Source organism: Mustelus asterias, chromosome 3 (genome assembly GCF_964213995.1).
Source record: "Mustelus asterias chromosome 3, sMusAst1.hap1.1, whole genome shotgun sequence".
NCBI classification, from domain to species: Eukaryota; Metazoa; Chordata; class Chondrichthyes; order Carcharhiniformes; family Triakidae; genus Mustelus; species Mustelus asterias.
This window is the reverse complement of record NC_135803.1, coordinates 137,812,688-137,940,377: the sequence shown is the minus strand read 5'-3', so window position 1 is coordinate 137,940,377 and position 127,690 is coordinate 137,812,688. Positions and strand designations below refer to the sequence as shown.

Below are 127,690 nucleotides of genomic sequence, written 5' to 3'. Positions count from 1 at the left end.
CTTGCTGCTCCTTCGTCAGATGGAGTGGTCTCTGTGGTCACATCTTCTCTCCATTCTTTCTCAATTGCTAATTTAGTCCAAAAGACTTGCTGGTTAGGGTGCGTTGGCCATGCTAAATTCTCCCTCAGTGTACCCGAACAGGCCCCGGAGTGTGGCAACTAGGGGATTTTCACAGTAACTTCATTGCAGTGTTAATGTAAGCCTACTGGTCTCACTAATAAATAAACGTGAAGTGATTCGCAACAAGAGTGAAAGGCCCACAAATTTATAATAAGGTTGATGAGGGAGCCCCCCAGTGGTGAGCAATGCTTTAACTTAAACACTCTGCAGCACTGCAGAAAGTCGGCAGTGTCAATGCATTGAACAACTTTCTTTCCTTCAGTTTAGGAAGAGTGTGTGACTCGGGTGTCATTTGTTGTTGACTCTATTTGCTATTTAATGCTTCATTTATATTTTCTGTTTTATGCCTCATTCCACAGGTTAAGCTATGTTGAGGAATTGTTCCACTGCTTTTCATTCCAAGGTTTCTACACTTTTTGAGGTTATGGTACAATACAGAGTCCACTCCACTCCATCTGACGAAGGAGCAGCACTCCGAAAGCTAATGGCATTTGCTACCAAATAAACCTGTTGGACTTTAACCTGGTGTTGTTAAAACTCTTACAATACAGAGTAACAGTACCTGCCTGTTGCAGATACCTACTGTACACTGAAGGCCACTCAGCTATTGCTGGTTCTTTGCCACCAGATACTATTGGCAATTTCATGTCACTATTTGACAGATTTCTACTGTAAGCTCACCATGGCAACGATGGGATTGACGTTGACATCTAACTTGGTTTTGGTTAGATGCAAGTTTGCTATTTTTATTTTTCCTAGGGATGTAGGCAGCGTCGGCAAGGCCAGCATTTGTTTCACATCCCAAATAGCCCTTGAACTTAGTGGCTTGCCATGCAAGTTCCGAGTGCAGTTAAGAGTCAATCACATTGCTGTGTGTCTGTAGTTACATGTAGGCCAGAGCAGGTAAGGACGGCAGATTTCCTTCTTTAAAGGACATTAGTGAACCAAATGGGTTTTCATGGTCACCATCACTTAGAGTAGCTTTTATTTCCAAAGTTAATTAATTAAATTTAAATTCCACCAGCTGCCATGGTGGAATTTGAACCCAGAGCCTTAGTCTGGGCCTCAGGATTACTAGTCCAGTAATATAACCACTGGGTGCAGTGGCGAGAGAGAAGCTGGAGGAGATCCGGGTGGGTCCTCTATCTTCTCTCTGATTGAGATTTGCTGTTGCTGGAGTTGAACATCTCCAGATATCCAGATAACATCTCCAGATATCCAGATAACAGAGCAGATATCCACTCCATCTGATGAAGGAGCAGCGCTCCGAAAGCTAATGCCATTTGCTACCAAATAAACCTGTTGGACTTTAACCTGGTGTTGTTAAAACTCTTACTGTGTTTACCCCAGTCCAACGCCGGCATCTCCACATCATGACTATTGTCATAACCCCAGACATGGCTAATCCATCTGACCTATGCATCTTAGGACACAAAGATGCAATTTAGCATGGCCAATTCACCTAACCCGCACATCTTTGCACCAGAGCACCCAGAAGAAACCCAGATAGACACTGGGAGAACGTGCAAACTCCACACAGACAGTCGCCCAAACCTGGAATTGAACCTGGGTCCCTGGCACTGTGAGGCAGCAGTGCTAACTACTGTGCCACCATGCCGCATGCAGCATCCGCATGCGTCCATGCACATATCATGCTTTGTTGCTGAAATGCAGACAGCAGTGAATAATGTAGCTGGGTTCTGCTATCTCCATATTGTGTCATAGAGGCAGTAAGTGCCACAGTAATGATATAATAGACTAATGTTAATACATTTCTGTTCACAGTAATTTATTGACCACAGCTCAGCCTTCAACACCATTATTCCCACGAAACTCATCTCCAGACTCTGTGGCCTGGGCCTTGGCACCTCCCCCTGCGACTGGATCCTGAACTTCCTAACTCACAGATCACAATCAGTAAGGATAGGCAACAACACCTCCTCCACGATCATCCTCAACACCGGTGCCCCACAAGGCTGTGTTCTCAGCCCCCTAATATACTCCTGATACACCTATGACTGTGTGGCCAAATTCCCCTCCAATTCGAATTTCAAGTTTGCTTACGACACCACCGTACTAGGTTGGATCTCAAATAATGATGAGACAGAGTATAGGAATGAGATAAAGTATCTGGTGAACTGGTGCAGCAACAATAATCTCTCCCTCAATGTCAACAAAATGACGGAGATTGTCATCGACTTCAGGAAGTGTACAGGAGAACATGCCCCTGTCTACATCAACGGGGATGAAGTAGAAAGGGTCGAGAGCTTCAAGTTTTTCGGCGTCCAGATCACCAACAACCTGTCCTGGTCCCCCCCATGCCGACACTATAGTTAGGAAAGCCCAACAATGCCTCTACTTTCTCAGAAGACTAAGGAAATCTGGCATGTCAGTTACGATTCTTACCAACTTTTACAGATGCACCATAGGAAGCATTCTTTCTTGGCATGGCTCCTGCTCTGCCCAAGACCTCAATGAACTACAAAACGTCGTGAATGTAGCCCAATCCATCACACAAACCAGCCACCCATCCATTGACTCTGTCTACACTTCCCGCTGCCTCGGCAAAGCAGCCAGCATAATTAAGGACCTCATGCACCCCGGACATTCTCTCTTCCACCTTCTTCTGTCGGGAAAAAGATACAAAAGTCTGAGGTCACGTACCAACCGACTCAAGAACAGCTTCTTCCCTGCTGCTGTCAGACTTTTGAATGGACTTACCTTGCATTAAGTTGATCTTTCTCTACACCCTAGCTATGACTGTAACACTACATTCTGTACTCTCTCGTTTCCTTCTCTATGAACGATATGTTTTGTCTGTATAGCACGCAAGAAACAATGCTTTTCACTGTATGTTAATACATGTGACAATAATAAATCAAATCAAATCAAAAGAATAGAGAGTGAAAGCCCAAAACTGTTTCTTAACACAGTCATTGCATTCACTCTGGCTAAACGGATAATTTGAGAAGCAACGCCTGTTCAGATTATACATTCGATCCTTCTTCCTGTTAGACCATGACCTCATCACCAGACATCAATCCATCATTTCCCCAGCTGTCATTGATGTAACGTCCCCTGGAAATGTTCTATCCACAACCTCCAACCTCTGATCTCCTGGACTCGTTTCGATCGCCTCAGGGGGTCGGAGAGGAATTTCCCAGATTTTTTTTCCCCATATTGGCCCTGGGGTTTTCACTCTGGGTTTTTGCCTCTCCCTGGAGATCACATGGTCTGGAATGGGGGGGTGGGGGTGAGTTAATAGGTTGTGATGAACAAAGCATCATAGCTGTGAGGGACAGCTCGGTGGATAGGATATTAGGATGTAGATAGGCTGGAAAATTGGGCGGGGATCCTGGATTCAGGATTCAATCCTGGACCGGGGAGCGGCGCGGGCTTGGAGGGCCGAAGGGCCTGTTCCTGTGCTGTATTGTTCTTTGTTCCACCATCAGGGCCCATGAATTCTCTCCCACATTTTACTCTCCAGGAACCCGAGGTCATCCAAAACGTTGCTTCCTCAGTCTTAACTCATGCCAAGTCCCATTCCCTTCTCACCCCTGATCACATTGACCTACACTGGTCCCTGGTCAGGCAACATCTAGACTGTAAAACTTTGTTTTCTCGGTAAGGCATCCTTGTTTTCAAATCCCTCCATGGCCTTGCCCCTCCCTCTCCCTGTAATCTCCTTCAGCCCCACAAACCTTTGAGATATAGGGGCGGCTCAGTGGTTAGCACTGCTGCTTCACAGCGCCAGGGACCCATGTTCAATTCCAGCCTCGGGTCACTGTCTGTGTGGAGTTTGCACATTCTCCCCGTGTCTGCATGGGTTTCCTCTGGGTGCTCAGGTTTCCTCCCACAGTCCAAAGATGTGCAGGTTAGGTTGATTGGGCATGCTAAGTTGACCCTAATGTCAGGGGGATTAGCAGGGTAAATGAGGATTATGGGAATTGGGATTGTGGTTGGTACAGACTCGATGGGCCGAATGGCCTCCTTCTGTACTGCAGGGATTCTATGATATCTGTGCTCCTCCAATTCTGGCCATTTGTGCTTCACTGATTTCAATTGCTCCACTAATGGTGGCTGTGCCGTCAGTTGCCTCTCTACCACTCTTTGCCTCTCTACCTCGTCTTCTTCTGTTGAGACACTCTGTTCAACTTCGCTCTTTGCCCAAGCTTTTGATCACCTGATCTAACATCTCCTTATGCGGCTCAGTGTCATACTTTGTTTTATAATGCTCCTGTGAAACACTGGAGTGTTTTATTAAACCACAGGCGCTGTATTCATTGTTCTGTTGTTGTATAGCACTAACATATCTACCTGCAACTGCACATATTTCCTGCCCCGAGTAGCAACCTCCGGGAATGTCCGGGGTGCGTGAGGTCCTTAATTATGCTGGCTGCTTTGCCGAGGCAGCGGGAAGTGTAGACAGAGTCAATGGATGGGTGGCTGGTTTGTGTGATGGATTGGGCTACATTCTCGACGTTTTGTAGTTCATTGAGGTCTTGGGCAGAGCAGGAGCCATACCAAGGAAGAATGCTTCCTATGGTGCATCTGTAAAAGTTGGTAAGAATCGTAGCTGACATGCCAGATTTCCTTAGTCTTCTGAGAAAGGAGAGGTGGAGCCCACCTCCACCAACAGTTAGCTCTTATTGGTGGGTGTTTCACACACCTGAGTCATCTGGATTTGTAACCCTTTCTGCAGCCAGGATTGAAAGTCGGCAGGTAAGGAATTGTGGGCCCGCAACTCAGTTCCTCAGCTCCATTCTGTCCTCAGGCCATTTTCCCAATGCTCCAATTAAACGCCTGTTAATGGAGGCGAACATAGATTTTCCAATTGCTCACTATGGATTGCCTAGCTGCCTGAATGGCCCAGCACAGTGGTTAGCTTCACAGCGCCAGGGACCCGGGTTTGATTCCCAGCTTGGGTCACTGTCTGTGCAGAGTCTGCACGTTCTCCCCATTTCTGCGTGGGTCTCCTCCGGGGTGTTCCGGTTTCCTCCCACAGCCCAAAAGATGTGCTGGTTAGGTGAATTGGCCGTGCTAAATTTTCCCTCAGTGTACTCTAACAGGTGCCAGAGTGTGGCGTCTAGGGGATTTTTACAGTAACTTAATTGCAGTGTTAATGTAAGCCTATTTGTGACACTAACAAATAAACTTTACTTTAACTTTACTTGAAGGTAGCCTCCCAGAGGCAGATCAGAGGAAGAGGGAGGAGCAGGCAATGTACAGACCCTCCCTGCCTGTCAGGCCTCAGCAGCAGCTACAGTACACCCCGTGGAAAGGTTTCTCCCCACCCCACCACCATCACACTGGTGGCCTGGCTGCATTTTTAATTTAAAGGTTGGTGGGAGGGGCCCTCCATTTTGAAACATTCTCTCTCTTTCCTGTCGTGGTATTCTGTTGCTGCTTTCAAGTTACAAGGCCTCTGATGGGCCTTCCAGCTTCCAGAGCCTGGCCACCGCCATCTTCGATTGGGTCCAGAGGCAGTCACTTAGTTGGCTCCCTTGGGAATAGAGTCATAGAATCATAGAGGTTTACAGCATGGAAACAGGCCCTTTGGCCCAACTTGTCCATGCTGCCACTTTTCTTTTTAACCACTAAACTAGCATCAAAGATCTCCCAGGTGGATGTTCTGACAGGGGAAGAATCTGTGACCTGGAAATCCATCTCCCGCTCATAACAAAAGGCCAGAATTTTCTGCCCCACAGGCCAGTTCAAACTACACACAATCCCAAGTCATGTCTGTATTGAAGTGGGAAATCTACTCTTGAGGAGCATTATGTAAGTGAATTTAATTGTTACCATTAATTTGATTTTAATTAGCTGCTTCTGCTCCCTTTTAAACTCAGAAAATCATTGTGACTTAAAGTTGCTTCAGCAAAAGTGGACATTTTGTGAAAACTGATAAAGACTGAATAAAGGAGATTGTCAGTGTAACGATAAGTACAATGGTGTCTTCACAAATTATACTGGTTATGTTTGCTTTTTTAATTAAAAACTAAGGAACATTCAAAGCGTTAATTTTAGCTCTGTAAACCTGTTGTATTCAGAGCATCTATCTGATTGGTTGATGATTCCCCTGCTTTAGGGGCATTTATGGTGGCACGGTGGCACAGTGGTTAGCACTGCTGCCTCACAGTGCCAGGGACACGGGTTCAATTCCGGCCTCGGGTCACTGTCTGTGTGGAGTTTGCACGTCCTCCCCATGTCTACATGGGTTTCCTCCGGTTTCCTCCTACACTCCAAAGATGTGCAAGTTAGGTTGATTGGCCATGCTAAATTCCCCCTTTGTGTTTTAATATGGTAGGTTAGATGGACTAGCGGGGTAAATACCTGCGGTTGCGAGGATAGGGCCTGGGTAAGATGCTCTGGAGAGTCAGTGCAGACTTGATGGGCCGAATGGCCTCCTTCTGCGCTGTAGATTCTATGATTCACTATTGGCCTATTGGACAATTTTATTTCTGGGGGTTATTTGTATTAAAAGCCCAGTATACAGTAGGCCAGTGGGCACAATGGATAGAGTCTCTGAATCTAATCCAGAAGCTCTGGGTTTGAGTCCCACCCAAGAACTTGATGGCCAAGGAAGGTGCGTTTGAAATGCGGCCAATCGGGTTGAGGCCCTTCAAGACCCTCCAATATAAGCCAACGGTAGGAGGTAGGCGTGGGAGAGATTCCTCAACAAACATGATGGAAGGAAAGTTGGACCTTCTACCATTGCTATCCATCGCTCCAGAGTATGACATGCATATGAAAGTGACCTAAAGACTCCTATTTATTAGACTATAGCTCAGCCTTCAACACCATTATTCCAACAAATCTCATCTCCAAACTCCATGACCTGGGGCTCTGCTCCTCCCTCTGTAACTGGATGCTAGACTACTGAACCCACAGACCACAATCAATAAGGAGAGGCAACAACACCACCTCCACGATCATCCTCAACACCGGTGCCCCACAAGGCTGTGTCCTCAGCCTCTTACTATACTCCTTATACACCTATGACTGCATGGCCAAATTACCCTCCAACTCGATTTTCAAATTGGGAGATGACACCACCCATGTGGGTCGGTTCTCAAACAATGATGAGACAGAGTACAGGAAAGAGATAGAGAATCTGGTGAACTGGTGCGGTGACAATAATCTCTCCCTCAATGTCAACAAAATGACTTCATCGACTTCAGGAAGCGTAGTGGAAGACATGCCCCTGTACAGATGAACGGGACAAAGCAGAAATTGTCGAGAGCTTCACATTTCTGGGTGTCCAGATCAGCAACAACCTGTCCTGGTCCCTCCACGCTGACGTTATAGTTAAGAAAGCCCACCAATGCCTCGACTTTCTCAGGAGGCTAAGGAAATTTGGCATGTCTGCTACGACTCTCACCAACCTTTACAGATGCACCATAGAAAGCACTCTTTCTGGTTATATCACAGCTTGGTATGGCTCCTGCTCTGACCAAGACCACATGAAACTGCAAAGCGTCGTGAACGAAGCCCAGTCCATCACTCAAACCAGCCTCCCACCCATTGACACTGTCTACACTTCCCGCTGCCTCGGAAAAGCAGCCCGCATAATCAAGGACCCCATGCAACCCTGTCTTCCACCATCTTCCATTGGGAAAAAGATGCAAAAGTCTGAGATCATGTGCCAGCTGACTCAAGAACAGCTTCTTCCCTGCTGCCGTTAGACTTTTGAATTGACCTACCTCATCTTAAGTTGATCTTTCTCTACACCCTAGCTATGGCTGTAACACTACATTCTGCACTCTCGCCTTTCCGTCCCTATGAATGGTATGCTTTGATTGTATAGCGCGCAAAAAACAATACTTTTCACTGTATACCAATACATGTGACAATAATAAATCAAATTTTAAAAAAGTGCATATTGCCAGAGCAATCGTATATAAATAAATATATATGAGAATTTAAGGACCTCAACTTGACAACATATGATCTATAGACTTTAATGCAGGATACAGTAGACCTTTCATTGATATCCTGTAAATTAAGGAGACTTGCATTTTGTAATGTATCATAATTATTTGTATGCTAACATGATCATAATTATGCAATCTTTCCATAGAATCATAGGATCCCTACAGGAGGCCATTTGGCCCATCGAGTCTGCACTGACAACAATCCCACCCAAACCCTATCTCCGTAACCCCGTGTATTTACCCAAATGACCACCCTGACACTAAAGGTCAATTTAGCATAGCCAATCAGCCTAACCCGCACATCTTTTCATTATTTTATATTTTATTTTAATGATTAAAGTTAAAGTTTATTTATTAGTCACAAGTAAGCTTACATTCACACTGCAATGAAGTTCCCCTAGTCGCCACACTCCGGCACCTGTTCGGGTACACCAAGGGGCAATTTAGCATAACCAATTCACCTAAACTGCACATCTTTTGACTGTGGGAGGAAACTGGAGCACTTGGAGGAAACACACAGGCACGGGGAGAATGTGCAAACTTAACACAGACAGTGACCCAAGCTGGGAATCAAACCCAGGCCCCTGGAGCTGTGAAGCAGCAGTGCTAACCACTGTACCACCATGCCGCAATTGTCCCTAATAATGTGATGAATTATGATCTGTTTTATTTGTATTGTCATCACAATTCGGCATTTGCCACAATGATGATTTTGCAATAAACCAATGATCAACCTAACTCGGATCAAATGGACAGTAATTCACCAACAGACAAGACCAATAGAGGGAGCTACAAACAGATCATTCATGAAAGGGTAGCAGTGCGCCACTCCCTGTACTTTTCCATGTACTGCAGTTCCCTCTGAATGATTCACGAAAGGTCAGACTTAACGCATGCTAATTAGAAAGATTGGTATCTGCGTGCCACGACAGAGTTTCGAATCTGTTAGCAATGCAAACTATCAAGCCTCTGGGTAACATTAAAGTCGGGATAAATCAGAAGCAGATGATGTCAACTGAGTATAAACAGCCTCTTTTGTGGCAGGCAGTTTTTTTCTGAGTTCAGCATTTTTACATGATTTAAAGAAAATACCAGGATAAAGCTCTTTAAATGCCTCATCCTCCATTCTAAACATTGTATTTAATTTTGTTTTGAAATTTAAACACATTGTAGTTCAAAATAGGTCTAAACTCCTGATTGTAATCACCACTTTGTACCACTCCTGTGGGTGGATCACTTATTTTTCCATTGGATACCTTGAGACTAAGGGATTCCTCAGAGTTCAGGAGAGTGTCAGCATATTTTAGAATCCTTAGAAGCCCGACAGTGCAGAAAGAGGCCATTCAGCCCATTGAGTTTTCCAACGACCCTCTGAAAGAGCATCCCACCCAGCCCCTTCCCTCCTCCCTACCCCCATAACCCCGTGAATTTACCATGGTCAATCCACCTAACCTACATATCTTTGGACACTAAGGGGAAATTTAGCATGGCCAAACCACCTAACCTGCACATCTTTGGAGTGTGGGAGGAAACCGGAGCACCTGGGGGAAACCCACACAGACATGGGGAGAACATGCAAACTCTACACAGTCACCCGAGGCAAGAATCGAACCCACGCGGACACGGGGGAGAACGTGCAAACTCCACATAGTCACCCGAGGCCAGAATCGAACCTGGGTCCCTGGTGCTGTGAGGCAGCAGTGCTAATTACTGTACCACCATGCTGCCATTTAATGTGTGCCCTAACCTTGTAAGTGATGCCAGCTCCAATTAAAACAGCTCGATTCCATTTGCGTGTATCGATTAATTAATGGAAAATCCTGTTTAACTAATGTGCTGCAGTTCTTTGAGGAGGCAACAAAGAATGGCGATGAGGGCATGTATATGGATTTTCAAAAGGCATTTGATACAGTGCCACATGCCACATGTGTGCACAGAATTCTAGCTCATGGAATAAAACAAAAAGTAGGCACTTGGATCTGAAAATGGTTGAGTGACAGGAAACAGAGAATAGTGGTAAGTAGTTTTTCACATTGGAGGAAGGTTTGTAGTTCCACAGGGATCAGTATTGGGACCCTTGCTTTCCCATATATATATTAATAAGACCATAAGATATAGGAGCAGAATTAGGCCACTCGGCCTATCGAGTCTGCTCCGCCATTCAATCATGCCCGATATGATTCTCATCCCCATTCTCCTGCCTTCACCCCGAAACCTTGATCCCCTTAATGATCAAGAACCTATCTATCTCTGTCTTAAAGACACTCAATGACCTGGCCTCCACAGCCCTCTGTGGCAATGAGTTCCACAGATTCACCACCCTCTGGCTGAAGCAATTCCTCCTCATCTCAGTTTTAAAGAAGCGTCCCTTCACTCTGAGGTAGGGACCTCAAGTTCTAGTCTCCCCCACTAGTGGAAATATCCTCTCCATGTCCACTCTATCTAGGCCTCTCAGTATTCTGTAAGTTTCAATTAGATCCCCACTCATCCTTCTAAACTCCATTGAGTATAGACCCAGACTCCTCAACCGGTCCTCATATGACAAACCCTTCAATCCTGGAATCATTCTTGTGAACCTCCTCTAGATCCCCTCCAAGGCCAGCATATCCTTCCTTTGGGCCCTATGGGGCCCAAAACTGCTCACAATATTCCAAATGGAGTCTGACCAGAGCCTTAACTGTGGTGTTCAGGGCATGATTTCAATATTTGCAGATGATATGAAAATTGGAAATGTTGTCATCTGTGATGAGGATAGTCTTGAACATCAAAAGGATATACTCGTGTTGGTGGTTTGGGCAGATAAGTGACAGATGAAGTTCAATGCAGAGAAGTGTGAAGTGATTCATTTTGGCAGGAAGAGAGACACATAAAACAAAAGGAGAAACTCTAAGGAACAGAGGGATCTTGGTGACATGAGGCACTGAAGACGGCAGGGTATGTTGAGAGAGCGGTTAATAAAGCTTTATTAATAGGGTTATTGAGTACAAGAGCAAGGAAGACATGTTGAATTTGTATAAAACACTAGTTAGGTCTCATCTGGAGTTCCGCATCCAGTTCTGGGCACCATACCTGAGGTAGGATGTGAAGGCATTGGAGACAGAACAGACAAGTTTAAACTCATCTCCATGTCCTTATCAATCTTTAAACTGGAATAATCAATACATGGAGATGATGAGAATTTTTTTCTCTTAGAGGGTTATGAGTCTTTGGAACTCTTTTCCCCAGAGAGTGGTGGAGGCAGGGTCATAGAATGCCTGCAATACAGAAGGAGGCCATTTGGCCCATTGAGTCTGCACCAACTCTCCGACAGAGCATCTTACCCAGGCCCTATCCCCACAGCTCCACATATTTACTCCACTAATCCCCCTAAATCCCCTAATTTACACATTTTGGTACATTAAGGCGCAATTTAGCATGGCCAATCCACCTAACCTGCACATCTTTGGACTGTGGGAGGAAACACAGGTAGACATGGGGAGAACATGCAAACTCCACACAGACAGTCACCCAGGGCTGGAATTGAACCTGGCACTTTGAGGCAACAGTGCTAACCAGTGTGCCACCATGCCACCTGGGTCATTGAATATTTTTAAAGCTGAGGTAGATTATTGACTGACAAGAGAGTCAAAGGTTGTCAGGGGTAGGCAGAAATGTGGAGTTAGGACCATGATCAGATCAGCCACGGTCTTAATTCATATGTTCACATGTTTGCACTTTTAAAATATTCATTCATGGGATGTGGAGGCTGCTGGCTGGGCCAGCCCAGCATTTATTGCCCATCACTAATTGCCCTTGAACTGAGTGGCTCGCTGGGCCATTTCAGAGGATCTGGAGTTATCATTAGACTTTTAATTCCAGATTTTTTTTATTGACTTCATCTTCCACCATCTGCCATGGTGGGATTCAAACCTGGATTCCTGGGGTAGCACCTTGGGTCTCTGGATTGCTAGTCCAGTGATAATACCACTATGCCACTGCCTCTCCCTCATATGTTAAAGCCCTCTATTCCAGTAGTATGTTTTGACCACCTCAGGAGACCTCACTTCAGTAGACCTCTATTCCACCAGTGTGGCATTGCCCACAACAGTTTTGACTATATTCACAGCTATGGAGGGGTTAAATGACCATTGTGATCATAGAAATCATAGAAACCCTACAGTACAGAAAGAGGCCATTCGGCCCATCAAGTCTGCACTGACCACAATCAGGCCCACCCAGACCCTACTCCCATATCCCTACATCTTTACCCACTAATTCCTCTAACCTACGCATCTCAAGACACTAAGCGGCAATTTTAACATTGCCAATCAACCTAACCCGCACATCTTTGAACTGTGGGAGGAAACCGGAGCAACCGGAGGAAACCCATGCAGACACGAGGAGAATGTGCAAACTCCACACAGACAGTGACCCAAGCCGGGAATCGAACCCAGGTCCCTGGAGCTGTGAAGCAGCAGTGCTAACCACTGTGCTACCGTGCCACAATGCACTGAATAGTGAACCAATATACTCCCAAATCAGGTGATTAGTAATAAGGTGAAATAAACACCACCTTGGTTGATCCAATAGGTACAAAATCACTCCCTTTCTGAAAACACTTCTCAACATCTTTTAACAGTGTCTTTACAATATATCATTGAATAAATTTGGACAGAGTTACAGCAACAATCATTTTCAATTGGCTCTAGTCATGTTGATCTGGTCTACCTGTCCAGCAGGTACCCTTCATAGACTCAAACATTCATCTATATATCCTCACAAGATTCCACTGGAGTTAGATTGATGTTAATGGATTTCTGCTGGGGTATGAAACTCCAAAATAAGGGAAGCACAATGGGATAATGAAGGGTTACATAAATATTATGTGCAAAATGATCAGTAAACCCAGCACTCAATGCCCTAATCGTTATTGTCATTCTATCGAAGATTGCAAAACAAAGCGATGTATTTATTGCCATTAAAATACACATACAAATAGCCAAAGCTTGATCCCATTTGCACAAGGAGTCTGCATAAAGTCATCATCACTTCAAAAAGAGAAATGTATTTGTAGATTTCAAAATCAATGTCAAAACATTGGGCCGCATTATTTGGCTGGGAACATACACTGCTGTACAAACCTGTAAAGTTTGCATCTCTTTCGCTGGCAGCATTCTTCAATATAAAAAAAAAGCGCTAGCAAATAAATACAATGGAGACAAATTCACAACACCAAACAGATACGCGGTGCACTGGTGAGTTTTGTGACAGGTTTAGTACCAATCCCAGGCACAAGGCTTTAAATCCAAAATAGAAATTCGAGGTTTCAGAGTTCATTAAACGATATTTGTCTTCATCTGAACGGCAGTTCTGGCTGCCACTGAGTTGAGATTAGCTCATTTGTGCCTCTCTTAGAAATATAGAAAATAGAAGCAGGAGTAGGCCATTCGGCCCTTCAAGCCTGCTCTGCCATTCATTTTGATCATGGCTGATCATCAAATTCAAAAACCTTCCCCCTTCCATATTCCTTGACCCCTTTAGCCCCAAACCACACAACATTTTGGCTTCAACTACTTTCAAACATTCACCACCCTCTGGGTGAAGAAATTTCTCCTCACCTCAGTCCTAAAAGGTTTACCCCTTATCCTCAAACTATGATCCCTAGTTCTGGACTCCTCCACCATCAGGAACATTCTTTCTGAATCTACCCTGTCTAAGCCTGTTAGAATTTTATTAAAATATTCGATTAAAAAATCTTGAAAACTTAAGATCGATTGCATTCCCAGTTATATACATTAGTACTTTAAACAAATTTAAACGATATTGTGTCTATTTCCTGAAGCAAATGTGTCTTTTCAATATAACGTTTCACTGCCCACAGCAACTAGGTAGGACTGACCACATCAAAGTCCCGGAAGTGCATAGGTCTCTCATCTACAGAAACAAGAAGCCCCACCCATCAGTTCACAGAAGTTGTAATGTGGTTAAGCACTTCAACTGTATAAACAGAAATGTTTTCAAATTCTTCCATAGCCTCAACCCAATACATCCCTCCGCCATCTCTAGAATCTCTTCTGAGAACTCTGTGTTCCTCCAATTCTGGCCAATTCTAACACTGGTGGCCATGCCTTTAGCTGACTAGACCTCAAGCTCTGGAATTCACTGCCAAAGCTACTCTGTCTCACTTTCATCCTTTAAGACGCTCCTTGAAACCTAACCCTGTAATCAAGCTTTTGATCGTTTCCTTATGGAAACCCATCTGGTTCACTAATGTCCTTTAGGGAAGGAAATCTGCCATCCTTACCTGGTCTGGTCTACATGTGACTCCAGAGCCACAGCAATGTGGTTGAGTCTCAACTGCCCTCCCAGGACAACTTGGGATGGGCAATAAATGCTGGCCAGCCAGCGGCGCCCATGTCCCACAAATGAATAAAAAAAAGTGACTTGGTTGCAAATTTGATGATGCTTTTGTGAAGATCCATGGTATGTTTTGCCACCATAGTACCATAAAAGTGCAGCTGTATAATGTAAATTGTATGTTCGAGTCATGCACTAGTAATGAAAAACATGGCTGTCTATCACTCCCTTCTGTTGTCCTGTGCACCTACAAAACAATGAAAATTAACACTTCCATCTTTCTAGATTATTTCGAACTAAGGAGACCTGGTTGGACAAGTCAGTTGGAAAACCAATCTTTGATATTTGGGAAGTTGGCTCTGAATTCAATTCAGGCCAACTGAATCAAAGAATTCCATCTGACATTGTTTAAAGTTTTAAAAGGATGATACTACTAAAGAAAGTAAGCACAAACTATGAACAGATTCTAACCATGAAGTGGAGTTCGTGGACACGGTCACCTATAGAAGGTGGCTGGTTGCTGCCTGCAAGAGTGGCCTCATATGTGGAGTGGGTGGGAGAAAAAATTCACAAAGGATTGTATTTTGGTGGATTTCCCTCTGGTTGCTGCCAATGCTGGAGTTGGATTCATGATAGGACTAATAGTGGCCAACATCTTTTGTTATTCTAATGAAAGGCCAGGACCTGAAATATCACCTCTGTTTCTCTCTACTGCCTGGTCTGCTGAGCACTGACATTTATATCTCAAAAGTTCCAGCATCCACTGGATTTTGCTTTTACTTTCTCTTATTCAATATTTGGTTCTTTGATGAACCAGTTAGAGCAAGATTCCATCTCCGGTGGGGCACGTCCACAGCACAAATTGAACACAACTCAGAAGGGCGGCACGGTGGCACCGCAGTTAGCACTGTTACCTTACAGTGCCAGGGACCCAGGTTCCATTCCCACCTCGGGTCACTGTCTGTGTGGAGTTTGCACATTTCCCCGTGTCTGCGTGGGTTTCCTCCGGGAGCTCCAGTTTCCTCTCACAACTCCAGAGATGTGCAGGTTAGGTGGATTGGCCATAATCAAAGCCCTGGGTTACGGGAATAAGTTTAGGTTTATTTATTAGTATCACAAGTAGGCTTACATTAACACTGCAATTAAGTTATTGTGAAAAACACCTAGTCGCCACACTCCGGCGCCTGTTCGGGTACACCGAGGGAGAATTTAGCACGGCCAACGCACCTAACCAGCTCGTCTTTCAGACTGTGGGAGGAAACCGGAGCACCCGGAGGAAACCCACGCAGATACGGGGAGAACGTGCAAACTCCACAAAATGACCCCCCCGTCGTGATCGTCTCTCTGTTGGTGGGTTGTGTGGTCGATGCTGAATCACTCATGCTGTCCTCAGAGGAATCTTCAGGGCCTCCCTCTGAGGTGTCGTCCAAGGTGTCCTGGGGACTTTCTTCATGAGCAGCAGTGGGAGGCTCCAACACCCGAAGGGCCTGGTGCATCAGGGTCCAGGACTATAACAAAGAACACACATTAGGGGAAGGGAGGGAAAGCAGCCTGTGCAGCTTACTTCAAAGAAGACTTTGGAAGAGGGTTAAGCCGATGCTCACTTGCATGCCGGATGCTGCCCTAGCTGTCGGTTACAATTCTAGGTGTTGATTCTCCCCCTGCTAGCTCCAGGGCACGCTGCTTGCAGACTGTCAGTTGCCGCTGTTCAGGCACACCGCCACCAGTCTGTGCCCTCTCTCGCTGGTTGTGTTTTTCTCCTGTGGGGAAATAAGGGAGGATTGAAAGCATGGATATATTGATGTGCATGGGGCGCAATGTGTGCCTGAGTTTTGGAGCTTGCATTGGCCATTTTGGAAGGTAAAGAGGTTGGATGCAGTTCTTGGGAGAGGTGGAGGGCTGTTGTTGGACACCTTCAGGTGTCTGAGTATGGTTTGACATTGTTAGTCCAGCACATGTGCAGGTTTCAGAATGGGATACGCACTCACTCTTGCTGCCCGAAGAAGGTCGTTGAGTTTCTTCTGACACTGTTCCTCGGACCGAGGTGTCAAGGTCCTGGCATCAACTGCAGCTGCCACCTCCTCCCACAATGCCTTTGTGGTGTGACCCCTTGGGCGACGGCCCTGAGTGGGGAACAGCAGCTGGTGCCTCTCCTCCACTGCATCCATCAGGCGGGCCTGCTCGGCCTGGCAGAACCTCAGGGCAGGTTTCTTTCCAGCCATCTTCCTGGCGTGACTGGCTGTGTGTCCATTATTGCAGCTTATGTACAGCTCTGGCGTGTTAGGGGAGTGAAGATGCAGTCAGTTTGAGCCAGTCATGGGCCCATTAGCTAAATTCCCTTGTGAGAAATGTAAAGGGAACCTGGTTTCAATAGAGGGTGAGCCACCTCACAGGGTGCTGATTGGCTCTCATTCAACAAGGTACTGTGTCCAGGGGCGATGTTTGCAGGCAGGGGCTGTGCATGGCATCACAGCACTGTGTGTGTGCAAGGCAGCAATGAGGCCAGTAAGTGTGAAGTAGGGGTGGGGGAGGGATGTAGAGGTCAGCGATGTCCGGGCCACTGAGGGATGGGGAGGCCAGTGATGTCCATGAGAGGGGTGAGAGGCCAGCGATGTCTGTGGGGGGTATGAGGTCAGCAATTTCAATGCTGGGAGGACTTGTTTAATGATCTAAGACTGTAAGAGTATAACTTGGGAGCAGAATGAGGCCACTTGGCCCACCGAGTCCGCACCACCATTCAATCATGGCTGGTATTTTTCTCATCCCCATTTTCCTGCCTTTTCCCCACAACCCCTGATCCCCTTATTAATCAAGAACCTATCTCTTTCTTAAAGACACTCAATGGCCTGGCCTCCACAGCCTTCTGCGGCAAAGAGTTCCACAGATTCACCACTCTCTGGCTGCAAAAATTCCTCCTCATCTCTGCTTTAAAGGATTGCCCCTTTAGCCTGAGGTAGTGCCCTCTAGTTCTAGTTTTTCCAACAAGTGGAAACATTCTCTCCATGTCCACTCTATCCAGGCCTCGCAGTATCCTGTAAGTTTCAATAAGATCCCCCCCACATCCTCCTAAGCTCCAACAAGTACAGACCCAGAGTCCTCAACTGTTCCTCACATGACAAGCTCTTCATTCCAGGGATCATTCTTGTGAACCTCCTCTGGACAAGGCTGGAGGCAAAATTAAAAGCAGCAAGGCGGGGTTCTCCGGTCTCGCCCACGGTGGGACCTGTTGAGGGCGAGAGCGGAGAGACGCGCGCACGCGCAGGTTCCCACTCATCGTGCCAATTATGGCCTCTTTAGTGGCAATAGGCCCCACCCTCTGGTTTTTATTGATAATCACGCTCGTGAACTCCGTAGTGCACAGAGTGCGGGAGATTCATTTTGGGAAACATGTTGGTTTTACTCCAGTTTTTGTGCGAATTTGACACTTAGATATTTTTTGGGAGAATGCCAGCCCTGGTTCCCAAATCTCTTGGATATCGATCTTAGGACTGTTTCATGCTGATGAAACATAAATGATTTGATTTATTATTGTCACATGTATTAACATAGTGAAAAGTATTGTTTTCTTGCGTGCTATACAAAGCATACCGTTCATAGTGTAAGAAATGAGATAGTGAAGAATGTAGTGTTACAGTCATAGCTCGGGTGTAGAGAAAGATCAACTTAATGCAACGCAAGTTCATTCAAAAGTCTGACAGCAGCAGGGAAGAAGCTGTTTTTGAGTACGTGACCTCAGACTTTTGTATCTTTTTCCCGACGGAACAAGGTGCAAGAGAGAATGCGTGGGGTCCTTAATTATGCTGGCTGCTTTTCCGAGGCAGCGGAAAGTGTAGACAGAGTCGATGGATGGGAGGCTGGTTTGCGTGATGGATTGGGCTACGTTCATGGCCTTTTGTAGTTCCTTGCGGTCTTGGACAGAGCAGGAGCCATACCAAGCTGTGATAGAACCAGAAAGGATGCTTTCTATGGTGCATATGTAAAAGTTGGTGAGGGTCGTAGCCAACATGCCAAATTTCCCTAATCTTCTGAGAAAGTAGAAAATGTTAGAGTGGGGGAGCAAGAAGCTCAATGCTCCTAACTTAAAGGACAAATCAACACAACACCGTGTTTACACTTGTTTAAATGAAAGATTAAGTTACAGCTTTGAAACAACAGATAAAGCAGTAATACTCTGACAGAACATGCTGATTTTATTGTACTATACAATTATTATACATGACGTTAAAATATCGTTCAAACGATATTGCATCATCGGAATTATACCAATTGCCCTAATAATGTACAAACCTCGATGCAACAAAATTTTAACCAAAAAGTCCTTAGACAATGGCTACAAAGTAATTATATTGCACAATGATAGAAGTGTCTTCATCCTCTGCTGGGGTTTTCCAGTCCCCTTGTGGTGGGACCCGCTGAGGAAGATTTGGCAACTTAAAATAATAGTCCATTGACTTTCCGGCAGGACTGGATGATCCTGGTGGCAGGCGAGGCTGGAAAACCCCACCCCCTGTCTCTGTGAGGGTTTGACGGGTGGGTAGGGTGGTTGAGGAGGGTGATTTAAAGCGACAGAGCAAATAAGCATGGTTATTGTCGGTACACCTGCCGCTCTCAGCAGATTTCAGCTCTTTTTTAAAAAATCTATTCCACTTCTAATTTGCTCCCAGGGTGCTTGAAACAGTTGCATTGACCTTTGCGGAGCTACACATTAACACTTAAAAAAAAAACTTCAAACACTGCTGGAAGCAGAGCTGTTTTACATTGAGGCCAAGATCCCGCGTCTTTGTTCGCAGCTGGGAATTTGCGGTGTCGCTGAATGGCTGGAATGCCAAATTTTCTGCTCTCGCCCTCAACGGGTCCCAACGCGGGCGAGACTGGAGAACCCCACCTTGCTTCTTTTAAATTTTCCCTCTGTCCTTGTGCAGAAACAACCAAGCTATGGCGGGTGACACAGATGCAGCAGAGTGGAGCCTTGGCCTGTTTCACTTTTGAGTTTTTTTTTTAGTTTATTTATCAATGTCACAAGCAGGCTTACATTAACACTGCAATTAAGTTACTGTGAAAATCCCCTGGTCGCCTGTTCGGGCGCACCGAGGGAGAATTTTGCATGGCCAATGCACTTAACCAGCACGTCTTTCGGACTGTGGGAGGAAACCGGAGCACCCGGAGGAACGCAACGCAGACACGGGGGAGAACATGCAGACCCTGCACAGGCAGTGACCCAAGCTGGGAATCGAACCCGGATCCCTGGCGCTGTGAGACAGTAGTGTTAACTACTGTGCCACCCTCCCCACCCCCCCACAAACGGGGCTGCGCACATGCCGGCTTGTCTTTACTTTCAGGAATTGCGAAAAAGTGTTTGGATCCTTCTGCCTGGGCAGAAATTCCAAAAGCCTGAGATTCGAACAGCAGAAATTCCTTACAAGGAACCGCTCTTCTGTTCGGTCACCAACCAGAAGGTTGCCGGGCAGATCAAGGGAGGAGAGGGAGAGAGAGAGAGAGAGAGAGAGGGTAGGGATGGACTTACAAAAGGAAATTGGAAATCCACAAATGGTTAGCCTCCCCTTTTTGCCAATTCTTTTTAAATAGGAGTTGTCAGGAAGAAGTGGTCTGTGACTATCTAAAGCTTTAAAGTTTATTTATTAGTATTGCAAGTAGGCATACATTAACACGACAATGAAGTTACTGTGAAAATCCCCCAGTTGCCACACTCTGGTGCCTGTTCGGGTACATTGAGGGAGAATTTAGCATGGCCAACGCACCTAACCAGCACGTCTTTTGGACTGTGGGAGGAAATTGGTGCATACAGGGGAAACCCACACAGACACGGGGAGAAGGTGTAGACTCCACACCGATAGTGACCCAAGCCGGGAATCGAACCCGGGTCCCTGGCGCTGTGAAGCAGCAGTGCTAACCACTGTTCCACCGTGTGCCGCCTCTCTACCATGCAGCTGCGATTTATCCCTGCCATCTGATTACACACAAGAATCTCTGAGAACCGAACAGCAAACACAAAATAATCCGAAACGAAACGCACTTTAATTTTCTCTTTTTAAAAAAAAAATATGCAAAAGCAGCCACTCACAAAAAGAGACTTCTTTAATGGCAAGTAGTGAAGCGGGTAGCCTTCATAGAAGGGGAAATTAAGCAGATATCAAAACTCCCATTTTGCAGTGAAAGATAGCTTAAAGCAACCTTTTTTCTCCTTTTTTTTTGTGAATATACAAAACAAACTTGTGCTACCTCTGGTTTGTCCAAGGGTTAGAAAAATTAAGATACCCGAGATAAAGTAGATCTCACATCTCCTCAGTCGAGGAACTGAAGTGGGGTAGGGCGGGAAAAAAAATAAACTCTTTTAAACACAAGTCATTTACAGTTAACTGCCGAACATGTTTGAAATGCTTACAAGATAATTCCTCTCAACACCTTGTACAAAATAGTAACAGGCTAAGATAAGATCAGTAAATGCACTTGACAATCGAATTGGCCCCACATGTTTACTAGTGTGACTTCTCTGGAGTTCCGTAAGCGGGATTGTAAGGTGGCTGCGAGGCTGGATTGTACGGTGGTTGTGCAGCCGGATTGTACAGTGGCTGGGCCGTGGGATTGTACGGTGGCTGGGCCGTGGGATTGTACGGTGGCTGGGCCGCGGCGGAATAGGATGGTTGTCCTGGATAAGGTGCACTTGCACCAGCTGAAATATAAAAAGGGAAGAGCGCATTAGTGCTGAATAATGAAATTCATTCATGTCCCTCCCTGTCAAAATTACAACTGGGAGACAGGTCATTCAGTCCAACTAGTCATAGAATCCCTACAGTGCAGAAGGCGGCTATTTGGCCCATTGAGTATGCTACAATCCCATCCGGACACTCTCCCTGTAATCCCATATCTTTACCCTGCCAATCCCCCTGACACGGATGGTCAATCAACCTAACCCACACATCACTGGAGTGTGGGAGGAAACCAGAGCACCCGGAGGAAACCCAAGCAGACACGGGAGAACGTGTGAACTCCACACAGGCAGTGACCAGAGGCTGGAGGCAGCAGGGCTAACCACTGTGCCACCGTGTCGCTCTAACCTTGCTGCTGTTTGTCCTCCTCATATAGCTGCCTTGTTCCTACAACCCTTTATTCCCTTTTCCTTGAACCCCAGATCTAACCTATTTTTATAAGTAAACACAGGACAGAATTCTTCGGCCATTCACGGAAGTAGGAATCTCTGGTCCCGCTGCAGTGAAGAGAGATTTAGCTGAGCACCAAATCCTCCATCCCTGCTTGCCATGAAGGAGGGGGGTGGGGGGGGGGGGGGGGGGGTGAATGGCAGAAACATTCCAGCCATGCTTTCTACATCGATCATCAATTCCAGTCGTGCAATGCACAGTCTCACAATCCTATAGGACTATATACTTTTCATCTGCTCCCAGACTATTGTCCTCAATATATTGCTTTGCTTTTGATGGGGGCATCATTATTGTTGCGGCTTATTGGGTCATAGCCCCTTTAAGGGAATGGGTCATGTGACCTGGGGTGTTGGGTGACCTGGTTGGGAACCACCCTGAGTGGGCAGTCAACATTTGGAGTGTGGGACGGATAGACTGAATAAAGATTTGTGTTCCCTGATGCCTGACTGTGGAGTGGTTCTTGAGGAGACACCTCAGTACTAAGAGATATAACACTCATGTCCATTCTCAGTATTCAGGGGTGAACTTGCTGCCCACCCCACTCCTACCAAGTGCAAGAGATACCAGAGAACATTGGGTTTTCAGGCTGTCAACTTGTTGGGCCCTTTCAGGGTTTCATTAAATGTTCTGCACTAAACCATTGTCATCCTGTGGCCTTTTTTCCACACTCAACTTCCTCAAGATGTCTTGCTACAAGAACAGTCACAGGCAGCAAGAATTTGTAGGGGGAAATAAACCTTCACAAATGCTCAAAAAGAAGTCCCAACCCAGAACCCTTTAAAATTGGAACTTGCAGCAGTGATGATTAGTACACGAGAGAACAAGAGCAGCAATCAAACTGTTACTCCAACCTGATTTGTGAGCAAGGTTCCTAGTTATTTTACTGAACCAGTAATTCAAAAATCTGGACTAGCAATTTGTAAGTTCAAATCCCACCATGGCAGTTTGAGAATTGGAATTGAGAAAGCTGCAAAGAAGAAGTTGACATCAGTAAAAGTGACTACCAAGTTTTGAAATTGTCCTAAAGACCCAACAGATTCACAAATGTCCTTTACAGAAGAAAATCTCTACCCCACAGCCGGTGAGGTCTATCTGTGATTCTCCTCCCACACCGATGTGGCTGATTCTCACTTACCCTCCGAGATGATCAAGCCAGTCACGTTCTTGTATTAAACTGCTATAAAGAATATACAGACTGCAGTGGTTCAAGATGGCAGCCCAATGATGCCTTTGTAGGCACGTTACAGATGGGTAATAAATGCTGTTGTAGGAATGAAATACCCAAGTACCTCGATGTCCTGGTATCGACAGACAATGTGTTAAAGCCTCCTGGATAGAGGGGGTTCCCAGGCATCACCCAGCTACAAGCCTTAAACCCAATCACTTGAACAGTCTGTGCCTGGGAATTCCCCCCTTCTTAGCAAGGGACCCTTGGTCAAATGATTGGAACAATGGGTCCCTTGCTAAAAAGAGGGAAGTTCCCTGGCACAAACTGTTTAAATAACAAGGGGAAACACAGTGGTAATGACTGTAATATGTCTTCAGAGGCTGAAGTCCCTTCACCAAAATCCCTTTATTTACAAACTCTAACAGCAGTACACAGAGTGCTATTAGTTAGCAGTCTACCTCCAGGGGTGTCAGAGGAACTGGCACTCCCGGTTAAATACAAGGCAAAGACTCCCTGATTGGCACATCAATTGGATCCTCAATCAAGAAATTCATACTCTGATAGGCCAACCTCAATGGCCTGATTGAAGTCATTACAATGACCACGCTTGAATCACTGGGTGAAGATTATGTGATAGGCCCACCCCTGCGTTTAAGCCTCACCTTTCTTTGCAAGAAGATATCGAGCTGTCCAGATGCTGATGAGAGAAAATCCGAGTGGATCCCTCCTTCCTCCCTCTCTGTCCAACCTGACGGTGACCACCTTGGGATGCCCTTGCTGCAGACAGGGGCTTCTTGGAAAAAAATTAACCCCGTGCTACTGTCTCCAGGAAGATGGCCAACTCAGTTGACTACACCTTTAAATAAAACTCGTGAGAGAAAGAGGACGACCACCAAAATCTTCCCAAAGCCAAACTCCACAGACCATATACCCTTTTGATTTCTCCAGACTCCTGATTAATCTAGCCTTTCTCACGCTGTAATCTATTTGGACGTGCTTGAGAATTTCAAGTGTGTGCGCCTGCATTGGAGTTGGAGTGTTTTATTATTTTAGATAGACTGGATTCAACACAATGAAGCTAATTCCTTCCTATGTTAAACTCAAGAAAACCTGCTCGATTGTCTCTTTGTGTGATCACAGCAAGTAAACAGTTAAAATAGCCACTGAATTGGGTCTAGCTCACTGCTCAGAGAACCGGTGGGGAATGGCCGTCAGTGGGAGGTCCCATTTGGAATCGAGCACTCCTGTGGTCACTGTCTGTCCCTGGTGGAGGAAGCCCCACCCACAAGGGCTGACAACCAATCACAGAGGCCACCAACAGCGGTACATGGCAGCTGGTGGCAACAGACCCAGAATCAACGGGGGACACCAGACTATAGGTGAGTGAAGGTAGGATAAGAATCGCAGTGGGGGGAGCAGTGGGTGAGTGGTTGCAGATCAAAGGCAAGGCCTGTGGGGTGGCTTCCAGCAAGCCTCATATCCTAACCCCACTTCCACCATTGCTGAGTTTCCTGATCAGGCAGAGAGTGAGAAGCCAGGCAGAGTTTTGGCTGCCTTCTGACGCTGTGGGAAGGGTGGATGGTCTCCATCTGATCCTCGAGCCACCACGGAATTGTGCTCAGGGATAATGGGTGCCAATTGGTTCAGAAAGATGCAGTTCAGCTTTTTGCCTCTTGTGTGTTTCCATTCACGTCTTATCCAGTTTCAGACTTGTGCATGATCGTTTCACTGCTGGTCAAGTGAACTCATCTCCCGCCATGCATCATTGATATAATAAATGATAGCCACAACAGTAGGGAGAAGGTCTTGTGATGCAAAGGTAGCATCCCTACCTCCGAGCCAGAAGTTCTGAGTTCAAATCCCACCCCAAGACTTGATAGCCAAAGGTGGTGCGCTTATAACAAAGGACAAAGAAAATACAGTAAAAAGTCTCACAACACCAGGTTAAAGTCCAACAGGTTCATTTGGAATCACGAGCTTTTGTGAATCCAAATAAACCTGTTGGACTTTAACCTGGTGTTGTGAAACTTCTTACTGTGCCCACCCCAGTCCAACGCCGGCATCTCCACATCAAAGAAAAATACAGCACTGGAACAGGCCCTTCAGCCCTCCAAAGCCTGTGCCAATCACGATGCCCTAACTGAACTAGAAAATCCTTCTGCCCTTTCTCGATCCTTGTCCCTCTATCCCCTCCCTATTCATGGACCCATCCAGATGCCTCTTAAATGTTGCTAATGTGCCTGCTTCCACCACCATAACACGGTCAAACAGGTTGAGTGTCAGCCTGTAAATCCCTCCAACACACCAATAGCTGGCGGTGAGAGCGGGAGACACTCCTGGTCAGCTATGTTTGATGTGGACTGGCGCCCCTCAAGCTATAAGCCCCTGGTGACAGACTAGTGATCCCTTCCAGGAATAACTAGCTATGGAAATGGACTAAAGTCTGCCTTGGTGCACCACTAGGTGCGCGAAGAGAATTGGAATGGGAAATGTGCTGCTTTTTGTGAGGAAATCAAGAGGCAGAGGCCAGGAAGAGGAATAAAAGGAAGCACCAGCTGTGCTGAAACCTGTCACACTGTGAGTACACTCACAACATACAAACATATACAAGCATCAACACTCGTGGAAGACAGAAAACACAATCAACATGACGCTTGTTTCTTCCTTCAAATTTATATGTTTGTACCGATCTATTAACAATCCAGCTTATTGAGTGTATTGTATTTTAAATGAGTCCACGGCATCATCACTGCCCATGAGGTGCAGTGAAATTCTACTCCAATGTACAAACCAGACACCTGCATCACAAAACTTGTATTTAATGAGTAACTTCTTGTACATGGCTACATTAGGCTTACTTACTTGCCACAGTATCTTGATATGAAGGTGGTTGACCAGAATATGGAGTTGGATATGGTGGTGGATAGGGACTACTTGCAGGGTAGGGACCGCTTGCAGGATAGGCGCCGCCTGCAGGATAGGGGCTTATAGCCGATGCTGGCTGCATTGGCATAGGAGTATATCCTTGGTATGGAACAAAACCTTGTGCTGGTACTTGTGGTTGCTGTGGATACGTAGACTGTACCACCGTAGTTGTAGTTGAACTTGTAACAACAGCTAGAGAGAATGATAGACAAAATCATCAGTTAGTTCATTAACACTAAAATTAAGCTTTTATCGTCAAATTTGAAAATTTCCCTGGAGTGTGGTGAAGAACACAGAACGTTGAATGTAAAACACCCCTCCCAAAAGCAAAGATACCCAGGGTTTGGGCACAGAGTAATGTTAACTCAACCCAAAGTTGCAATCCCTCCTTTTCAATCTGCCACATTAGACAAAGCATTGCAAATAAGGTAGATCTAAAAGCGGCTTACAGAATCCACTACAATGAGTGGAATGGACTTGTTCATGTGTCTCCCCCCTCACCAACTTTTATCGGTCTAAATGGGAATGGGCATCTTCCTGCTTCTGGATGTCAGCCCTCACCTTGGGTCAATGTTTGGCATGACCCTTATTCGAGTGACAGCTGCACTTCAACCAAGTCTTGAGATGTCGATCCAAGAGATGGTGATCTCACTTTGGGGCGGCACGGTGGCACAATGGTTAGCACTGCTGCCTCACAGCGTCAGGGACCTGGGTTCAATTCTGGTCTCAGGTGACTGTCTGCATGGAGTTTGCACGTTCTCCCCGCGTCTGTGAGAGTTTCCTCTGGGTGTTCCGGTTTCCTCCCACAGTCCGAAAGATGTGCGGGTTAGGTGGATTGGCCATGCTAAATTGACCCTAGTGTCAGGGGAAAAAGCAGGGTAAATATATGAGGTGATGCGAATAGGGCCTGGGTGAGATTGTGGCTGGTGCCAACCTGATGGTCTCCTTCTGCACTGTAGGGATCCTATGATTCAAAACTCAGTGGCAGCCAGAACTGCCATTTGGCTCAAGGTTTGGCCACCTCAGCTAATGAAAGAATGGTTAGAGGATGAATAGGCTGCTATAGTTGTTTCAGAGAATAGAGTGCCCTTTGGGGAAGGAAACCTGCTCTCCATATCCAGTCTGGTCAATGTTCATAGCCATAGACAAAGATTTGGTGGGAAGCGATTCTACAGTTCATGCACTAAATTTTAGTTGAATACAGAGTAGAAATGGCACCTAAAACCTTTGGTATTAAAGAAGGGCAAAGGTGAAACTGATAATCTTATGTCAATTTGAGCTAAACCCTTTGCTCCAAGCCAGAATCCCGTGTGGACTAGATTTCAATCCAGTCGCTGGAGGTCAGGATGTTAAAGGATCATCGAGCTCAAAGTGACTTATCTGAGTGTGGCTGCTCTGGTGAATGTCAATTGTCTGCGTTGTTGATGAGTAATCGCGTCCATCCAGAGAACAAGAACTGTGATCCAATTAATTGCCTCTGGGATTAAGGAGCAGTTTACTACTGCAATGTGGTTAGTATATATTGTATGAACAAATACATTGATTAACTCTCAAATTTCACCTTGATGTTCGAATGTGATCTTATAACCACTAAAAACAGGCGTGTTGTTAATAGTCATCTCAATTCTGAGGGAGATCACTGCCTGGAGTTCACTCCCATGTATTCTATATAATCCAATGCATGTCCTGTCAAGATGGTGATTTCAGTTCTCGTTTCCCCTTGGTCATATTCAGTGGGTCGACATCAGCGAGAGTGGGACATGCTAATTATTTATGATGAGTTCAAAGTTCGCATTAGTAATTGGAAAGTGGTTAAGAAGTGTCCATTTTGAGTAAAACACCACCCACACCAGGGAATACGTGACACAATGTGCAAAAAATATGTCTATGATGGAAGAAGAGTCAAATGGACTTGACTCTCTTTGTCTCTCCATAGATGCTGCCAGCCGTGCTCACCCCAAAACCGGAAAATCCCACCCGAGGACAACGGATCTTTACATGGACCGCCCTCCTGCCTGCTACGATTCCCTTGGCGGCGGGAAATGGGAAAATTCCGGTGGTCGAGTTTTTCCAGCATTTTCCAATTTTATTCGATTACTGAATTGCTGATTTAACAATTTGGTTGGTCGGTTCACCTGCCAAGTTTATGGTGTTGCAATTACTATTAGAGTCACAGTAACAGAAAATAACCTTCACGAGACTTCACATATTTACCAAGCAGATAAACCGAGATAAAAGAATGTCACCAGACTATCTGGTTACATAATGGAAGTATACAAAATAAAATATATGCACACCTTTCATTTTCTCAACCACTGTTGTGGTTAGTGAATGCAACAACATTTTAACACAACTTAAACGTACACAGGTTTTTAAAAATCCCCTTTACCCCTTCCCCCACTCCCTCTTGGGTCAAACTTCCTTACAAGTAACCCTCCTTTCAAATAAAGTTTATTTATTAATTAGTGTCACAAGAAGGCTTACATTAACACTGCAATGAAGTTACTGTGATAATCCACTAGTCGCCACACTCCGGCGCCTGTTCGGGTACACAGAGGGAGAATTTAGCATGGCCAATGCACCTAACCAGCATGTCTTTCGGACTGTGGGAGGACCTGGAGGAAACCCAGGCAGACACGGGGAGAACGTGCAGGCTCTGCGCAGACCCCAAGGTGGGAATCAAACCTGGGTCTCTGGCATTGTGAGGCAGCAGTGCTAACCACTGTGCCACTCTATTGTGTCTTCAAGTAACCATTGTTTCTCGATAAGCTAGTGTCCATAATAAATGCAAGTTGCTTAGCTGCACTTTATGACTTAACACACATTTCTCGTATCAATTGCAATGTGCAGTACGCTAGTCTGTACTCACATTTACTCTAGAAGCCATTTACTGGTGGGACACAACTGTACTTCAGTGGTTTAATGAAATCTGCAGTCCTTTTTGCGCTGTGAATAAGGCAGAATCCCCAGCACCCCACTGGGAAGATGCTTGCCAGCTGAATGGACCCTAAAGGGGTTTATTGCTCTCCTATCCTACACTGTTGTCATAGCGGTGGTCTGTGTGGGTGCGTGGCAGGTGTGCACATGTGTGTGCATAGGGGATGGTGGTGTACCACTGATGCACCTACTCTCAACATTGATTGATTTATTATTGTCACATGTGCTGGGATACAGTGAAAAGTATTGTTTCATGCGCGCCATACAGACAAAGCATACTGTTCATAGAGTACATAGGGGAAAAGGAAAGGATAGGGTGCAGAATATAGTGTTGCAGTCACAGATAGGGTGAGGAGAAAGATCAGCTTAATAATAGGCCCATTCAAAAGTCTGATTACAGCAGCGAAGAAGCTGTTCTTGAGTCTGTTGGTACCTGTTTTCAGACTTTTGTATCTTTTTCCCGATGGAAAAAGGTGGAAGAGAGTATGTCCAGGATGCGTGGGGTTCTTGATTATGCTGGGTGCGGGAAGGCAGCGGGAAGTGGCTGCTTTTCTGAGGCAGCGGGAGTCAATGGATGGTCAAATGATCTTGACTCTACAATTTGAGAAAGGGTCTCAATCCATCAACTCACAACCCACTCTAATACCCATTCGTTTGCAGAACGACCCTATTGAAATCTTACGGCCATTGACTTAAACAATTTCAAACTATCTTTGCCCCCTAAATCCTCCAATTCACATTCCATTCTGGAACGGCCCCCCTAATGCTTGCATTCATATCACATCCTGGATGCATAGAGGACTGTTTCATGGCCCGAGGAGGAAGGAAGTTAGGAGAGCCGATGGACAATGCTATTTAAGAGACAGGGAGCTACTGAAGATGCAACTTAATGCATCAAGGTGGGTGGGAGGTGGTTGTGGAATAAGTTCCAGAGTGAAATGGCTGCACATTATTCCACCAATGCTATTGTGGGGAGGAAGCAGAAAGAGGGGAAACACAAAGTAGAGGGTGCCGGCAGTGAAGTAGATCTCGGGGACCGACAAGGCTGCAGAAAGATTTCTCGATGAAGCTGTCACACAGAGACATAGGAAGCATTAGACCCCAACCAGTACACGGCTGAGGAGGTAACTGGGACCTTGTGCGCGACAGGAAACGGTCAGTGGAAATCTAGAGTGGTTGGAATGAATGGAACTTCGAGGGTCAGTGAGGTGCACACCGGACAAACTAGACCTGTAGGTGAGAAAGGTGCTCATTAGACCTGAAGTGAGTGAGGCAGGCACAAATGTAAGTAATATTTTGGAGATGGAATCAAGGCTTCTGTTGACAGACCCTGCTTCCACCTTTGAAATGTTACTTGCCCCCTCTCTCTGTCTCACCTGACTAAAGACAGATCATCTGTTTATTTCTCTTATTGCTATTTGTGGGACCTTGCCTAGTGAAAATTGACTGTGTGTCACACAAGTTACTACTGCAGTGTGAGAGCTATAAGGGCTTTGGCTCACAGGGCTTAGGCAGAAAGGGCGAGCAGGGGTGAGTTTAATTCGTTTTTGCTGTTTCTACCTGGTACTGGCAAGTACCTAGAGGGGATGAGTGTGCAGGCAGTGCTATGTTCCTCTTGCACTATGTTTGAGGTGAGGGACTCCATCAGTGTCCCTGCTGATTACACCTTTGGGAAGTGCACCCATCTGCAGCTCCTCCAAAACCGTGTTAGGGAACTGGAGCTGGAGTTGGATGAACTTAGAATCATTAGGGACGCAGAGGTGGCCATAGACAGAAGCTTTAGGGATACAGTTACTCAGAGGAATGAAAATAGATGGGTGACGGTGAGAGGGGCTGGGAGGAAACAGTCAGTGCAGGGATCCCCTGTGGTCGTTCCCCTTAGCAACAAGTATTCCGCTTTGGATACGGTTGAGGGGGACGACATACCAGTGGTGGGCCGCAGTGAGAGGATCTCCAGCACTCTGTCCGTCTCTGTGGCTCGGGAGGGTAAGGGGGAGAGCGGGAGGGCAATAGTTATTGGGGACTCGTTAGTTAGAGGGATAGATAGGAGGTTCTGTGGCAGCAAAAGAGACTCGAGGATGGTATGTTGCCTACCGGATGCCAGGGTCTGTGACGTCTCGGACCGTGTTTTCCGGATTCTTAAGGGGGAGGGGAAACAGTCACAAGTCGTGGTACACATTGGTACCAACGACATAGGTAAGAGAAGGGACGGGGATTTAAAACAGGAATTTCGGGAGCTGGGCCAGAAGCTGAGAGCCAAGACAAAACATGTGGTCATCTCTGGTACGTTACCGGTGCCACGTGATAGCGAGTTGAGGATCAGGGAGAGAGTGCAGTTAAACATGTGGTTGCAGGGATGGTGTAGGAGGGAGGGTTTCAGATACGTGGATAATTGGAACACATTCTGGGACCTGTACAAATAGGATGGGGTGCACCTGAACCAGAGAGGCACCAATATCCTGGGAGGGAAATTTGATACGGCTCTTCAGGGGGGGTTTAAACTAATTTGTCAGGGGAGTGGGAAAAGGAGTTGTCGTCCAGAAGTCAGTGTTGAGGGTGGTGAGCTATTGGGGAAGGTATCAAGGTCAAGGGTGGGTACCGGTAGACAGGAAGGTGGGTTGAAGTGTGTCTACTTCAATGCAAGGAGCATCTGGAACAAGGTAGATGAACTTGGGGCGTGGATTGGTACTTGGGACTACGATGTTGTGGCCATTACGAGACGTGGGTAGAACAAGGACAGGAATGTTGTTGGACGTTCCGGGGTATAGATGTTTCACTAAGTGTAGGGAAGCTGGTAAAAGAGGTGGAGGAGTAGCATTGTTAATCAAGGATAGTTTAACAGCTGCGGAAAGGCACTTCGAGGGGGATCTGCACACTGAGGTAATATGGGCTGAAGTTAGAAATAGGAAAGGAGCGGTCACGTTGTTAGGAGTTTACTATAGGCCCCCAAATAGTAATAGAGATGTGGAGGAAGAAATTGCTAAGCAGATTATGGATATGTGTGGGGGTCACAGGGTAGTTGTCATGGGGGACTTTAACTTTCCAAATATTGATTGGAACCTTTGTAGGTCAAATAGTTTGGATGGGGCAGTTTTTGTGCAGTGTGTGCAGGAGGGTTTCCTGACACAATATGTGGATAGGCCGACAAGAGGTGAGGCCACATTGGATTTGGTACTGGGAAATGAACTGGGCCAAGTGTTAGATTTGGTTGTGGGAGAGCACTTTGGAGATAGTGACCACAATTCGGTGTCTTTTGTTGTGGCAATGGAGAGGTATAGGGCCGTACGGCAGGGCAAGGTTTACAATTGGGGAGAGGTAATTATGATGCGATTAGGCAAGAATTAGGGGGCATAAGATGGGAACAGAAACTGTCAGGGAAAGGCACGAATGAAAAGTGGAACTTTTTCAAGGAACAAATACTGGGTGTCCTTGATAGGTATGTCCCTGTCAGGCAGGGAGGAAATGGCCGAGTGAGGGAACCATGGTTCACGAAAGAGGTGGAATGTCTTGTGAAAAGGAAGAGGGAAGCTTATGTAGGGATGAGGAAATAAGGTTCAGATGGCTCGATTGAGGGTTACAAGTTAGCAAGGAATGAGCTGAAAAAGGGGCTCAGGAGAGCTAGGAGGGGACATGAGAAGTCCTTGGCGGGTCGGATCAAGGAAAGCCCCAAGGCGTTTTACTCTTATGAGAGGAATAAAAGAATGACCAGGTGAGGTTAGGGCCGGTCAAGGACAGTAGTGGGAACTTGTGTATGGAGTCAGTAGAGATAGGCGAGGTGATGAATGAATACTTTTCTTCAGTGTTCACCAAGGAGAGGGGCCATGTTTTTGAGGAAGAGAAGGCGTTACAGGCTAATAGGCTGGAGGACATAGATGTTCGGAGGGAGGATGTACTGGCAGTTTTGAATAAACTGAAGGTCGATAAGTCCCCTGGGCCTGATGAAATGTATCCTAGGATTCTTTGGGAGGCAAGGGATGAGATTGCAGAGCCTTTGGCTTTGATCTTTGGGTCCTCACTGTCCACGGGGATGGTGCCAGAGGACTGGAGAGTGGCGAATGTTGTTCCTCTGTTTAAGAAAGGGAATAGAAAAGACCCTGGTAATTATAGACCGGTTAGTCTTACTTCGGTGATTGGTAAATTGATGGAAAAGGTCCTTAGGGATGGGATTTACGACCATTTAGAAAGATGCGGATTAATCCGGGATAGTCAGCACGGATTCGTGAAGGGCAAGTCGTGCCTCACAAATTTGATTGAATTTTTTGAGGAGGTAACTAAGTGTGTTGATGACGGTAGGGCAGTTGATGTCATATACATGGATTTTAGTAAGGCGTTTGATAAGGTCCCCCATGGTCGGCTTATGATGAAAGTAAGGAGGTGTGGGATAGAGGGAAAGTTGGCCGATTGGATAGGTAACTGGCTATCTGATTGAAGACAGAGGGTGGTGGTGGATGGAAAATTTTCGGACTGGAGGCAGGTTGCTAGCGGAGTGCCACAGGGATCAGTGCTTGGTCCTCTGCTCTTTGTGATTTTTATTAATGACTTAGAGGAGGGGGCTGAAGGGTGGATCAGTAAATTTGCTGATGACACCAAGATTGGTGGAGTAGTGGATGAGGTGGAGGGCTGTTGTAGGCTGCAAAGAGACATGGATAGGATGCAAAGCTGGGCTGAAAAATGGCAAATGGAGTTTAACCCTGATAAATGTGAGCTGATTCATTTTGGTAGGACTAATTTAAATGTAGATTACAGGGTCAAAGGTAGGGTTCTGAAGACTGTGGAGGAACAGAGAGATCTTGGGGTCCATATCCACAGATCTCTAAAGGTTGCCACTCAAGTGGATAGAGCTGTGAAGAAGGCCTATAGTGTGTTAGCTTTTATTAACAGGGGGTTGGAGTTTAAGAGCCGTGGGGTTGTGCTGCAACCGTACAGGACCTTGGTGAGACCACATTTGGAATATTGTGTGCAGTTCTGGTCACCTCACTATAAGAAGGATGTGGAAGTGCTGGAAAGAGTGCAGAGGAGATTTACCAGGATGCTGCCTGGTTTGGAGGGTAGATCTTAAGAGGAAAGGTTGAGGGAGCTAGGGTTGTTCTCTCTGGAGCGGAGGAGGCTGAGGGGAGACTTAATAGAGGTTTATAAAATGATGAAGGGGATAGATAGAGTGAACGTTCAAAGACTATTTCCTCGGGTGGATGGAGCTATTACAAGGGGGCATAACTATAGGGTTCATGGTGGGAGATATAAGAAGGATATCAGAGGTAGGTTCTTTACGCAGAGAGTGGTTGGGGTGTGGAATGGACTGCCTGCAGTGATAGTGGAGTCAGACGCTTTAGGAACATTTAAGCGGTTATTGGATAGGCACATGGAGCACACCAGGATGATAGGGAGTGGGATAGCTTGATCTTGGTTTCAGATAAAGCTCGGCACAACATCATGGGCCGAAGGGCCTGTTCTGTGCTGTACTGTTCTATGTTCTATATTCTACATTTGAAAAGCTCTGCTTTAGTTTCGGAGTGCTTTAAGATATCCTGAAGCTGTGAAAACCATGAGGTAGAAAAGCAGGAGTAGGCCATTCGGCCCTTCGAGCCTGCTCCGCCATTCATTTTGATCATGGCTGATCATCAAATTCAATATCCTGATTCCCCCCCCCCCCTCATATCCCTTGGTCCCTTTAGCCCAAAGAACTCTTTCTAATTTCTTCTTGAAATCACACAACGTTTTGGTCTCAACTACTACATAAATGTAACTACTCTGTGGTAGTGAATTCCACACATCCACCACCCTCTGGGCGGAGAAATTTCTCCTCACCTCAGTTCTAAAAGGTTTAACCCCTTATCCTCAAACTATGACCCCTAGTTCTGGATTCCCCCACTATTGGGAACATTAGGCGGGAGTTTATGGCCTCGCTTGGGCGAGACCAGAAATTCCCACCCGAGGCCAATGGAGATTTCCGTTGTCCGACCCTTACCCGCTCCGATTCTGGGCGGGCGAGGTGGTAGAGTTCCGGCCATTCTCTCTGAACCTATCCTGTGTCAGAATGTTATAAACTTATAACAAGCTCTTTCTTTATCAATGTCCAAGAACATTAAGGATTAAGGAAGGTGGCAGATACTGACAAATCAATGTTTGAGAGAGAACTTTATCTTGTGCTGCAATTTTAACTAATTTTACCAATAAAGAACAGGTAACGAGTTTAATTTTAGCTACTGAGCATACGTTGAAGAATTATAATATATCTCAGCTTCGTACATCCTGATTAAATAAATAAAAGAAAGGAGATGGAATGTTATTCCTGAAAATTGCAACAATTCTCACAGATTCCTACTGAAGTGAAATATTTTCCATTCTACGCCAACTCCAGCAGTACACGTAGATTCGACTGAATGAGTCATCCATTCAGGAAGCCACAAGCGTGTGGTCCACTATGTTCAGTGACGTAACATTTCCCCATGAGTATTGCCCGGAACATTGAGAAATACAGAGAGCTCGGGTTAAGAAGTGATACAGTTTGGTTGTTTACGAGAGGCATAAATCGGGTTCGATCGATGCCCTCAAGATCAAAGGAATTCTCCTGTCCCAATTTCATGAACTCTGGGCCACCGACATCCTGCTTTATTATCCTTATTTAAAAAGCTACATGTCTATTGTTCAACATGCCCACACAATTTCTGGTTTCAGTTAAAGATCCACCCTGTATACACGGGAAGACGTCAGGTCCTGTAACTCGATCCTCGTATAAACTGCTTCCTCTGTACAAACACCGATCCATATTTAGCATTGGCAACAGAAAGTAATCCCCCCGGGAAGGCTACACTTTAAGCAAATATTGTTAATACAAGGTTTTAGTTTCCGGACTTCTTCAGTGAGCTGAGGGGAATATGATCATTCCCTTTGCCAAATGATACTAAAACTTGAACCAATTCATTTAGGGAAGTACAGTAAAGAGACAAATGTTATAAAAAGTCCATATTCTAAAGATGCGGCCATATTGTCAGTTTTGCATCAGTGCAAGGTAGGCTTGCCAACTCTCCAGGGCTGTCCTGAGATCTAAAGGAATTAAATTATTAATCTCCACGTCACCGCTGCCTGTTCATTACGAAACCCTCGATCCGTGCTATACGGTGGCACAGCGGTTAGCACTGGTGCTTCAAAGCGCCAGGGACCCGGGTTCAATTCCGGCCTCGGGTGTCTGTGTGGAGCTTGCATGCTCTCCTCGTGTTTGCGTGTGTTTCCTCCGGGATCTCCGGTTTCCTCCCACAGCCCAAAGATGCGTGGGTTAGGTGAATTAGCCATGATAAATCGCCCAATCATAGACTCCTACAGTGCAGAAGGAGGCCATTTGGCCCAATGCCACTGCACCGACCACAATCCCACCCAGGCCCTATTCCCGTAACCCCACAGCTTTACCCTGCTAATCCTCCTGACACTAGGGTCAATTTAGCATGGCCAATCCACCTAACCCGCACATCTTTGGCGCGTGGGAGGAAATTGGAGCACCCGGAGGAAACCCACGCAGATACGGGGAGAATGTGCAAACTCCACACAGACAATGACCCAAGCTGGGAATCGAACCGGTGTACCTGGCGCTGTGAGGCAGCAGTGCTAACCACTGTGCCACCATGCCGCCCCAAATAGAAAAGTCAGTGGGATCAAAGATCAGTCATGTCCCAAGATGTCTAAGTTAGGGGGATTGAGAGGCGGGGGGGGGGGGGGGGGGGGGGGGACAGTGGTGGGAGGTTACAGGGATTGGGCAGGGGGGGGGGGAAGGAGAGGGGAAGACTGGGTGGGATGCTCTGTTGGAGAGTAGGTGCAGGTTCAATGGGCTGAACGGCCTCTTTCTGCACTGTAGGGATTCTATGATTCTACATAACCAAAACAACAGAATATATCAGAGGGGGCACTGATCACATTTATGGTGCTCTGATCAAACTGCAGCTTGATTACTACACCCAGCTTTGATCACCAAGAAATAAGGGAGAGGTCAGAGCACTGGAGGCAGCAGAGTAAAGCCCCGAGGCTAACCCCCAGGAACGAGTAATGAAGAAAGATTGGAGAAACTTGGGCTTTTTAGCTCAGAAAGGAGGCATCTCTGACGATTTTGTAGGCACGTTTAAAACTGTGCCAGAAAACATGCCTAGAATGTGACTTTATATTGAACCACACGGGTAGAATTGGGAGTCACGGATCTCAACGAGTGAAAGTTATTTTTGGGACAGATATGAGGAGATTCTTCCCCACAATGTTGGAAAAGGCTTCCAGATAAAGCAGTGACGTTAAGATCCAAACAATTGAACCATAGAATCCCTACAATGCAAAAAATGGCCATTCGACCCATCAAGTCTGTACCAACCCACCATTTCTATCTTACCCAGGCCCACGTATTTACCCCACTAATCCCCCTAACCTACACATCTTGGGACTGGAGGAGGAAACTGGAGCACCTGGGAGGAGACCCACGCAAACACGGGGAGAACATGCAAACTCCACACAATCACCCAGGGCTGGAATTGAACCTGGGACCCTGACACTGTGAGGCAGCAGTGCTAATCACTGTGTCGTGGTACAAGCAGGCAGGGGCTGGCCGGGGGGAAGGGCGGTTAGCATCTCTCTGGATGACGAATTAGATGGCTGAAATGGCCTGCCTCATCCATTATAATTATATGCTCAACTATATTGCCAAGTAGAAACTGGTTATTCTGTGGATAACAGTGTGAGAGAGAATTTAGCATGTCCAGGATCCCATGGTATCTGTACATTTCTCGTTACTCTTTATTTATGGTGAAAAGCCTCAAATGTTCAGTTCTATTCAAACACCTCGGGCTAAACAACAACAACAATGTCAAGGAACATCCTTTAATCATAATTCTGGGCTACTTACGCTGACGTCCTCTTCGCACCATTTTGTACAGAAGACAACAAGGGCAGCATAAACAGAGCACAAGTGAGAAAAGGAAGATCCCAAAAAAGCTCACTCCAATTGCAACAACTGAGCCAAAACTGCAAGAAAAGGAAAGGAAAGGGTTAGCAAAAGCAATGTGGATCATCACAGTGTATTAGCTGTAAAGCACAGCATTTATCTCTCGAGTATACTCATTACTCAAGCTACAATAACAAAAGGGGTTAAAATATTTAAAACATGAGCACAATGAAGATCTTATTTTCAACAATAAGCTGCAAATGTTTTTATTCATGGGCGTCGCTGGCTGGCCAGCATTTATTGCCCATCCCTAGTTGCCTGAGGGCAGTTGAGAGTCAACCACATTGTTTAAAGTTTATTTATTAGTGTCACAAGTAGGCTTACATCAACACTGCAGTGAAGTTACTGTGAAAATCCCCTAGTTGCCACACTCTGGCACCTGTTCGGGTACACTGGGGGAGAATTTAGCATGGACATTGCACCTAACCAGCACAATTTTCGGACTGTGGGAGGAAACCGGATCACCCGGAGGAAACCCACGCAGACATGGGGAGAACGTGCAGATTCCGCACAGTGACCCAAGCCGGGAATCGAACCCAGCTCCCTTGCGCTGTGACGCAGCAGCGCTAACCACTGTGCCACCTTGCAGCCCTACATTGCTGTGGCTCTGGAGTCACATGTAGGCCAGACCAGGTAAGGATGGGAGATTTCCTTCCCTAAAAGGACATTAGTGAACCAGATGGGGTTTTTCCCGACAATCGACAATGGTCATCAGTAGATTCGTAATTCCAAATTTTTAAAATTGAATTTAAACTCCACCATCTGCCGTGGTGGGATTTGAACTTGGAAAGATTAGCCGAGTTTCTGGGTTAATAGTCTAGCGATAATACCACTCGGCCACCATCTCGTCCACACGATCTGATTTAGTTTCCTGGAAGGTAAAATGACCATAGCGAAAGCTTTGTGAAAATTTGAAAGTTGCTGATCATGTGCTTTCCACAGATGACATTCTTCTGCTCCCACATGTAATATTCGACCCTTGGGATATTATAGCACTACTGAATGCTCCACCATATCTTTCAAAATAGTCGATCACCAGACAAATTGTTTGATTTAATGGATGTTTGTTTTACTTACTGATTACTCAAAAGCTGAGGGGAAGGGGGGTGAGTGAAATTATTATTTGTACACATGAGCTGATTCCCCTACACGCCAAACAATTACTCTCGTCAACAATCAGTGGAGTCTCTAATGCTCAGGATTCAATATTGTTACAAAGGGAAGGCATTCATGAATACATTCAATATTCTAAATATATTGTCCTGTAAAGGCATTGGTAAGACTAAGATAACCCATTTTATGAAAACCCGGCGGCTTCAAGATCCTTTAAAAAAAATTTTTTAAAAAAAGATAATCACATTCATCTTTTCTGACCAACACCCAGGGCAGATTCTGACTGAAAATCCACATCTTTCTCCCCAGAGAGACAGGCAACTTTTCACTCCAGATCTTCTGACATTTTGTCAAAAAAAAAGGCGGGTGGCGTGTTTTGCGCCATCATTCCTCAAGGGTGGAGCCTAAAGACGCCGGGAAGGCCAGCTCCACCGAGATCGCCCATCTCACATTAAAGTCCAATAGCGTCCCTCACCACCCGGGGGCCGTACTCACCTCAGCCCCTGGTGTGATCATCATGACTGCTTTCCATTTTTGGTTCCCCCTGTGATTTGATTTATTATTGTCACATGTATTAACATAGTGAAAAGTATTGTTTCTTGCGTGCTATACAGACAAAGCATACCGTACATAGAGAAGGAAACGAGTGAGTGCAGAATGTAATGTTAGAGTCATAGCTAGGGTGTGGAGAAAGACCAACTTGGTGCGTGGTAGGTCCATTCAAAAGTCTGACGGCAGCAGGGAAGAAGCTGTTCTTGAGTCGGTTGGTGCGTGACCTCGGACTTTTGTATCTTTTTCCTGACAGAAGAAGGTGGAAGAGAGAATGTCCGGGGTGTGTGGGGTCCTTAATTATGCTGGCTGCTTTACCGAGGCAGCGGGAAGTGTAGACAGAGTCAATGGATGGGAGGCTGGTTTGCATGATGGATTGGGCTACATTCACTGCGATAATCAGGTTCACCCCCTTGCTGGGTGGATAATCCTGCCCCCCCCATCGGCCCACACCACCACCAAGTCTGTTCAGCTCCCTCCTCCCCCATTTATTTTTGTCAACATGGAGCATAAAATTGAAGGGCGCATGATGCATCTGATCCTGGACCTGGCTTAGCCTGACTTCCACAGATCTAAAATGAGCAGGATTGCAGGAAGGGCTCCCACTGCCTCTGCTGAGAGCTATAGTTAGCATCTGGATAACCCTGGAATACAGGCAACCTGTATCTGTAGCTCGTTGAATATCTCTTGTGTCTGTCTGGTGGTCATGATGTGGAGTTGCCAGCATTGGACTGGGGTAGGCACAGTAAGTAGTCTCACGACATCAGGTTAAAGTCCAACAGGTTTATTTGGTCGCACGAGCTTTCGGAATGCTCACCTGATGAAGGAGTAACACTCCGAAAGCTCGTGCTACCAAATAAACCTGTTGGACTTCAACTTGGTGTTGTGAGACTACTTACTGTGTCTGGTGGGTAACGCATAATTTGGTTTGTATAATTGTATCCATTTTGTTTTAATTTTATTGTTGCTATTTTTATACTGATTACACAAACACTTTGGGTGTGTCAGGCCCGCATGTATTCATGGTGCCATCTCTGTTAGGGGAGGCAGCGGTTGTATTCCATGAGACTAGGCTTCACCAATACCATAATCCACTGGATCAATGTAAAAAAGGCCTATTAAACCTTTAGACCAATGGATTACCCTATACTTATCACATTCAAAGCTAACTGTCCCTCATTATTTCATTCACTAAAAGGTGGAGATCCCTTTATCTATAAAGGTTCAAGAGCATTAAAAGGAATGTGGTCCAGAATTGCAAACAGCGACAGCTGTTAAGAGAGGCGATGGCCTAGTGGTATTATCGCTAGATTATTAATCCAAAAATTTAGCTAATGTTCTGATCTGGGTTCGAATCCCACCACGGCAGATGGTGGAATTTGAATTCACTAAAAAATATCCGGAATTAAGAATCTACTGATGACCATGAAACCATTGTCGATTGTCGGAAAAACCCATCTGATTCACTAATGTCCTTTAGGGAAGGAAATCTGCCGTCCTTAGCTGGTCTGTTACACTCCAGAGAAACAGAAATGTGCTTCACTCTCAACTGCCCGCCAAGGGCAACTAGGGATGGGCAGTAAATGCTGGCCAGCCAGCAACGCCCATGTCCCATAAACGAATAAAAAAAGCTAGGCCAACACACTGACCTTAGATACGGTCAACCAAGGCCTACTGCATTTTTTGGTATTCAACGCATATCCTACATTCTTAAAAGCACGACACGGAAAAGAAAGTTAGACAAAGATTACATGTCTCACTATGCATAATTGTGTCAACTGTGACAAAAGTACCAGCCTTGGCTCGGTTGCTAACACTCCTACACACAAATGAATTAAAAGGAGTGGGCCACTTAGCCCTGTCGAGCCTGCTCCACCATTCAATGTAATTGAACTGATTGTAACTTTAACTCCACCCTCCTGCTTACCCCCAATTATCATAGAAACGCTGCAGTGCAGAAGGAGGCCATTCGGCCCATCGAGTCTGCACCGACCATAATCCCACCCAGGCCTTACCCCCACATATTTACCCGCTAATCCCTCTAACCTACGCATCTCAGGACTCTAAGGGGCAATTTTTAACCTGGCCAATCAACCTAACCCGCACATCTTTGGACTGTGGGAGGAAACCAGAGCACCCGGAGGAAACCCACGCAGACACGAGGAGAATGTGCAAACTCCACACAGACAGTGACCCAAGCCGGGAATCGAACCCAGGTCCCTGGAGCTATGAAGCAGCAGTGCTAACCACTGTGCTACCGTGCCGCCCTTTAACCCCCTTACTAATCCAGAATCTATCTACCTCTGCCCTAAAAATACTCACAGATTCTGCCTTCACTGTCTTTTGAGGAAGAGAATTCCAAAGATTCATGCTCCTCAGAGCAAAACAAATCTCATCTCTATCCTAAATGGTTGACATTTTATTTTTAAACAGTGTGTTAGATTCTCCCACAAGGGGAAACATCCTCTTGTTAAAGCCCAGGCCAGAAACTCCAAGATGTCGTGTGAAGTTAGCCAAGACCCTAAGTTTTTACATTTGATTTTGGCTTGGGTGAACATAAGGTGTTTTGCTCCAGGTATGGTTCAAGTGACCCACTCGGAAGCTTTTATCAAACAAAGTTTATTTAAGAACACAGTTAGAATATGACAAAATGAATTAGCACAACTTTTACTAATTACAAGACTTAAACCTGAAACAGTAGAATTCTTAACAGCTAGCTATCTCTGTTGTTCCAATTTAAACTAATACCCCATAGACATACACCCTTCGTTTAGAATTAGTTAGCACTAAAACAAGGATGCTCATGTGATAATAGATTTCCAGCTTTATAACGCACCGATGGACAGAAATCCAAACAGCAGTTTTGAGAGAAGGATATATCCTCAAGGCAGCAAAACCGAGAAGTAAACCTGGTCTCTAGCAGCTTCCAGTCTTCAGACTCCAGAGACAGGGAAGGATACCTCTCTCTTTGCTTGCAACTTCCAGAACAGCAACTCTCCAACTCCAGAGGGGAAAAAAGAGACACTGCTCTCTCTCAACTCCAAACAGCATCTGAAAACAGCAACTAAGCTGGAAATCACTGTGAAAGCTAGCTGTCCCCAGTTACATGACCTGACCTGTCAATCATCCCAATCAAGCTTTACTCTGCAATCCCAGGAGATCACTAAAGCAATGGAACACTGCATTAATTCAGATTAAAACAAATATTGTAGCAATTATACTGCTTCAGTAACAGTAGAGGATACCGGTTGCAGACAAAACGGCTCTAAAATGCTAGGGACTGCTAGAAACCTCCTGTAGAGAAACCTGATTAAAATACATTTCTTAAGGGTACAGTGTCATCACACTCTTCATATCGACCCTGTCAATACCTCTCAGAACCTTATACATTTCAATCTAGTCACCTCTTCTAAACTACAGTCAATACAAGCCTTGCTGGTTCAACCTTTCCTCATAAGACAACCCACCAATTCCAGGTGTTAGTGTGGCAAGCCTTCTCTGAACTGCTTCCAAAGCATTTACATCCTTCCTTAAATAAGGAGACCAACACTGTCCCTGAATCAGAAAGTTGAGGGTTCGCGCCCCACTCCAGGACTTGAGTGTAACAATCTAGGCTGACATGCCAGTGCATCCCAGGGTGTTATTTTGATAAAAAGAGCATGCGGGCTATTCCTGGTGACATGGCCAATACCCATCCCTCAATCAACAATATGGATACAGATGACCTAGTTATAAGATCAGAGAATCATAGAATCCCTATAGTGCAGAAGCAAGCCATTCAGCCCATCGTGTCTGCAGCGACTCTCCGACAGAGCATCTTACCCAGAGCCTATTCTTGTAACCCCACATATTTACCCCACTAATCCACCTAACCTGCACATCTTTAGATTGTGGGAGGAAACCGGAGCACTCGGAGGAAACCCATGCAGATATGGGGAGAACGTGCGGTCTCTACACAGACAGTCACCCGAGGCCCGAATTGAACCCGGGTCCCTGGCACTGAGAGGCAGCAGTGTTAACCACTGTGTCACCATGCTGCCCATTGTCACATTGCTGGTTGTGGGAGCTTGCTGTTTAAATTGCTGCCACATTTCCTACATTACAACAGTAGCTACAAATTTACTTCATTGACTGTAAAGCACTTTGGGATGTCCTGAGGTCATGACTGGTGCTATAAAAATGCAACCCGTTCTTCCCTTTAATTGTGCATGTGGAGTCAAATTTACAACTTCCTTCCTGATCTGTGCACAAAGCAAAGGGTTGTTACGGTTACTTATTAGTGTCACAAGTGGCTTATATTAAAACTGCAATGAAGTTACTGTGAAAATCCCCTAGTCGCCACACTCCGGCGGCTGTTTGGGTACACTGGAGGGAGAATTTAGCATGGCCAATGCACCCAACTAGCACTATCTTTCAGACTGTGGGGGGAAACCAGAGCACCCGGAGGAAACTCACGCAGACACGGGGAGAACATGTAGACTCCGCACAGACAGTGGCCCAAGCCGGGAATCGAACCCTAGTCCCTGGCGCTGTGAGGCAGCAGTGCTAACCACTGTGCCGCCAGATCAATTGGTGCATTGAAATCATGGCGGATCTTTGGATGTAGTTGGGAGTGTATCCTATTCTATCCCAGGGGAAAATGTTGGAATACCAATAATAAAAAAAGGAATACAAAAGCATACACAGGGCAATACGGTCTAAAACATGACCAGAATCTTTGAAGTGGGGGGATTTCCCAGATGCTGGGGGTAAAGCAGCATTTACCTTGTGCTTGCTGCGCCTGCCATGTTTTGAGATAACAAATCCACTTGGGCTGGGTGATTGGAGTACATTACTGTGCTAGCACTGAAACGGTGATGGTCGATAATGTATGCTGGAGTGTAAGCATAGCTGATCATAACAATGTTAAAATGCTCTCCACCTCACTACTGTTATCAACTAAAGCATAGCGTTGTGGTGTAGAATCAGACAACGTGAGAAGCATACCAAACATTTTCTGTATTCTAGTCTACCAGAACAAGGCAAGCAGGTCACCCATTTTCTCAAACAAAGTAACACAACTCCATTCAGAAATAGGTTTTGAAAATGTGAATGTACACTGTTTCTGCTAAACTCATCGGCAAGGAAATCAGGAAATATTACTCGTCAACCTACGGCTGACAGTCCCCGGCCTGTCGCCACCTCTGCCGCAGGGGGCAGTGGCAACAGCATGATCTCGATTTGCATAGTTATGGGCAGGCAGTGGCGTAGTGGTATTGTCGTGGGTCTAGTAATCCACAGACCCAGGGTAATACTCTGAGGACCAGGGTTCAAATCCTTCCACAGCAGGTACTGGCGCTGCAGAAATTTGAGCTAATTAAAAATCAGGAATTAAGAATGACTATGAAACCATTGTCAATTGTCATAAAAACCCATCTGGTTCACTAATGTTCCGTAGGGAAGGAAATCTGCTATCCGCGGCACAGTGGTTAGCACCGCTGCCTCACAGCACCAGGGACCCGGGTTCGTTTCTCAGCTTGGGTCACTGTCTTTGTGGAGTTTGCACGTTCTCCCCATGGGTTGCCTTCCGGTGCTCCGATTTCCTCCCACATCCAAAGATGTGTGTGTTAGGTGGATTGGCCATGCTAAATTACCCCCTAGTGTTAGGGGGCTAGCTAGGGTAAATGCATCGGGTTATGGGGATTGGGCCTGGGTGGGATTGCGGTCAGGGCAGACTCGATGGGATGAATGGCTTCCTTCTGCACTGTAGGATTCTACAATTCTATCATTCTATCCTTACCTGGTTTGGCCTACATGTGACTCCAGAGCCACAGCAATGTGGTTGACTCTCAAATGCCTTCTGAAGTGGAGGGCAGTTAGGAATGGGCAATAAATGCTGGACCAGCCAACCAGTGACCGCCATGTCCCATGAATGAATAAAAAAAATCCTAACCACTGATGATTCAATCCGTAGAAATATGGATCTTATAACATTCACCATGTATATGAACCTTCTAAAGTATCCAAGTTAAAATAGTGGCAGGGTGACACAGTGGTTAGCACTGTTGTGTCACAGCGCCAGAGACCCGGGTCAGATTCCTGGCTTGGGTCACAGTCTGTGTGGAGTTTGCACGTTCTCCCCATGTCTGCGTGGGTTTCCTCTGGGTGCTCCGGTTTCCTCCACAGTCCAAAGAGATGTACGAGTTAGGTGCATTGGCCATGCTAAATCGTCACTTGGTGTCCCGGGATGCGTAGGTTAGAGGGATTAGCGGAGTAAGTACGTGGGGTTGTGGGGATAGGGCCTGGGTGGGATTGTTATCGGTGCAGACTCGATGGGCCGAATGGCCTCTTTCTGCACTGTAGGGATTCTGTGATTCCAGTGCAGCTGCCCTTTGCAGTAATAACAGTTTCCAACATTGCATTCTGGCTATGGTCACCTCAGCAACTCAAGACACATTTGTTTTCTCTGCCAATTGCGTCAGACTTTCAGCTCAACAGGGCAGGAGACGGAAAGGAGAGAAAAGAAGAACAGCAACCTTTATCCACTTTAGTTCACCATTGTATAATCTCTTCAATCTCTATAATAGCTGAACCATACTGCTGGACTGACAGGGGGAAGCCACAGTTACTCCTTCTCATTACACCAGAATGGACAAAAATGACTAGAAACAGGAAGAAAAACAAAACTCAAAACAATCAAACAGCTGCTGATACCTTATACCAGCATAAAATATGCAACAGTCCATAATTTCTGTCATCAATTAAAACCTGCAGAGAAGCCCTCAAGCTCATTTTCAAACAATCATGCTTCCCTGTGTAGCCATCATTCACTAAGTTCAGGTCTGTTTACAGATGGAGAATCTTGTTCCGAGATAATACCCAAATCCCAATCTACACTAGGAAATGCCAGCCTCTCAACAGTAGTCTCCCAATATTGAACACGGAACTCTGGAATTTCCTTCCTCACCATCCCTACCTCCTTAATAAACCTACCCGTTTCAGTCGGCTTTCGGTCACCTGTTCAACCAACTCTTTATCAAATTGTCAAATTTTGTTTGAGCCCCCTCCCCCCCCTCCGCCTGTGAAGCGACTAGGTGTTGGCCTAGTGACATTGTTGCTAGACTATTAATCTAGAAATTCAGCTAATGTTCTGGGGACCCGGGTTCGAATTCTGCCACAGGTGGAATTTGAATTCAATAAAAAATATCTGGAATTAAGAATCTGCTGATGACCATTGTAGGAAAAATACATCTGGTTCACTGATGTCCTTTCGGGAAGGAAATCTGCCGTCCTTACCTGGTCTGACCTACATGTGACTCCAACACAGGCAATCTGGCTCCATCATAATAATGTGGTATCAAAGGAAAAAGGAATTATTCCAACCATACTTCTAATAATCATGGCACTGTGCTGGAGGGAAAAATGCATTTTCTCTGGAGCAGTTAAATGTTCTTCAACAAAGGGGAAATCATTAGGCCTTTAGAAGGAACCCAGAACCAGGTACCAAAGCGGAACCTGATCTGTATGTATGAGTTTGACAGAAAAATCTCAAATTCTACACCTGGGATGGAGAAAAGTCAACAGAAAAATTGCGAAAGGAAGTTACGGGGTGGAATTTTCCCATCCTGTCCGTCACGGCAATTGTACGGGGTGGGGGGGGGAGTGGGGTGTAATCTTGCAAAGGTCCGTTGATCTCGGGCGGGAATTTCCAGTCTTGGGGCTAGTGTGACTGGAAAATCCCACCTATGATCTTTGGATTTGGGATTGAGATCTATTTCAAGATTAGCAAAATTATACTTGGTCAATTTTAGTGCAAACGGCTGTTTGTGCATTTGCTTATATCGATTCAAGCTTGCTTAAACAACTGGGCTGGAATTTTACCGCCCCAGCCATTGGAGCAGGCGGAGAATGGGAAGGTCCATTGACCTCGGGTGGGATTTTATGGTTTCGGGACGAGCGTGGCCGTAAACTCCCGCCCCTGGTTTCTAATTTTGGGCAAGCTATCTTACCACGCTTGCTTACATGGGCATTAATGTTGAAAAATGTCAAACAGAAAAGAGAGCTAACAGACCCTGAAGGGAACAAAAGCTTGACTAGAACATTGGTACGTGAAATGATCCAATATGTTGTCTTTATGTGCTGCCTAGGCAGTACCACAATGTAACAGGAGGCCAGGTTACAAAGTCCATGGGGAATTTTACTAACTTGTAGTATTTGAGATGTTTGCAAATTATTGGGAATGTGAATTTAGATGCCACTTTTGAATCACATTCCTGCGAGCTTAACTGTATCTTAAGCTCTTGAAGCTAACGGTTCTTACAGTTCCCCAGTAAATGACGCAACGGTACAAAGAACATGTTATTTTCGAACATGCAGACCCACAGACTTCCATCAGCAATGACAAATATAAATTTACAAATGGAAGTGAGTCACTTGGACTCTGAGATTCAGAGGGTCAGGGGCTTATTGGGTGTGTATGGCCATCAGGCTATAGCTGACATGGTTTCGCACTATTACGGTTTTGAATATCTTTGGTGTATAATCTCCTCTATGATACGATTGGGCATAAATACAGAGGCTGTCTCGGTGTACAGTTGTGTGTACCCATGGCAATGCACAAGCTAGTTCTATTTTTATTTATTAGTGTCACAAGTAGGTTTACATTAACAGTGTAATGAAGTTATTGTGAAAATCCCCTTGCCGCCACACTCGGGCGCCTGTTCGGGTCACACTAAGGGAGACTTTAGCATGGCCGATGCACCTAACCAGCACATCTTTCGGACTCTGGGAGGAAACCGGAGCACCCAGGAGGGAACCCACGCAGACAAGGGGAGAACGTGCAGACGCGGCACAGACAGTGACCCAAGCTGGAATCAAACCCGGGTCCCTGGCACTGTGAGGCAGCAGTGCTAACCACTGTGCCACCCTTGGCTGTTCATCGTGGTCATGCCAATGAATGCTCTCATGATTTGACACGTTGTGGGAATTTCCCCATAGCTGAAATGACTGTTCAGGAGCAGGAGAACCAGTAAACCCAGGAGACAATCTGCTTTCACGCACGTCTTTGACGTTTACCACTTTTGGTGAAAAAGCTGCCCACTAAATTGGTATTTATAGCACTGAAGTTGGCCACTCGTCCCAACTGGTCTTTGCTGACTTTTGTGATCCACATGAATGCTCTTCCACCTTATCCCCAAATCTCAGTTACATTCCCTGTGTATGTTTGGTTTGCTGATTTTAGGCAGCTCAGCAGTCAGGACACTGAAAACAGCATCATGCACAGAGGCTATGGCCAAAAAAAAAAGTCAGCGGGAGTTTCCCCTGTTCCCAATCACTTGACCCTCCGCTGGAAAATGTGGATGTGGAACCATTCCTCAGGGCGAGGATTGGAACGGGCTGAGGTGCTCTAAGCAATTGAATAAATCGGGCATCTCCTCACAGTCTGGGTTCACACACTGGACACGGGACTGCAGGATCCATCGTGGACTCGTATCACAGCCAGGAACAACAAGAATTCATTGCCACAGAAGGCTGTGGAGGCCAAAGAACAAAGAATAGTACAACGCAGGAACCGGTCCTTCGGCCCTCCAAGCCTGTGCTGATCATGATGCCCTAACTCAACTAGAAAAAGAACCTTCTACCCTTACTTGGTCTGTATCCCTCTATTCCCTCCCTATTCACGTACCCATCCAGATGCCTCTTAAAAGTTGCTTATGTACCTGCTTCCACCACCTCCTCTGGCAGCACATTCCAGGCACCCACCACTCTCTTGTGTGAAAAATTTCCCAGGTCATTGAGTGTATTTAAGACAGAGATAGATAGGCTTTTGATTGGGGAGGGGATCAAAGGTTACGGGAAAAGGCAGGAGAATGGGGTTGAGAAACATCTCAGCCATGATCAAATGGTGGAGCAGACCCGATGGGCCAAATGGCCTAATTCCACTCCTCTATCTTATGGTCTAAGGATCAGCAGAGGCCAGACAAAGAAGAATAATTGGGTGGGGTTGGGAAGAGGAAAATGGGAAATTGAAGCATAAATTACAAAGAAAAGAAGTAAAAAGAATGTAAGTATTGAAAGGAAGGGAAGCAATGAATAAAACAAGCATGAGAGGCAGCAACTGAAACAAAAACCCTCTCACTTGAAAACAGCTGGCAGTTTCTGTTCTCTTTAATCAAGCATTTTCAATGACTGTTTTGTGTTCGCCAAGGCTACGGAAGGTCACCAGTGGGGAATGAAATGAACATCACACACCATCAAGTGTTTCCAGATGCCAAGTAAGTTTCCTGCTGCACTGTTGCAGCCTCCTCGACGACGAATCATATGTCCCACACCAGCTGATGTTTTGAAGTGAGGCTGCCAAGTTGTACAACTTGAAGTAATTGTGGACATTTCTGCACTGTGGGCTCACTCTCAGAAATTTGGCTTTAATTCCCCAAACTTATTCCATCGTTAAGAGGCTTGTATATAAGCTCTGTAATTGGGGGCGGATTGGGCGGGGTGGGGGGAGGGGGAGGAACAGGGTGAGACTGAAACAGATGTAGTGTATATTTTTTAGAAGAAATTTTAAATCCCAGGCAATTTTCTGCATATTGTTAATGCTGTGTATTATAAAGTGGGATTTCAAAAGTACACCTTAGAAATAAACTTTATTTTCAATGTCCGTGTGGAGTTTGCACGTTCTCCCCATGTCTGTGTGGGTTGCCTCCCGCACTCCAAAGATGTGCAAGTTAGGTTGATTGGCCAAAGTAAATTGTCTCTTATTGTCAGGGGGATTAGCAGGGTAAATACGTGGGTTATGGGGATCGGACCTGGGTGGGATTGTTGTCAGTGCAGACTTGATGGGCCAAATGGCCTCCTTCTGCACTGTAGGGATTCTATGATTCTATCGCCGGAATTCTACCAGCCCACCCACTACGGAAGCGGAGTGGGCAAGGGACGGACAATGGAAGTGTCTGTTGACCTCAAGCGGGATTTTCCGGTCTCGGGTTGAGGGAGGCCTTAAGATCCCACCCTATGACTCTAACTGATACCATACAACCTATTGTAGAAATCACAAGACCAGTCACATGATTTGTGAACACTCCACAACAAAGTGTTGGATAAACTCTTTCCCTATTCTTTTAGGCAGCCAAAAAAATGAAAGCAAAACAGTTTAAGACCAATGAATGTCAGCCAAGGGCTTGTTCAAGATATCAAAATGTTCGCTGCTCTCATGCTCAGACATGGCTGTCTCACCAGTAGAACGAGGTGAGGATACGTTCACTGTGAATATCCTCAATTCTCAGCATCAGACATAGAAGACAATTATTGCAAAACATTTGTGAAAAATAAGAGGGTGAGCTTGCTTTCACATTACATGCTGTTACGTCTTTAGGTCATCCCAGAGTGCCTTGCAATCAATTAGTCTAAAGTACAGAAACTACTAATATGTAGGCAAATGAGACAGAGAATTTCAAGCTGAAAAGCAAATGGGTTGAACTTCCTGATACTCTGTTCAGAAGTGTTTTTGATGAGAGTAGGATGTTAGCCAGGAAAGCAGGAGAACTGCTAACCACTGTTTGAAAAATCCTGTGCAACATCAAGGAAATTAGGTCCAAGTTAATAACATCTCTGGCACAGAAACTTGATTTAAAGTAGCTCACATTACATGATAAGGATTAGACAGGGTAGATTCAGAAAGAATGTTGGGGGGGGGGGTTGGTGATTGGGGAGTCCAGAATTAGGGGTCATAGCTTGAGGATAAGAGGTATACCTTTTAGGACTGAGGTGAGGAGAAATTTCTTCACCCAGAGAGAGTGGTGAATGTGTGAAATTCACTACCACAGAAAGTAGTTGAGGCCAAAATGTTGTGTGATTTCAAGAAGAAATTAGATATAGCTCTTGGGGCTAAAGGGATCAAGGGATATGGGGGGAAGGCGGGATCAGGGTATTGCATTTGACGATCAGCCACGATCAAAATGAATGGTGAAGCAAGCTCGAAGGGCTGAATGGCCTACTCCTGCTTCTATTTTCCATGTTTCTATATCAATGAAAGGTTAAAGAGATCATTAAAACACATCCGGTTAACTTCTAGGACATTACGCTAATTTGATATCCTTTTAATTTTTTTTGTAGATTACAATAGGGTGGCATGGTGACACAGTGGTTAGCACTGCTGCCTCACAGTGCCAGGGACCCAGGTTCGATTCCTGGCTTGGGTGACTGTCTGTGTGGAGTCTGTGCGTTCTCCGTGTCTGCATGGGTTTCCTCCGGGTGCTCTGGTTTCCTCCCACAGTCCGAAAGACGTGCTGGTTAGGTGCATTGGTCATGCCAAATTCTCCCTCAGTGTTACCCGCACAGGCTCCGGAGTGTGGCGACTAGGGGAATTTCACAGTAACTTCATTGCAGTGTTAATGTAGGCCTACTTGTGACACTAATAAATAAACTTTAAGCTTTTCCAGATTCACCACTACTTACAAAGTGATTAGATTGCTTTACCAGTTTTAAAAAATTGAATCAAGAGAAGGACCTACAGAAGTCGTACTGTAAAGGCTTGCATAAATATAAGTGGTTGTTACCAGTTCATTTTTTTCCCCCTGACCTTTGAAGGTTGTTTTAAAAAAGTAAACGCTTTTACTTTAGACATTTTCCTTCTGCAGCAAATACAATTGGTAATGTTATAAATACTTTTCCTTCTTTTTATAAATTAGCCACTTTCGGAGAAGCAGAACAATGCCACTGATGTCAGGAACCAGATGAAACTTAACGTGGAAAGTGACTCAATCCATCAGCTGACTGTTACAATAAGTCACACTATGACTCGGGTTCGATTCCCGGCTTGGGTCACAGTGTGGAGTTTGCACATTCTCCCCGTGTCTGCGTGGGTTTCCTCCGGGTGCTCCGGTTTCCTCCCACAGTCCAAAGATGTGCGGGTTAGATGGATTGGCCATGCTAAATTGTCCCTTAGTGTCAGGGTGATCAGCTAGGGCAAATGCATTGGGTTATGGGGAAAGGGCCTGATTGGGATTGTGGTTGGTGCAGACTCAAGGGGCCAAATGGCCTCCTTCTGCACTGTAGGATTTTATGACACCACACCAACCAAAGCTTGCTGATATTTCAAGATATTTTTCTTTTATTTGCCAGTTTAGGATCACAACATGAGGGTTTAATGTTGTTTAGGTTAACCATGTAAGTTACTGAAGTTTATAAAGTTAAAGTTTATTTATTAGTCACAAGTGAGGCTTACATTAACACTGCAATGAAGTTACTGTGAAATTCCCCTAGTCGCCACACTATGGCACGTGTTCGGGTACAATGAGGGAGAATTTAGTATGGCCAATGCACCTAACCAGCACGTCTTTCAGCCAGTGGGAGGAAACCGGATGACAGCGACTTGGGAGCAGGGGATGATTGGGGGCAGTCGGTATGCTGGAGGCTTTGGCTGGGGGAAAAACACAAATATTTCAGTCTCAATGTCAGTGACCAGCTGTGTTGACTGAATGCCTGGTTCACGATGCAGAGCAACGCCAACAGCGCGGGTTCAATTCCCGTACCAGCTGAGGTTATTCACGAAAGCTCTGCCTTCTCAACCTTGCCCCTCGCCTGAGGTGTGGTGCCCCTCAGGTTAAGTCAACGGCAATCAGCTTTCAATCTCAAGGGGAGATCAGCCTATGGTCATCTGGGACGGTGGCAACTTTACATATCTGCTTCAAACAGGACAAGAGTGCAGCCATGATGCCCCTGCATTATTCATCTTTCTTTCCATATTGTACTACATTGCTGCCTTGCTCTATTTTAGAAACATAGAATCCCTACAGTGCAGAAGGAGGTTATAGATCCCAACGAGTCTGCATTGACTCAACATTTTACCCATGCTCTCCCTCCGTCCTATCCCCGTTATCCCGTGCATTTACCAAGGCTAATCCACCTAATATACACATCTTGGGACGTTAAGGGACAATCTAACATGGCCAATCCACCAAACTTGCACATCTTTCAGACTGTGGGAAGAAACCGGAGCACCCGGAGGAAACCCACACAGATATGGGGAGAACATGCAAACTCCACACAGAGTCACCCAAGGCTGGAATTGAAGTTTATTTATTTATTAATTAGTGTCACAAGTCGGCTTACATTAATACTGCAATGAAGTTACTGTGAAAATCCCCTACTTGCCAGACTCCGACGCCTGTTCGGGTACACACTGAGGGAGAATTTAGCACCCGGGTCCCTGGTGCTGTGAGGCAGCAGTGCTAACCACTGTGCCACCTACCACGATGTCACCATGCTGCCCACCACTGTGCCTTGCTCTCTATTTGCAAAAGCTTTCTCAAAACCCAGCAGTTTGACTGTACCTCCAATAACAATCTCCAAATCTCCCCTCAACCTCTTCCCAGTATTTCTCTTCACCCCCTCCCCCATCCTTTTTGAAATGCTTCTTTACAATAGAAGGTGCAATACGAAATATCAGTTGGTCTTACGGCCCAACAGTAATGAGGGAAGATGTATGTGGAAGCACTTTCGTAAAATGTACTGTCTGCACACGCAGTCTGACAAAACAAGTTAGCTCACATGGTTGCAATCTTGGGGTCAAGGGCACAATCCTAACAACTACTGACCTGCTACAGTGATGTCTACGGCAATTTTTTGTGAAGGTATGATTCAAAGAACACCTGGCAAAAATTAGTGCAATAAACCCAAAGTCATACTGTCGGATGCTGAAGCTTAATGCGAGACTGAGCAGTGCATTTAGATTTATCCTCCAGATTAAACTTCATTCCTGCGCAAATCGGCCTCCCATCCATTGACTTTGTCTACATTTCCTGTTGCCTCAAAAAAGCAGCCAGCATCATCAAGGACCCCACACACCCCTCTCTCTCCCGCCTCCTTCTGGTCGGGAAAAGATACAAAAGTCTGAGATCACGGGCAGGGATTTTACGGCCTCGCTCGGCCTGAAACCATAAAATCCTGCCCGAGTTCAATGGACATTTCCATTGTCCGCATCCTCGTCTGCTCCGATTCCGTGGCAGGCGGGGTGGTAAAACTTTGGCTCACGTACCAACCGACTTGAGTACAACTTCTTCCCTGCTGCCATCAGACTTTTGAATGAACCTACCATACATTGAGCTGATCTTTCTCTATACCCTAGCTATGACTGTAACACTACATTCTGCACTCTCTCCTTTCCTTCTCCCCTATGTACTCTATGAATGGTATGCTTTGTCTGTATAGCCCACAAGAAACAATACTTTTCACTGTATCCCAATACTGTGATGACTTTAATCAGGCCATTGAGGTTGGCCTATTGGAATATGAACTCCCTGGTTAAGGATCCAATTTATGGGCCAATTAGGGAGTCTTTGCCTTGTACTTAACGGGGAGTGTCAGTTCCTCTGACACCCCCGGAGGTAGACTGTGGACTGCTAGCGCTCTGTGTACTGCTGTTAGAGTTTGTAAATAAAGAGATTTGGATGAAGGGATTTCTGCCTCCGAAGACTTATTACAAATACATGTGACAATAATAAATCTAGTGCAGCACTGAAGTTGACGGATTCAGCATCAAAGACCGTCACTGAGCAGTGGAATGCTTCCAAATTCACAGCGCAAAAATGCTCATTCAGATAAGTGGGTCAGCAATTTGGAAAATTAAACCACCAATTAAAAGTAAAGAAAATAGGTATAAGCTTACAGATTGACTAAGAAATGCATTTGCAATAACGATCAGGCTCACAAATGAAGATTTTCTCCTTGGTAATTTACTCAACAAAATAACCTCAGCAACACTGTGTGGGAAAGCAGTCACATTCTGCTGATACCAAACTGGACGAATAAGTGAACGGCAACTGTACTTAGCATAAAAAGGAACGCAAAGCAAGTTGCTGCTAAAAATAACGATGATACACAGAGAGGAATGGAAATTCTAAGTGGATCTGGCCGTATTGGTTGGTTAAAGGGTTTAAATTTTTTACATTATGGCAAATGTCAAAACAAATAATGTTAGGGAGTATTTACAGGACTCCAAAATTTTGATTTGATTTAGAATCATAGAATCCCTACAGTGCAGAAAGAGGCCATTCGGCCCATTGAGTCTGCACCGACCACAATCCCACCCATGCCCTATCCCCATAGCCCCATATATTTACCCTAGCTGGTTCCCCTGACACTAAGGGACAATTTAGCCTGGCCAATGCACCTAACCCACACATCTTCAGACTGTGGGAGGAAACCAGAGCACCCGGAGGAAACCTACGCAGACACAGGGAGAATGTGCAAATTCCACACAGATAGTGACCCAAGCTGGGAATGGAACCCAGGTCCCTGGCACTGTGAGGCAGCAATGCTAACCACTGTACCACTGTGATTTATTGTCACACGTATTAGGATACAGTGAAAAGTATTGTTTCTTGTGCAGTGTACAGCCAAAACACTGTTCATAGAGTATATAGGGGCGAAGGAAATGAGAGGGTGCAGAATATAGTGTTGCAGGTACAGATAGGGTGACGAGAAAGCTTAATATATGGTAGGACCATTCAAAAGTCTGATGGCAGCAGGGAAGAAGCTGTTCTTGCGTTGGTTGGTGCGTGTTCTCAGGCTTTTGTATTTTGCCTCCTGACGGAGAGAGGTGGTAGGGAGTATGTCCGGGGTGTGTGAGGTCCTTGGTTATGCTGGCTGCTTTCCTGAGGCAGCGGGAAGTGTAGACGGAGTCAATGGATGGGAGGCTGGTTTGCGTGAGGGACTGGGCTAGGTTCACAACCCTCCCAAGCCCCCTGAGATAATCCTGGTACTCTGAGGCACTGACCAGAACATGTTCAACAACTTGGAGTCTTGTATAACAGACATACTGGAGAGTAAAGAGTTAATCATCAAACTGCCTTCTCTGTTAGAGCAACAGGTTTTCCAAAAAGAACAGGAAAACACAGGGATGTGGCAGCAAGGAAACCTGTGACTTTGGCAAAATTGGTTATGAGTCAGTATAAATGTAATGGCAAAGTCTGTATTTTTTGAGCCAGACCCTTCAGACCTTTAAAAAGGAGTCTGCTAAAGGCGGAGGCCGATAAAGGGGACAGGGGTAATAAAGGGGAAGGCTGATAAGTGAGGCGGGGGGGGGTGCGATAAAGCGGGAGAACAACCCTCCCAGTTACTAAAGATACTAAGACTGAAACGGAGTTTGGAAACCAAAACGTCTGCTTGAAACTTTATGAAAGGAGACAGATCCATCACAGCTAGCAGAAGTTGAGTCCAGTAGTGCAGTACAGGCAGGCTGACAAACATACAGGCTCAATCCAGAAGCCGAGAAGAAGAAAATACACAGTTGCTGCAGTTGTTTCTGTTACTTAAAGGTAGCATTGACGGATCTATGGCATTCAGGCTGAGTTGAGGAGGTTCTGCAGAAGCGTGCCACTTTTGGTGAAGGCCGGACTCAGATTGATTTGCATTGCGGCCAGCTACAAATCAAGCTACATCCTAGGAGGAAGAGGATCTGAAATTCTTCGTAACGTAGACAGAGTTTTGAAGGACTTTCATTTTCTGAATAAACTGCGAAGCCAATTTGTAAGATCTGTCTTGGTCAGATCTGTCATTTAATTTGTAATTAGTAGTTTATATTCGACCACAATTTGCCTTTGGGCGTTAGAGTGTAGGAGGGTACCTAAGACAGGATTTAGTGTTTGCTTTGTTTGACTCTTGTACATTAAAAATTATTTTGTTTTAAACCATGGAATTTTGTGGTTTCATTCTTTCAGTAAATAACGGAGACTTTGGCTAGGATTTTCCATCGCATTGCACCCATTTTCGGGTGTGACGCGGTTGTAAAGTGGGACGTAAAGCGATTAGCACAACCACTCTGCTAATTGGGGGGGGGGGGGGGCGCGGAGGACCCACTGCCACTCTACAGCAATCAGTGGAGGGAGGGAGAGGGGGCCTGTTGTCACTCTGCAGCGATCAGTGGGCGGAGGGCAGCGTGGCCACGATCGGTGGGGGAGGGAGGGAGGGAATCCGCGATCAGTCTGGGCAGTGTGGGGGATCGGCAGGGATTACATCCACAGACGTGAGCCCCTGTGATTGCGGTGGGGGGAGGGCTGCTTCAGGCTGCCTGCAGTAGCAGGGGCCTGACAGCTCTCTCTTTGTCTGTCAGACCCCTGCTACTGCTGATGCACATGTCAGCATTAGAGGCCTGAACATGTGCACTACCTCTGCAGGCTTTCAGGCGCGTTAAGCCCCACCCATAGGTTTCTGCAGCGATCAACAGGCTTGCTGAGAAATTTACAGGCAGAGTGCATGGCGGCAGGGGGGGGGGCCTGAAAACACCCCCAAAAGACGGATCTGACACTCTCCCAGGTTCAAGTCCGCCCATCACTTAGACAAAAAATGGTAAAATACCACCCTTTGGATTTCTTTTTTTAAAAAGAATTATTAGTCTCAAACAGCGATCAAGACAATGGCTTATGCAATAAACAAAGGATGGAGGATTAATTAAACATTGTATAGGAGGGAATGTTCAGCAGATAAGCTATTAATAAAACTACTCCTCAGAGGATTCAAGAACAGATAGGTCAGGAATTCATATTCGAAAAGGATATCATGGAACAAACAATTAAAAGGACTGTTTATGTTCCTCAATGATTCAAAAAACAGATACATTACGCGATCTTATCTGGGACATGTACCTTTGATGTGGGCAAACTAAGATGTATAAAAATCATGTGTTTTGACAGTTACTTGGAGAGTTCGAAAAGCCTTTGATACTACGACATTTCCCAAAGATCTGAAGGTACCAAACAACCCTACTATTTAAAAATGAGGAAAAGAGAATGCGGATATATTAGGCCAGTTAGCCTAGAATCAGTGTTATGCAAAATGCTCATCTCTATTATTAGGAACATAGCAACAGGATACTTTAAAAATCATTATATGATTATATGGAGTCGACGCTGATTGTGAAAGGCTGCTGGATTTTCCAAACATAATTTCAGTTTTTGAGGATGTAACTCCCAGGATGAATAAGGGGGAAGTAGCTGATGCGATATATTTGGATTTTCAAACAGCATTCAATGAGGTGCCACACAAGACATTATTACAAATAACTAGGACTCATGGCTTTTGGGATTAAGGATTGGTTAATTGACAGAATACAGAGTGTCAGGGTAAATGGGACATTTTCAGGTTTATTCCAATTCTCTCCCCACATCTAGTGGTGCACGAAGGCAGACGTTTGTCTGTTTCCATAGCTAGTTATTCCTGGAGCAGGTTGCTGGTCTGTGGCCCAAGGTTAATAATTTTGAGAGGTGGCATTCCACATTAAGCATGACTGACCAGGGCTCTCTCCTGCTCTTACCCCCAGTCATTGGCGTGTTTGGAAAGATTTGCAGGTTGACACACTCAACCTGTTTGACCTCATTATAAACACACCTTCCTTGGCCAACAAGTGCTGGGAAGGGCCTCGGATCCGGAGCTTCTGGCTCAGAGGCAGGGACGCTACCCAGTGCACCACAAGACCTCCTATACATTTCAGGTTGACAGGCTGTAACTAGTTGGGCACACAAGAATCAGTACTTGGGCATCAGTCCCCTCATTTAAGTCATCAGTATAGATTGTAAATGGCTGAGTGTAACCTATCCGAGTTTGCTAATTATATAAAGTTAGGTGGGCATGTAAGCAAGTGAGAAGGAAACAGAGGGATATAGACAGGTAGGGTGACAAAGATAACCTTGGAAGATCTAGACCATTCAGACCGAGTTCAGGAGGTTCTGCAGACGTATGCCATTTTTGGAGAAGATTGTGCCTGTGGAACTCGGGTTGGTTGTGCTGTGTCAATTGCGACCAGACTAAGTCCTAAGAATGAAGCTGAAATTTATGAGGAAACAGAGTTTTGAAAGATTGTGAAATTGATAACCTCCATCCGTGGTAGACTGCTGAGTCAATTCATAAGATCTGTCTGTGTCATATCTGCAAATGGCAATCGATTAGAAATTGCACATTTAATATGCAATTCATGTTTAACTTGGGTTGATTCTGGGTTTTTGAGTATAGAAGGGTACCCAAGATAGTATTTAGAGTTTGCTTTGTTTGACTCTTGTATTGTAAAAAATCTTCTGTTTTAAATCATGGAATCTTGTAGTATCACTCTAAGTAGATAACTGGGATATTAGATTACTCTTTTTAGGAAAATAAAATGGCCTTAACTGCGATCATACCAGTTGTGACAAGATTTTCTTGCAACAAGAATGGATTTGTTGAATTGTAAAGATTTCTGATATACAAAGTGTTCATACCTTCTTGGATTTGCATCATTATAATTGTATTATCTACTCATTACTGTTAGCTGTAAGTACATATATATAGTATTATTGAAATTGCCTGGGAACCTTTGGATCAACAAGTTAGATACATGAAAGACGTTGCACCTATTATCGATATTTAAAACATATGCTTGCCATGTTTTTATTTATAAGTAAAAAGCATTCATTGTTTTTAGTTTCTACCCTTCTGGTCTATTAACATGCATCATAATGAAGTGAATTTAGTTGTAATATTTCTAATCCAGTAAACAGGTTATTGACTGTTAGAACCTCAGAGATGCAGCCCGACTGGGGAGAATGGGGAAAAGGTCTGCTTACAGGAACCAAGTTCCAGAGACAGACTACATTAACACGCCCCATCCAAAACTGTAACTACAGGGTGATTTTCATACAAGACCATGAGGCATAGGAGCAGAAGTAGGCCATTTGGCCCATCGAGTCTGCTCGACCATTCACGACTGATCTGATGAGATAATCCTCAACGCCACTTTCCTGCCTTAACCCCATAACCCTTCACTCCCTTACTGATTAAAAATCTGTCTGTCACAACCTTGAACATCCTCAAATGATCCAGCCTCTACAGCTCTCTGTGGTAAAGAATTCCACAGCTTTACTTCTGAGGGAAGAAATTCCTCCTCACTTCTGTCTTAAATGGGCAACCACTTATTCTGAGGTGATGTCCTCTGGTCCTAGACTCTCCCACAAGAGGAAACAACCTCTCAGCATCTACCCTGTCAAGCTTCCTGAGAATTCTGTATGTCTCAATAAGATCACCTCTCATTCTTCTAAACTCCAATGAGAACAGACCCAACCTACTTGATTGTGGGGTCAGGAACCCAACACCCTGAACACTTATGGATCCTGTTCCCACACCGCATCAGCAGCAGTGACACAATGCAGTATTTAAACCAATAGCTACTAACTGGACCGGAGATGCATTTGGCGCCCGATTTGGGGCATAGAACAGGAGACGGGATCTCAGCACAGAGGGATAATTTAAAAAGGCAAACAGGATGATGCCTTGAGAAGTGGATGAGGCGAGAGAGAGCGCACGCAGAGGGCCCACAGTGTTTTGGGGCAGGCATCCCTGAACAGCCCCATATTTTACTGAGGCCTTCCTGCAGGCCCCAAGGCTGTGACAGACTGGAGATCTGTACTATTCCCTCCATCTGGAAGTTTAATTCCATTGAGCCAGATCAAGCAGGCATGGCTAGAGATGACCATGGATTCTAGGAGCCTTACGTTCATCTCAAGAGTCCAAACACCTCACAAAGTCGAACTCTCGGTCCTAGCAACAGTGACCCCAGTGCCACAACATGAGGAACAGAGATTCACTCTCCCTTTTCGCACTGCAAATCGGGAGGACTAATGGCTCCCTGCTGTGGTCCCGGCAGCAATGCTCAAACATGTCTCAGACTCTCTGTGTTCCCCATGCTGTGATGTGGAGGTGCCGTCGTTGGACTGGGGTAAGCACAGTAAGAAGTCTCACGACACCAGGTTAAAGTCCAACAGCTTTATTTGGTAGCATAGGCCACAAGCTTTCGGAGCGCTGCTCCTTCATCAGGTGAGTGGGAGTTGTGTTCACAAACAGGGCATATAAAGACACAAACTCAATTTACAAGATAATGGTTGGAATGCGAGTCTTTACAGGTAATCAAGTCTTAAAGGTACAGACAATGTGAGTGGAGAGAGGGTCAAGCACAAGCTAAAGAGATGTGTATTGTCTCCAGCCAGGACAGTTAGTGAGATTTTGCAAGCCCAGGCAAGTCGTGGGGGTTACAGATAGTGTGACATGAACCCAAGATCCCGGTTGAGGCCGTCCTCATGTGTGCGGAACTTGCCATCTTCCCCATGCTGGCCATTTGAAAATTGCTGACTGTTGCTCCCCGTACTCCTAATGAGCTCGGTGAACCCAATAAGCAATTAATTGGAGGCGTACAGGTTGCCAGCTCGCCCTTCCATCCCTCCCTTTGAAAAACCAAGCACATCACTGAGGCACCAGGAAGCTTTGATACCTTCTGAGTGGGAGACCTTCCTGCTCTGCCCACCACCACCACCCCCCCCCCCCCACTCCATCCCAGCCCCCCAACAGGGATTGAAAATTCAGCCCGAGGTTATAGCATTTGTCTTGTGCTTTAATGTTCAGACAATACAGGTCTCCACATAGCTGCACGTCCACAGAATCCTACAGTGCAGGAGGACGACATTCGGCCCATCGAGTCTGCACCAACCACAAACCCACCCAGGCCCTATCACCATAACCCCATGCATTTACCATAGCTAGTCCCCTGACACTAAGGGGCAATATAACATGGCTAATCCACCAAACCCGCACATTTTTGGACTGTGGGAGGAAACCCACAGGAAGAATGTGCAAACTCCACACAGACAGTGACCCAAGCCGGGAATCGAACCCGGGTCCCTGGCGCTGTGAGGCAGCAGTGCTAACCACTGTGCCACCTTGCCGTCCAGCTCCTTCGCTCGAGAGGAGGGATACTGGTACAGATTTAAAACTGCAGTACACGGTCCAGTGAGAGGCAGCTGCTGCAGCTGTTGGCTATCTGCTTATTGAGGGAGTCTGAATGGTGACTGACACAAGCTCATTATTTCTCATTTACACAAGGCCCTTTGTAAATATAACGTGCAGATGGGTCCACTTTACAGAAAGAAAAACTAGATTTGCATTTGCTTCAAGTCCTTTTATACTTACAGCAGACCCCGCTTTACTGGCTCAATTATCCAGCCAATTTTTTTTAATACCAATGTGTGTGTAAGACATCCCCTCATTGCACCTTCTTTGTATTTTAACTCTTATTCTTCAGGACTAAAGCTTTGATTATTTTCTTCTCTTATGAGACAGGACCAGAATACAAACAGAAGTGAAGTGCCTGGATTTTGAGATCCAGACTACCAGGGCTTATGGACTACATGTGACAACCTGTCTATTGCTGGGATAGTGTAATTGTGGCTTTAAATCAGAGTCAAAGGAGGGAACTTTCCTGTCCCGTCCACCATGGGAAATCGTAGTTGCGGGGGGGGGGGAGGGGGGGGTGAAATTCTGTCCATAGAGTCATAGTGTTTTACAGCACAAAAAGGGGCCCTTCGACCCATCGTACCTGCACTGGGCATCAGGCATCTATCTACTATAGAAGGCATATCATAGAATCCCAACAGTGCAAGAGGCCATTCAGCCCATCTACTCTGCACCAACCTCAATCCAACTAGGCCCTATTCCCGTTACCCTACATATTTACCCTGCTAGTCCCCGGACATTGGCCATGCTAAATTGACCCTAGTCAACCTAACCCGCACATCATTGGACTGTGGGAGGAAACCGGAGCACCCGGAGGAGCCCATGCAGACATGGGGAGAACGTGCAGACTCTGCACAGACCGTGTAGAATTTAATCCCATTTTCCAGCACTTGCTCTGTAGCCTGGAATGCTGTGGCATTTCAAGTGCCCTTTACTGTAAAGTTCACCTATTTTTTGACCATGGAGCAAAGCTAATCAATGACCACTGGTGTTACTGCCTCAAACTGCTGAACCACCAGAACATGGACCAAAATCTGGGGGCTGTTATCAATTCCATTTTTTTTAAAAAAACACAGTGGAGGTTTCTGTGGTGACCCACTGTAACTACGTATTATATTCCTGGACACACCCCTGCTGCGCCTGACCCGAGGCTCCTCCCTTTCCCCCTGATCGAGGTATAAAGGTACCGGTTCCTCCCATCTGCCTCAGTCTGGACCAGGCTAGCTACAAGGGTGTGTTCCAGTTCTTTATACTGGGTGTTCTCCACTATTGACTTTAAGTCGGCTTACCACCAGCTCCCCATCCACCCGGAGGACCGCCAATATACTGCTTTCGAGGCGGATTGCCGCCTCTATCACTTCCTTAGGGTCACCTTCGGCGTCACCAACCGGGTCTCAGTTTTCCAGCGTGAGATGGACCGAATGGTGGACCAGAACGGGCTGCGGGCCACCTTCCCGTACCTGGATAATGTCACCATCTGCGGCCATGATCAGCAGGACCACGACGCAAACCTCAATAAATTCCTCCACATGGCCGCTCTCCTTAACCTGACGTACAATAAGGAGAAGTGCGTCTTCCGCACTCACCGCCTCGCAATCCTGGGGTATGTAGTGGAAAACGGGGTCATCGGCCCCGATCCTGACCGCATGCATCCCCTCCTGGAACTTCCCCTTCCCTCCAGCCTCAAAGCACTGAGGAGATGCCTGAGCTTCTTCTCTTACTACGCCCAGTAGGTCCCTAATTATGCGGATAAGGCCCGTCCACTCATTAAATCCACCTCTTTTCCCCTGTCGGGAGAGGCCCGCTTGGCCTTCGACCACATCAAAGTGGACATCGCACAGGCCACGATGCACGCTGTGGACGAGTCAATCCCCTTCCAGGTGGAGAGCGATGCGTCTGACTTCGCCCTGGCCGCCACCCTTAACCAGGCGGGCAGACCCGTGGCCTTCTTTTCACGAACCCTCCAAGGCTCAGAAATTCGACACTCCTCTGTTGAGAAGGAGGCTCAGGCCATCGTCGAAGCAGTGCGACACCGGCGCCACTACTTAGCTGGCAAATGGTTCACTTTGCTCACCGACCAACGTCCTGTGGCTTTTATGTTCAACAACGCGCAGAGGGGCAAGATTAAGAACGATAAGATACTGAGGTGGAGGATTGAGCTCTCCACCTACAATTATGATATCTTATACCGGCCCGGGAAGCTCAATGAGCCTCCAGACGCTCTGTCTCGTGGAACATGTGCCTGCGCACAAGTGAACCAGCTACAGACTCTCCACGATGACCTGTGTCACCCAGGAGTCACCAGGCTCTACCATTTTATTAAGGCCCGTAACCTGCCCTATTCTGTTGAGGACGTCCGGTCTATAACCAGACACTGCCAGGTCTGCGCGGAGTGTAAGCCGCCCTTCTATTGGCCGGACAGGGCACACCTCATCAAAGCCACCCGCCCCTTTGAACGCCTCAGCATTGATTTCAAAAGGCCCCTCCCCTCTTCTGACTGCAACATCTATTTCCTCAACGTTATAGATGAGTACTCCCGATTCCCTTTCGCCATTCCCTGCCCGGATATGACTTCAGCCACGGTTGTCAGGGCCCTGCACAGCCTCTTCACCCTGTTCGGTTTCCCTAACTACATCCATAGCGACCGGGGATCCTCCTTCATGAGCGATGAGCTGCGTCAGTACCTGCTCCCTAAAGGCATAGCCTCGAGTAGGACTACCAGCTACAACCCCAGGGGAAACGGACAGGTAGAGAGGGAGAATGCAACAGTCTGGAAGGCCTTTTTACTAGCGCTACGGTCTAAAGGTCTTCCAGTCACCCGCTGGCAAGAGGTCCTCCCTGATGCACTGCATTCAATTAGGTCACTCCTGTGTACGGCTACCAATGCCACCCCTCATGAGCGGATGTTTGCTTTCCCTAGGAAGTCCTCCTTGGGGATCTCACTACCGTCGTGGCTGATGTACTCAGGCCCGGTTCTGCTCCGGAGGCATGTGCGGCCCCATAAGTCGGACCCCCTGGTCGAAAGGGTCCAGCTCCTCCACGCCAACCCCCAATATGCCTATGTGGCGTACCACGATGGGCGGGAGGACACGGTCTCTATCTGGGACCTGGCGCCTGTGGGTGCCCCGGAGCCCACTATGACCCTCCACCCCACATCCCTAGACCTCTCTGTTGTTCAGGTAGCACCAGGTCCGCTTACTTCTCTGTCCCCCGTGTGCAGCTCGCCTGAGCCCTCGGAGTCACCACGCAGTACCTGATCGGAAGGGACGACAGCGGACTCGAGCGGTGGATCAAACCGCCCGACAGGCTGAACCTGTGAGGTGTCGACGTCTGGCTTCAGCCGTGACTTTTGTATATATTCTGTGACTTTTGTATATATTCCGTGACTTTGTATATATTGTTCCGCCCATCTCACCCCCGCCGGGCTCTTTTTTTTTTAAACAGGGGGTGAATGTGGTGACCCACTGTAACTACATGTTGTATGCCTGGACACACCCCGGCTGCGCCTGACCCGAGACTCCTCCCTTTCCCCCTGATCGAGGTATAAAGGTAACGGTTCCTCCCCTCTGCCTCAGTCTGGACCAGGCTAGCTACAAGGGTGTGTTCCAGTTCTTTGTGATTAAAAGCCTGTTTTATTTCACACTCGCTATAGTCCTCGTGAATTGATGGTGCATCAGTTTCACTATGGTATTTTAATATCCATTTTCAATAAGAGCATTAGTCCTTTAGAAAGCTCATGGCCGAGGGCTGATTATAAAATTAACCAGATGTATTCTGCTTCGCAACAAGCCTTCCTATTGAGTAGCAGTAGACAAGCTGGTTTTTCCAGTCATGTCGCTGTACAAGAACATGATGGATAGATATGGAGAGCACCAAGATACAACAAGCAACACTAATATCTATCGAGCTTTCCATGTTTGAATGATCATGATGGAAACTCCAATCAATATTGAGACACTTTCATATGTTGTCGGCTGCTCAGTTAAGACTTCCTCACACTACATTGGATATGATAACCAGTGACCCTGTTATTGGGCCTCTCTCAAAGTCTGTCACTGGGTACAGGATGGTGCAAGCAATTCCCAGAATAATGCAAATAAGTCCACTTTATCTTCACATAGGGAAGGCCACATGTCAACTTTCACTTTCTACCTCCTTCCTCCTTCTAGAAATTATCAGAAATGTTTGCAAACCAGTCTCCATGAGAGGGACTGACCTTTCTTCATGTTCACCATTTTTTTTTTGTTTTATTTTTATTCCTTCGTGGGACATGGGCGTCCCAGGCCACCCAGCATTTATTGCCCATCCCTAGTTGCCCGAGAGTAGTTGAGAGTCAACCACATTGCTGTGGATCTGGAGTCACATGTAGGCCAGACCAGGTAAGGACAGCAGATTCCCTTCCCTAAAGGACATTAGTGAACCAGATGGGTTTTTCTGACAATCAACAATGGTTTCATGATCATCAGTAGGTTCTTAATTCCAGATTATTTTTAATATATTGACTTCAAATTCCACCATCTGCCATGGCGGGATTCGAACCCGGATCCTGAGATCATTAGCGGAGTTTCTGGATTAATTATCTAGCAATAATACCACTAGGCCATCACCTCATAAAGGTAAAGTTGTGACAAGGTTTTCATGATGTATATGCTATGCACAGTGCGACACATGAAGGTTATAATAACAATATAGAAATAGAATTTTAAATAAAGCACATCATTCCATTTCCTTGAGTTTTGGAAGTGATGGCCTAGGGGTATTATCACTTGACTATTAATCCACAAATTCAACTAACGTTCTGGGGACCCAGCTCCAATTCCTGCCACGGAAGATGGTGGAATTTGAATTCAATAAAAAATATCTGGAATTAAGAATCTACTGATGACCATGAAAACACTGTCAAATGTTGGAAGAACCCATCTGGTTCACTAAAGCCCTCTAGGGAAGAAAATCTGCTGCCCTTACCTGGTCTGGCCTACATGTGACTCCAGATCCACAGCAAGGTGGTGGACTCTCAACTGCTCTCGGGCAACTAAGGATGGGCAATAATTGCTGGCCAGCCAGCGACACCCATGTCCCACAAACGAATGAAGGAAAAAAAGTTCTTATGTTGTACAGCAAGATACGATTTCCCTCAACAACTGTAGTGGGAACACCTTCCATTATCTCATCTTATCTGCAATTAAAATCCAATTCCACCGTACAAGTGCTGCACTTCACATGTACTTCATTGGCTGCAAACCACTTTGTGACTTCAAGATCACAACAGGCATTATATAAGTTCAGAAAGTGTTGGGCAAACTCAGCACGCTGGCAGCACCAATTTCCCTCCACAGACGCTGCCAGACTTGCTGAGTTTATCCAGCATTTTCTTTCTTTATTTCAGATTTCCAGTATTTTGCTTTTATTATATAAATGCATATGTTTAAAAAATGATCTTTCCCAGACATAAATACCATAAGCCTTCATTGTAAAACAACATTTACAGGTAAAACAGCTGGAAAACTGCTTCAGTTATGAAAGTAAATAGTGAAATAAGTCTTGCATTCCTATAGCACTTCATGTCACATCCTGGTGTCCTTCCAAAACAACAATGTATTACTTTTGATGATGTGGAGATGCCGGCGTTGGACTGGGGCAAGCACAGTAAGAAGTCTCACAACACCAGGTTAAAGTCCAACAGGTTTATTTGGCGTCACTAGCTTTCAGAGTCTCAAATTCCTTCCTCCTCACTCACCTGAGGAAGGAGTTTGAGACTCCGAAAGCGAGTCCTGCCAAATAAACCTGTTGGACTTTAACCTGGTGTTGTGAGACTTCTTACTGTGCTTACTTTTGATGTACAGTCACTTTGATGCAATTTGTTGAGTGAAGGTTTTTCAGGTGCGATATTCAGTGGATTCCCCAACCAGGGGAGGGGCTTGAGGTTGTTTTCATTAGAGAGAAGAAGGTTAAGAGGTGACTTAATAGAGACATACAAGATGGTCAGAGGATTAGATAGGGTGGATAGTGAGAGCCTTTTTCCTCGGATGGTGATGGCTAGCATGAGGGGACATAGCTTTAAATTGAGGGGTGAGAGATATAGGACAGATGTTAGAGGTAGGTTCTTTACTCAGAGAGTAGTAAGGGCATGGAATGCCCTGCCTGCAGCAGTAGTGGACTCGTCAACATTAAGAGCATTCAAATGGTTATTGGATAAACATATGGATGATATTGGAATAGTGTAGATTAGAGGGGCTTTAGATTGGTTCCACTGGTCGGCGCAACATCGAGGGCCGAAGGGCCTGTACTGCGCTGTAATGTTCTATGTTCTATTCTCTGAGCCTCACCTGAAAATCTCATCTGAAAGATAGCACCTTTGACAATGCAGTGTTACCTCAGCATTAACGTTCCCCCTGGAGTGTGCAGCACACAGCAATCAAGAATGCACTGGGCAGGAAGCAAGCAGTGGCCCTATAAGATGCACACACGTGGGGCCCACTGGCAGTATTAAAAGGACTGTAGCAAACAAGAAACAGGTCACCCGCAGCAAAGGGAAATTAGAGGGAAAATTGCTCAGCACCGGACTAAAAGATAGGGCTAGTTTGTGCACTCAATTTCATATCGTGAAACTCAAACCTACAAACCTCAGAGAACAATTTGCAGCGGGAATATTGTACTCAATGAACGAAGTCTACAATTTGTCCCATATTCATGACAGCTAGGGGAACAGAAGAAATAGGAGCTAGAATAAGAGTAGGTTAGTCAACCCCTCAAGTCTGCTCTGCAATTCAACAAAATCATGTCTGAATTTGTGTACTAACTCCACCATCTCGCCCAACCCCCATGCCAGAATTCTACCTCCCCACCCACCAAGGGATTGGAGCGGGCGAGGGGCGGACAATGGAAATGTCCATTGTCCTCAGGCGGGATTTTCCGGTCTCGCTCGAGCGAGGCCGTAAAGTCCTGCCCCTAGAGTTTAATAATCTATTGGTCTCAGCTTTGAGTCCTCAGTCCTACTGCGTTAGAGAATTCCAAAGATTAACAACCGAGTCATGGATTGGAATCATAAAATCCCTACAGTGCCGAAGAGGCCATTCAGCCCATCGAGTCAGCACTGACTTCCTGACAGAGCATCTTACCCAGGCCCTCTTCCGTCCAATATCCCTGTTACCCCACATATTTCCCCTGGCTAATCCACCTAACCTACACATCCTTGGACACTAAAGGGCAAGGTAGCATGGCCAATCCACGTAACCAGCACATCTTGGAGGGGGAAACCGGAGCACTCGGAGGAAACCCACGCAGACACGGGGAGAAGACACCCAATGCCGGGATAGAACAGGGCCCCTGCGCACTGTGAGGTAGCGGCGCTAAACACTAAGGGGAAGAATAATTTTCCTGATCTCAGTTCTGAGTGGCGGACCTATTACCCTGAGATTATGGGGGAAGAAAGATCTGTTTGCATAAGACTTACCATAATTCTCACGAGGCAGACAGCATCTGCTCAGAGTGCTCCATGGCTGTGCTGGTAACAGCGTGCAGCACTATCTGCCATCAGGGAATCAACATAGCCTGTGCAGCATCACCAGAAGCACTGCTAATTGAATAAACATTTCCATCTATGATTCTTAGTTCTGGGACAAAACAACTTCTCAGCACCGACCCTATCAAGCGCGGGCGGGAGAGATTTATGGGAGTATAATCGGATTTTAAAAATAGAATCATAGGAGTAAATTTGTACGTATATACAGGCTTTAAAAAACCTCAAAATACAATTGCACTAAGCAGAAGAGAATTTATCAAGGCCAATTCCATTAATAGCCTTCAAAGTTGTCCCTAGACATGTACTTACTTACAATCCCTCCTACACATTTTCATATGTATAATCAAGTTGCTATTTCTGTAGAGATATCAAAATTGACAAATGTCTTTCAAGGTATTCTTTAAAATGTATTCGAACTTGGGTGTAGAGAAGGACAGTAAATCAATAGAACTCTGCTCCTAACCGCCTGAAAGTAGAACAATGGCTTTTATACATAAAGAGACACATGTCATAGAATCCCTACAGTGCAGAGGGCGGCTTTTCAGCCCATCAAGTCTGCACCAACTCTCCGACAGAGTATCTTACCCAGACCCCATCCCCAGAACCCCATATATTTGCCCCATTAATCCCCCTAACCTAAACATCTTGAGACACTAAGGGACAATTTACAATGGTCAATCCGTCTAACCTGCACATCTTTGGACTGAGAGAGGAATGATGTGGCAGCGCTCCGAAAGCTTATGGTATTTGCTACCAAATAAACCTGTTGGACTTTAACCTGGTGTTGTGAGACTTCTTACTGAGAGAGGAAAGCAGAGCACCTGGAGGAAACCCACGTAGACACGGGGAGAACGTCTGTGTGGAGTTTGTACAATCAACCGAGGGCCGAATCAAACCCGCTGTGAGGCAGTAGTGCTCACCACTCTGCCACCGTGCCGCCCAACTGTGTGGCAGTTATGAAGGCCCGTGGGTGATGGTAGGGTTGTGGTGGGGTGACGGGATGCGAGCTACAGGACCGAACAGCTTGTACAACAACTTGGACAAATGGACAATGTAGCAGAGAACTGAGGTGGCCTTCTAACCAGCCCACCTCGACACTTTCCCATTCCTGTGGCCACCTATACTCTGCTTCCAGTGAGCCCGACTGTATCCCACACCTGCCCCTCAGGAGTGAAAATCATGCATTTTGGGGAACCTTTTACCAAGGCAGGCATCTTTGAGATTGAAAATTTCCCAACTTGAACTATTCACCTCAATAGTCAAATTACAGCCATATATCCAAAAAAAGCAGAGATTTATTGAAGGTTTTTAAATGATAATCTATAGTGTGGGTTATAGGAAAGCATTGTGTGTGGAAAAAAGGCACAAAAGGCTGCATTATCATCTTAAGAAGCAGCCAATCAAAAGTCAAGGACACAGATTACCATTCAAAGACATGAGAGACATCCACAGCTATTATACAAGCTTTGCTTGTTCAACGCATTCTACCATTTGACCAAACAACCCACACAACGCTTTATCTCACTTGCCTTTAAATCAAACATAGAATGTTTGCGGTTACTTTGTTTCATTTTAGGTTCCCACTGTCTCACGTTACTTCCAGGCTGAAAGGGTTAGCAAATTTCGAGGACCCACTTCCGAGGTTTCCTAGCATTCTCTGAAGAAACGCTAGCTTCTGTTGTGTCTTGGTTGAAAAACGTGGGGCACAAGAGAATCATAGAATCTTGCAGTGCAGAAGGAGGCCACTTGGCCCATCGAGTCTGCACTGAGCACAATCCCACCCGGGCCCTATCCCCATAAACCCATGCATTTACCCTAGCTATTCCCCCTGATGCCAAGGGACAATTTAGTCATGGCAATCCACCTAACCTGCACATCTTTGGACTGTGGGGGGAAACCGGAGCACCCGGAGGAAACCCACGCAGACACGGGGAGAATGTGCAGACTCCGCACAGACAGTGACTGTGGTGAACCATCGTTGGTTCCCACTGGATAGTGCTGAGCCAGGGGCTGGCCAGGACTACAAGGATGTACATATGTTATTGTTGGATTGTGCTATTGTTGCTGTTGGGTTAGGGTGGGGTTGTTACACCTGTGTATGTTACTGTTGTGGCACATCCCAGTCGGGCTCCGCCTCCTGGGAGAGGTATAAGAGTCCCTGCTCTGGCCGGGACCCCTTCAGTCTGGGATAGTGTACATAAGTTCTGATAGCTTCATTTACTGAAGCCACGAGCCTCGTGTCTAAATTGATGTGCATTAGTGACCCAAGCTGAGAATCGAACCCGGGTCCCTGGCGCTATGAGGCAGCAGTGCTAACCACTGTGCCACCGTGCCACCCATAAAGAGCATTTGTGGTCAGATTTATATTCCAGTGTTGGAGAGAGCCCTCTACTCTACACCAGTTTGCGCTGTGGGGTGCTAATCCTTGGAGGCCACGGCATGCCTCGCAGTTTGTAACATTGACTGCAGAGAATGTTGGTGTGCAAGATCAAATTCCGACATCGAGCGTGTACAATGAATCAGAGGATGCCTCTTCAAGTAGCTGATTCGTAGACCTACGTTTTTGAATGGTCCACACTGCTACAGTCTTCTGCAGCTGGGGTCGGGTTATATTCACAAGTGCAGTTAACACATCAGCCTGTTCCATATCTGCATTGTAAAACTGTCTAAATTCACACACAACTCCTCTGTGGTGGAAACTAACACCAACACGGCCAGTGTTTCAGCCGAGTAATCATTCTCACTTGACTGTTGTCCGACTGCAGAGATGGTGGATGGGAGCGCTGCACTGAACTGGGAGGACACTATTGTGAATTTTTACCTTAAAGTAGATGTTGACATTAATTGGTAAATGGAAGGACACCATGAGATAAGGCCACCAAATCCATCCTGAATGGATATTATATTAACATGTGATCCAGTTGCCCTGGAATATTGTGGGAAAAGCAAAAAAAAAAGCTATGGCCAACCTGTTGGAAAGCTCTGGAAAATTCCTCTCTGACCCCCTAAAGCACTGAGCAAAGTTCAGAGAGACTATAATAACCCATTCCTCATCATTAGAAACCCTACAGTGCAGAGAGACACCATCCGGTCCATCACGTCTGCACCAACTCTCCGAAAGAGCACTCCATCCAGGCCCTCCCCTCTACCCTATCCCAGTAACCCCGCGCATACACTATGGCTAATCCACCCAAGCTACAAATCTTGGGACACTAAAGGGCAATTTAGCATGGCCAATCCATCTAACCATTACTTATTTATTTATCAGTCACAAGTAGGCTTACATTAACACTGCAATGAAGTTACTGTGAAAATCCCCTATGTCGCCACACTCCGGCACCTGTTCGGGTACACCGAGGGAGAATTTAGCATGGCCAATGCACCTAACCAGCACTTTCGGACTTTGGAAGGAAACCGGAGCACCCGGAGGAAACCCATGCAGACACGGGGAGAATGTGCAAACCTCACACAGACAGTGACCTGAGGCTGGAATTGAACCGGGGTCCCTGGCGCTGTGAGGCTGCACTGCTGGCCACCCTGTGCCTGTGTGCTGCCCCAAACTAGCAATGATCTCATTAATCAGTAGCCTATTGAGTTCTCTTTTAGAAGACTACCTAATTGAGAAGGAAATATGCTTACATAGCAACTTATTACACCTCTCAGCAATGTCTAATAATACATTCTGTGCCATGAATTACTTTTGAGGTGCTCTGTTGTTACATAGAGGAATACAGCATAGTCCCACAATCAAAGGATGGCACAGTGATTAGCACTGCTGCTTCACAGCGCCAGGGACCCCAGGTTCAATTATGGCCTCGGGTCACTGACTGTGTGGAGTTTGCATGTTCTCCCCGTGTCTGAGTGGGTTTCCTCCGAGTGCTCCGGTTTCCTACCACAGTCCAAAGATGTGTGGATTAGGTTGATTGGCCATGTTAAATTGCCCCTTAGTGTCAGGGGGACGAGCTAGAGTAAATACATGGGGTTACGGGGATAGGGCCTGGATGGGATTGTTGTTGTTGTTGCAGGCTCAATGGGCTTAATGGCCTCCTTCCGCACTGTAGGATTCTATGAAATGAATCATCAGCTGTTCCGGTTTTGGTGGTATAGGTTTGAGGAAAGAATGTTGGCCAAAAGGCGTGAAGACATGGTCTCATCTTTCACCTCAGCCAATGGAACAGGCAAACAGGACTTTGGTTCAATACCTCATCTGATGGATGGCACTTCCGACAATATAGGTAGAATCTTTAATCCTTAGTTTTTCATCAGTGTCGGAATGATTTGTGGGTGGCACGGTGGGTCAGTGGTTAGCACTGCTTGCATAATCATACCGGATTGTGACCAATCAACAGGCCTCTTCTGGGAGACTCATCCAATTATGGACAGCAGGTGGACTTCATAGACCAACAAGAGTGCCCAAGGCTCTGAGTGTCGGCAGCCGCACCCAGAATGGGGGGGATTGCTGATGTAGGATGGAGACCCTGAGGGCACCTCAACATGGAGGCACCCACCCTCTGAACACTGCAATAAAATCTTAAAACAAATTGTGCTCACAATTGCCAGACCATCATCGTGGAGGGGGAACACCACCACAAGATAGTCTGTGGCCGTACCCGTGACCTCTGACACCTGCAGCTCTGAAGGAGGGGAGACATTATAACACGTTGTGTTTTCTCCCTTACTTCAGGATTTTTCTATCTTGCTATTTGGGCGACACGTTGGTGCAGTGTTTAGCACTGCTGCCTCACAGCTCCAGGGACCCGGGTTCAATTCCGGTCTCGGATGACTGTCTGTGTGGAGTTTGCACATTCCCCTCTCGTCTGCGTGGGTTTCCTCTGGGTGCTCCGGTTTCCTCCCACACTCCAAAGATGTGCGGGTTAGGTGGATTGGCCATGCTAAATTGCTCCTTAATGTCAGGGGGATTAGGACTGCAAATATGTGGGGTTACGGGGATGGGGCTTGGGTGGGATTGTTGTGGGTGCAGGCTCGGAGGGCCAAATGGCTTCTTTCTAAGATTCTATAACAGAGCTTGCTGGCTCCAGCCATCATAGAATCACAGAATCCCTACAGTACAGAAGGAGGCATTCGGCCCATCGAGTCTGCACCGACAACAATCCCACCCAGGTCCCATCCCTGTATCCCCACCTATGTACCCTATTAATCCCCCTGACACTAAGGGTCAATTTAGCATGGCTAATCCACCTAACCCGCACATTTTTGGACTATGGGAGGAAACCGGAGCACCCGGAGGAAACCCACGCAGACACGGGGAGAACGTGCAGACTCCACACAGACAGTGACCCGAGGCCGCAATTGAACCCCGGGTCCCTGGCGCTGTGAGGCAGCAGTGCCGACCACTGTGCCACCCACCAGCCGGGCTTTGGCCTCAGCAGGGGCCAATCCGCCCCTGGTAAAATCCAGTTAAGGGCCAATTTGCCCATTAATGGGCACCTAATGCTGCTGACTGCTCTGGTATGTCAGCTGATGCTGGCCTCACCTCTCCTCCAGCAAGCAGGAAGCAGCTTGGGACACAGAAACAATGGCACTGCTCCCATTCAAACTTTGATCTTTGAAATCCTGACGGGAAACATTGCCAAGGACAAGAGATCTTACTTTCCTACTGTACCCAATCTTGAAGTGTGTTCAGTAAGCCGTGGGTGAGACAAAAGTATTCTGGCCCCAACCCTGAGATCCACCTTAAACAAAACAATTCACCCAAAAAGAAATGTACACAGAATAGCAAAACCCTGAAGTAAGGAGTAAACTCAAAATGTTACCACGTGTAGATTTAATACATAATTCTTGAAAAAAGGTTTCAAGACTATAAAAGGCGTCGTTTACTGCAGGAAATCACATACAGAATGTCCCTTTTGCTTTGTTCCCAGCTTAGTCCACGCTACTCTCAAACAACACCTCATTGTCAAACATGACATGTTGCTGCAAATTACACACAGGACACAAAGGGGCCGTCTCACAAGGAAAAAAAAGTTCTAACTTACCTAAAGCTCATTTTGAATCAAATTCAAAAGCAGCCAAGTACAGTATCTGAAATCCTTGTGTGTCTGGGCTTCCCGTACTGTACACAAAGCTTGGTCAAATGTAGCAGCATCGATGACTCAAACTCAGCAAGCTGGTCTCTGGTAAAAAAATCAGCCAGGCTATACGCCGCAAAGATAATGAGCGTTCATGGTGTCCTTAAGCATTAACAAGACTGAAAACAGCACAGACAAGACGCTACTGCTGCTACGTTGGCAGCATACAAATAACATACTTAGCCACGCCTGCTTCTGGCTGCATCACCCTTGGGTATCAGCCAGTTAAAATCAGGCACTCTTCCTCACATTCATAAAAAAACAAAATGTAATTGGTTCGGAGACAAAATTACTGTCAAAAACTTTGAAAAACCGCTTGGATTATTTATTTTTTAAACTGCAAAAAAATGTGTCATCTAAAAAACAAAACCGCTGCTGAATTTGAGGGAACAACGTGGAAAGAAACTCTCTCTTCCCAGAAGTAGACAAATCTTTCAAACGCTGCTTTCTTTCTCAGCTCAACAGTTCCTCAAGCTGCAACGAAAAGGGACGACTTCAGACTAACAAATCCATCTTCTAACCTGAGGAACTTTTTGACCTGTGACCCGGGGGATGAACTGTGTGATCACTCCCTGTGCACATTTCTGCTCTTTCACAAAGAAACCCACAGCAGCATCAGACTTGGGCATTCCTTAGTGCTGGAGTGTGCATTGAGAAGAGGAGCAGCAGCAGAAGTCTGCCCTTTCATTTCATCAATAGATTCTTCCCCCCCCCCAACAAACAAATCCAAGACAGATAAAATGCTAAAGAGCCAGATGGGGTCACTTTAACATCTGGCTGTTTATACTTTTGGCAAAAATACAACAATTTCAAATATAGCTGGCCAAATGAGTCTCGCACGTCACACAGTCCAACTAGTTGGTAACGGAAAAATTAGTACACCCAGTTTCTTGCCAACCAGCACAGGGGATTAATGTTCAAACCCCTACAGGTCTGGGCAAGTATTGGGAAAGGCAAAGAGCATGGCATTCCTCAGCTGTGATGTGGACTACATCATAATGACTCACCATGGGCGTTGCTCGTGTGACGTCAAATAGAAACAGGAGTAGGTCATTCAACCTTCGAGCCTGCTCCACTATTCATTTTGATCATGGCTGATCATCAAATTTAATATCCTGACCTCCCCGCCCCCCATATCTCTTGATCCCTTTAGTCCCCAGAGCTATACCTAATTTCTTCTTGAAATCAGACAATGTTTTGGCCTCAACTACTTTCTGTGGTAGTGAATTCCACACATTCACCACCCTCTGGATGAAGAAATTTCTCCTCACCTCAGTCCTAAAAGGTTCACCCCTTATCCTCAAACTATGATCCTTAGTTCTGGACTCCCCCACCACTGGGAACATTCTTTCTGAATCTACCCTGTCCGACCCTGTTAGAATTTTATAAGTTTCTATGAGATCCCCTCTCACTCTTCTAAACTCCAATGGATATAATCCTAACTGACTTAGTCTCTCCTCATATGACTGATCTGCCATCTCAGGAATCAGCCTGGTAAACCTTCGCTGTACTCCCTCTATAGCAAGGACATCCTCAGATAAGGACACCAAAACGGCACACATTACTCAAGATGTGGCCTCATCAACATCCTATACCATTGCAGCAAAACATCACTATCCTCAACTCAAATCTTCTCACTATGAAGGCCAACATACCATTAGCCTTCTTTACTGCCTGCTGTACCTGCGCACTTACTTTCAGCGACTGATGCACAAGGACTCTGAGGTCTCGCTGGGTATCCACCTCTCTCAATTTACACCCATTCAAGTAATAATCGGTCTTCTTATTATTGCTACCAAAGTGGATAACCTCATAATAAATGAAAACCAAACCATGCAACACAGATCTACTCCACTGCAAAACATGAAGAGGTCCACTCCAGCCTCCTGACATGCCAGAGGATAGGTCAATGGTCTGGAGACAGGTAGCCCAGGGCGCCAGCGTTTCAGACAGGCCTACAGGCTCTCTCTGCCAGTCTGGGTGCCAAAGGTTGTCTTCTAGGGGTGTTTCTGTTTAAGTTAAAGTTTAAGTTTATTTATTAGTGTCACAAATAGGCTTACATTAACACTGCAGTGAAGTTACTGTGAAAACCCCCTCGTCGCCACACTCTGGTGCTTGTTTGGGTACACTGAGGGAGAATTTACCATGGCCAATGTACCTAACCAGCACGTCTTTCAGACTATAGGAGGAAACCGGAGCACCCAGAGGAAACCCACACAGACACGGGGAGAACGTGCAAACTTCACACAGACAGTGACCCAAGCCGGGAATTGAACCTGGGTTCCTGGCGCTGTGAGGCAGCAGTGCTAACCACCGTGCCACCCAGCACCCCACCCCTCCCTGCACATCCCCCCTACCGTGCCCCCACCCCCAACATCCACCCATCCACACTCCCACAGCGGTGGCCTGGCTACAATTTTGTTTTCTCTTTCCACTTTATTGAAAAGTTGTGCACCATACTGAAGCACCCTCTTAGTTACTCACCCGCTATGGAGGTCTGCTGCACCTCTGAAGCTGGGTAGCCCCTCACTGCCAGCCCAGTTTCATAATGAACTTAAGAAATAGGAGCAGGATTAGATCATATGGTCCTTAAAGTCTTCCCTACCATTCAAGATGACCATGACTGATCTTTGCCCTCAATTCCACTTTCCCCTCTGCTGTGTGTTGTCATTCCCGCAAGTTTGAAATAATCACTCTTTTTATTGCACAGACACTGAAGCTGACGTCAAATATTTCTCAGATTTCACCTACATTGTTAGCTGGTATACAGGAGTGAGTGATGTGGCATCTTGGTCACTTATGTATAGATGCACATATTATAATTCCTAATTCTTGGAGAATAATATAATAATATAATATCCCTCTTCATAGAATCTTTAATCCCCATGGTGCAGAAGAGGCCATTCGGCCCATTGAGTCTGCACTGTCTTCCTGACAGAGCATCTTACCCAGGCCCTCTCCCCCGTCTTATCTCTGTAACCTAACACATTTTCCATGGCTAATCCACCTGACTTACACATCCCTGGACACTAAGGGGCAATTTAGCATGGCCAATCCAGCTAACCAGCACACGTTTGGACTGCGGGAGAAAGCTGGAGCACCCGGTGGAAACCCAGGCAGACACAGGGAGAAGGTGCAAACTCCACAAGCCGGGAATCGAACCCGGGTCCCTGGTGCTGTGAGGCAGCAGTGCTAATCCACTATGCCACCACCATACATCAATAACTGTTCTGATCATTAACATTTCTGATGTAATGGCTGGATTTTCACGGAGTTCATGGAGACCCTGTGGGGAGACGAAGATGGCAGCGGGAATCCAATTTCAGGATTCCCAACCCCGTTCCCAGGTTTTTAAACAGTGGCTGGTTCAGGTCTCGAGCCTGCACCCTGCACTCCAGGCCAGATCAGCTCCATTGTGAAGACAGGCCTCTGTAATTTTTATGGGGTAGGGCCATCTTTTAGCGGACCTTTGGTTTGTATTACCATACAATGTGGCATGGACAGCGCATGGGGAATGGGGGGTGGGGGGCGAAAGTGGTGAAGGGTAAAAGGGCCTTATTGTTTTTATTATGGCTGGGACAAAGTCCCACGCCATCAAGAAGGGGCTTTGAAACAGCCCACCTTCCCCACCTAGCAGGGCCTTTTCCGGGATCAGCTGGTGCGACTGTAGTTCATACCCACGCCGCTGCAGTGAAAAGCTCGGAACTGTGGGCACTTCCACCCAGGGCAGCCAAGCCGAGCTGGGAAATTTCCCCAATTCCAACCTCAAAAAGATGAAAACACAGCCTATTATAAATTTTTTAAAAAGCAGATTAACAACTACTTTCAAAATTAAACTGAATACCACAAGAGTCATTTATAGCTTGTTTGCACTTGTCAGAAAGTGTTCACTGGATCACTCTGGCGGGAGAATGTTGTGCTTCTACTTCTGAGCTAATGCTGTAGTCAGTCATTGGAAATTTCTCAATTTCTGCATTACAATGCTGCACATTTCTCTTCCAACCACGCTGTGTGCCTGTCTCCCACCAGTTTTTCAGTTTCCTGCAGAGCACAGTGCTTGGCTTCTTGCATTTTGTATTGTGCTCCTGTATTTCTCAGAGCTTGTCTCGGACTATGATGGAAGAGTGGGTTTTAGGAGGGGACAGATGACCCATCTCCCCAGTACCTGAACTAGACACCCTGGCCTCGAGATACGTAGAAACCCTACAGTACAGGAGGAGGCCATTTGGTCCATCGAGGCTGCACTGACCACAATCCCAATCAGCCCTTATCCCCGTATCCCCACCTATTTACCCTGCTAGTCCTCCCTGACACTAAGGGGCAATTTAGTATGGCCAATCAACCTAACTTGCACATCTTTGGAGTGTGGGAGGAAACCGGAGCACCCGGAGGAAACCCACGCAGACACGGGGAGAATGTGCAAAGTCCACACAGACAGACAGTGACCCAAGCCGGGAATCGAACCCAGGTTCCTGGCGCTGAGAGGCTGTAGTGCTAACCACTGCGCCGCTCTCAGTGTGCTGGACAATCCAATTGGCTGACTGCATGGTAATCCCAGCAGTGCCACAGACAATGGTGGCCACTGCTGGAACTACAAGCAATCTCCAGAAAGGAAGACGTTCAGGTGAATCTTGTGAGGAGGGACAATCAGCATTGGATTGCCACACTGCGCTGCGCCAGGGCTCTGCATTTCTGGTCCGATCAAAGCTTCTTCAGAAATGTGGAAAACAATTGTTTCCTCATAACAATGGATCATCAGGGGAAGACAAGCCAAGCTTCCTTTTTTCGGTGCTAGCTGATGTATTCTGGCTAGTGTTCACTAACACACTGAAAAACCAGGATGTGTAAACACCTTGCGGTGTCTGAGCGAATGGGCAAATATGTAAGTGGGTAAGGAACAGGGTGGCAGGGGGCTAGGGTGAGGGGATAGCACAGTGTGGCAGTGGCAAAGGAGGCAGGATGGTTGATGTGTAGGTTGGTAGGATGGCAAGTGGGTGAGGTGGGTGCTTGGGTGGAGGGTTAGTCCTCGGGTTTAGTCAGGAGGGGCTGTCAGATCAGAACAGTAGGGTGGTGGGATCAGGTCAGGAGGGTGAGAGGGGGAGGAGTTGAAGGTGTAGTTGGGGTTAAGAGGAGAGTCAGACGGTTAGTAGTACGGCAACCCAGGAGATTGACAGAAAAGTCCAGGTCTATTATTTAGGTAAGAAAGTCAGAATCGTCCAAAGTCTGCGACACTATAGAGACTTTCGAAAGCTCCCATATCACATCTTCCAGGTTTACCCAATCTCTGACATTTCAGAGACCAGCATTCTCATGTAAGGCAAGTCTGGGTATTTTAGGTGGACAGGGGTTGGAGATCCCAGCAAAGTAGGCAGGAGGTCAATCAAGGGTTTTAGAAACCCTAAGCACAGTAAGACTGGCTGCAGATACAAATGGCAAAATGCTGGAGTGAGTTAGAACAAAGAAAATTACTGCACAGGAACAAGCCCTTTGGCCCTCCAAGCCTGCACTAACCATACTGCCTGTCTGAACTAAAACCCGCCGATCCTTTTGGGGACCATATCCCTCTATTTTCATCCTATTCATGTATTTGTCAAGACGCCCCTTAAAAGTCACTATCGTATCTAAAGTTGTGGTTAACTTGCTCTCCTTAGTCATGGAAGGCAGCATAAAATGAGCTTTGGAAGAACCATTAGTACAACAGCATGAAATACTGAAACTGAGATGTTGGCATCCCGGTCAAATATTCACTGCCATTATGTTTAAGGACGGCACAGTGGCAACCACTGCTGCCTCACAGTGCCAGGGACCCAAGTTCGATTCCTGGCTTGGGTCAGTGTAGAATTTGCACATTCTCCCCGTGACTGCATGGGTTTCATAGAACCATAGAATCACTAAAGTGCAGAAGGAGGCCATTTGGCACATCAAGTCTGCACCGACCACAATCCCACCCAGGCCCGATCCCCATAACCCCATGCATTTACCCGAGCTCGTCCCCCTGACACCAAGGGGCAATTTAGCATGGCCAATCTACCTGACCCGCACATTTTTAGAGTGTGGGAGGAAACCGGAGCACCCGGAGGAAATCTACGCAGATACGAGGAGAACGTGCAAACTCCACACAGACGGTGACCCAAGCCGGGAATCAAAATCATGTCTCTCCGGCGCTGTGAGGCAACAGTGCTAACCACTGTGCCACCGTTTCTTCTGGGTGCTCTGGTTTCCTCCCACACTCCAAAGACGTGTGGGCTAGGTGCCTTGGCTATGCTAAATTGCCCCTTAGTGTCAGGGGGACTGGCTCGGGTAAATACATGGGGCAATGGGGATAGGGCCTGGGTGGGTTTGTGGTCAGTGCAGACTTGATGTGCCAAATGACCTCCTTCTGCACTGTAGGATTCTACGATTCTATGACCTTAAAAATACTCTACAACATATGCACCCAATAGTTAAAACCATGAGTATTGTGCAACTTAACTATTCAGCTATTTCCCTCAACGCGATTCTAAAAGCAAATGTCACTTTGATCTGTCATTTCTCCTTAAATTTTTTGTTGGGGATAGGCACAGAATTAGTTCACTGACGGCAGTAGTGCGGGGGCCTGTAGTGCGGGGGCCTGTAGTGCGGGGGCCTGCAGAAGTCAGCAAGCCAGTTAAACTAAAAATAGTCTGCATCTGTGCAAGACTGCTTTTTTTTTAGTTGAGCCATAACCTCTCCCCCACTGACCTCAGATGAATAGTGTGGGGGCAGCTGCAGAAAGTACTTCAAACCATTTTTATTTTGCACACCGCAGCATAAATTGGGGAACTTTTATACCTCCTTAACGTTTGAATGAGCAATGCTGAGTCCTCCCTCTACATACGTCCTCCACAGTTTATATATGTTCCTGCCTCAGCTCTTGGGTATGTCCTTTGGATGGCTGACTGAGCAAAATGGGCCCAAATCATCTGGTCCCACCCACTGCGGGAGTCATCAAGGACGGATAATTTGACTGACAAACAGAAAAGTTCATTGACATCGGGTGGGAATTTCCAGCACTGGGCAGGTGAGACTGGAAAATCCCATCCATAGAGTTTGCCAGGACAGAAACAGAAAATTGGATTTTGGACAGTATATTACCTTCTTTGCAGATAAAAAGAGACATAGGATGTTCTGTTAAAAAAAATACAGAACAGGCTCTGCCAACTCACTTCACTTGTGTTAGATAGAACCACAGGTTTACAGTGCATTAATAAGCCGGTCAGCTCATCATGTCTGGCCTTCAAAACAAATCTCCCTGCCCCAAGCTCTCCCCAAAGCCCTGCACCTTCCTCCCATTCAAATACTTACCTCATATCCAACATACGTCCCTTAATGGGTGTCATGGTCTTGGCCGCTGGCAAGCCTCCCATGTTGCAAAGATATTCTGCATAAAGTAATTCCTCCTAACCAGTCTCCTCACTCTGGCAGTGAGAATTTTCAATTGACGACCCCTGAACACTGCGGGAATAGTCTTTTCATATTTGCTCAATCAAAACACTTCAGAAATTCTAAAAAACTGTCTCATGAACTTTGTCTTAACCTTTGTTGCTCCACTGGATATAATCCCAGCATTGAGCTTTCCCAACCTTTAGTACGGTTCCAGTGAATTCATGCTCTATGGGCTATTATGGATGTAAATTATAGTTCCTCTTTTTTGGAATCATATAATTATGGTTCCTTTTTATGGAACGGCCTCTAAAGCTGCACACAGTCATCAGCACACGGTCTAACTAACGACTGATACAAATTCATCCAGCAGAGGCAAAGAAAACCCGAGTTCCAAAATGGAAAATACAAGCAACGCATACTCAGTGCCCATGGGTGAAATCTTTATCATGATGTGGAGATGCCATCGTTGAACTGGAGTAAATACAGTAAGATGTCTCACAACACCAGGTTAAAGTCCAATAGGTTTACAGAGTACCCTTCATCGTCCAGTACTTCCCCGGAGCGGAGAAGCTACGACATCTTCTCCGGAGCCTTCAACATGTCATTGATGAAGACGAACATCTCGCCCAGGCCATCCCCACACCTTCGCTTCTTGCCTTCAAACAACCGCACAACCTCAAACAGACCATTGTCCGCAGCAACCTACCCAGCCTTCAGGAGAACAGTGACCACGACACCACACAACCCTGCCACAACAACCTCTGCATGACGTGCCGGATCATCGACACGGATGCCATCATCTCACGTGAGAACACCATCCACCAGGTACACGGTACATACACTTGCAACTCGGCCAACGTTGTCTACCTGATACGCTGCAGGAAAGGATGTCCCAAGACATGGTACACTGGGGAGACCATGAAGACGCTACGACAATGGATGAATGAACACCGCTCAACAATCACCAGGCAAGAGTGTTCTCTTCCTGTTGGGGAACACTTCAGCGGTCACGGGCATTCAGTCTCTGATCTTCGGGTAGGCGTTCTCCAAGGCGGTCTTCATGACACACAACAACACAGAGTCACTGAGCAGAGACTGATAGCCAAGTTCCGCACACATGAGGACGGCCTCAACCGGGATCTTGGGTTCATGTCACACTATCTGTAACCCCCATGACTTGCCTGGGCTTGCAAAATCTCACTAACTGTCCTGGCTGGAGACAGTACGCATCTCTTTAACCTGTGCTTAATCCTCTCTCCACTCACATTGTCTGTACCCTTAAGACTTGATTACCTGTAAAGACTCGCATTCCAACCATTATTTTGTAAATTGAGTTTGCCGTTTGTGAACAGAACTCCCACTTACCGGATGAAGGAGCAGCGCTCCGAAAGCTAGTGGCTTGTGCTACCAAATAAACCTGTTGGACTTTAACCGGGTGTTGTGAGACTTCTTACTGTGAAATCTTTATCCCCAAGAGCATAAAGGTAGGTTTGCCACCAGGAGAGGGGGACATGGCCAGGATACTATCTGTACAGGTCATGTTAATGAAGGACATAAGGAGGCACTCAACACATTTTGTGCACGTGTATATATTGTACATGCATGATAATGACTTTTGGCCTTTCAACTCCAAAGAGCTTGGGAGAAGCTAACTTGCCGAATGTGTGTACTCTAATGTCAGAATGTGCAGCACACACCACTTACTTGTAATTTGATGTAAACAATACCTTGAAGGGGAAAGAAAATCTTCCTGTTTTAAATTGACCCCTGTACGGATCATGTTAATGAGGGACAATAAGGATATAGGCTGCACTGGACATGTTAATGAGGGACAATAAGGATATAGGCTGCACTGGACATGTTAATGAGGGACATTTGAAAAACATGTACAGAGTTTCTCTATAGTAGCAAGGACATCCATAAGATGACCAAATATGTTATTCATCAGTAGAAATTCCATCTTTGCATTAATTTGTCAAAGATTTGCAAGTCAAAACGTATACTCATTGAAATATTGTGAACACTTCTCTTCCGGGCTGCAAAGTGATGCTTCACATTATGTTTACAAAATGGCCTTGCTCCCAACTTGTTCTATAGCAGTCAGATAAGTGTTTCTGTGAAGCCACGCTCTCGTAGAGCAGCAGCAACTTGCATTGAGGTTTCGAATCATATCCAGCAATATAGCTGGTGATTGTAATCTGTATCAGCACAAAGCCGTAAGCCCCATCTTTAGACACCTAGCCCAAATCAGATAGAATGTGTAAAGTTAAAGGATTAAGCATAAGCAATGATTAACAAGTGCTGCTGTTTTTCTTTCCCACACAAATCCTTGTGTAGATCCATGGGAACAGATTGTAAATCATTTTGGATCTTATGTACCTTAGAGCGCTGGCTAACATCCCACACTTAGCTCATTTAAGATTACATGCTCATTATACCCATAACAGCTAAGCAAAGGGAAACTCCAGAAAACTCTTCATTTAACTATAGACTGATTGCTACTCTCTGACCAACATTCCACTTCATGTTCCCGCAAAGAAATGCAAAACTAAAACATATATGTTTTATATGTTTAGAAGTGGACTTAATAATGAGAATATTAGTGCCCACTGTTGTTCAGGAGTTGTTACAAATCGCCACAGAGACTGATAACTTTTAAGTAGAAGTTGGAATTCCCAGTGACTGGCTCAAAGGATCACACAAGCTTTCACATTTTAAGACTTCGACTGCAACAAACTAAAACAAAACGACTTATTTAGCACGAAAGTAATAACTAAACCACAGAGAAGGTATCCTTTATCAGCTTTTAAAACACAATTGAAAAATCATGTGGCACATTTAAAAATACTGCAGTCTACAGAAACCGGACCAAAGTTACTTCCAGCTTCCAATGGGATCACTACTCTGTTTTACCGAGACATAGGCCAGAGTTTTACCGCCTCATCAGCCCCAGAGCTGGGGCAGGCGAGGTTCGCAGAACGGCATTCTCTGTTGGCCTCAAGCAGGATCTTACGAGCCTCAGGCGGGCGAGGTGGTAAAATTCCGGCAGTAATGTCCAGTGACCGTTGAAGGGCCTTCCCCCTCAGTCTTCTGAGAAATCTCGAATCCATCACAGCAGCATGACTCACTCCGGCAATTCCTTCTCCCAACCACACATCTTCCAGTGTCCTTAAATTCCCATGGGTTCTGAATCTTTGACCGGAGAACATCTCATCATATTATGCCTGATAGCTAACTGAGAAATAGCAGATTTGCCCCTCTGCTGACCACAGCAGATGCCGTCCCTGCTCTCTGTCCAGAACACTCTACCTTTGCGTCCAGGTTTTAAAACAAAAATCGGACTGTGTGACAGTCTGGAAGTCTACCCGTTGGCAAAGCCAGTTGTTCTATCCTTTGTGCTCAGGTGTTAAACCTTGCATATGGATTTCAATAGCACTTGACCTGGGCCCCATGTTTCCATGGTAATCAAGCAACATCAGCCTATCACTGGGCAGAAGTAGCAGAACACCACATGTTCCCCTTTTTACCTCAAATTAAATTAGACAATTCAAAACATAACCATCTTATAAAACCTCAGGGGAATCAGGAAGTTGCTGTCCAACTTGCCTAGCCTTACCACAAGTCTCATCACACCAGTACCTGACTGAGAGATATGGCAGTTGAACACACTTGTCCAGTTGCTGTACTAGATTCCCACTGGAAAAATTCAAGACTTGTCCATTCACATGCAAGGACATTTTTAGATGGCATGATAAGTCTTAGTTCTGACAAAACAACATCCCTGGCATGGAAAATTACTTTTACAAACATGGGGTCCCATTGAGTCAAATGTTGCGTCATTATTGAAGGTTGCCTTTACAAATGATTTATTCGGACTCTTTTCTGTCTCAACTCCCTCTTAATCCAATTTTTATTTCCTTCTCTTTATTTTGCTTTCTGTACACGATTTTACACTGAAGTAAATGCTTTAACTTACGTTTACTGATTTAGACTCTGCAGACCTCAGCAAGACGTCTTCAATCTGAGTGGCTGAGAGGTGAGCAGTTTGTCCTGGTTACACAGAGCGCAGATCCCCTATAAAGGTCACTGCAATGTTTTGGGGGTCATTTACCCGCTGCTGACCAGGTCTATTTCCCAGTTGGCAATGATGGGGAGAGATTTAGTGCATTAAAGCAGAGGGAAATAGATTGAATAGCATTTTGAGTGACTGCTTAGAAAATTCTTGAGAAAATATACATGTGCTTTTTTCCTGGAAAAAATCTTGGAAAATACTGGAAAAGCTCCTCATTGTGTGCAAACGCACCAATTTGAAAACAGCATTTTGTAGAACAGATTTTAAAATGCCAGTGAAGACAAAGTCACACCTCCAGAAAAAGCAGCACTTTTTCTGTGCTCTGCCCTTTTACACTTCATTTCCAAATATCCTGTTCGTGACAACATTCAAAATTCACTGCTGAATACACAAGTGATGTTTGCTGGACTGTTAATACTGTACCAGAAGGTTTGATGCAACTTGGAAGCATGTATTAAGTTGAAGTTAAAGCTTAAAGTTTATTTATTAGCGTCACCAGTAGGTTTACATTAACACTGCAACGAAGTTACTGTGAAAATCCCCTAGTCATCACACTCCGGCGCCTGTTCAGGTACACTGAGGGAGAATTTAGCATGGCCAATGCACTTAACCAACACGTCTTTCGGACTGTGGGAGGAAAACAGAACACCCAGAGGAAACCCACACAGACACGGGGAGAATGTGCAGACCCCACACAGTGACCCAAGCCGGGAATTGAACCTGGGTCCCTGGCGCTGTTAAGGCAGCAGTGCTAACCACTGTAACTTACTCAGGAACTGCAGTTACAAACCCACTGGCAATCAACTCTTCATTCTTTTAATGTTAGGCTTAATTGATTCTACTCAATGCCACAGCATCACATTTCTCTGGGCAGCTTTTACATCTCTGAATACCATTCATATTTTCTGATGTAACGGCAAGACGTGGCAAAAAAGGCTAGAAGGTATTGTAACTTGATCTCCAGAATGTGGGTTACATTCCAGGCCAGATAGTTGCAGTGATCTCTGCTGCAAATTCTGAAAATTAAAAAGTGATTTGAACGGACATATTTCAGTTTCACAGCACAAAGTTACCAATGATTTAACCTCACACGGAGCAGGTGGGAAGACATTGTTGGGGTAGTTTATCTTGCTTGATTGTATGTTTCCCAAAGTATTCTGGAAGCACTCAACACCAGAACATGAACATTTCCCACTTGAGTTCAAACAGTTTTTGCTGCTGTGAGGGCCCTAACTGCTAGTGTGGGAGTCACAAATTGATGAGGAGTAGACAGGGAACACTCTTGAAGGGGTGGGTAAATGTCATGGTCTGAAGTTTTTATTAAGATGGCCTGCTCTTTAAACATTAAAAAAAAAACACAGATTGAAGCTGTCACAGAACTAAAAAGACCCTCTGCTGGACTGATTTGATTGAAAGAATATCTGGTGTAGGTAGAAAAAAGACAGCAGCATCTGGTCATGTACTTTCAATGAGCTCTTTGTTGACATTTCCACAAGGGTTATTATTATGTCATAATGAATGCTTGCTGAGTTCCAAAAGCTACAACTATCTCAGGGGTGGCACAGTGGAAAGCACTGCTGCCTCACAGTGCCAAGGAACCAGGTTCGATCCCTGACCTGGATCAGTGTCTGTGCAGAGTCTGCACGTTCTCCTCGTGTCTGCATGGGTTTCCTCCGGGTTCTCCAGTTTCCTCCCACAGTCCGAAAGGCATGCTGGTTAGGTGCCATGCTAAATTCGCCCTCCGTGTGCCTTGAACAGGCGCCGGAGTGTGGCGACTAGGGGATTTTCACAGTAACTTCATTGCAGTGTTAATGTAAGCCTTCTTGTGACACAAATAAATAAACTTTAAAACAAAGGCTTCGGAGTTCACGGTTTGATTGTAAGTGTGCATGCATGTGTGCACACAATACTGTGGGCATGCTCAAATGTGTAGGGCACGTGAATGTGCACATGTACAAATTTGTGCACGCAACAATTTGTTACATGCGTGTAAACATGTGCACACATGCATGAATGCGCACAAATGTGCGCATGTATGCATGTGCATGCCTGTGTGCACATCAATGCACGTGTGCGCCTGTGTGCATGTCAATGCATACACGAGCACATGAATGCCTGTGTGCACGCACGCGGATGCATGTGTACATGCGCATACTTCTCCACCGAGTTTTAAATGTGATATAAACCAACCTCCGGGTTAATCATAAAGCGAGTTTGTAGACAACCTTGAAGCTTCTAGAGAGATTTTTTGGAGAAAGCGCAGCTTGTAGAAAACCATTGTCTTCAAATTGGTTCACACAAACTGTGCGATTGGAAGACACGCCATTTCACATTTGAAAAATATTTCAAAACAACTTCTGCTTACAGACAGCTAGTCAGAGGAAATAAGTACGCATCTCTTTCTCCTGTCTGTTACAGTAGGAATAGAAAAGCAGATTTATCATATCAGACTGAGCAATGTTATTATTAGGAGATCCTTCTACAAGAATCACAACCATAAACCTAGAGGTACTGCAAGCAATTATGAAAGCAAATGCTATTTTAGCCTTTATTGCAAGGGGGTTGAATACAAGAGTAATGAGATCTTACCACAATTACGTAGGACTTTTGCAAGATCACAGCTCGATTACTGTGTGCATTTGTGCACTTCCAACCAAAAGAAGTGTACAGTTGCTTTAAAGGATGTGTGACAAAGGTTCACTTCAGTGATGCCCGAGATGTGAGAGTCACAGATGAGAGATTAGTAGATTGGGCCAACATTCTCTGGTGCTTAGAAGAATGAGGTGATCTGTATGGCCAAATTCCCCTCCAACTCAATTTTCAAGTTTGCTGATGACATCACCACATAGTGGAGGACATGCCCCTGTCTACATCAACGGGAATGAAGTAGAAATGGTTGAGAGCTTCATGTTTCTAGGTGTCCAGATCACCAAAAACCTGTCCTGGTCCCTCCACACCGATGCTATAGTTAAGAAAGCCCACTTTTCTCAGGAAGCTAAAGAAATTCAGCATGTTCACTATGACTCTCACCCACTTTTACAGATAAGAACTAGAAGCAGCAGTAGGCCATCTGGCTCCTTGAGCCTGCTCCTCAAATGCACCATAGGAAGCATTCTTTCTGGTTGTATCACAGCTTGGTGTGGCTCCTGCTCTGCCCAAGACCGCAAGAAACTACAAAGGGTTGTGAATGAAGCCCATCCATCACACAAACCAGCCTCCCATCCATTGACTCTGTTTACAATTCCCGCTGCCTCAGAAAAGGAGCCAGCATAATCAAGGACACTACGTACCCCGGACATACTCTCTTCCACTGGGAAAAAGATACAAAAGTCTGAGGTCACGTACCCCAAGTAACTCAAGAACAGCTTCTTCCCTACTGCCATCAGACTTTTGAATGGACCTATTAAGTTGATCTTTCTCTACACCCTAGCTATGACTGTAACAGTACATTCTGCACCCTCTCCTTTCTTTCTCTATGGTATGCTTTATCTACTAATACACGTGACAATATTAAAATCAATCTCACTGAAAAACATAAAATTTCTACAGGCTTCAAGTGTTGTTCCTGGGAGACTGTTTCTCATAATTGGAAAGGTTAGAAGAAGGATCATAGTGTCAGAGAGTTGTGAATCTTTGAAATTCTCTGCCCAAGAGGGCTGTGGGTGCTCCATTATCAAGTATATGCATGATGGATATTGATAGATTACTGAACCCCATGGAAATTAAGGGATGTAGAGATAGGACAAGAAAGTGCAGTTGAAGTAGAAGATCAGCCATGATCCTTTGAATAGCAGAGCATGCTTGAGGGGCTGAATGGCCTACACAGAGTGACCTGATTTTTATTTACCAGTTTCCAAATCACCATGGGGATGAAATTCCTCTTTGAATGGAGACAAATTACTCATGAAATTGCATTGTCAGAAATTAACTACAACTTCCAAGTTCCAGTGATTTTGTGAGCAGATCGTAAGGGAGAACCAAAAGAAAATCTACTGCATTCTGTTGAGAATTTCACTTTGCAACACCCACCCCATTGCCACCCAAACTGGCTACACACTCTTGTTGGTGTTGTCCTGGACCCAAACCCCAAGGTTTATTATGAAGCCAGACTCGACCCCAACAATTTTTCTAGTTTGGCATAAATGTGAGGATGGAATGCCTCACTCCAGGACTAACTCCACTGACAAATTAGGGATCTTTTATCATAAAACAAACTTTATTTAATAACACAGCTTAACTATAACTCTGACAAATGAAGCAGATTAACTAGTAACTGTTGAACAATATTTAAAAATGAAAAGAAACAACTTCAATTTCCAACTTATCACTGTTTTCAGTTTCAATTCCCCTTACAAACTCAAAAACCACTTTAAATGCAGTTAGCAACCATAAATATACTTGCTATAATGAGCGTAGATAACCTTGAAGCTTCTAGAGAGATTTTTTGGAGAGGGCGCAGCTTGTAGAAAACCACCATCTTCAAACAACTCCTAGCCAGAACTGAACAGCTGTTTTTCCTGTTACAGACCTAGCTGTGCCACCCCCACCCCTCCCCTCATTAGCCAGATCATCACAAGATCCTGCATACCCAAACCCGCCTTCCATTCTTTTAATCAAGACCCCAGGGAAAGCTCCACCTATAAATAAAAATCCATTAGACCTTTCCTAAGCAAACACAAGATGGCTAAAATAATTGTAGAATCCCTACAGTACAAAAGGAGGCCATTTGGCCCATCGAATCTGTACCGACCATAATCCCAACCAGGCCCTATTCCATAACTCTCGTTTACGCTGCTAATCCTCCTGACACTAGGGTCAATTTAGCACGGCCAATCAACCTCACTTGCACATCTTTGGACTGTGGGAGGAAAGTGGAGCACCCGGAGGAAACCCACGCAGACAGAGGGAGAATGTGCAAACTTCACACAGACAGTGACCCGAGGCTGGAATTGAAGCCGAGTCCCTGGCCCTGTGAGGCAGCAGTGCTAACCACTGCGCCACCGTGCCGCCCATTATTATTCTGCTCTTCCAGCATCTGAGCTAAATGTTTTCTTGACAAACCTGTAGGGGAGAGTTGAATCTGGAAAAACAGTGCCCATAAACATATAAAAATTTATATGGCACACTATCATCACAGTGCTCAGATCAGACATTTGAGGATCAGCAACCTGAAGCCACTAGCTCAACATTCAACGACTCTTAATTAGTGCAACTCATTCTGAAGCAAATGTCCAGATTGGAAAAATGATTCAAATTGTGTCCAATGAATGCGGAAATAAAATGAAAATACTTACTGACTTTGCTGGGGACAAAGTAGTGAATCCTCATCTTCACAATCGTATGCGGAAACTGGAGGAGGGAAATGAAAAGAAAAAAAGATATATATATCAAAAAGATTATTTTTGAAACTAATAGCGTGGCTTTCAAATTTTACAGGTAGGTGAATATATCATTTCACAAGATCAATCAAGCAGTAACCTATCGACCTGTCATTTTGTTCCACGTTTCAGTTATTCAAAATATTTTAATGTTAGATTATGATTCTTACAGTCAACTCAGGTTCCTTCAACTCTTTAACCTCAGGTAGTGTTGATAATATTTAATACCATTTGTAATGCCAAGTAGGCTTTAGTCCATCATCAACTTGCTCTGTCCAGGCAGAAGGAAAGAGCATATTTTTGTGCCACCAGAGATTTCCATGTCTTAGTGTACATCCAGTACAGTTGTAGAGGGCCTCGTTAAAGCCACACCCAGGGTATCGTTTGCAGTTTTGATCTCCTTATCCAAGAAAGGATATACTTGCCATAGAGGGAGTGTAACAAAGGTTCATAAGACTGATTCCTGGGATGGCAGGATTGTCATACCAGGAGAGATTGGGTCGACTGGGCCTGTATTGACTGGAATTCAGAAGAATGAGTGAGGATCTAATTGAAATTTTTAAAATTCTGATAGGACTGGACAGACTAGATGCAGGGATATTGTTGCCTCTGGCTGGGGGCTCTAGGAGTGGCACGGTGACACAGTGGTTAGCACTGCTGCCACAGCACCAGGGACATAAGAACATAAGAAATAGGAGCAGGAGTAGGCCATCTAGCCCCTCGAGCCTGCCCCGCCATTCAATAGATCATGGCTGATCTGAAGTGGATCAGTTCCACTTACCCACCTGATCCCTATAACCCCTAATTCCCTTACCGATCAGGAATCCATCTATCCGTGATTTAAACATATTCAAAGGTGTAGCCTCCACCACTTCAGTGGGCAGAGAATTCCAGAGATTCACCACCCTCTGAGAGAAGAAGTTCCTCCTCAACTCTGTCCTAAACTGACCCCCCTTTATTTTGAGGCTGTGCCCTCTAGTTCTAGTTTCCTTTCCAAGTGGAAAGAATCTCTCCATGTCTACTCTATCCAGCCCCTTCATTATCTTATAGGTCTCTATAAGATCCCCCCTCAGCCTTCTAAATTCCAACGAGTACAAACCCAATCTGCTCAGTCTCTCCTCATAATCAACACCCCTCATCTCTGGTATCAACCTGGTGAACCTTCTCTGCACTCCCTCCAAGGCCAATATATCCTTCCGCAAATAAGGGGACCAATACTGCACACAGTATTCCAGCTGCGGCCTCACCAATGCCCTGTACAGATGCAGCAAGACATCTCTGCTTTTATATTCTATCCCCCTTGCGATATAGGCCAACATCCCATTTGTCTTCTTGATCACCTGTTGCACCTGCAGACTAGGTTTTTGTGTCTCATGCACAAGGACCCCCAGGTCCCTTTGCACAGTAACATGTTGCAATTTTTTTCCATTTAGATAATAATCCAATTTGCTATTATTTCCTCCAAAGTGAATAACCTCGCATTTGTCAACGTTATACTCCATCTGCCAGATCCTTGCCCCACTCACTCAGCCTGTCCAAATCACTCTGCAGACCTTCTACGCCCTCCACATGATTCACTTTTCCACTTATCTTTGTGTCGTCTGCAAACTTTGTTACCCTACACTCAGTCCCCTCCTCCAGATCGTCTATATAAATGGTAAATAGTTGAGGCCCCAGTACCGATCCCTGCGGCACGCCACTAGTTACCATCTGCCAACCAGAAAAGCACCCATTTATTCCGACTCTCTGCTTCCTGTCGGATAGCCAATCCCCAATCCACGCTAACACCCTACCCCCAACTCCGTGTGACCCAATCTTCTTCAGCAACCTCGTGAGGCACCTTATCAAACACCTTTTGGAAATCCAAAAACAGCGCATCCACCGGTTCCCCTCCGTCAACCGCACTAGTCACATCTTCATAAAAATCCAACAAGTTTGTCAAGCACGACTTTCCCCTCATGAATCTATGCTGTGTCTGCTTAATCGAACCATTCTTATCCAGATGGCCTGCTATTTCTTCTTTAATGATGGATTCCAGCATTTTCCCAACTACAGACGTTAAGCTAACCAACCTGTAGTTACCTGCCTTTTGTCTATTTCTTTTTTTAAACAGCGGCGTAACCCGGGTTCAATTCCCGGCTCGGGTCACTGCCTTTGCGGAGTTTGCACGTTCTCCCCATGTCTGCGTGGGTTTCCTCCGGGTGGCTCCGGTTTCTTCCCACAGTCAGAAAGACATGCTAGTTAGGTGCATTGGCCATGCTAAATTCTCCCTCAGCATGCCCAAACAGGCGCCAGAGTGTGGTGACTAGGGGATTTTCACAGTAAATGTAAATCTACTTGTGACCAATAAATAAACTTTACTTTAAAAAAGAACAAGGGGTCACAGTCTCAGGAGATGAGGTAAGCCATTTAGGACTGAAATGAGGAGAGATTTCTTCACTCAGCAGGTGGTGAACCTGTGGAATACCCTACCGCAGAAGGCTGTGGAGGCCATATCACGGAATAGATTTAAGAAGAAAAATCGATGGATTCCTAGACTCTAAATGTGTCAAGAAGTATGGGGAGAGCAGGTGAGTATGGCGTTGAGATAGAGGATCCTCTAGAGAAAAAGAGGATCAGCCATGATCATAATGAATGGCGGAGCTGGCTCGAAGGTCCAAATGGCCTACTCCTATTTTCTATCCCACTTCTTCTAGATTTCCTCACCAGGTGTAAATCCAGCTGTCTAAAGACTAGAGTTGTCCAAAGACCAGACATTTTAAAGAATTTTCCATGCATCAATTTTAATTGAGTAAAATAAAATCTTACCTGCATTGTTTAAAAGTTTATTTATTAGTGTCACTGAGGGGGAATTTTGGCATGGCCAATGCACCTAACCAGCACATCTTTCAGTCCACAGCACCAGACTATCCTCTTTGCCGCTTGCGCACTAGTCTGAGCAACCCATGATCCCACCTAACCCAACTGGCAACCCAACGCATGCCCCAAGCTATCCAAACTGAAATCCAGCAAGATCCAAAATCCAGTGCAGTCTCAGTCCTGAGGTTGCCGGTTTTGAGACATTGCGCCTGTACTAACCGTGGGTTAGTACTAACCTGATTGTCTTTAGAATTTGTACCAATTCTATAACTGAATCAGTTAGACACTCAATAAGTCCACTTTCCTGTCTTATCTCCATAAACCTCAATTCCCCTACTGATTAAAGACATATTGGTCTCAGCCTTCAAAGCTTCCTCGGGTAAAGAATTCCAAAGATTCACTGCTCTTTGAGAGAAGAAAATCTTCCTCAAATCCATCTTAAATGAGCACCCCCTTATTCAACGACTATGTCCTCTAGTCCTACACTTTCCCATGAGTGGAAATGTGCTCCCAACATTTACCCTGTCTAATACCCAAGTGCCTTATATGTTTCAATCAGTATCTCCTCCCATTCTTCTGAACTCCAACGAATACAGACCCAACCTGTTTAATCTTTCCTCATACGGCAGCCTCATACCTGGGATCATCCTGGTAAAGCTCCTCTGTGCTGCCTTCAGTGATAATATATTTCCTTAAATAAGTGTCCAAAACTGTACACAGTATTCTAAATGTGGCCTCACTTGTATCTTGTGCAGCTGCAGCAACACCTTTTTACTTGTATACTCCACCCCCCTTGAAATATAAGCCAGCATTCCATTTGCCTTCTTTATTACCTTCTGCATCTGTATGCTAGTTTTCTGAACAAGGAGCTCCAAGTCCCTTTGTGTTACAGCTTTCTGCAATCTTTCCACTTAAATAATAATCCACCTTCTCATTCTTTCATTCAAAGTGAACAATCTCACATTTTCCCCACATTTAATTTTCTGTCCCCTCACTTAATCTGTCAATATCTCTCTGCAAACTATTTATATCCTCCTTACAACCCGCCTTCCCTCCTCCCTTTGTATCATCCGTAAATTTGGCCACAGTACACACTCTGTTCCTTCCTCCAAATCATTCATATATATTGTGAAGAGTTGCGGTCCCAGCACTGATCCCTGTGGCACTCCACTGGTTACTGCCCTCCAACTTGAGAAAGACCCCCTTATTGTTATTTCTTGTTCGAAGGAACAGAGTGTACTCTGGCCAGATTTGCAGATGATACAAAAGGTGGGAAGGAAAGCATGTTGTAAGAAGGATATAAATTGTTCACAGAGAGGAATTGCATTTTTTCACTATTCAAACTACCGGCCCATTTCCAATCTCTCCTTCCTCTCCAAAGGATTCGAGTGTGTTCTCACCTCCCAAATCCAAGTAATATCTACCAATTATCGAACAAGCCTAAGAGTTATCAAAGTACTTTCAAAAGGAATGCTGAAAGAGCAATGCTTCCAGAACAAGGTACGACCTAAATCCTTACGGAGACAAAATTCACTTCAATAGATGAGGCGTGCAAATTCAAAGCTCCTCAATGAAGGGTAAGCACATGTGCAGGCACTGCCGTGCTTGTTCTGCAGTGTTGTGACTGTTTCAAATTGTCACCATATTTCCAAACACAATGTGGAATGTTTACAAGATTTAACATGCCCGGTGACAAGATCATAATCTTAGTTTGAACTCAATGTTTCAATTTTTCTTTAAAGCCACGGCTTTTTGAGAGTTTCACAATTATGTACTTTACGCTTCCAATCCCTCCTTTGTTTCTAATCATTTCCTCTTTGCGACAATTGCCCCCACATTTTCTCCACCCCGCCCCTGACCTATTTCCCCATCTCCCCACCCCACCTCTCCCCTGCCCCACCCATTTCCCCACCTCTACTCTATTTCCCCTCTCTGCCCCATTCCCCCACCCCAACTCTATTCCTCCTCGCTCTGCCCCATTCCCCACCCTATTCCCCCTCGCTCTGCCCCATTCCCCACCCTATTCCCCCTCGCTCTGCCCCATTTCCCCACCCTATTCCCCCTCGCTCTGCCCCATTTCCCCACCCTATTCCCCCTCGCTCTGCCCCATTTCCCCACCCTATTCCCCCTCGCTCTGCCCCATTCCCCACCCTATTCCCCCTCGCTCTGCCCCATTTCCCCACCCTATTCCCCCTCGCTCTGCCCCATTCCCCACCCTATTCCCCCTCGCTCTGCCCCATTTCCCCACCCTATTCCCCCTCGCTCTGCCCCATTCCCCCACCCTATTCCCCCTCGCTCTGCCCCATTCCCCCACCCCAACCCTATTCCCCCTCGCTCTGCCCCATTCCCCCACCCCAACCCTATTCCCCCTCGCTCTGCCCCATTCCCCCACCCCAACCCTATTCCCCCTCGCTCTGCCCCATTCCCCCAACCCTATTCCCCCTCGCTCTGCCCCATTCCCCCACCCCATTCCCCCACCCCATTCCCCCTCGCTCTGCCCCATTCCCCCTCGCTCTGCCCCATTCCCCCACCCCATTCCCCCTCGCTCTGCCCCATTCCCCCACCCCAACCCTATTCCCCCTCGCTCTGCCCCATTTCCCCACCCTATTCCCCCTCGCTCTGCCCCATTCCCCCACCCCAACCCTATTCCCCCTCGCTCTGCCCCATTTCCCCACCCTATTTCCCCTCGCTCTGCCCCATTTCCCCACCCTATTTCCCCTCACTCTGCCCCATTTCCCCACCCTATTCCCCCTCGCTCTGCCCCATTCCCCCACCCCAACCCTATTCCCCCTCGCTCTGCCCCATTCCCCCACCCCAACCCTATTCCCCCTCGCTCTGCCCCATTCCCCCACCCCAACCCTATTCCCCCTCGCTCTGCCCCATTCCCCCACCCCAACCCTATTCCCCCTCGCTCTGCCCCATTCCCCCACCCCAACCCTATTCCCCCTCGCTCTGCCCCATTCCCCCACCCTATTCCCCCTCGCTCTGCCCCATTCCCCACCCTATTCCTCCTCGCTCTGCCCCATTCCCCCACCCTATTCCCCCTCGCTCTGTCCCATTCCTCACCCTATTCCCCCTCGCTCTGCCCATTCCCCCACCCCAACCCTATTCCCCCTCGCTCTGCCCCATTCCCCCACCCCAACCCTATTCCCCCTCGCTCTGCCCCATTCCCCCACCCCAACCCTATTCCCCCTCGCTCTGCCCCATTCCCCCACCCCATTCCCCCTCGCTCTGCCCCATTCCCCCACCCCATTCCCCCTCGCTCTGCCCCATTCCCCCACCCCAACCCTATTCCCCCTCGCTCTGCCCCATTTCCCCACCCTATTCCCCCTCGCTCTGCCCCATTCCCCCACCCCAACCCTATTCCCCCTCGCTCTGCCCCATTTCCCCACCCAGAACTGGCTTGCCTGCAGAAGGCAGAGAGTGGCTGTGGAGGGGTCTTTCTCTGCATGGAGGTCAGTGACCAGTGGAGTGCCCCAGGGATCTGTTCTGGGACCCTTGCTGTTTGTCATTTTCATAAATGACCTGGATGAGGAAGTGGAGGGATGGGTTGGTAAGTTTGCTGACGACACCAAGGTAGGTGGTGTTGTGGATAGTTTGGAGGGATGTCAGAAGTTGCAGCGAGACATAGATAGAATGCAAGACTGGGCGGAGAAGTGGCAGATGGACTTCAACCCGGATAAGTGTGTGGTGATCCATTTTGGCAGATCCAATGGGATGAAGCAGCAGTATAATATGAAGGGTACCATTCTTAGCAGTGTAGAGGATCAGAAGGACCTTGGGGTCCGGGTCCATAGGACTCTTAAATCGGCCTCGCAGGTGGAGGATGCGGTCAAGAAGGCGTACGGCGTACTGGCCTTCATTAATCGAGGGATTGAGTTTAGGAGTCGGGAGATAATGCTGCAGCTTTATAGGACCCTGGTTAGACCCCACTTGGAGTACTGCGCGCAGTTCTGGTCACCTCATTACAGGAAAGATGTTGAAGCCATTGAAAGGGTGCAGAGGAGATTTACAAGGATGTTGCCTGGATTGGGGGGCATGCCTTATGAGGATAGGTTGAGGGAGCTTGGTCTCTTCTCCCTGGAGAGACGAAGGATGAGAGGTGACCTGATAGAGGTTTACAAGATGTTGAGAGGTCTGGATAGGGTAGACTCTCAGAGGCTATTTCCAAGGGCTGAAATGGTTGCTACGAGAGGACACAGGTTTAAGGTGCTGGGGGGTAGGTACAGAGGAGATGTCAGGGGTAAGTTTTTCACTCAGGGTGGTGGGTGAGTGGAATCGGCTGACGTCGGTGGTGGTGGAGGCAAACTCGTTGGGGTCTTTTAAGAGACTTCTGGATGAGTACATGGGATTTAAATGGGATTGAGGGCTATAGATAGGCCTAGAGGTGGGGATGTGATCGGCGCAACTTGTGGGCCGAAGGGCCTGTTTGTGCTGTGGCTTTCTATGTTCTAGGTTTCCCCTCGCTCTGCCCCATTTCCCCACCCTATTTCCCCTCACTCTGCCCCATTTCCCCACCCTATTCCCCCTCGCTCTGCCCCATTCCCCCACCCCAACCCTATTCCCCCTCACTCTGCCCCATTCCCCCACCCCAACCCTATTCCCCCTCGCTCTGCCCCATTCCCCCACCCTATTCCCCCTCGCTCTGCCCCATTCCCCCACCCTATTCCCCCTCGCTCTGCCCCATTCCCCACCCTATTCCCCCTCGCTCTGCCCCATTCCCCACCCTATTCCCCCTCGCTCTGCCCCATTCCCCCACCCTATTCCTCCTCACTCTGCCCCATTCCCCCACCCTATTCTCCCTCGCTCTGCCCCATTCCCCCTCGCTCTGCCCCATTCCCCCACCCTATTCCTCCTCGCTCTGCCCCATTTCCCCATCTGATTCCTCCTCGCTCTGCCCCATTCCCCCACCCTATTTCCCTCACTCTGCCTTATTCCCTCACCCCTACCCTATTTCTCTCACTCTGCTCCATTCCCTCTCGTTCTGCCCTATTCCCCCACCCCAACCCTATTCCCCCTCGCTCTGCCCCATTCCCCCACCCTATTCCCCCTCGCTCTGCCCCATTCCCCACCCTATTCCCCCTCGCTCTGCCCCATTCCCCACCCTATTCCCCCTCGCTCTGCCCCATTCCCCCACCCTATTCCTCCTCGCTCTGCCCCATTCCCCCACCCTATTCCCCCTCGCTCTGCCCCATTCCCCCTCGCTCTGCCCCATTCCCCCACCCTATTCCTCCTCGCTCTGCCCCATTTCCCCATCTGATTCCTCCTCGCTCTGCCCCATTCCCCCACCCTATTTCCCTCACTCTGCCTTATTCCCTCACCCCTACCCTATTTCTCTCACTCTGCCCCATTCCCTCTCGTTCTGCCCTATTCCCCCACCCCAACCCTATTTCCCCTCGCTCTGCCCCATTTCCCCACCCCTACCCTATTCCTCTTCGCTCTGCCCCATTCTTCCACTCCTACCTTTTTTCCCCACCCCATCCCCATCCTATTTCCCTTCCCCCACTCCATTTCCCCACCCCTCCCCTTCCCTACACCCCCACTCCATTTCCCCACCTCTCTCCCCCCCCTCTCTCCCCCCCCATCTCTATTTCCCCACCCCTCCAATATTTTCCAGAGTACTCGTGTTAAGCTGAGGCAAACATGCTTTTATCTACCATTGTTCCAATCATCTACCCAAGGACAGCTAAACTTAGTGTACTTTACTGATTTCTGCACTTCTGACACACCAATAGGAATTTCAAACCCGTCTCTACAACGGGTCCTTCCAAATTTATTTTTTTACATTCAACGGAGTAATATTCTTCAATTATTTCCCATCCGTAATCACTGCCATTTGCAGAGAAGTGCTCGATGGAGACAGAGAGTAAAGAATTCATCATTAAACCAGGGCACAAGCTGCATTTACAGACATTCGTACATTTTGCCACCCTGCTTCTGGGAAAGTGGTCCCAAAATGACTTCCCAGTGTCATTCTTCTACTTTCATACTTAACACTGTTAATTTAGGTACAAAGGGAGAACCAAGACCCCCACCAACAACAACTGACTTCACTTAGACAGCACCTTTAACAGAGTAAATTGTCCCAAGGAGCTTCACCGAAATGTTAGAAAACAGAATTGGACACCCGACCACAAAATGAGATATTAGGGAAGACAAAAACTTTGTCAAAGACGGGAATGTTAAGGAGCACCCGGAAGGGTGGTGAAGAGAGGGGTACAGAGGCAGGGGAGGTTAAGCACGGAAATTCCAGAGCTTAGGTCCTGGGTAGCTGAAGGCAGAGAGACCAGTGGTGGTGCAATTCAAAAACTCAGGATGCAGAAAAGGAAAGAATCATATCAGCACAGGAATCTCGGAGGGTTATGGGGCTGAAGCAGATTACAGGGAGGGATTTGAAAACAAGGAGGGGAGTTTTAAAATTGAAACATTGCTTAACGGGAGTCAACGTTGGTCAGTGAGTACCAGGCGATGGACGAATATAACATGGTATGATGGGGGGGGCACGTGTAGAGTTTTGGATGACTGAAGTTTATCAAATGAATCTGGAAAGCAGGCCAGCAGTGCGTTGGAATGGTAGAGGTAACAAAGACATGAAGGAGGGTTTAAGCAGCAGATGGGTTGAGAATTGCGTCAAAGTTGAACGTTGCTATAGAGGTCAAAATAGGCAGTCTTTAGTAATGGTGTGGACAGGAGGTTGGAAGTTCATGTTGGAGTCAAACATGACAGACTCAATGGGCTGAAGGGCCTTATCTGTGCTGTACGACTATCACCAAGGCTGCAGACACACTGGGCAGGAATTTACAGCCTCACTCGTCGCAGAACCGTAAAATTCCACCCAAGGTCAACAGACCCTCCCATTGTCCACTGCTCCAATTCCCGTGGCGGGAGATGGTAAAATTCCAGCCACTGATTCTTCTGCATGTACACTGCGTATCCCACCCTCCTGTTGTAATTTTGGGTTGTGGCACAGCAGGTCGACAAAGGAAAAATGAATTAGAAGCAAGAGTAGGCCATTCAGCCCCTCAAACCTGCTTCACCATTCATTAAAAGCTCATGGTTGAACTGATGACGGCCTCGAACACCCTCCCCCCCACCCAATTAACCTTTGACTCCCTTGTTCATCAGGTAACTAATAGTTCCTAACTGAACCACCTCAGCAGAATTAACTGTGCAAAAAATAAATAAATGGTTATGGAAAAAGCGCCTGATAAGGAGATTGTAAAATAATGTGGATGCATTGCTTCAAAAGTAAAATTGATAAAAAGAAACACAGAAAAATCCATGCAATTCTGGCACTTGCCGAATGGGAACTTATGCCTTCTCACACACATGGTGCTGTCTCAACTTTGACTGGGATTGATTTGCTTTCTTCCAACTGTCTAAGCATTAATTACACCTCCACCTCCGTCCCTCCTGTTCCCTGCCCAGAAGCAACCAGAGTGAAGATAAGTGCATTGTCACAAAGGATCCTGGTGCAGACATGTTTAAACACAAATCTGCAATCTCCACTCCATGCAGCTGCACTAACCAGAGACCCAAGATTTCCTTAATTTTGAAAGAGAAGGAATCTGAAACCTTATGTTCAATTCGAACTGATAAGTAACTAAATATATTGTGTCAGGATTTACTGAGGACTGCCCTCATCAATAAGAAGTTTAACAACACCAGGTTAAAGTCCAACAGGTTTATTTGGTAGCAAAAGCCACACAAGCTTTCGAGGCTCTGAGCCCCTTCTTCAGGTGAGTGGGAATTCTGTTCACAAACAGAACTTATAAGACACAGACTCAATTTACATGAATAATGGTTGGAATGCGAATACTTACAACTAATCCAGTCTTTAAGAAACAAAACAATGGGAGTGGAGAGAGCATCAAGACAGGCTAAAAAGATGTGTATTGTCTCCAGACAAGACAGCCAGTGAAACTACAGAGTTTCACTGGCTGTCTTGTCTGGAGACAATACACATCTTTTTAGCCTGTCTTGATGCTCTCTCCACTCCCATTGTTTTGTTTCTTAAAGACTGGATTAGTTGTAAGTATTCGCATTCCAACCATTATTCATGTAAATTGAGTCTGTGTCTTATAAGTTCTGTTTGTGAACAGAATTCCCACTCACCTGAAGAAGGGGCTCAGAGCCTCGAAAGCTTGTGTGGCTTTTGCTACCAAATAAACCTGTTGGACTTTAACCTGGTGTTGTTAAACTTCTTACTGTGTTTACCCCAGTCCAACGCCGGCATCTCCACCTCATCAATAAGGGCATGCCTGCTACTCACAACCTCCTTTGGCGCAGAAACACATCTCCCACTTTGCACAGTTTTAACTATTATTTGCATTTCATCTTGCCTTAGGTGAATAACATATCCGTTACCAAACGTTTCCTGTCTTCATTGCCTTTTAGGGTACTGGTGAATGCTAGATCAAAGCTCAGAGACTCTGATGGGTTGATGGGTTGCCCTCTGTGGCCATCCTACTGTAGTCAGAACACAGTAGAGAAAACTGGTAACTAGCGGCATTGTAGCACAGTGGTTACCACTGCTCCCTCACAGTGCCAGGGATCTAGGTTCAATTTCAGCCTTGGGTGATTGTCTGTGTGGGGTTTGCAGTTTGCACCTTCTTCCCGTGTCTACGTGGATTTCCTCCCACACTCCAAAGATGAGCAGGTTAGGTGGATTGGGCCATAATAAATTGTTCCTTAGCGTCCAGGGGTGTGTGGGTAGGTGGATTAGCCATGGTAAATGCGCAGGGTTACGGGATAGGGCAGGAAAGTGAGCCCGAGTAAGATGCTCTTTCAGAGAGTCAGTACAGACTTGATGGGCTGAATGGCCTCCTTCTGCACTGTAGTGGTTCTATGGTTAAGGTGAGGACTAATCCAGGGCTTCAAATACAAATGTTACATCAGCCGGTTCTGCAATAAGAGTATTCACGTTTATTCTGCTGAGTGTCAGGCTAATGACAGCAGGTCCAAAAACCTACCCCGCAGGAAATCTTCCAAAACATTTCACCTAGTTCAGAAAAAGGGTGAACTCTGCAGTAATGCGATTACACTGAGCACAACCCCTGCTGCAAATTATGTAGATAGGTTACAAAGAACAAAGAACAATACAGCACAGGAACAGGCCCTTCGGCCCTCCAAGCCCACGCCGCTCCCTGGTCCAAACTAGACCATTCTTTTGTATCCCTCCATTTCCACTCCGTTCATATGGCTGTCTAGATAAGTCTTAAACGTTCCCAGTGTGTCCGCCTCCACCACCTTGCCTGGCAGCGCAAAAATCAAAGTCCAGGAAAGAGAAGCCATGAAAAATTAACACAAGGTTTGTTTAGCCCGTTAACCTACCCTGCAGGAGGTAAAGTTTTAAAGTTTATTTTTTAGTCACAAGTAAGGCTTACATTAACACTGCAATGAAGTTACTGTGAAAATCCCTGAGTCGCCACAGTCCAGCGCCTGTTCGGGTCAATGCACCTAACCAGCACGTCTTTCAGACTGCAGGAGGAAACTGGAGCACCCGGAGGAAACCCACGCAGACACGGGGAGAATGTGCAAACTCCACACAGACAGTGATCCAAGCCGGGAATTGAACCCGGGTCTCTGGCGCTGTGAGGCAGCAGTGCTAACCGCAGCTGGTGTACGGAGAGAGTAAGGCCAGCAAAAGTTATCTTTTCTCCTCCTATCACATGGAGTCATTACCTAGAGAAAGGGAGGAAAAACTAACAGCGCGTTTTCAAATAAAGATGTAATTGAGCATCTGGCAGTAAGTGCGATGCCAGGACAAGTCTTTAATTACACACTCCGCATCCCCACCCAAATTCAATCTCCGAGCGTTTGTCAGGCAATTTTGTTCCTTACGAAACGCAGGAAGTAACTTTGAACAGACCCACTTCCTCCTGCACTGCACAAACTACAAAATGACAGCTCTGATAAAATCCATAATTGAAGAATCCAGTCATGTGCCAATCCTTCCTAAAGGAATCTTAAAATCCTGAAACGACGACTTCTTCAAAAGAAAATCACTGAAGGATGGAGTGGCGAATACCTCACCTTGCTAGTTATGCCAATCTCCCTCCCCACACACACCCCCCCCTCCCAATGCTCCAAATCCTGGAACCGCTCCAATATCTTCACCTGTCCTTCCCAAAGGCGTGGTTTTAAATTGTTTGTATTGTTAAAATGAGAAGTTCTTCCGTTGGCCTGATTAAGCCCACCGCTAAATTTTGGTAGAACATTTTAAAATGATAGGATAACTTCCGCAAGCCTGCTCACTGTGTTTCATGAAGGGGCGACCATGGACCACAGATTTGGGAACATAGCATCCTTTTCTAACCTGCTTTTGCCTTGAATGAAGCTATCGGTCAGAGGTGAGTCATACTAAATTCTAAGGGTGGAAACCTCCCATCTGGGTGGGGCTAAGCTCCATGGCGGGGAGGAGGGGGGGGGGGGGGGGAGAGGGGTGGAATATTTCCCGCTGCAGAGGCTGGTGGGAAAATATGTCAAATCTTCTGGCCCCAACTCCCATTAATTACACAATAGTCTACTTTGCACTATATTGCGTGGCAGGGCAGGCCTGATAGCGCACAGTCCACTGTCATATCCGGGCACCGTTTTGAAAAGGCACCCAACATCACTGATCCTCTATTGAACAAAGATGGTGGACTTCCTGAGAAAGAAGATGGAACTCCAGGAACATCCTGAGGTTGGAAGATGGACCCTCTGCAGGACACTGAATCTGGAAGGGTCACCAGCAGATGCTCCCCCGGCCCAACTGCTGAGACGTTCCAGGGTCCAGTGTTGCCAGCAGCCTCCATCCTGCACTCTAGAACGCAGCCCTGGCATTGTTCAGGCGAGTCCCGATATCTGCATGCCATGTTGTTCCAGACGTGTTTTGCGCCAGCATGTTTTCACTGCTGGTGCCATGGAGAATCAGGCGTGCATGGTCACATCTTCATCTGTATCCCTTTTGCAGGATGCAATTCAATTTCACGCTGGCCTCCAGCAGGTTTTCCCAATCCGCCTTGACAGCAAATCCCGTGAGAAATTCATGCCAGTGTAAAACTGACTTTATAACCTTCCCCCACCAATCCCGTGCCCCCGCTACCATTGAACCCGCCAGTAGGGGCATGGAAGAATTCTGCCCCAAGGCTGGGATAATTTGAGGGATCCACCAAGCCAAGTTTTGGATTTTTAATAAAAAATGAACATGAGCAAGAGATTTCAATTCCAGCATCTATTTTGTACTGCCATTGGTTTTTCTGTTCAATTTTTAAATAGCTAGGATTTAATTAAAATGTAACTCCAGGAAATCCTCACCTGGGTCAGAATGAGTGCGCACTCAACTTTGCCACTTGGATTTCCGCAGTTACAGGGAGTCATCAACTATACAACTGACAAAGGAGCCCCAGATCAGCCTCTAACTTCCATCAGCCAAAAGAGATTCCACTCCATCGATTATCAGCTTATCTGCAACCAACAATAGGTCATCATCTCTGTTGGTGCAAGATCCCCGGGATGCCACCGTGATGTGTTCACCCTGCACCTGTCAAGCCTCTGGAATACTTACACCTCAGTTAGTGGACAGCTCCTTGCAGGTAAGTGCTGCTACCCTCTAAAGAGGTGGCAGATAATACCAATGAGGAACCCTATGGGCAGCACGGTGGCACAGTGGTTAGCACTGCTGCCTCACAGTGCCTAGGACCTGGGTTCGATTCCCGGCTTGGGTCACTGTCTGTGCGGAGTCTGCACGTTCTCCCCGTGTCTGCGTGGATTTCCTCCGGATGCTCTGGTTTCCTCCCACAGTCCAAAAGAGTAAAGTTTATTAGTCACAAGTCGGCTTACATTAACACTGCAATGAAGTCACTGTGAAAATCCCCTAGTCGTCACACTCCGGTGCCTGTTCGGGTCCACTGAGGGAGAATTTATCGTGGCCAATTCACCTAACCTGCACACCTTTGAACTGTGGGAGGAAACCGGAGCACCCGGATGAAACCCACGCAGGCATAGGGAGAATGTACAAACTCCACACAGACAGTGACCCAAGCCAGGAATCGAACCTGGGTCCCTGACATGCTGGTTAGGTGCATTGGCCATACTAAATTCCCCCTCAGTGTACCCGAACAGGCGCCAGAGTGTGGTGACTACAGCAACTTCACTGCAGTGTTAATGTAAGCCTTCTTGTGGCACTAATAAATAAACTTTAAAAACTTTATGGTCACCCAGAAAAGATACAACAAGAAGCCTCATGACCACCAGATGTTCAGAGGTCAGCAAGCCACTGGGATGCTGAAGATGTGATTCAAGTTTATGGGAGTGGCCTTTCGTACACAGCAGCCAGGGAATCCAGAACAATAATGGTCTGCTGTGCCCTGCACAACATTGCACACCAGTGAGGATTGGATCTCCCAAGCAGAGGAAGATGCTGCATGTTTTTCCTCTTCATAGGGCACCAGCAGTGACAGACATTGCTGCCAAAGATGCCCAAGACAAATTAATTCAGGCATGTTTCAATTCAACTGAGGCACTGCAGACAACTGGCACACAACTTCAGAACACATTGAGCTCCCTCCTCTTCGCCAGCACAAAACACCATCGCTTTAAATATACACCCATTGCTCACCTTTAACTTGTTCTAGTCTTCACAGAGCAGATAGCCACTTGGCAGGATGGGACAATGGAGCTTTGAAATAAATGCTGGAGTGAATAAAACACTGAGCAGAGTTCGGACATTGTTACAATGGACTTAGGATCCCTGGGGCAGAAATCCTACTCCCTGGAGAGCTTCTAGCCACGCAGAGGTCGCCTCCGATGCCCGTCATTGCCATTGGGTGCAATGGCTGCTGCCAGTAATGAACCCACCAGAGGTCTGTGTGGCCTAGCAACCCAGGCCACAGGTGAGAGAGGGAGGGTCACTGATTGGGGAGGGAGACAGGGGCTGGATGAAAGGGGCAGTCTGGCTCCATGGCACCTTGCTCTTCCTGATGCAGGGTCCAACAATTAGGCACTGAATGCCTTCGAAAGAGGGATCCCCATCACCCTCCACCCCAGAGACCCACAAAATAATCTTTGAAGGTAAGCTTTTGCATGTTCCCACACTTCCCGCTAACTGACTGGCGTCGTGACAAGCTGAGGCCATTAAATGTGCAATAATTGCCCCCTTAAGGGTCTCAGTTAGTATCTGAGTGATAAGGCCATCCATGTACTTTTCCACTTCGGACTTAATCAGGCAAGGGCAGGAAGGTGGCGGAGTCCTCTCCCTAAACCCTCCTGCCCAATTAAATGCCCCCCACCCCAAATTCATTGCCTTGGGGGGTGCATTAATACTTCGCACTGTGTTAAACCCCATTATACACTTATACAACTACTAATTCTTTATATTCTTTTTTCTGCCACTCCTACATGGTGCCCACCCTGTGGTTTCCGCAGGGCAGGAGACAAGCTGCTTAGATGCCCTCGGCTAACATCCTCTGGGTCTTATAGGCCAGGGGGACCCTGCCAAAGACTGCCTCACTGATACCTGTGCAGGAGCATTGCAACTGGCAGTATAAGGGGCTTTGAAGGATAGGGTTGAGATGTGGGAGTGCTTTGAGCAGAGTCCCCACTTCCAGATGCTATTTTCCCTCTTTTGGCCCACCTGTACATCCACTCTAGCCAAGGGCTGTAGAATACTTTGTCTGACTTCAGTGAGGTGCTGAACAGCCAAGACAAGGCTTTCCACAATCATCGATAATCTGTATGTACAGGCCATTGGTCAGAGCAGTATGTACTCGGTTACCATGAATGTGAATGTTAGCACAAAGGCCCGAGACATCATGGCACTAACGTTACAGATGGACTCCTCCAATCTCTCTCCGTTGGTGTGCAGTCTTTCTGGAAATACTGACAGAACCTCACACGTTTTCTACTGCTGCTCCAGAATTGTCCTCATCATGAAAGATCTTCCAAAGCTCAGGAACTGGGCCCATTAAGTAGAACATGGAGATTCCTGCATCTTCCAATGGAGACTCTTCACTGCTGTATCCAGCTCTACCACCCACCCCTGCTCACTTGTGAAGTGCGAGTATCCAACTAATTGTCTTGGTGGTCATTGTGTATCTGCACAGATATGCTGATTCATTCTCAGAGTGAGTGATTTCCTCCAAGGAGTCTCCATCCTCCTCTCACTTCACTTCCTGAGAGATGCTTGCAAGACCTATTAAAGATGAAAGGCATAAATTAGAATTGACGAAGTGAGGGGGTGCCGAGTCCTCAATTGACATCTTGTCACTTTTCAGTGGCTGCTCATGCCAAGTCAATAGGAATGTTGTATGTCATGTGTCAGCGTGGATATTTAATTGTGTTAACAGGTAGCAGAGAGAGCCTAGCCATCTCTCCATCTCCAACCAACAGGCATGCCAAGACCTTGCTTATCTCCAGGGCCATCTCCCTGCAGTGATTAAAATGGAGATGGCTGGAGGGCAACCTCAGATTCTCTGGCTCTCCTTGTATCCTGTGCTCCATGGGGAGAAAGAATAGACTCATGTTTCCAAAGGATGGAAGAGTAGCATTTATGGACAAAGATACGGAAGTCAGTCATTTAGTCCTGGAAGTCTGTTCTACCATTCAGTGGGACCATGGCTGACCTGTGACCTAACTCCATGTACTGGCCTTTACCCCCCCATCCCTTAGTAACTTTGGGTAACAAAAATATCAATCTCATTTGAAAATTAATAATTGATCTAGCCTTAATTGACACTTGTGGAAGAGCGTTCCAAAATTCTACCACCCTTAGCATGAGAAAGTGTTCCCTAATTTCATTCCCAAAAGCTCTGACTCTAATATTTCAACTCAGCTCATCAATGCAAGGTTCTCCAATCAGCAAAAAATAGTTTCTTCCAATCTATCCTCTCTATTCCCCTTAATCACTTGAAAATTCCAATCAAATCATCCCATAACCATCTAAATTGTAGGGAATGCAGCCCCAGTTTGTGTGATGTCTCCTCGTGGTTTAACCCTTGGCATCCCAAGTGCCATTCGCGTAAACCCACACTGCCCTCCCTCCAAGGCCAATCCATCATTCTGAAAGTGTGGTCCAGTACTCCAGGTGTGGTCTAACCAGGGTTTAATGTAGCTGACACATGATTCCTAGCCCTTGTATTCTAGGCCTCTAAATTCCACTCGCCTTTCTGATGATTTTCTGTATCTGTTCGTGACAATTTAAGGAGCTGTGCAATGATCTGGTGGGACATGTGTGACATTGCAGTAAATGTCAGCAGTGGTTGGTCAGCTTAGCGATGTGAAGAGGTGACTCAACGGAGAGGGATGGGCACACATGTACAGTTTTGTGAAACGAGATGCAAGAGAAGGGAAGGGAAGGTAGAGATTGTTTGAGGTTAGATGCATGATTAAATGGGTCAGGTCACTCACCTTCCCGGCTCTGATCCAGTCCTTGAATCTCCTGCCACACTGTCTTCATGATTATGGGATGACATTCGGACTGCTGGGCTCCTGACCCACTTCCAATCTTCCCCGTTTGTTTTTGGAAACAGGCTTCTTCTACTTGTTTTCACTGCACAATGTCATGAACTGAAGTGTAATGCTGCCATGCCACGTTATGTCTCAACTCCTGTAGCTTCTTGCACTGTCTGAAGACTCTTCATAGAATCTTACAGTGCAGAAGACCATTCGGCCCATCAAGTTTGCACCAACCACAATCCCATCCAGGCCCCACCTCCACAACCCCATGCACTTACCCTAGCTAGTCCCCCTGACACCAAGGGCCAATTTAGCCTGGCCAATCCACCTAACCAGCACCTCTTTGCACTATGGGAGGAAACTGGAGCACCTGGAGGAAACCCACGCAGACATGGGGAGAATGTGCAAACTCCACACAGACAGTGACCCAAGGCTGAAATCAAACCCGGGTCCCTCAAGCTGTGAGGCAACAGTGCTAAACACTGCGCCACCTGTCTCCTTGTATACTTTCTTTAAATTGTTTCACTGGAATAGACTGCTGCTGCCAGTCGCCAATACACCTGTTCACTCTGATAGGTCAAGTCAGATGCAAATATCGTGGCTGCGGTAAAAAGCCACAGACAAATGCTTTGCAGCTTCCAGGTTCCTAATTCACTGTCAGATGCCTCTACAGCGAATGGATTAAAGTTCAGCCCATCAACTCTAGGAGTCCAGTCTGTTAAATCAGAAAAATGGAGCTGATTACCCATGTTTCATATTGCTCATGCCCTCTGCAATAGATGGCAAAATCACTGTCTGCAAGAGCAGCAGCAAGAAGTTGTTCAGACACTTGGAGCTAGACCATTGACACGTCACTAGTAAACCAGCAATGGATTCTACCCCCAATCACCCCCCCACCACCACACCCCACAACGTCAGTCAATCCAATTAAGAACATAAGAACATAAGAAATAGGAGCAGGAGTAGGCCATCTAGCCCCTCGAGCCTGCCCCGCCGTTCAATAAGATCATGGCTGATCTGAAGTGGATCAGTTCCACTTACCCACCTGATCCCTATAACCCCTAATTCCCTTACCGATCAGGAATTCTTAACCCCTATGCTCACTCACTTACATTGGCCCTCTCGGTCCAGCAAGACCACTTTGTTAAAATTCTCATCCTTGTTTTCCAATCCCTCCAGTCATCCCGGTTACGGCCTCCAAGGTCTATAACCCTCTGAGATCATAGAATCCATACAGTGCAGAAGGAGGCCATTCGAGCCTGAACTGATAACAAACCCACCCAGGCTCCATCCCTGTAACCCCACGTGTTTACCCTTCTAGTCCCATTGACACCAAGGGGTAATTTTGCATGGTTAATGAACCTAACCAGCCATCTTTGGACTGTGGGTGGAAATTGGAGCACCCAGAGTAAACCCACGCAGACATGGGGAGAACGTGCAAACTCCACACAGACATTGACCCGAGGCCAGAACTGAATTCGCAGTCTTCCAATTCTGGCCTCTTGCATATTCCCAGGTTTCTTCTCTCCATCTTTGGCAGCCATGTCTTCAGTTGCTGAGGCCCTGAGCTCTGGAAATCTATTCCTGAACTTCTCTCCCCTCCTGTAAGATTTTCATTAGAATATCCCTCTTTGACCAAGCTTTTAGTCACTTGTCCCAATATCTCCTTATGAGCCTGGGTGTCAAGTTTCATTTGACAGTTGCTCCCGCAAAAGCACCTTGGTATGTTTTAGTACACTAAGGGAGCTATAGAAATGCAAGATGTGTTAACAGATAAATGTAATGGAACAAAACATTTCCAAATTTTAATATGTTGCGTTCACAACAATTTATAGGAACATTTCAAGATAATATCCTCTTCTTCTTAAATATATATTTGTTTTTTTTTTAAATCAAGTTGAGGGAAGCCAGTGCTGGGAAGGAAAATTTGATTTCCAAACTTGCCATCCAGTGTCCACATAAACCAACAACAGCCTGCATTTATATAGAACCTTAATATAGTAAAACATTTCAAGTTGTTTCAGAGCAGGGTTATCAGGCAACATCTGACACTGAGCCACATAAAGAGATATTAGGACAGGAACTTGATCCAAGAGGTGAGTTTAATGTACCCCTTAAACAAGGGGACAGTCGAGAAGCAGAGAGATTTAGGGCGAGTATTGCCGAGCAAAGAGTCTAAATAGCTGATGCCACAGATACCCAAGGGTGCCAAATCAGGTATGGCGTGGCAAGCTACTTTACCAAAATGAAATGCTTTTCTTAATTTTCACACTGTAACCAAGAAGGCATTGGTGGGAGGTTTTGCACATTCTCCCTGTGTCTGCGGGGGTTTCCTCCTGCTGCTCTGGTTTCCTCCCACTGTCCAAAAGATGTGTGGGGTAGGTTGATTGACCATGCTAAATTACCCCTTAGTGTCGGGGGATTAGAGGGGTGAATGCGTGGGGCTACGGGGATAGGGGCTGTGTGGGATTGTGGTCGGTGCAGACTCAATGGGCCAAATGGCCTCCTTCTGCACTGTGGGATTCTATGATTCTATGAAGGCGTTGGGGGGGGGGGGGGGGGGGCATGGTGGCACAGTGGTTAGCATTGCTCCCTCAGCGCCAGGGACCTGGGTTCAATTCCGGCCTTGGGTGACTGTTTGTGTGGAGTTTGCACATTCTCCCCGTGTCTGCGTGGATTTCTTCTGTGTGCTCCGGTTTTCTCCCGCAGTCCAAAGATGCGCGGGTTAGGTGGATTGGCCATGCTAAATTGTCCCCGAGTGTCAGGGGCATTAGCAAGGTAAATACATGGGGTTACGGCGATAGGGTGGGATTATCAGTGCAGGCACGATGGGCCAAATGGCCTCCTTTTGCACTTTGGGTTTCTATGAAGTCAGCAGTTTACCACCACCTTCTCAAGGCCAATTAGGGATGGGCAATGAATGCTGACCTACCCAGCGAAGCCCACATCCCGTTGATGAATAGGTAAACAGTTGAGCCAAACTTTGGGTACTTTTAAGCTGTAAACTCCTACCCATTAAAGGCGTATGACTAAAGTTCATTTCATGTCTAATCTTGCAGCAAAATGGTATTATTTTGTGAGTACAGATTATATTTAATCTCGAGCCCTAGAGGCAAAAATGTAATTTTCCTGATCACATGCAATGCCCACCCAACTTAGTTACAAACTGAACATACAATCGGGGATTTTTGATGCAATTTAGTTCTTAATAAGCGAAACGAATATAGGGGATTTTTCATGTAATTTAGTTATTAAGACACTCACTGAATAGAAGGAATTTTTGATGTTTTTGAATTTTTGAAGAAAGGCTGCATATTATTTCCTTTCATTTACATTCGATATATTGTTGAGTGCATAATCATGGCACTCAACTGGAACAGAAATGTATTAGCTAGCGGGAAGTAAACATAGCTCAGAGTCTCAACATGTTGAAAGCAAAGTATGTAAAACATATTCATCTACAGCACTGGGACGCATTAAGAAGTGGTATCAAACATTTCTTTCCATTACAAAGGAAAATCACATGGTAAAAAAGCCACCCTTCAGGACTCTAGATGCTAACTCAACAACTTACTGAGGGTGCGGTCAACTACTTAAATAGTGCACAGAGAACAGCCAACTGATTTCACTGGTGAGTAGGTAGCATACTTTTATAGCACAGTTCACATTTGTGTGACCACATCCATCATGGGAGGGCCATGCAGCTGTTTAACTTGGCTTCTGGACAAAGGGCATTCCTTGTAGCTCAGGCTGGGCAAATTGCAATATGGATATCATCTCCAAACAATCTGAGGATTTTCTTTTTAAAAAAACCTTTTACTGCAGTAAGCCACAAATAAATCCTGCTTCCTTGCCTGGAGATTAAGAGGCAGAGCTGTGTCACGGTTCAGAACCTCGCCCAAGTGGTCACATGTGTGCGGGAGCCTGGACAAGAACATGTTGGCAATTTGACTACAGGGACCATCACAGTAGATGGCAATCCTGGGTCAAAGGGGGCAGGCATTTCCATTAACCTGGTTAAAATTACAGGTGGGCTGGGCGACAACAGGGTGTCTCCCAAGTACGTTATTGATCCGTATGAATCAGCATGTTTGTATCACTGAGCTATTCTGGGAATCAAATTACCTTTTTTTAAAAAATATAGATTTTCTGACGTGGTCCAGATTCAGGGTTAAAATAAAAACACGAAATTAATTCGGTTGAGTCAACTGGAAAGAAAAAGTTAGACATCTTAGCAAAACTCCGCCTCTTGGACAACAGATAAGAGAGTTTGCGAGTCGACGTGGAATCGTATTAATCGTAAACGGATGTTTTAAGACATTAAAAACTCACCCAGTGGTAAAACTATCACTGAACACCACAGGGCGCTGGCAGTGAGCAGGCATGTAGACGCCATTTGGTCAGATCAACCCCTTTAAACTTCTCCAATCCAGCCTTTTAAAGGGCACAGAGGCGAAAGCCCGAGCAGACAGCAATGCCCAGCCCAGCACTGTTCACAGGGCAGCTACCCCCCCACTGCAGTCTGCCACCAGCTAACTCACTAACGCTGTGAGCAGAACCCACAGAGCTGGAGAGACCGCAGCCTTCGGCTGATTAATCCACTTCTCCAGTCATGAGAGGGACCTTCCGTGACTCATCCCTGAAAAGGCTTCTCCATTAAACATCTCCGAAGTTCACACACACACACTGCCTCCCACAGCTCGCACGTGAACATTACAGGATCATTTGCTAAGCAAATGTAAACAAGACAGACAGGCTTTATTTATCAACTCAGCCAGCAGCCTGACCAAATAGATGGTATCGCTGCTAATTTCTTTTGTTTTGCATTCGTTCTTGGGATCTGAGAGTGCTTGGCAAGGGTTGAACCCCCTAACCAACCGCAGTCCATGTGGGGGAGGTAGACCCCCCCCCCCCTGTGCTGTTAGAGAGTTTCAGGGATTTTGATCCAACAGCAAGTGATGGGATGATGGGCGGGATTTTACTGCCTCGCTCGTCCCGAAACCGTAAAATCCCGCCCGAGGTCAACAGACTTTTCCATGGTCCGCCCCTCGCCTGCTCCGATTCCCGTGGCGAGCGGGGCAGTAAAATTTCAGCCATAGTTCCAAGTCAAGATGGTGTAAGACTTGGAGGGGGAACTTGCAGGCGGTGCTGCCCCCATGCATCTGCTGCCCCCATGCATCTGCTGCTCCCATTCATCTGCTGACCCCATGCATCTGCTGCCCCCATGCATCTACTGCCCCCATGCATCTGCGGCCCCCATGCATCTACTGCCCCCATGCACCTGCTGCCCCCATGCATCTGCTGCCCATGTTCTTCCAACGAGTAGAGGTTGCAGGATTGAACAGTTCTATTGGAGAAGTTGCTGCGGTGAATCTTGTAGATGGTACACACTGCTGCTACTGCGCGTTGGTGTTGGGAGGGAGTGAATGTTTAAAGTGGTGGATGGGGTGCTTATCAAGCTGACTGCTTTGTCCTGGATGGTGTCGAGCTTCTTGAGTGTTATTGGAGCTGCATTCACCCAGGCAAGTGGAGGATGTTCCATCACACTCCTGATTTCTGCCTTGTGGACAGAGGCTGGGGAGTCAGGAAGTAAGTTACTTGCTGCAGAATTCCCAGCCTCTGACCTGCCTTTGTAGCCACTATTTATTTAGCTGGCCCAGTTAAGTTTCTTGTCAATAGTAACCCCCAGGATGAAGATGGTGGGGGATTCAGCAACAGTAATGCTATTGAATATCAAGAAGAGATGATTGTATTCTCTCTTGTTTAAAGATGATCATGACTTGACGCAACGTGAGGTATGAATGTTACATACCACATATCAACCCAAGCCTGAATGTTATCCAGAACTTGCTACATGTGGGCACAGACTGCGTCAGTATCTGAGGAGTCACAAATGCACTAAACATTGTGTGGTCATTCGTGAATGCTGCTGACCTGATGATGGAGGGAAGCTCATTGATAAAGCAGCTGAAGAAGGATGGTCTATTCTAAAGTAAACATCAACAACATAACTTGCAGTTCTACAAGTATAAAGACATTGGCTGGAATTTTCCGGCTGTTCATGTCAGCAGGATGTTCTGGCCCCACTGACGATGTACCCCCCGCCACGCGTTTCCCAGTGGCGTGGGGTGGAGTCAATGGGAAATTCCATTGACAGCAGTGGGACCAGAAGACCCCACCGCTGACCAATGGTGTGCCACCTCCCACCGTGAGAAACACACTGCAGGAAGGCCAGAAAATCCCTCCCATTGTGTCGTTGATGTAAAAAGAAACATAGTTGAGTGGGGAGGATTCAAAGGGACCTAATCAGACAATAACGGATGGCGCACAACAAATTGGTGGGGTAACCAAAAGCTTCATCCCAGAGGTTGGTTTTACCAAGCATCGTAAAGGAGGAAAGAGGCATGGAGAAGTTTGGGGAAGGAATTCTGGAGCTTAGAGCCTGAGCCACTGGAGGCATGGCTACCAATGATAGAGTGAAGGAAATGGGGAATGCAGAAGAGGTCAGAGTTGGAGGACCAGTTGAAGCTGCCAGAGGTAGTAGTAGAGGCGGGTACAATTTTATCTTTTAAAAAGCATTTAGGTAATTACATGGGTACGATGGGTATAGAGGGATATGGGCCAAATGCGGGCAATTGGGATTAGCTTTGGGGTTTTTAAAAAAAAGGGCAGCATGGACAAGTTAGGCTGAAGGGCCTGTTTCCATGCTGTAAACCTCTATGACTCTATGACCAGATGGTGTCACTTGTCAGATTTTGCAGTAGAAGGTAGAGGATAAATCAGGAAACTACATTGCTGGACAATTAATATTGGTGCTGGGGAATTTATTGGAAATCATTATTGAGAACAAAATAATCTTTAGTTTGAAAAGGTGTGGGTTAATCACCAGTGCAGGTTAGATAAAAACAAATCATGTCGGACTAACTTGATTCAATTTTTGATGAGCTACATTAAAGGCTGATCAAGGGACCATTGGCAATGTTGATGTATCCATTGATTTTCAGAAGACATTGAACAAATTTCCACTCGGGAGGCTTATTAAGAAGATGGTAACCCATGAAAGTAAGAGGAAAATGGCTGTGTGGAATTGAAATGGGCTCAGTGACAGAAGCAGGGAACAGTGGTAGATGAGGGGTTTTCAGGTTGGAGGATGGTTTGCTCTGATATTCCACAAGAGTCAGTTTTGGGTTGTTCCATTTTGCTGTGAACAACCCAAACTCAGGTATAGGGTGAACAGGTGAACAGCATTATAAAGTTTGCAGTTGATATGAAACCTGGCAATATCGTAAGTAGTGATGTGCATTGTTGTAGGCCTCAGAATGAAACTTAAATGGGAAAAGGCATGGCAGATAGAGTTCAATGCAGAGGAGTGTGAAGTGATGCATTTTGAATGACTAATATAGAAAGACAGCAAATGGAAGTGGTACAACTTCAAGAAGTGTAGATGAGCAGAGAGAACTTGGTGTCACATTGATCCTTAAAGGTAGCAGAGCACATTAATAAGGTGGTTAAGTAGAGGCAGTGGCATAGTGGTATTGTCGCTGGGCTAGTAGTCCAGCGACCTAGGTTCATGCTCCGGCTCCTGGGTTCGAATCCCACCACTGCAGATGGTGAAATTTGAATTCAATAAAGAATCTGGCATTAAAAGTGACCATTGCCATTTGTCGTAAAAACTCATCTGGTTTGCTAAAGTCCTTTAGGGAAGGAAATTTGTTATCCTTACCTGGTCTGGCCTACATGTGATTCCAGATCCAAAGTAATGTGGTTGCAATGCCCTCAGGGATGGGCAATAAATGTTGGCCCAGCCAGCAATGCCCACATCCCATGAATGAATAAAAAGAACATATGTAAGTTTACTTGGGTTTATTAATAGAGGCATAGAATATAAAAGCAACTTTACATATCACTGTATATTGCTGACAATTCTGGGCACTGTCCTTCAGGAACGAGGGAAAAGGTACACAGGAAGTTTACTGGGATTTTATCAAGGATCAGGGGCTTAAGTTGTTTGGAAAGGTTAGAAATATTCTTCTTGGAACAGGCAAGATTTTCAAGGTGATGACGAGTTTTGATTGCAAGTTGATTCTTTCAATGGGCTAACACAGGCATGATGGGCTGAATGACTTCTTGCTGCAAGTTTCTATGATTCTCATAGGCCTTTTAAATTCAAAGTTGTCAGCACTTTGTGTAACTGTCCTTGTACACCTACACCAGGAGACATTTTGTCTCTTGCGGTTATCTCGTGTTATGGGCTCGCAGCCTGAGAAGTGTTGTTTGACTCTACATGCCTATCTGGGAATTTATGAGAATGGTTTGGAGACTACTTTGTTTTGGAAAATGTTGAAATCAATTGACATGAAGGTACGTAAGCAGGCTCAAGTTCCAATGATATAATGGGTGGTTTAATTTATATATAAAGAAGATGTAAAGCCTAGTTTAGTTACAATGTTTTCAGAGCAAGACTGGACGTGCTACCACAAAATTATTTTGAGTCTTATCATCTGAAAACCATGTAGATGTTGACAGGTTGTACTTCTTCTTTTACTGTGCTATAAATATTTCAGCTCTTTCTGTATTATAATTTATTTTATAACGATAATAAAACATGCATGCTTCAAGCAATGTTCCTGCTAGTCTCAGGATCAAATCTTAAATAAGTTACTCACATACTTGTGCAGTTAGTACTGCTGCTTCACAATGCCAGGGACCCAGGTTCGATTCCCAGCTTGGGTCACTGGCTGTGCGGAGTTTGCACATTCTCCTCGTGTCTGCATGGGTTTCCTCTGGGTGCTCTGGTTTTCTCCCACAGTCTGAAAGATGTGCTGGTTAGGTGCATTGGCCTAACCAAAATTTTCCCTCAGTGTACCCGAACAGGCACTAGAGTGTGGTGACTAGAAGATTTTCACAGTAACTTCAGTGCAGTGTTAATGTAAGTTTACTTGTGACTAATAAATAAATTATAATAATGAACTTAACGTGGGGCCTCGAGGTGCAGCTTTGTACAAAGTTCCTGTGCATGTATATGTGTTCAGGGTGTTGCGCCTGTTAGCAGGTTTTTGGTTTGTAAGTGCTGCTGTTGGGTCCTCACTTGGACTCATAAGCTGGCTTGTTTAATGTGGTCCCTTCCTAACAGCACTGGAGTTGTATGTACACCACATCGACTACAATGGTTTGAGAAGGGGCTCACCACCACCTTCTCAAGGGCAATTAGGGATGGACAATAAATGTTGACCAGCGACACTCACATCCCATGAAAGAACACATGAAAATGCACCCAGGGATGGATTGTTTAGTACGGTAACACAGATACGTGATCTGAGTTATTTAATGTGGCGAGAATTGCCCTCACATGGTTCCACGACTTTGAATTTAAAAAGAACAAAACATTGAGGGGTTGCACTTTGTGTGAGGTTGAAGACAAAATAATAGCTAAGAATGAAGTGTTGAAAAATAAAGCACTGACGGAGGAGAGATTAAGGTCAGTTTTTTCAAATCAAAGGGAGTCAGAAGGCTGACACCCAGGCCCTGAGGCTAATGGAACAAATATGGTGTCCTTGAATGGAGCAGCCTGCGAATACCATTATTAATGATTGGTGTATGTGTGCTCCAAGCTTCTATATCCTGTGGGGAAATTTTCAAATTGATCGAATTGACATATTTCAAATGGTTCAAAACGATAAGCAATGTCTTTACCAAATGGGATTTGATAGCAAGCACGAGAAATTGTAAGCTGCTTTGAGAGAAAATGGCTAAGTTTAGGCCGGAATTTTACCGGCATGCCCGCCCCGATTCCGGGGTAGGGCGAGGCTCGGAGAACAGCATTCCCCATTGGCCTCGGGCGGGATCGTATGAAACTCGGGCAGACGTGCCGGTAAAATTCCGCCCTCTGATGGAATAAAGAGACACTTCTGTTTTTTTCGACTATTAAAAGCTGCAGGCGTTTTTATTTGTTTCTTGTGGATTGTTTGCATGAATGTTTCAATGTCATTGTGGTGACTTCACCCTCTTCAATGTATTACGCATGTTACAAGACTTTGTTTTCTTGAGAACGCTAAGTATAGACAAAGTCCATAGAGTGCATAGGGAAAAAAGGAAAGGAGAGACTGTAGAATATAGTGTTACAATCATAGCTAGGGTGAGGAGAAAGATTAGCTTAATATATGGTCAGTCCATTCAAAAATCTGATGGCAGCAGAGAAAATCTGTTCTTGGTACGTGATCTCAGAGTTTTGTATTTTTCCCGATGGAAGAAGATGGAAGAGAGTATGTCCAAGGTGCATGGGGTCCTTGATTATGCTGGCTGCTTTTCCGAGGCAGCGGGAAGTGTAGACAGAATCAATGGATGGGAGGCTGGTTTGCGTGATGTACTGGGCTGCATTCACAACCCTTTATAGTTCATTGTGGTCTTGGTCAGAGCAGGAACCATACCAAGCTGTGATACATGCGGAAAGGATGCTTTCTATGGTCCATCTGTAAAAATTGGTGAGAGTCGTAGTGGATATGTCGAATTTCCTTCTGAGAAAGTGGAGGTGTTGGTGGACTTTCTTAACTATAACGTCAGCTATATTTTTTTACAGTCATTTAGAATGGGGTCCAGAGAAAGAACAAAAAGAAAGAATGCAATTTAGTGGGTTTTTGTAACAACATGCTACCTTGATAATTAAGTTGGTTTTGAATTATGTTACATTTACGATATTGTTGAATTAAATGATAGCTATCAAGTTTAACTAAGCTGTCAAATAGTGAAAAACAAACTTTTATTCAATCCCTGGTGAAATTTGGGTAAATTAATTCGAGATTTCCAATTCTGAACGTAAGATTGATCACATATAAAAATTGGCATTTTTGAATTTCTTAAATGATCAATAATTTGAATTAGATAAAGAGTTAATGCTGAGTGTGATTGATGTGTTTGGCGTTGCATTGAGAATTGGAGGAGCATGAGTATGGTTAAGAGTATGGATGATGTGAAGTGAATTCAGCTGGTTTAATAAGCTTGGTGGCATGATACCATATAATATAAAATCTGTGGAGAGAAGCAGAGTCCAAATGACCCTTGTACGGAACTAGTTCTTTTACTTGCATGAAAATATGATAGCTGTTAGCAAACTGATGATGCCGTCTGATCTTGCGATTGACCATGGTTAGTTAAAGAATGATTGAAGGAATAAAAAAGAATGATTAAGGGAGCAATTTGAATTTAGATTGAAATTAGAATTTTCCGGCTGTTCATGATGGCGGGATTCTCTAGTCCCGCTGCTATAAATGGAAATTTGACTGAGCGCCAAATTCTCCATCCTCGCTTACAGCGGCGGCGGGGCTTAAACGTCTGGAAAATCCCATCCATAATCTTCTTCGACCAGAATATGTTTAAACTTAATCCAGAATTTGGTGGTATTAAGATTATTGTACAAGTGATAACAGAGAACAAATAGTTAAACAAAACTAGTTCTCTTTATTTCATCAAAGGTGCCTTAAATTTTACATTGTGATGCAAATACATGTGCCTATATTTAAATATACTCCATCGCCTTGGAAACACGAAATTAAGCCAAGCCTTTTTGCTGACAGCTATTTATCACGTAAAAAAAACAACTTTTGGCGGCACGGTGGCACAATGGTTAGCACTACTGCCTCACAGTGCCAGGGATCTAGGTTCAATTCCAGCCTTGGATCACTGTCTGTGCAGAGTCTGCACGTTCTCCCCGTGTCTGCATGAGTTTCCTCCGGGTGCTTCGGTTTCCTCCCACAGTCCGAAAGACGTGCTGGTTAAGTGCATTGGTCATGCTAAATTCTCTCTGTGTACCCGAACAGGTGCCAGCGTGTGGCGACTAGGGGATTTTCCCAGCAACTTCATTGCAGTGTTAATGTTGAGCCTACTTGTGACACTAATAAAATAAACTTTAAACTTTTGCATTGCTAAATGTAAACATATATTGGGCATTATCAAATTTTAATTTCTTAATTTTAGTGAATTTTTTCCCACAGCGAGAGAAGAAAATCATGCCTTGCTAAATTAATCCCTTGCAATCTGAAGGAAATATCCTTAATGTTTTCCTCTTCTGTTTAAACAGGAAACAATAGTTTTCATGACGACATGAGTTTGATAGTATAGGATTTTCGAGACTAGTACTTTACCTTATTAGTCACTGTGTAACGTTACAAAGCAACCTTCACTGGAAAATTGGTGTAAATGGAGATACATTGGTGTTAAAATTTTCAAGACCTGATTGGCAAATATCAGATGTCACAACATGTTGACGATTTGAACTAAAACTTTGCCTCCCATAGGCTCAGCCTTAACTTATCTGAATCATTTGTTATCTTTCAAGACAGAGTGCCTGGAGTCTGGGGCAGAGATAGGAGTTACCTCCAAAAGTATTTGCAAGCATTTCCATCTCTCATGTAAAGCCTTCAAACCATCATTTGTTTCCAGAATTTTGATTGTGCTAAAATTACTCAGGGAGGCGATGGTCTGGTGGTATTATCGCTAGACCATTAATCCAGAAACTCAGCTAATGTTCTGGAGACCCAGGTTCAAATCCCACACAGCAAATGGTGGAATTTGAATTCAATAAAAAAAATCTGGAATTAAGAATCCACTGATGACCATGAAACCATTGTCGATTGTCGGAAAAACCCATCTGGTTCACTGGTGTCCTTTAGGGAAGGGAATCTGCCATCCTTATCTGGTCTGGCCTACATGTGACTCCAGAGCCATAGCAATGTGGTTGACGCTCAACTGCTCTCCAAGGAATGGGCAGTAAATGCTGGCCAGCCAGCGACGCCCATTGTCCCACAAATGAATAAAAGAAAGTTTGGTTCAAACATTCAAGAAGGGAACATTCACCTGAAGCTTAAAGGAATAATCAATTTTTTATTTAAAGAAAAAGAGAGGAGTACAGTCTAAGTGTTTCCTACATAGTGCTGCTTTATCAAGGGAGAAAGCTTTTTAGTTACGAAAATTGGACATTGACGAGTCCTGTCAGATCAACAATACTGGATATGGGTTAATTCTGAATTGGTAAATTGCGCTCAAGCACAATATTGTGGGTTATAATGGGAAATAAGGTCCAAGAAGAGGTTAAGTGATTTGATGTTGGGTGATCAGTGGAGGCGATGGGGGAAAGCGGGGGGCGTCAGTGGTTTCGATGGTTATTTGGGTCGCGCCGGGTGGTCTTTGGAGGGTTCAGGTGGCTGGTCAGTGGAGAGGGTGATCAGTGGGAGGGGGTGATCGGTGAGACTAGCCAGCGGTCGGGAAGGCAGTTGGAAGATTGGTGTGGTGGGGTGGGGGTCGGGGGGGGGGGGGAGGGGGGAGGTGGGGAGGGGTGTGAGAGTAGTTGGGGTCGGAAGGGCAGTTGGAGGGTGGGAGTTTGGGATAGAGGTGGGAGGTAGTCACCGGGGAGGGTGGTGGTTTAGTTGAGAGGTCAGGCGGGTAGTCAGGAAATGTGGAGGTTGGTGGGGGGGTGGTCCAATGAGGGATCAGAAGGGAGAATGGAGGGATAGTCGGTGGGTGGGGTAGTCTGCAGCTGGGTGGTACTCAGAGGTCCTGTTTGGGGGTGTGGGGAATCAGTTTTATAGTTATCCAGGAGTTAGAAGTGGTTTTAATTGGTCTAACATTTCCTGGGTAACTATTCCTGTAAGACATTTGGAACCATCCAAAGACTGCAATTTAAATTGGAGTATCAAATGGTCCCCAGTGCAGGGCCATTTCACAATGGAAGTTTGAATCTCCTGGCCGATTGCCATCCAGTATTTATATGGGGACTTCCAAGGTGGTGATGATGGAAGAGAGGAGTGTGGTTGGGGCCGCGCTGGGGGTCAGGGTGGGGGTGGGTGTTACCTTGTACATCTTCCCCTCCCACGTATGATATTCCGGAGTTCATAAGTTATGGGCCATATATTTTAAGGCTTGGTTAATGATAACATGTCATTGGACATATTGAATGAGATGAAATGGTATTTGTCGGGAATTATAAAACCGGATGACAGGAAGTGATTGAAGCTATAAACAAGAACATTATATCACCAAATGGAAATCTTTCTAAAATTATTTTCTTTGGTTATCATGGGTGATTCAGAAACAATTTAAAAAGGGTTCAGGAAAGATATGTGAGTGCATCCTGATTAATATAAATCACTTGGGTACAATCCACCAAAAGATATCAATCTACTTATCAAAGTGCATTCGAGTGAAAGTCAGGAAAGTGCAGCTAATATAATTAATTGATTACTTTCTGTTGGAAATGTTTTCATCTTTACTAATACTGAATAGTTAGAAAACTTGACCATTACCCAAGACTTTGGTACCATGGAGGAGGAGGTAAGCAAAGATCTCCAGATAGTCCCTGACCTTTTGATAAGATAACCTGAAAGTCCAAGGATGTCTTGTATCTAAAGTCATAAATGGCATGATCTTGGGTACCGCTGTGTGTACAAATGTAATACGCTGCATATGAGGTGAATAGTATGTCAAAATGCATCGTGAAGATACACTGAATAGGTTTCAGACATGCTCAGTTACCTGATGACCGACACAGCATGAGGTGTTTTAATGTGCCTTAAGAGTGAGGAAACATTTTAGAAACATAAAAGCTAGAAGCAGGAGTAGGCCATTTGGCCCTTCGAGCCTGCTGCGCCATTCATTTTGATCATGATTGATCATCAAATTCAATATCCTGATCCCCCTTTTCTCCCATATTCCTTGATCCCTTCAGCCCCAAGAGCTATTTTAAACAAAGCATTGACACATGTTCCATAGAGAAACCAATCTTTCAATCGGGATAAAGTTAAACACAGTAGTACCCATTAGAGGGAGTAAAATTAAAGAGGAACATAGAATTTGGATTTCCAAAGTTCAGAATTGGGTTCTGTGAGTTAACAATGATATTTGGTCAACTAAGGACTAGGAAACTAAAATACGTAGCAAAAATGATATTGGTAAAAACAGAACTGAGCAATTTTTAAATTCATGAATTCTTAAAAATGTGGAACAATGTAGCTGTCTGTGTTTTGTTATAATTCACTCAAGCATTGTAGGTATCACTGACAAGGCCAGTACTTATCACCCACCCTTAACTATCCATGAGAAAGTTGTAATGAGCCACCTTTTTGACATGCTGTGGTGTGGGTACTGCCACAATGCTGCTTTATAGAGTCCATGGATTTTAGCCTGATGACATTGAATAAACAGCAATAATTAGGCTGGTGGTGTGACCGGAAGGAGATCTTAGATGTGGTCCTGTTCCCATGTGCCTCTGCCTTTGTCCTTCCAGGTGCTAAGATGGTAGCACTTATGGATTTGGGAGGTGCTGATGAAGAAAATGGGCAGAATTCTCCCATCCAGAACCGAGTCCTATAGCTGGGCTCGGGTGTCTCCCGTTACGGCGGCCTATGGGAAACCATGCCATATCTTCCATCCCCAGCCTAATTAGTAATACATCATTTATTTATTTAGTTATTAGTCACAAGTAAGGCTTACATTAACACTGCAATTAAGTCACTGTGAAATTCCCCTAGTTGCCACACTCCAGCGCCTGTCCGGAACAATGCACCTAACCAGCACGTCTTTCAGACTGTGGGAGGAAACTGGAGCACCCGGAGGAAACCCATGCAGACACGGGGAGAACAAGCAGATTCCACACAGACAGTGACCCAAGCCAGGAATCGAACCCCGGTCCCTGCCGCAGTGCTAACCACTGTGCCACCGTGCCGCCCGCATGGTGGCACAGTGGCATCATCTTCCATAGTGGGATCACAGTGGCATCATCTTCCATAGTGGGATCACAGTGGCATCATCTTCCATAGTGGCATGGGCTTGATGGTGCACATCCTGCCATCATACTCGGGTGCTGTATTGAAAAGGGCCTGGTGTCCCTGTGGACCAGTGGTTCCCAAACTTGTTTCACTGGGCCGCACTTCCAGAATAAAAATTTGCTCGCGCCACACCGAACTTTTTATTGATAAGAAATACATTCAAAAACAAAAAAAAACAACTCCTAGCAGTGCTTGATTCATAACATAGAACACAACTACTTTATAATATGATCATGGGACATCCAGAAAGTATAAAACAATGCTTGTTATCCAACCTGATGCAAATAGAATATGGCTATATTGTGGTGCTGAAAATGGTGGCAGCCATTTTAAGCTTCAGTCCACCTTTGAAGTAATCTTTGAAATTCCACAGCAGGGCTGTCTGGACATGCTCTAATTTTAACCTATATTGGAGGCTTCCAGAAACATGGCCAACTTGCAGTTGCAGACATATCAGGGGTGACCTCTAGCAGCCGTGTTTGAATATTTTGAACCCTTTCCTACGTCAGGAAATAAGTGAATAAAGGAAAAGATGAAAACCATTGAAAACACGCCAAGATAATTTGACCAAGATAATTGGTCAAAAGATGACCAAATAATGACTACAGACTGACAACTGGATGGGGGATTGAAAAGGTTAATTTCTGCTCCAAAAGACTGTCTGTTATATGTTGCTGGCTACCAACCAGCTCAAAGAGGGAGAGAGACAGCAACCTTGGGAGATAAGGCTGAGAGCAAATGTTGCGTGATTTTATCATGTTAAAGAGATTATTCTTTAAAAATAGATCATTTAGTGATATTGCAACAGCACTTTTGTCAAGCAATTATATATTTTCTACTTGCAGGCAGACCCATACAAGATTTGAATTCTTCCCTGCACTGTCTGGATTTTCAGGAATTGCTTTGCTATCAGGTTTTGGAAGAGAAAAAAAATGTGAGAGGCTCCACCGACAGATATGAGAAACTCAGTCTGTGAAGAGGAATTGAAGATGGAATACAGATGCAGTTCCAAGGGATCTGTCAAATTAGAGAGGAAAATTGGATTGTAATTGAATGGTTAGGTATGGAGGCTCCAGCAGGAATGACCACTT

The 127,690-nt window shown here is 45.9% G+C and overlaps 1 protein-coding gene across 2 annotated transcripts; it reads right to left on the bottom strand.

The window, feature by feature from the left end:
- Window positions 1-18,557: 18,557 nt before the first annotated feature.
- shisa10.1 (shisa family member 10, tandem duplicate 1) lies at window positions 18,558-115,490 on the bottom strand. 2 transcript variants are annotated; one of them, XM_078209738.1, is made up of 5 exons: window positions 115,117-115,490; window positions 92,404-92,458; window positions 37,474-37,592; window positions 25,599-25,853; window positions 18,558-21,081 (listed from the first exon to the last, which is right to left on the bottom strand). In XM_078209738.1, the coding sequence occupies exons 1-5, from the start codon at window positions 115,178-115,180 to the stop codon at window positions 20,888-20,890; spliced, it is 687 nt and encodes a 228-aa protein (XP_078065864.1). In that variant the 5' UTR covers window positions 115,181-115,490; the 3' UTR covers window positions 18,558-20,887. The 2 variants fall into 2 exon arrangements, with proteins under 2 accessions (XP_078065864.1, XP_078065865.1); XM_078209739.1 differs by lacking the exons at window positions 92,404-92,458; window positions 115,117-115,490 and adding an exon at window positions 75,541-75,794.
- Between the last annotated feature and the right edge of the window lie 12,200 nt (window positions 115,491-127,690).

What these genes read in the sequence shown, in the direction of transcription:
- shisa10.1 (XM_078209738.1), bottom strand. Translation starts at nt 115,180, where the DNA reads ATGGCGTCTACATGCCTGCTCACTGCCAGCGCCCTGTGGTGTTCAGTG. An exon ending in CTTTGTCCCCAGCAAAGTCA is followed by an intron (nt 37,593 to 92,403) that starts GTAAGTATTTTC and finishes CTTTTCTTGCAG; the next exon opens with TTTTGGCTCAGTTGTTGCAA. An exon ending in ATATCAAGATACTGTGGCAA is followed by an intron (nt 21,082 to 25,598) that starts GTAAGTAAGCCT and finishes TTTATATTTCAG; the next exon opens with CTGGTGCAAGTGCACCTTAT.